We start from the raw sequence: 144,179 nt of genomic DNA, 5'->3' as shown, positions 1-144,179 counted from the left end.
TTGTTGGCAGGAGGCTATGAAGGTTGAATTAGATGCTTTGGCTCTTGATCAAACATGGGATATTGTGGATTTGCCACTAAACAAACAACCTATTGGTTGTAAATGGGTATTCTGGATTAAATATAAAGCTGATGGTTCTATTGAGCGCTACAAAGCTTGGGTTGTAGCAAAAGGTTACACTCCACAAGCTGGTCTTGATTATATGGATACCTTTTCCCCAGTTGCCAAGATGACAACGTTACGAACTTTGTTAGCACTAGCAGCTATCAAAAATTGGCATTTACAGCAGTTAGATATTAATAATGCTTCTCTTCATGGTGATTTATTTGAAGAGGTCTACATGGATATACCTCAGGGATTTCATATTTCTCAACCCCATAAAGTTTGCAAGCTGGCTGTCAGTGGTATGCTAAGCTCACTTCTGCTTTACTCTCTAAAGGTTTTCATCAGTGTCAAGCAGATTATACTCTTTTTTATCAACAAACATCATCGCACTTTATTGCTCTTTTGATCTATATTGATGACGTTATTCTAGCTAGTGATTGATAGAGATATACTATTAACCATGCATAATTAATAGTATAGCTATGAATGATTTTCTATTGACAATTATTTCTTTGTATTTAATTGGAAATTTGCATTAAATAAATGTTATTAGCATATGAATAATAATTGTGATTAGTACATTTTGTATGTATTTAATTGGACCAAGTAGAGAATGGATGTTTAGTACTGACTGTTAAACATATTCTCTAGGACATTAGAAATAATGTTTATTGTTCTTAATCTTGATTTATTTTAATATGAGCAAACATTGATTGTCTTGTGCTTTGATTCATTAAAGGGTGAGTTTCATTATTGGAATAATATTCTCGGTGAATTGGGCAAAGATATTTTGTGTTTGTGAAATATTAATTAATGATAGAATCCATGTCTCGGTTTAGAGATTGATGATGCACTTTAAGTAAGCTTATAAGGTTTCATAGTGTAAACCCTGCAGGTGGATATTGAATCCGACACATGAAATAAGTTGAGCGACAATCTTAAAGTTATATTGTGATTTAAATAAATTGTCAGTAAGTTATTTAAATGACAGCATCTGTAATCTTAACATGGGGAACATTATTTTATTATGTTGTGGAATAGTAAAATAAATAAGGAGTTCAGTCATGAGTTTTTAGTGGAATAATTCATGATTAATTATAATAAGAATATGTTGGTCTACATAGGTTCTTATTATAATTAGTAGCCTGATTTATTTTATTCCTGCGGTCCCTGTAGTGCCCTAATTATTTGGAAAGTTAAGGGTGTATTAAATAATAGATAAATTATTTAGTTTTAAAATAATTGATTTTATTTTAATTAAATAATTTTTTATTTAATTTATTTTATATTAAAAAATATCTTCCTATCGAAGAGAGGTTTTTTAATATAAGATTGGAAAACCCTAAGAATAAAAGAGACGCACGTTATTCTATTCTCTGCCACTCAGAGAGTTCCAAAAGAGAGATAGTTAGGGATTACTGCAGAAGATCGTGGGTGACTCCAAGATCTCTGGAAAGAAGATCGGTGAGCGATTCTGCGCTTCAAGAGGTCAGTTTATTGATTTGTTCGATAATGTTTTTAGTTTGCCTCATATGGTTTCGATAAGGGTTGTTTCCGCTTTATACCCGCTCCCATCAATTGGTATCAGAGCCATACGAAACTGTATGATGGTGGCTATTTTGTCATGTTTCAATCGTGTATCTATTATCTGTTTTGATGGTTTGATTGGTACATGGTTAAGAGAGCTTCAAGAGTTTTTGAAGGACAGCAGCACAAAAGTGCAGTACCTGATACAAATTTTTTTTGAAACTGTAGTTTTTAATGGGCAATTAATATAAAAAAAAAAAACAAGCATATATATATATATATATATATATATATATATATATATATATTTTGGGTGTTGTTTCGATGAACAGGAGAGGGGCAAGAAAAGACAAAATTTTGTTTTTGTTTTGAAGATCAGTAGAGGGGCAAGAAAAAAAAAAAAAAAAAAAAAAAAAAAGCCCAGCAGCGTTAATGCAGGTTGAAGGGAAAAAGGGGCGGCGGCTAGGGCTTCTTCGTGAAGAAGAAGCTGCTGCTTGCCAAATTTCCCTTCTGGTCCCTCAATTTGTTAAATTTTATATTTTGACCCCTGATCTTTAAGTTTTTATTTTTTGACCCTGGATCTTCTGTTTATTATATTTTAACCCCTGAACTTTAATTTTTTATATTTTGACCCAGAAAGTATCAGTTATTCCGTTTTAGCCCCCTGGAGTTATTTAAATTATAAAGTGACCCTAATTGTTTTTGGTATTATTAAAATTGCCTAGATGTTTTCCGATTTTTGCACTTTTGGCCCAATAGTTTCTGTTTTATGCAAAATAGTCCAAAGAAGTTCTGAAATTTGCGAAATGGCCTAGAATGTTTCTGTTTTTGCAAGATAAATCCAGAATGTTTTAATTTATTTGCATAAATAGACCAGAACACTAAATTTTAACATTTTCAACCAAAAAATGTTAATTTTATTTGCAAAATTGTCTTAAAAATACATTATTTTGCAATTTTGATTATAATTAATTTATTTTAATTATATGAATTAATTTGTGAGTGGTTTTTTATTACTTTCTAGTTGTAATTATTTGCATTTCTTCCCCATCAGAAGATGTCATGTTTTAATATAATTACTGAGCTAGTCTAATTTGTCTGTATTGATTTAACTCTCCATCTGAGTAAATTAATTAGTGACATGAATTAGATGTAATATTTTCTCACACATTAATGTTAATTTAAGAGGCATGTTATCTCCCATCGAGTAGTATGTGCCGGTCTTATCTAATTATAATATGCAAAACATGTGATTGGTTGAATTCTCCCATCGAGGTTGCTATTCATGAATGTTGTGAATGTGTATTTTTTTTGAATTGTGATATCAAAGTTGTATATTTGCAATTTGATTTATTCAATGTTTATTATTGATATGCTATTTTGTTTAATGCATGAAATAGAAATGGCATCATTCAGTCCCCTTGCAAACATCTTAACCCAAAACAAACTTGAGGGTCCAAACTATGTTGACTGGAAGAGGAATTTGAACATTTTGCTTACTGCTGAGGAGTATAAGTTTGTGCTTACTGAAGTTTGTCCTGAAAAACCCGGTGAGGGTGCCTCTGAGGAGGTCACCAGAGCTTACCAGAAATGGGTTAAAGCTGATGAGATGGCGCGATGTTACATTTTGGCTTCTGTGTCAAATGTTTTGCAACATCAGCATCAGAAGATGGACACAGCTTTTGACATGCTCGAAAATCTCAAGGAGATGTTTGGAGATCAAACTAGTGCAGCAAGGCAAAATGCACTGAGGGAGATTCTTACTTCCAAAATGGAGGAGGGAACTCCAGTTAGAACTCATGTCTTGAAGATGATGAGTCTTCTGAATGACATGGAGGTTCTTGGTGCTGAGGTTGACAATGCTACACAGATAGAAATGATCTTGAACACTTTGCCAGCCAGTTTTCAGCAATTTCGTTTGAACTATAACATGAATAAGATGGATTTCACTCTGTCTAAGTTGCTGAATGAGCTGGTGGCTGCTGAGACTATCATTAAGCAAGGAGCTGCACCTGTTGTGCTTAATGTTGAGCGAGGTTCTTCTTCTGCCCAGAACAAGGGTAAGAAGAAGAAAAATGCTCACAAGACTAAGCCTAAAACAAGTGGTGCATCTACTAGTGCAAGTGTTGCTGTGAAAAAGCCTAAGGGTAAGTGTTTCACTGCAAACAACCTGGGCACTGGAAGTCACAATGTCCAACCTGGTTAGCCAAGAAAAAGCAAGGTATGTCTCTGTTTTATATGCTGATAGTTGAAACTTGTTTAGCGGTGTTGACTACACTCCAATGGTGTGTAGATTCTGGAGCCACTAATCATGTCTGCAATTCATTGCAGGGGTTTCAGGTAACTCGTCAGCTAAATAAAGGAGATGTAAGCATTTTTCTGGGAAATGGCACAGAAGTTGCAGTTCTAGCTATAGGAAATGTTTCTTTGAATTTTGAGAATAATAGAACTTTGTTTTTGAAGGATGTTTTATATGTACCTTCAATTAGAAGGAATTTAATTTCAGTTTCTAGTTTGAGCAAGAATGGATATTCGGTTTGTTTTAATGAATTTTATGATGATTCTGTCGTTATTAAATTTAGAAAACAAATGATATGTTCTGGCTCAATGATTGATGATCTTTTTATTCTCAAAGTTTCACCTGAATTGCAAATTCCTAATTCTGAAGTTAATAACTTTGATGTCATTGTTCCATTGAAAAGAAAACGTCCTATTGAATTTAGTCATACTTATTTGTGGCATTTAAGGCTTGGTCATATTAATTTAGATAGGATTTCTAGGTTGGTCAAGGATGGACCGTTGAGTTCATTGAAAGTGGAGGCACTACCAACCTGTGAATCTTGTTTAGAAGGTAAAATGACTAAGAGGCCTTTTCCTATAAAGGGTAATAGAACTAATGATGTACTTGAATTAATTCATTCTGATTTGTGTGGTCCAATGAGTGTCCAAGCTAGGGGTGGTTTTGAGTATTTTGTGACTTTCACAGATGATTACTCAAGATATGGATACATTTACCTGTTGCGCCGTAAGTCTGAATGCTTTGAGAAATTCAAAGAGTTCAAAGCAGAAACGGAGAAACGACATGGAAAATATATCAAGTCGTTACGGTCTGACCGTGGTGGCGAATACCTCTCTAGGGAATTCATTACTTATTTATCAGAACAAGGAATTACTTCACAGTTGTCTGCACCTGGTATGCCACAACAGAATGGTGTAGCAGAAAGAAGAAATAGGACGCTTATGGAAATGGTTAGATCAATGATGAGTTATTCAGATTTGCCCATTTCGTTTTGGGGGTATGCCATAGAAACGGCAGCATATATTCTGAATTTGGTTCCATCTAAGTCAGTACCTAAAACTCCTACAGAACTGTGGACTGGGCGAAAGCCAAGTCTAAGACATGTTCGGATGTGGGGTTGTCCAGCCCATGTGCTGAAAGGGAAAGCAGATAAGTTGGAATCAAAAACAGACTTATGCTTCTTTATTGGATATCCTAGAGGAACGAAAGGTGGTTTATTTTATAGTTCTCAAGATAAAACGGTCATTGTTAGCACCAATGCACATTATCTTGAGGAAGACTATATTAAAAACCATATTCCCAAAAGTCGATTAGCCTTGTATGAATTGAGAGGAGAAAATATACCAACTAGAACCTTTCCATTAGAACAACAACCTAAACCATCAATGGTTGGAGCTGACATTCCATTGCCTAGTCGTAGTGGAAGAAATGTTAGTCGACCAGTAAATCAACATCAGCCTGAATATTCAGTACCTAACATTTCACTACCACCTGAAAGTACTGGGAGTTATGTAGAAACTGAAGTGGCAGCTGTTGATCCAAATATACAGGAGCACAATGTTGGGGCTTCTAACATTTCATTGCCTCCTGGTGATGACAGACATGTTGAAGTTCCAGAACATGATCAAGATGTAGTCCCACCAGTCATGGACTTGCCGGCTTTACAGCCACAGCAAAATGAAGGTGTGATTGCAGAACCTGTAGTACTTCGTCGTAGTGGGAGAATTAGAAGACCACCGGTTCGATATACACTTTTGGGAGAAGCTTTTGATAGAATCCCTGAAGAAGTGAATATTGAACATGTCTGTTACGATGAAGCACTACAAGATAAAGATGCTGATAAGTGGCTTGTAGCTATGAAATCTGAGATGGAGTCCATGTACTCTAATCAAGTCTGGGAACTTGTAGAACCACCTGAAGGGGTTAAACCCATCGGATGTAAGTGGATCTATAAGAAAAAGAGGGGTATAGACGGTAAAGTGCAAACTTATAAGGCAAGGCTTGTTGCGAAAGGGTTTACTCAGAAAGAAGGGATCGATTATGAGGAAACTTTTTCGCCGGTAGCCATGCTAAAGTCTATTAGAACTCTTCTATCCATTGCAGCTCATTATGATTATGAGATTTGGCAAATGGATGTCAAGACAGCTTTCCTAAATGGAAGTCTTGATGAATGCATCTATATGAAGCAACCAGAAGGTTTCATAAACAATGGACAAGAAAATTTGCTTTGCAAATTGAATAGGTCCATTTATGGGCTTAAACAAGCATCTAGGTCATGGAATACTTGTTTTGACCAGGCGATCAAAAGTTTTGGCTTTGATCAGTGTCATGATGAGTCTTGTGTGTATAAGAAATGGAATGGTAGTAAGGTTGTTTTTCTGGTACTATATGTGGATGATATTCTACTTATAGGGAATTGTGTAGGTATGTTGAATTCTGTCAAAGATTGGCTATCCCAACGTTTTGATATGAAGGATTTGGGAGAGGCTGCTCATATTCTTGGGATTAAGCTTATGCGAGATCGCAAGAAAAGGATGATTGGCTTATCTCAAGCACTTTATATTGATACCATTCTTGCTCGTTTCAGCATGCAGGATTCCAAGAAGGGTTTTCTTCCCTTTAGACATGGAATCACTCTATCTAAGGACCAATGTCCTAAGACACCTGAGGAGATAGAGAACATGAAGGCAGTTCCATATGCTTCTGCAGTTGGAAGCCTTATGTATGCAATGTTGTGTACCAGACCTGATATCTGTTTTGCTGTTGGCATGGTTAGCAGATTTCAATCTAATCCTGGGCGAGAACACTGGACTGCAGTCAAGCATATAATCAAGTACTTGAAAAGGACTAGGGATTATATGTTAGTTTATCAATCTGACGATCTTGTACCCATTGGGTATACAGATTCGGATTTTCAGACTGATAAGGACTCTCGGAAGTCAACCTCTGGTAATGTTTTTGTCTTGGGAGGTGGAGCCATAAGTTGGAGGAGTATTAAGCAAACTTGTGTTGCTGACTCCACCATGGAAGCTGAATATGTGGCAGCTTCTGAAGCTGCAAAGGAAGCTGTATGGCTTAGGAACTTCCTTATGGATCTAGGCGTAGTTTCTTCAGTGCAATTGCTTATTACACTTTATTGTGATAATAGTGGGGCAGTTGCAAACTCGAAGGAGCCACGGAGCCATAAAAGGGCAAAACACATTGAGAGGAAGTATCATTTGATACGAGACATAGTTCAAAGGGGAGATGTGATAGTGACAAAGATTGCATCGGAAAACAACCTGGCAGATCTTTTTACAAAAAGCTTACCAGCAAAGACTTTTGACAGTCATGTAGAAGGAATGAGAGTTAAAGTTATAGATGCATGGTTATAAGTCTAAGTGGGAGATTGATAGAGATATACTATTAACCATGCATAATTAATAGTATAGCTATGAATGATTTTCTATTGACAATTATTTCTTTGTATTTAATTGGAAATTTGCATTAAATAAATGTTATTAGCATATGAATAATAATTGTGATTAGTACATTTTGTATGTATTTAATTGGACCAAGTAGAGAATGGATGTTTAGTACTGACTGTTAAACATATTCTCTAGGACATTAGAAATAATGTTTATTGTTCTTAATCTTGATTTATTTTAATATGAGCAAACATTGATTGTCTTGTGCTTTGATTCATTAAAGGGTGAGTTTCATTATTGGAATAATATTCTCGGTGAATTGGGCAAAGATATTTTGTGTTTGTGAAATATTAATTAATGATAGAATCCATGTCTCGGTTTAGAGATTGATGATGCACTTTAAGTAAGCTTATAAGGTTTCATAGTGTAAACCCTGCAGGTGGATATTGAATCCGACACATGAAATAAGTTGAGCGACAATCTTAAAGTTATATTGTGATTTAAATAAATTGTCAGTAAGTTATTTAAATGACAGCATCTGTAATCTTAACATGGGGAACATTATTTTATTATGTTGTGGAATAGTAAAATAAATAAGGAGTTCAGTCATGAGTTTTTAGTGGAATAATTCATGATTAATTATAATAAGAATATGTTGGTCTACATAGGTTCTTATTATAATTAGTAGCCTGATTTATTTTATTCCTGCGGTCCCTGTAGTGCCCTAATTATTTGGAAAGTTAAGGGTGTATTAAATAATAGATAAATTATTTAGTTTTAAAATAATTGATTTTATTTTAATTAAATAATTTTTTATTTAATTTATTTTATATTAAAAAATATCTTCCTATCGAAGAGAGGTTTTTTAATATAAGATTGGAAAACCCTAAGAATAAAAGAGACGCACGTTATTCTATTCTCTGCCACTCAGAGAGTTCCAAAAGAGAGATAGTTAGGGATTACTGCAGAAGATCGTGGGTGACTCCAAGATCTCTGGAAAGAAGATCGGTGAGCGATTCTGCGCTTCAAGAGGTCAGTTTATTGATTTGTTCGATAATGTTTTTAGTTTGCCTCATATGGTTTCGATAAGGGTTGTTTCCGCTTTATACCCGCTCCCATCAGTGATAATATGGATGCTATAGTTGACATAAAAGCTTATATTCATTCTACATTCCAAATTAAAGACCTTAGTAATCTGAAGTTCTTTCTTGGTCTGGAAGTAGCAAGGTCTCAGCTTGGAATTAATCTCAATCAACGCAAATATGCTCTTGAGCTTCTTGAGGAACATGGTTTTTTGGGATGTAAACCAGCTTCTACTCCAATGGATTATCATAGTAAGTTTACTTCTTAGCCGGGCGATTTTGTTAAAGAAAATACTACCTATCTTCGTCTTATTGGCAGGCTCTTATACCTTGCTACAACGAGACCCGATATCTAATTTGCTGTTCAGCAATTGTCACAATTTGTTGATAAGTCTTCTAGCCAACACCTTCAGGCAGCTCATCGTGTGCTTCGCTATCTCAAGCAGGCACCTGGACAAGGCATTCTCTTTTTTGCCTCCTCACAGATTCAACTCAAGGCTTTTTCCGATTCTGACTGGCAGCGTGTCCTATATCACGCAAATCAGTTACTTGGTTTTGCAATTTTCTCGGGTCTTCTTTAATATCTTGGAAAAAAAAAAAAAAAAAACAGAGCACTGTTTCAGCTCTTCCTCAGAGGCCGAAAATCGCGCTACCGCTGCAGTGACCTGCGAATTACAATGGCTTCTTTATTTATTTCAAGATTTACATGTTAATCATCCTTCTCCTGCTTCCATCTACTGTGATAATCTTTTCGCAATCCATATAGCAGAAAATCCCGCATTTCATGAATGCACAAAACACATTGAATTAGATTGTCACCAGTTTGGATAGAAATTAGCTACTGGTATTGTTAAACTCTTTTCAGTGTCCTCATCTCATCAGTTAGCAGATTGCTTCACAAAAGCGTTGACTGGCAATCCTTGTGACAAAAAGAGTTGGAGGGAAAATCAAATAATAGAAAAGATTAGCTAGAGTTTGTTTTGTAGTTAGTTTTGCCAGCTGTACATAATTAGTTTTTATTCTCTTTTTATATATATTATTTTGTAACAAACTGCAGTTACGCTTTTGAGAAATAAGAATTACTTCTTCTTCAAGTAATTTGTCTCTTTTGTTAGTCCAAGTCAATGCCATTAATACGAAGAAATAGCTAAGAAGATGAGGCAACAAACCACGTTCCGCCACATTAAAATTGAAGTACACGTGCTTAAACTTTCTAAGAGGCCGGCAGCTAACAAGCGAAAAGTCAGTTTTGTGAATTTGATATCTGAACTTGTGCCGTAGAATAAAGATTTGATTTTTTTGCAAATTTAACAGTTAAATTTGTATAAAATAATTAAAATGATTCGATTTCATTTTTTAGGTCAATTTAATCCCTAAATTTATTTAAAAAATTATATTTGAAGTCAATTTAACCTTTAATTCTTCGTTGTATTTATAATGTGAATCATTATATAAACATTTATTAAAACTGTAGTTGGGATCGAGCTGATTAATTTATTAAAAAATTAATTAATTATAAAATATAGAAAAATGATATATGAATTATATTGTATCTCTCTTTACTTTGATTAAGGGTTTTGAGTTTATGAATATGTATTAATTTGAATATTTTAAAATTAACTTCTATTACTGGGTTATCACTTATGAAATATACATTTTTCCTATTGAATAAATTAAAGTTATAATGCATATTTATAAATTTATTATATTACAAGAAATGATGTTTTTATGAATTTTAAATTTATATCCATAAGTGTTGAAAAAATTTGATATGAGTGTTTTTAGTGTAGGGAAAAATGGATAAAAAGTCAATCATGTGAAATTAAATCAATTATTAATTTATAAAAATCAAAATAAGTTCAAGCGTTAAATTAGAAAGTGAAATCGGATCTTTTTAATCATTTTATATAAATTTAAGAACTAAATTGGACTAAAAAGTCAAATATGACGTTTTTGAGCTTGCTAAATAAGTCAAATAATTTTAGATTAAGGGTAATATAGTAAATTTATTTAATAATTTACTGTAATTTGGACAAATTTAATAGTTTTCTTTAGGGATGTGAAATTCCAAATGTGATAAGTATTATGGAATAAAGGTACTAGTATCTAAATTGTCTTTCTTAAAATTAAAAACTCCTCAATTAATTTTGCTACAAAATCAATAATAATTTTATCTCATAGTAAAGCACACCAGTAGAGTAGTACTTCACTTTATTTTTTCATGCATTATAATGAAAAACTTTTAATTATGTGTGTAATCAAAATTTTAATTTAATTGCAATTAACGTAATGATAAGAAAAAGAAAAATAATATAAAAATAAAAATAAACTGCAACTAATAAATATAGATAAAATTGAAAAAAAAAAATTATTAGTATACTTTCAAAATCCTGAAGTGAGCACTTAAAAATGGGACAAAGTAAAATACTTATTTGTTGCTATTAAAGTGGAGTGAAGGGAGTACTTAATTTTTCTCATTCACAAGATAAAAGACATGACAGTTGATAGACCATTTATCAAATTCTCTAAACTATTCCAAATGCAGGTGGATTAGTATTCTTTGCAATTGCAAAATAAAAATTAGACTAAATAATTATTTTTTAATTTATTGGAGGCCTAATGAGCCGATATAATACCACGAGCTGTATAACAAGATAGTCCTTCTTGGCTCATCAAATTAGTGAAAACAACTGTGAAAAGATTAACCAGACCACCATTTGATTGACATACTAAATAATTATTTAGTTAAAATTATGACTCTTTTTATTGGGTAAGTACACTGACTTAGTCTCTAAGATTTCTATATTAAATTACTGATATCCCATCTAAAAGTATCATTTTTGCCTTTAAATAATGGATCAGTGTTTGATATAAAATTGATCCATCATTTACCCTCTTTATCTTCTTTTTATAGGCGGTGATTCTTTTTCACTTTTCTCATACTTTTACTTAATTTTCTTTCAATATATAAATATTTTACAATACTTATAAAATTGATTCTTTTATTTGTAATATAATATAAATATTTATAAGGGACTTAACCGCATTTGTATATAAAACCTAGTTACATTTTAAGGATCAAATATATATTTCATATTGCTCTCCCTTCCTCTCTCTGCGAAAATGGTGATAACTAATCTTGAGCAACCAAACAAAACCATCACTCTTCTCTCACACACTTCCTGAGCACTATTGAATTATATTGAATTTAGTCAAGCCTCAAACAATGTAGAAGTATTTTTCTCTTCCAAGTATTTTTTTTTTTTTATCAGCAAATTTTTATTTTATTAATAATACTTTCAGAAAAAATTTAACAAACCTTAACAGTTAAAACCAGATCAATAGGCTTCCTCATACACCCAACCTAACTAAGGAATATTAAGTTAAAAAAAAAAAAAAAATTTAGACCGAAATATATTAAATTTAAAGGCACTGATAGAAAGAAAAATTTTTGAGTTAGAAAACATAAACTTTCATATCAGATTACAAAACCATCTAACACAATCATTTGTAACAAAAACATCTCCGCAACCCTTCTTAACGTATCAGAACTCAATGCAAAATTGCAGTATAGCAGTAAACAACTAGCCGATTGCCATCCTCAAACCGTAGTTAAGCTCCCACATGGCCAAAATAGCAGTATGTCTTCTTGTTAAGTTGAATTAATCCATTAATTCAGTGCATAATACAAGGTCCCGATAAAGGTCTTTTTGGTGTCTTTACCTCGAAGATTTATAGACTCCTTCCAGAAAAGTGGCATAGAAGAAGCAGCCATTATATATGAAATATAAGGAAAATCTTTTGATTTTTAAATATAAATTTTACTAAGTAGCTATATCAAAGAAATAAAATCAGCAATGTAAATAATAGGACATTCAGGGATTGATATTAGTAATGAAAGAAATGAAAAATCGGAACCTCAAAAATGTTAGAAGATACAACTTGATTAGTCCACGATTTAAGAAAATATATCTCAATTAACTTAATATCATAACAGTGTCTCTAAATTACTTTTTTGGAACAGTGGAAAAAAAACAGAACAAAGAAAAATATAAAATAATTTATAGAATATTACATTTAAATTTTTAGCTATTTTCTATAATTAATTAATAATAAATTAATTTTTTTATTAATATCATAATTTTTAAAATTATATATTAATACTTAAGCAAAGAAAATATTTGCATATTACGCATAAAATCAAATTTTCAATCAATTTATTTTTTCTCTCTTTTTTCAAATATTATTCCTTTTGTTTTTTTCTTCTTTTATAAAGTTTGTTAATTAAAAAAGGAGAAATATATTTTATATGATTAAATTTTGAATAAAAAATATTAATTATTAATGTCATTAATCAAAATAAATTACATAATAATATTATTTAAACAATGTATTTATAATCGCACGCGAAGCGAAGTTTATGACTAGTATATATATCTATATATATAAAATATCCGGACCTTATTACTAAAACCGCCTAATCTGGTTTGAAGTTTAGTCACAGTTAAGATTCTTCATTTTTTCTTATAAATGTATTTAGTGGAGATTAAATCCGATAACTCTTTATACGTGTTTAATTTGCATTGTCAACTGAGCTACAACGAGTAGGTTAATTAAAATTAAAATTTAATAATTAATGCCCTAAAACGTGGCATGCAAACAGATATATCAGGAAAATGGGATGGGATATGTTGGTGAGCAATGTGCATGTGATTGTGATATATATAAAATTTTGTGAAATTCAAATTATAGTGGAAGACAACTATCAATCCCTATATCTACCACCAATTATTGAAGGAAAAGAGAAGCCTCCTTTTATTCAAATAAAAAGCAATAATAGTTTTTTTTTTTTTTTTTTGATAGTAAAACAATAATAGTTAATGCCATACAATTTGGCCTTTTTTTTTTTTTTTTTTTGAAACTGAAAATAGCAAATAATTAAAGGAAACGTGATGGAACATTTTGGTAAGCAATTTGCAAGTGATTGTGATGTTCGATACTCATTTCTGTGAAATTCATGCATTACTGATAATTAATGACTAACGATAATAATTCTCAATTGACCAAAGTGACAAGCTGTCTTTTATTTGTCGGGGAGAACTAATTTTAAAACAAAGAACGAAAATAGAAAGAAGGAAAGATGCAATTTCTCGTAAATGATTCCCGATCATATACATGCAAATTGCAATGAAAGAAGTAGGGGGCTCTGGGGGTTTTATTTACTCTTTTTAGTTTTTTTTTTTTTTTTTTTTTTTTTTTTTTTTTTTTCATCCCGATTCTATAAATTTTAGTAGCTCTATTCAATAAAATTAATTATTTTAGTATCTATTTAGTTGTTCTAAATGTTGTAAGTTGTTTTAATAGTACTACCGAATGTATTTCCTGGTTACATGCCTCATTTTAAAGTATATGGTTAAGTATTAGTCAATGCCTTGTTTTGGTTCTTGAAATAGGATAAAATAAGGACAGTATTGTTGAATAAACTTTAATATAGTCCAGATCTATTGTTCATAGAATTTGTTTGACAAGAATATACAATAATCGGAAGCGTACCTTGATCCATAACGGCAGATCTATGTTATGAGTTACCTTGTTGGGGCAATTCGATTGTCACCGTAACAGCAGATCTACGTTTCTTCACTTTGGCCTTTTGTCCGTAAGTGCTTTCTTAATGGTCAGAGAATAATCAACAGCTGCGGGAGTTTCTTTTATGAGCTCACTCAAACAAACTATTTCCGTATGTGTTTGAGGGAGCCGTCACACTCTCTTGTTTCTGTGTTAACCTTAATCTGTTGATTCCTTTATCTTTTATAAGGCAGAGGAAGGGTATTAAAACCCTAACTGGCTCTTATCCATTAAGTCCAATAACCATCATCTTGGGTCACCTTAATTAGAATCAGCCCTTTAATCACATGGGCCATATACAGATTATTAAAATAATCTAACAATCTCCCACTTGGCCTATGTGCATTTCTTGAATCTATCATGTTTACCTTAATTAGAATTAAGATGATCGGATTATGGCGGTCACAAGTCATTAATCGATATGATTCCTTCCATATATCACAGACCACTTCAATTCATAAAACTTTAATGGAGAAACTATTCAACAAACAATACATTGTTACAATCAACTGTTATTGTTATCTCACTGAAACCATTATTGTATACATCTATAATGTGAATAACACATAAATAAGCAAAACACACCTTTAATTGAATTCCCAAGTGTCACAATAATATGAGCAAAACAACCATATGTATATATATATATATATATATACAAGTTCAAACATCATGCTAAGAAGGACTTATCTATTATGCCCATCCTATCAACATGGCAGTGAAGATTTTGGGCGGTAAGCCTTTAGTTAGCGGATCCGCTATTATCAGATCAATACCGATATGCTCAATTGACACTTTGTGTTTTTGCACTTCTTCTTTCACAGATAGGTACTTTAAATCCATATGCTTTGCACCCTTAGAGTACCTATAATTCTTAGAGAAGAAGACAGTTGCGAAATTATTACAGTAAATTTTCAACGGTCTAGCTATACTGTCGACGATGCCTAGACCTAAGACAAAGTTCCGCAACCACAATGCATGAACAATGGCCTCAAAGCATGCCACAAATTCAACCTCCATAGTGGAAGTAGCAATGACAGACTGCTTTCCACTTTTCCATGATACTGCTCCTCCGGCTAGAAGAAACAAGTAGCCAAATGTAGACTTTCTCGAATCTACATAACCGGCATAGTCTGAATTCGAGTATCCCACCAGTTCTAGATGGCTGGACTTTCAATAAGTGAGTGTATGATCCTTAGTGCCTTGTAAATACCTAAGTACTTTCTTTGCAGCTTTCCAATGGTCCATCCCGGGATTACTTTGATATCGCCCTTACATTCCTACGGCGAAACTAATATCCGGTCGAGTACATGTCTGAACATACATTAAGCTCCCAACCACTGACGCATATGGAATAGACTTCATCTCTTTACGTTCCAAATCATTTTTAGGACATTGCATTTCGCTGAACCTATCTCCTTTCTGAATTGGAACTATTCCTGCGGAGCATCTTTCCATTTTGAATCTCTCTAATACCTTATCAATGTAAGCTCTTTGAGACAATCCTAACAGTCCTTGTGATTTATCACGGAATATTTCTATTCCAATCACAAAGGATGCCTCTCCCATATCTTTCATTTCAAAGTTCTTAAAGAGAAAACCCTTTACATCATGCAACAACCCAACATCATTCGCAACAAGAAGAATGTCATCAACATATAGGACTAACATAATGAGCTTGCTCCCACTGACCTTCATATAAATACACCGATCAATAGTGTTTTCTATAAAACCATATGAAGTGATGGTATTATTGAACTTAAGATACCACTGACGGGAAGCTTGCTTCAGTCCATATATTGACTTCTTTAACTTACACACCAAATTTTCCTTTCCTGTGGCCACAAATCCCTCTGGTTGGTCCATATATACTTCCTCCTCTAAGTCACCATTAAGAAAGGCTGTCTTTACATCCATTTGGTGAAGCTCTAGATAATAATGAGCCACCAAAGCCAAAATAATTCTTAAAGAGTCCTTTTTGGAAACTGGAGAAAAGGTCTCTTTATAATCAATGTCATCCTTCTGAGTGTAACCTTTAGCAACAAGTCTGACCTTATATATTTCAATGTTGCCCTTAGAGTCCCGTTTGGTCTTAAAAACCCATTTACAACCAACTTGTTTTGACCCCTCAGGCAACTCGACTAAATCCCAAACTTGATTGTCACTCATTGATTGCATTTCTTCCTTCATGGCATTAAACCACTTTTCAGAATTATCACATTCCATGGCTTTCTGGAAAGAGACTGGATCCTTATCAATGCTCAATTCACATTCATGCTCAAGTGAGTAAACCACATAATCACTAGAAATAGCTGGCCTTTTTTGCCTTTGTGACCTCCGTAATGCTATTTCTTGTGAAACCACTTGATCATTTGTGAATTGTTCATCATTTACTGGTTCATCATTTATATGGTCATTTTGTGGGTTTGGAATGTTGTTTTGTTGTTCAACCATGTTGTTAAACTGTGATACAACAAGTGGAACAACAACCGAAGAAGAGACATTAGGAAAATCCATCTGAGTTGGATTTTCAATCTGAATCTCTTGCACATTCACCTTATGTGGTTCACTGCTCCCATTAATTTGGCCATTTTCAATAAACCGAGCATTACCAGACTCAACAATTCTTGTACTATGGTTAGGGCAATAAAATCTGTACCCTTTTGACTTTTCAGGATATCCTATGAAAAATCCATTAACCGTTCTAGCATCAAGCTTCTTTTCATGTGGATTATATATCCTTACTTCCGCTGGGCAACCCCAAACATGAAGATGTCTCAGACTAGGTTTCCTTCCCGTCCACAGTTCATAAGGGGTCTTAGGAACTGCCTTACTAGGAACCCTATTAAGTAAATATGCAGCAGTCTTTAATGCATGCATCCATAATGATAAAGGTACAATACAATTATTCAGCATACTCCTAACCATTTCCATAAGAGTACGATTACGCCTTTCAGCTACACCATTCTGTTGAGGTGTACCTGGCATTGTGTATTGCGCACAAATACCATGACTTTCAAGGAACTTTGCAAATGGACCTGGACATTGTCCATTCTCATTAAATTTACCATAATATTCACCACCTCTATCAGATCTCACCACTTTAACCTTTCTATTTAACTGCCTTTCCACCTCATTAATGAATATTTCAAGGATATCCACTGATTGAGTCTTTTCATGCAGTAAATATACATAACCGTATCGTGAGAAATCATCGATAAAGGTAATAAAATATTTTTCACCACTCCAAGAGGGAACATCAAAAGGGCCACATATATCAGTGTGTATAAGTTCAAGCAATTAACTGCTTCTTGTGGCTGGAGTCTGAAATGTGTGCTTAGTTTGTTTACCTTTAATGCAATCTATACACACATCCCAGTCAGTGAAATCCAATTGAGGTAAGATTCCACCTTTCACTAACCTCAAAATCCTTTCTTTGGATATGTGACCTAACCTTTGATGCCACAAGAAAGCAGAAGATTCATTATGTGCACTACGTTTAATACCTATATTGTGTTCAACATTAAACAGGGATTCAATAAATTCAGCATCAAGATTAAAACGATACAAACTATCAATCAAAGTACCAGAACCATAATAGTACTTAAGTTTGTATAATGAAAAAACACCATTACAAATCTTAAAACTGAAACCAACATTATCCAACCTCCCTACAGAAACTAGATTTCTAGCACATTCAAGAACATAGAGACACTTTTCAAGATCCAGATAACGACTAGTGTCCAGGATCAATCTATAAGTCCCAATTCCTTCTATTCGTGCCTTCATTCTATTTCCCATGAATATGAACTTTTCAGTTTCGTTTATGGGTTGGATCGAAAGAAATCCCTGTATAATATGAGACACATGAGTAGTTGCACCAGAATCTAACCACCAGGTATTATTAGGCACTTCAATAAGATTTGATTCAAAACATACTGAAACATAAAGTATACCTTTCTTTTCAAACCAAATCTTCCTTTTAGGACAGTCTTTCTTGAAGTGACCATTCTTCCTACAGAAGTAGCACTTCAATTCCTTATGGATTTGGCCCTCATTAACCTTCATTGGGGCACTGTCCCTTTTCTTACCTTTCTTCCCTGATTTGTTGTTGCTGCTACTAGCTCCATTATGAAATGTGAGATTGATGGAGTGTTCCTTCAATTTCTTTAATCTCCCTTCCTCTTGTATTAACACGGCCTTGATTTCCTGAATGTTCCATTTTTCCTTAAGGGGGTTGTAATTCACCTGGAACTGACCAAACTCAAGAGGAAGTGAGTTAATAATAAATTGAACTAAAAAGGATTCACTCACATCCATTCCCATTGATTTCAGTTTGGCTGCCAAATTCTGCATGCCAGTCACATGATCATAAATGGATCGTGACCAATCATACTTCTTGGTCGTCAACTCACTCATTAAGGATCCTACGATGGACTTGTCAGCTATGTCCGATTGGGAGTATTCCTTAATTTTCAGCATGCACTCTCTAGCATTGTCTGTTCTGGGCATTAATGGCTTAACATTTTCAGCCATTGTCATCCTCATTAAGTTCAAGCTTAGCCTGTTAGACCACTCCTAAGCCTCATAATGAGACTTGTCAGCTTCAGTGCTGGTCTCAGTAATGGCTGCTGGCTTTTCAGAGACTAATGCCAAATCCAAGTCCAGAACTCCTAACTGATAATGGCTTTGTTCGGACCAATCAGCATAGTTCAATCCATTCAACTTAATAAACCCAGTGCCCATAGCAAACATGTTAAAGGAAGCTGCAACATTACACATATACTCATACGTTAATGCTTTGAGTAAACATAAAATGGATTTAAACAAATAACAACTTTAATTATGCATCTAAATTCACCTTTGGGTAATATTTAAATGCATAGCTTTAATCAATAATGATGCCAAGAAGAAAAATACTTTAATAGACTTTCATTGTGGAGCAACTTGCGAGTCTTTATGCAAGTCAGAGAGAAGCACGCCCGTGCTCCTTTCTGCAATCCAGTTACTTTTTTTTTATTCCATTCAACTATTCAATAATGCTCCACACAATATGCATGTTATCTTTGGATATACATTCATATTAATTCGTACAATGATAAGTCTCTTTAATGCCATTGATTATAATTAATGGTCTACCTTTGGGTAGCCTAACAAATTATAATCAACGAGCTCAATTGTTCAATTTTCACTTTCATGTCATATAACGGCATCACACAAATATGAACGATTGAAAACTGCATAATCAATGTCTAAAACAATCCAAACAAGGCCACTTTGGTGACTAACAAGTTTTCCATTCATTAAACATTGATTTATGCAAAACTTTTATGAGATTAGATTAATATCTCAAAACTTTAAAGACATAACCCAATAATATGTCATAACCATTCTCTATAAATAATAACAAAATAATTTATAAAGCATAAAGAATATAAACAGTTTTCAAATTTCTATAATTTTGGCTTCGCTTATACCATATAGATCAATTTCACCATATGAAATTAATTTTCATTCATTAAGCCAAACAAAACGCTTGATAGGTGTCAATTTCATAGTGTTTTTAATATAGTTTTTATTAGAATTTCAGTAAGTTTTTATTACTTTAATTTGATTTTAATTCACTTATAGTATAATTGTGTTCAAAGCTTCCTTGATTCTTAATCCGTTTGATCTAAGAGAAAATTGTAGGAATTTGGCGCAGAAAAGAACTTTACAATGCAAGACACTTAGCTTCTAGCACACCCAGGCCGTGCTATAAGGCACAACCGTGCTAGAAGCTAAGGAAACCAAAGGAGAGACAGAAGAGAGCACGGCCAGGGTGGTGTCAAAAGGCACGGCCGTGCTACAATGGGACCAGGGCGTGTCAAGCCTAGCAGGCCTATGGCAATTTTAGGCAGACTTCCAGAAGAAAGCACGCCCTGCCTGTGCTTGTTAGCACGCCCGTGCCTCAGGAAATCATTAGCCCGTGCTGCCTAGCACACCCCGTGTTTCACTAGCCAGACTTCCAGACTAAAGCACACCTTGCCCGTGCCATGAAGCACGCCCGTGCTGCGCAGGCGGAACCAGCGTGAATTAGATACGCAAATCAAGTTTTTTCTCACATAGGCCGACCTCGGGGAGTTTCCTAAACACACTAAACAAGACCTAGACCTATTTTGGGAGAAAAAGGAGTCCTAATCAAGAGGAAATCAAAAGCCTAAACAGTTATGATCTCCTACAAAGGATTTTGCACTAAATAAGGATTCTATTTCCTAAAAGGAATCAAACTCACCTCCAGGAGCTCTATATAAAGAGGGAAACTTCTCATTGCTAGGGATCTCGTTTTTGTGCAATTCTATACATAATTCTCTCTCTCTAAAAGACTTCAAGCATCAAATAATTGTGCCAAGAATCAAGGGAGCCATCCACATAGTTGTGATACAGTTTTTATTCTAAACTCTTCATCTTGTTTCTTTATTTTATTATTGTCTTTAAATATGATGAATGATTCAAGTATGATTGAGTTTAATTTAATTACTATGTCCAGCTAAACTCTTATACTAGGGATTTGATGTAATTTAATTCGATTCCAGTTTATAATATTAGATTTATTTTTCTTTGTTCTCGTTATAAATTATTATTGTGCTTAATGCTTCTAGGCAGAAAATTTCCCCTGGATTGAGTTATTTCAATAATCACATTCGGGAGAAGGGTATTTGATATGAAAAAGATAATAATTTACTTGAGAATAATAACTTGATGCGGAAGCTATATGATTTGACTCAAGGGGGGTTTTCATAAGTTAATAAAGTATTAAGTTGTGAACTCACAAAACAACCACAAAACCTAACGATCTGATTTATGTTTAATTTCACTATTAAAGATAGGTAATTAATCTGGATTAGAATAGCTAAGAATAAATCGGGAGAGCTTGTTAGTAACTTTAGGGTTGTTTCTCCTACTTGAACAATTAAAGTTGATTAATGAACTAATAGATTAAGTTGGATAGAATTAAGTGAAATCAAATTCCCTAGTAGCTTAGTTCTCTGATTTCTTTTCACCTGAATTTTGTGTTGATCTCTTCTGTTTTTACTTTAACGTTTATTTACCTTATAGCAATTTTCTCTTACCATTTTCTAAATAATAATAGGTTAACATAATTTTGGTAATTGATAAACAATCCCTGTGGATACGATACTCTCTCACTCTACATTACTTGTTGCGATTTCGTACACTTGCGAAAAACGTTGTCAAGTTTTTGGCGCCGTTGCCGGGGATTGGCGTATCAATATCAATACGAATTACCCTGTTATTAATTTAGACACTCTTTCGTTTTTATTTAATTTTCTTTTAAGGACTATTCCAGGTGTTTTATGCAAAGAAGATCAAGGAATACTGAACCTCTAATCTTTGATCCGGAAATTGAAAGAACCTGTCGTAGGCACAATGCTGCAAGAAAAGCACGAGAAATAAAGCTCACACAACAAGCAGACATGGCCAACGAAAACGAAAACAAGAATGAAAACATAGTCGGGCCACCACTTCAACATTCAGTCCATACTTTAAGGGATTATACAACACATAATCTGAATGGGACAACCTCAAGTATTACTAGACCTAGGGTAGAAGCTAATAACTTTGAGATTAAACCCGCAATTATCCAAATGCTCTCTACCTCGATCCAATATGGGGGTTTGCCTAGTGAAGATCCTAATGCTCACATCACCAATTTTCTGGAAATTTGTGACATTTTCAAACAAAATGGTGTTTCAGAAGATGCAATCAAATTAAGACTTTTTCCATTCACTCTTAGGGATAAAGCTAGATCATGGTTACAATCGTGTCCCGCTGGAAGTTTTACAACATGGGATGAATTAGCTCAAAAATTTCTAGCTAAATTCTTTCCATCCTCAAAAACCACCAAGTTGCGCAATGAAATAATGACATTTGCTCATCATGATCAAGAGAGCTTATATGAAGCTTGGGAAAGATTCAAGGACTTGTTAAGAAAGTGCCCACATCACAGTTTGCCCAAGTGGTTACAGGTACAAACTTTCTATAATGCATTATCTCCTAACATCAAAATTACTTTAGATGCAGTTGCAGGTGGATCCTTTGAAAAGAAAGGAATTGATGAAGCGTATGAGTTGATAGAGGAAATGGTAAGCAACAGCCACTACCAAAACAATACCGAAAGAAGAAGAACTGCAGGAGTCTATGAAATAGACGGCATTACAGCACTTAATGCCAAGGTAGATAACATGGTAAGGAAATTGGACATGTTAACTACTAATCCTGTAAATTCTGTTATGCAAGTTTATGATAGGTGCAATGGACAACATGGAATTGGGGAATGCATCATGGACTCCTTAAATCCACAAACTTTGGAGCAAGTGAACTATGTGATGAATCAAGGAAGAAAAAATTACCCTTATTCAAATTCATATGATAACAGGTTAAGGAATCATCCTAACCTATCCTATGGTAATCCTAACAATGCCTTGAATACACCACCAGGGTTCCATCCTCCGGAAAAGAAATCTCATGATGATCTCCTCACTGCTCTTTCCAAATCACACATGGAGTTCATGAATGAAACTAGAGAGAACCATAAAATCCAGCAGGCTGCAATAAGAAATTTGGAAATTCAGCTAGGGCAGTTTGCAAACATGATGGCATCTCGACCTCAAGGTACATTACCTAGCAATACTGAAAAGAATCCAAAAGAACAAGTGCAGGCTATCACCTTGAGAAGTGGCAAACAATTAGATGAACCACCAAGGAAAGAGAAGGAAGAAAAAGAACAACCAAAGGTGCCTACCATTGACTGCGAAGAACATGAAAAGGTAAAACCCTATGTTCCCCCTGTTCCCTTTCCACAAAGATTAAAGAAAGCACAAGATGACAAGAGCTTCCTCAAGTTTCTGGATGTGTTTAAGAAGCTCCAAATCAATATTCCTTTTGCTGAAGCTCTTGCTCAAATGCCTAGCTATGCTAAATTCCTAAAAGATATCTTGAGCAAGAAACGAAAAATTGATGATCAAGGAACGGTAATGTTAACGGAGGAGTGTAGTGCAATTATCCAAAACAAATTGCCTCAGTTAAAAGATCCAGGAAGTTTTTCTATCCCTTGTAACATTGGTAATCTTGACTTTGAAAAAGCTTTGGCGGATTTAGGTGCTAGCATTAATCTTATGTCCTATGAAGTTTTTAAGATGCTAGGTATGGGAGAGCTCAAACCAACAAGGATGTCTTTGCAATTAGCAAATCGTTCAATTAAATATCCTAGAGGAATTGTAGAAGACGTGCTTGTAAAGGTAGGTACATTCATCTTTCCTGTTGATTTTATTATTCTTGACATTGATGAGGACAAGGAAGGATCTCTAATCCTGGGACGACCTTTTCTTGCAACTGCAAGAGCATTAATTGATGTCTATGAGGGTAAGTTGACTTTAAGAGTTGGACAGGAGGAGATTGTATTTGATGTACTTAAATCTTGTAAACTTCCTATGGACTATGGAGACTGTTTTCGAATTGATGTTGTTGATGAATGTGTGGAAAGCACTTTGCATGTGGAAAATAACATGAATGAACCAAGCATCCTGAATGAAAAAGAAAAGGAACCACCTAAGCATGAACTAAAACAACTTCCATCTCATTTAAAACATGCATTCTTAGGAGAGAACCATTCTTTTCCTGTTATTATTTCTTCTCACCTAACGCTTGATCAAGAGGAAAGGTTGTTGTAGGTTCTGCGTAGACACAAGGAAGCATTAGGGTGGTCTATCTCAGATCTACAAGGAATAAGCCCGAGTGTGTGCATGCATAAAATCTTGATGGAAGAAGACTACAAACCTTCAATCGAGCACCAAAGGCGACTGAATCCAAACATGAAGGAGGTAGTCAAAGCTGAAATCATCAAACTTCTGGATGCCGGTATCATTTATCCAATTTCAGACAGTAATTGGGTAAGTCCTGTCCAAGTTGTTCCGAAGAAGGGAGGTATGATTGTTATCTCTAATGAAAACAATGAACTAATCCCCACAAGAACAGTCACAGGTTGGCGTGTGTGCATAGATTATAGAAAACTAAATAAAGCAACACGCAAGGACCATTTTCCCCTTCCCTTTATTGATCAAATGCTTGAAAGACTTGCAGGTTATCCTTTTTATTGTTTCTTAGATGGCTATTTAGGGTACTTTCAAATACCCATAGCTCCTGAGGACCAAGAGAAAACTACATTCACTTGTCCTTATGGCACTTTTGCCTATAGGAGAATGCCTTTTGGGCTATGCAACGCCCCTGCAACCTTTCAAAGGTGCATGATGTCCATCTTTGCTGATATGGTGGAAAAATTTATTGAAATATTCATGGATGACTTTTCTGTGTTTGGTTCTTCCTTCGATGCATGCCTTCATAATCTATCTTTAGTAATGCAACGATGTGAAGACACTAACCTTGTGTTAAATTGGGAAAAATGTCACTTCATGGTTAGTGAAGGTATTGTCTTAGGGCATAAAATCTCTCAAAAAGGGATTGAAGTAGACAAGGCAAAAATTGAGGTGATTGAAAAACTACCTCCTCCTAACACAGTGAAAGGTATAAGAAGTTTTCTTGGGCATGCAGGGTTTTACAGGAGATTCATAAAGGACTTCTCAAAAATCACTAAACCTCTTTGCAATCTATTAGTTAAAGATGTTCCTTTTGATTTTGACAAAGAGTGTTTAGATGCTTTTAACAGGTTGAAGAAGGAGTTAATCTCAGCCCCGATCATCACTACACCAGATTGGACTTTACCCTTTGAACTAATGTGTGATGCTAGTGATCATGCTGTAGGAGCTGTTCTTGGGCAAAGAAAAGACAAGAAGTTGCATGTTATTTATTATGCAAGTCGCACATTAAATGATGCGCAACTAAATTATGCAACTACGGAAAAAGAATTGCTAGCTATTGTTTTTGCTTTTGACAAATTCCGGGCATATCTAATTGGAGCTAAAACAATAGTATACACAGATCACTCAGCCATCAAATACTTGCTGGAAAAGAAAGATGCGAAACCGAGACTCATTCGTTGGGTACTTTTATTGCAAGAATTTGACCTAGAAATTCGCGACAAAAAGGGGACCGAGAACCTCGTTGCTGACCATCTTTCTAGGCTTGAATTGGGGGAAGAAAATACAAGCAAGTTACAAATCAATGAAAGCTTTCCCCATGAGCAACTTCTTCTAGTAGCAAATGCTCAAACCCCCTGGTACGCTGACATAGTTAATTATCTTGTTTGCAAAATTCCTCCTCCCAATTTTTCTTACCAACAAAGAAAAAAAATTTTTCATGATATCAAATTCTACTATTGAGAGGAGCCATTTTTGTTCAAATATTGCAGTGATCAGCTATTCAGGAGATGTATACCGGAAACTGAAATAGAAAGTGTCCTTAAATTCTGCCATTCAATGGAATGTGGAGGTCACTTTGGAGCAAGCAAGACAGCTGCGCGTATATTAGAAAGTGGGTTGTATTGGCCTAATCTTTTTAAAGATGCTTATAACTATGTTCGTCTTTGTGATCGTTGTCAAAGGTTAGGTAACATTTCGAAGAGACATGAGATGCCCTTAAACAACATCCTTGAAGTCGAAATCTTCGACGTATGGGGTCTAGACTTTATGGGACCTTTTCCACCATCATATTCAAATCAATACATTCTAGTGGCGGTGGATTATGTGTCAAAGTGGGCAGAGGCTGTTGCTCTTCCAAATAACGATGCCAAAAGTGTGATGAGCTTCATCAAGAAAAACATTTTTACAAGGCATGGCACTCCTAGAGCAATAATCACGGACGGAGGTAAGCATTTTTGCAATAAGTATTTAGATTCCCTTCTTACAAAATATGGTGTCACTCATCGTGTAGGTACTCCATATCATCCTCAAACAAGTGGACAAGTAGAGGTCACTAACAGAGAAATCAAAAAGATCCTCGAAGCCACTGTTGGACAATCAAGAAAGGATTGGTCCAAAAAGCTAGACGATACTCTATGGGCCTACAGAACGGCATTCAAAACGCCTATAGGTATGTCTCCATATCGCATGGTGTATGGTAAGGCTTGTCATCTCCCTGTAGAGTTAGAACATAAGGCGTTTTGGGCCATTCAATTTCTTAACTTTAATGCCAAAGAAGTGGGACAAAAGCGCTTGTTACAGCTAAACATGATGGATGAATTGCGCCTCCATGCTTATGAAAGTGCTAAAATATACAAAGATCGCACTAAACAATGGCACGATAAGCGCATTATCATGAGGGATCTAAAGGTAGGCCAGCAGGTGTTGCTCTATAACTCTAGGCTCTGATTATTCCCTGGTAAGTTGCGCTCCAGATGGTCTGGACCATTCACAATCAAGGAAATCTTTCCTCATGGCGCGATTGAAATAGTGGATGGTAAGTCTAATCGAAGTTTCAAGGTAAATGCTCAACGTCTGAGAAGCTATCATAATGACAACTTTGAACCCATCAAGAGTACAATCGGTCTTGCTTAACCTAAACTAGGCTAAGTGCGTTGAACTTAACGACGTTAAACAAAAGTGCTTGTGGGAGACGACCCATCTAATTTTCTTGCTAAATTTTCGTTCCATTTATTTGATTTTATTTTCTGTTTTAATTGTCAAACTCCCAAATTTTCTCCATAAGTGTTCTTTTGTTTTAGTTAAAGTTTTTTGTAGGAAAAAGTGAAAATCCAGAGCAGAGCACGCCCTAGCCGTGCTAGGTAGCACGCTCGTGCCATAGGGTGAGGAGCCAGCACGCCCAGGCGTGCCTCACTGCACGCCCGTGCATTTTTCAAAGGTGCTGACACTTGAGAGGTCAGGAAGAAGCACGCCCCAGGCGTGCCAGATAGCACGCCCATGCTATCTGCAGGCAATTTTTCAACTTGAGGGTCAGAGAAGAGCACGCCCCAGCCGTGCCCATCAACACGCCCGTGCCATAGAAAAAAAAAATCACTTGAAAGGTCAGGGACAAGCACGCCCCAGGCGTGCCTCATAGCACGCCCGTGCTATCCGTAGGCGGTTTTTAACAAGGGAGAGGCAGAGAAGAGCACGCCCAAGCCGTGCTCAGTCGCACGCCCATGCTACTTGCGCGACAATTATCAGACGCAAGGGTCAGAGAAAAGCACGCCCCAGGCGTGCTCAGCAGCACGCCCGTGCCAGGTACGCTTCTTCTTTTATTTTGCAGGTCAGAGGAAAGCACACCCAGGCCGTGCTTATCAGCACGGCCGTGCCACGATCAGACCCACTCATTAATTGGCGCCCCTATTTAAAGAGCACGCCTTCAACTCCTCTCTTTTCCATCTCGCACGCCCTAGCCGTCAACCCTTTTCTCTCAAATTTTCTCTTTTCTTCTCCCTTTCCTCTCAAATCAAACACTCCCCACCCACAATTTTTACATAATCACCTCCAACAATGCCTCCTAGATACAAACGCAGCAGACCCGCATCCTCCGTTGCTGCTCGAAAGCGTTCAACTACGCGATCCTCCACGGCTCCTCAACCTCCTTCACCTCCTGCACTTCCATTCGAGTTCGCCTCATCCGATCAACAAGAAAGGTACACAAAATTATCTCTTCGGCCTATTTTACCGAATAGATTTATTGATGAGGCTGCTTTAGCACAAGTGGGTCTTAGAGATATTGTATTAGAACCACTTAAGAGAATATGATGGGGGGAATTTCTTGCTATGAAGGATCTAGTCTATGCACCGCTTACTCTAGAATTTTTGAGTTCCTATTCCTCTTTTATTCGGTTTTTACCTACATCTCCCCGGAGCAAGATTAGGTTTAGGCTGTCTAGCCAGGATTTTGAACTGTCTGTGAATGAGATTAGCCAAATTTTCAGGTTTCCCACAGAAAGCAGTCAAATACAAGTGCCTAGTGATTTTAATGCATATAATACATGGCAAGAATTTACTGGTGAAGTAAATTATAATCCTAGATATTCAAAGGCATCCAAATTAAGAAAACCTTCCTTGCGATACATTCATAAATTTTTGTCCAACACTATATTCGGAAGGAGTGAGAGCGACGGAGTGTTAAGTTTGAATGAATTATATTTTCTGTGGGCTATTGAAAATGGGGTTTTGTTGAATGTTGGATATTGGCTCTGCCAGAGATTTGCAAGGGTGGCTAGAGCCGACAAAGAGGCTATAATGATGGGGTGTTTTGTGACCCGCATTGCTAGATATTTACAGGTTTGGCAACCACCTAGATCAGTACATGAGAGTGTTGGAGGGGGGCGTGGCACCCGACTAGATTTGGATGTTATGATCCACATAAAATTGATCGAAAAAGTCGGGGATGCGTACCGAGTAGTGGGTGCTCCAGAGGTCAATACTGATGAGGCAGGAGCAGAGGCAGCAGATGGTGCTAACATGGAGGAGGACAACCCTCCACCTTTTACCTCTTCTTTTGGTGCAGGTACATCCGGTGCTGGTCCATCGTTCCAAGGCACATCCAACATGTCAAATGATGAAGTCCTTACGAGGATGATGTCTCGAATGGACCTCTTTGACACGTGCCTTAACGGGATGGAAACAATGATCGCAGACCGTTTCTAGTCCATTGAGATCATGAACGGCAGTCTTGATTCTAGGATGGATACCATGCAAGGCCAACTCCAGACCATCCTCCAGCTTCTGCAGCCACCCCCACCACCGGAGCAATGACGGATTTCTCACTTATCTTTTATTTTGTTTATGTTTATTTTTGTTCTAATACATTGTCTTGGTTGCTTTCATTTTAGTTTGTTTGTTATTTGAATTTTTATAACTTTTTAGTAGTTTTTGTTCTTAATGTTTAGTTACTATGTTAGCTAAGTCACATTCCACACCCGATCTATTGTATTGTTCAATACAATGTTGGTAAGGTTTCTTCCTATCTCTTACTGCTTTCCTTCTAATAATGCAATAAGTTTGGGGAATTTATACACATTGGGGACAATGTGATTGATTGAATTGGGGGAAGGGAATTTAAGCTAAAATTTTATTTTTGTTTTTGCTTAACATGTTTGGAATGATTACAAGTAAGCTTGAAGGTTCTCATGTCTAGTAATAAGTGTTAAATATAGTTGATTCTCAATTCTAGCATATTTAAGCTCTGTATTTGAAAATTTGACTCAATCATGTTCATTGATCTAAATTATTTGTTTCTAGACTTTTAAACACTGATTTTTATGAGAGTTATGATGTATAGGTGTGTTTTACTCTAAGGTATTTTAAACCTTGGCATTCCTAGAACAAAAATTAGAACTCCTTTCGAGGCGAAAAATTTAAATGTTTACATTTTGAAAGAGATGATTTAGGCAATTTTTTGTTGAAACCTATATGTAGCCTAGACCACCTAATTTAAAAATATGACCCTTGAAACCAACTTTGAAGCCTTAAAACCGTAAAATTTTCTTCTTCACCCTCAATAAACCAAGCCCTTAAAAGCCAAATTCAAATGTCCTACCCTAAGTGCAAAGGATTGTATGATTGAAAGATTCGACTTTTAATTAGAATATAGCAACAAAGAGGGAGAATTCATCAATTAATACTAGCAAGTTTACCAAATAAAGAAAAGAAGAAAGAATTAAGAAAGAGGCACATGAAAAGCAATCAAAAGAATTCAAGAAGAATGGAAAAAGCAAGGAAGAAAAGTGCCAAAATATTATGGAAAAACCTTGCCCAAGATGCCTCTAGCTAGTAAGAGAGACTCAAAGCAGATACTCCCTAGAACCAGTAAAATATTTTTCTAAATTAAAATAGAATCCTGAATATCATACACTCTTTTGTACTCTTTGTCCACCTTCTACCCCTTTCTTTGATTAAGCAAAAATTTACACCAAGAAAGCCCCATTACAACCCAAAATAAAGACCTTTTGATCTTTTAATCGTATGTATTTAAATCGTGGAGAAAGGATGACTAGTTTTTGCATATGGGAATGCCACTTTTTGCACTATCAATTATCTTATTTTTGAAAGGTTGAAAATTCTTTAGATGATTCATGTCCTATTTATCATAAATTGAATAAGTATTAGTGTTGACAATCTCTTACAACTTATATTTTACTCAATGAACGTGCTTAATTCAAGAATAAAAGTCAAGCTTAAATATGAATAGCTTAGAGAACGATTGAGTTTATTCACTTGTTTATTAATCATGATATCTTGAAGGTTTTATTGAGATCATCTCCAACCATGGTAAGCTAGTGTCGTCAAATTATTTTTCTTTTAGTTTATTGCTTGAGGACAAGCAATGGTTTAAGTTTGGGGAATTTTGATAGGTGTCAATTTCATAGTGTTTTTAATATAGTTTTTATTAGAATTTCAGTAAGTTTTTATTACTTTAATTTGATTTTAATTCACTTCTAGTATAATTGTGTTCAAAGCTTCCTTGATTCTTAATCCGCTTGATCTAAGAGAAAATTGTAGGAATTTGGCGCAGAAAAGAACTTTACAATGCAAGACACTTAGCTTCTAGAACACCCAGGCCGTGCTATAAGGCACAACCGTGCTAGAAGCTAAGGAAACCAAAGAAGAGTCAGAAGAGAGCACGGCCAGGGTGGTGTCAAAAGGCACGGCCGTGCTACAATGGGACCAGGGCATGTCAAGCCTAGCAGGCCTATGGCAATTTTAGGTAGACTTCCAGAAGAAAGCACGCCCTGCCTGTGCTTGTTAGCACGCCCGTGCCTCAGGAAATCATTAGTCCGTGCTGCCTAGCACACCCCGTGTTTCACTAGCCAGACTTCCAGACTAAAGCACACCTTGCCCGTGCCATGAAGCACGTCCGTGCTGCGCAGGCGGAACCAGCGTGAATTAGATACGCAAATCAAGTTTTTTCTCACATAGGCCGACCTCGGGGAGTTTCCTAAACACACTAAACAAGACCTAGACCTATTTTGGGAGAAAAAGGAGTCCTAATCAAGAGGAAATCAAAAGCCTAAACAGTCATGATCTCCTACAAAGGATTTTGCACTAAATAAGGATTCTATTTCCTAAAAGGAATCAAACTCACCTCTAGGAGCTCTATATAAAGAGGGAAACTTCTCATTGCTAGGGATCTCGTTTTTGTGCAATTCTATACATAATTCTCTCTCTCTAAAAGACTTCAAGCATCAAATAATTGTGCCAAGAATCAAGGGAGCCATCCACATAGTTGTGATACAGTTTTTATTCTAAACTCTTCATCTTGTTTCTTTATTTTATTATTGTCTTTAAATATGATGAATGATTCAAGTATGATTGAGTTTAATTTAATTACTATGTCCAGCTAAACTCTTATACTAGGGATTTGATGTAATTTAATTCGATTCCAGTTTATAATATTAGATTTATTTTTCTTTATTCTCGTTATAAATTATTATTGTGCTTAATGCTTCCAGGCAGAAAATTTCCCCTGGATTGAGTTATTTCAATAATCACATTCGGGAGAAGGGTATTTGATATGAAAAAGATAGTAATTTACTTGAGAATAATAACTTGATGCGGAAGCTATATGGTTTGACTCAAGGGGGGTTTTCATAAGTTAATAAAGTATTAAGTTGTGAACTCACAAAACAACCACAAAACCTAACGATCTGATTTATGTTTAATTTCACTATTAAAGATAGGTAATTAATCTGGATTAGAATAGCTAACAATAAATCGGGAGAGCTTGTTAGTAACTTTAGGGTTGTTTCTCCTACTTGAACAATTAAAGTTGATTAATGAACTAATAGATTAAGTTGGATAGAATTAAGTGAAATCAAATTCCCTAGTAGCTTAGTTCTCTGATTTCTTTTCACCTGAATTTTGTGTTGATCTCTTCTGTTTTTACTTTAAAGTTTATTTACCTTATAGCAATTTTCTCTTACTATTTTCTAAATAATAATATGTTAACATAATTTTGGTAATTGATAAACAATCCCTGTGGATACGATACTCTCTCACTCTATATTACTTGTTGCGATTTCGTACACTTGCGAAAAACGTTGTCAACGCTATCATACAAATCTAGAACAGGTACAGGCTCTGATACCACATGTTGAATAAACTTTAATATAGCCCAGATCTATTGTTCATAGAATTTGTTTGATAAAAGTATACAATAATCGGAAGCGTACCTTGATCCATAACGGCAGATCTATGTTATGGGTTACCTTGTTGGGGCAATTCGATTGTCACCGTAACAGCAGATCTACGTTTCACTCTGGCCTTTTGTCCGTAAGTGCTCTCTTAATGGTCAGAGAGTAATCAACAGCTGCGGGAGTTTCTTTTATGAGCTCACTCAAACAAACTATTTCCGTATGTGTTTGAGGGAGTCGTCACACTCTCTTGTTTCTGTATTAACCTTAATCTGTTGATTCCTTTATCTTTTATAAGGCAGAGGAAGAGTATTAAAACCCTAACTGGCTCTTATCCATTAAGTCCAATAACCATCATCTTGGGCCACCTTAATTAGAACCAGCCCTTTAATCACATGGGCCACATACATAGTATTGAAATAATCTAACAAGTATAGGCGTCACAAATTTATAACATCTAAGTTAATCAATATTAAAATCACCATAATATATATATATATATATATATATATATATATATATATATATATATATATATATATATATATATATTAAAAAAGATTCTGTTTATGAAAATAATAAAAGATTTTTGAACAAATTATTCAAAAAAAGAATTTTTATTTAATCTTAGAAGAATATGAAATGTAGTTAATTTCTAACGATAAAACGCATGAATAAAAGACCAAAAGGAATCTTTTACTGGTAGAAAGACAATCCATTTGCAGTTGTCATTAAATTGATCTTTCAATCCAGTTGTTTACTGTCAATCATGTAAATTTCCACTTTTTTTGCACGTTAAAAGCCAAGTGTCGTTTTGTTTTCAGACAATAATTTGCTTGGATAATATTTTATCAATTTCTGAACATTTGGGATGCTTAAATAAATTAATTAATGGAAACTATTTTTTTTTTTATCAAATGAAAATTAAGCTAATTTAAAAAAAAATGATTTCCCATCTTTTTAAGAAAGGAAAATATTTTCTAGGTATTGATAAACTTACTTATAATTTTATAATATATTAGTATTTTTATGATGTGTGTTGCACATTGATTATACTTATTATTTGTACTCATTAAGTTTTTTATGTCATTTTTACTTATTATTTATGCGCATTTTTATTTTTTAATATTAAATATTGATTATAATTTTTGTTTCATATTATTTAGATTTTTATAATGTTAAAATAAAATTTCATATAAGATTATGTAAGAATTAAACTCAAATAATTCCACAATAACCTAGATCGTGCAAATCACTAGATTCAACAAAATAGATTGAATAAGAAAAGGTTGCGTACCTGACATCGTTGTTCGTCGATCTTGATGTGTAGAATTAGGTTTGCAGCCTTCCAGAGAATTGAAGAATCGATTTTGCGGAAGCAGTACGAAAGGAACGTAAAACTGAATCGTATTCAACTCCTCTAGGGACCACGACCTTTATATACCTGTAGGGTTAGTACAATTCCTATTTCGGTCCTTTAACGAAATAGGAATTATATAATGGTCTCTACACTTAATATCTATAATTAGTTGATACCTCAATAGTCAATTATTCACAATCAAGACCACATTTGAAATTGACTTTACAATTGGACTGCTGTACATATTTAATTTTACATATTAAGCCCACAATAGAAAATTAAATCCAACAATCTCCCACTTGGGCGAACATATGTTAAATAAAATACATACACCAAAATGAGCTCAACAAACGCAGTCATACAAGGTATCCAAAAACAATCTCGTCCATTAGTTATATTGATAAAGAGCTGAAGAAACATTCGCCATAGATCTCATGACTAAGTTCATCATCAACTACATTACCAATATCCCTAAATGACATAGATTCATTATAGAAGTGTAGCATGAAAACTACATGTAATGTGATCATCATGTCTGTTTCCAACTGGTCACCAACAAAAGTGAGATCAAGCAAAACAATAATAATAATACAGAGTGTAACCATCAACCAAAATGAGTACTCAACAAAATTTCATAATAAAACATATCCAAAATAAAATAGAGCATTCAAAAACATAATGTATGCATAAAGAGCAAACTCCCACTAAAACTAGACAGTCTCAAACAAAACGATACCCATATGAGCGGTGTGCTCATGGAAAACTTTCGGTATCACTGCCTTTGTAAGCGGATCCGCAATCATAGAGTTTGTTCCAATATGCTCTAAGGATATCTGTCCACTCTGTACCCTCTCCTTCACAGCCAAGAACTTAATCTCAATGTGTTTTGATCGAGAAGAGCTCCTGTTGTTGTTGGAGAATAAAACGGCTGACTTGCTGTCACAATACAACTTCAGTGGTCTTTCTATTCCACCTACTACACGCAGCCCAGTGACAAGGTTTCTCAGCCAAATAGCTTGATTGGATGCCTCATAAGATGCTACAAATTCAGCTTCCATGGTGGAGGTTGCCACTAGAGTTTGTTTCACACTCTTCCAAGAAATAGCACCGCCAGCCAATAGAAAAACGTAGCCAGATGTGGATTTTCTACTATCTTGGCATCCAGCGAAATCAGAATCAGTATACCCAATGATCTCAAGCTGATCTGATCTCCTATATGTGAGCATATGTCCCTTAGTCCTCTGAAGATATCTCATGACTCTTTTGGCTGCTTTCCAATGATCCATTCCTGGATTGCTGAGATATCTACCTAACATGCCAACTATAAAAGAAATGTCTGGACGAGTACAAACTTGAACATACATAAGACTTCCTACAGCTGACGCATAAGGAACCTTTTGCATTTCCTGAATTTCAAGTTCACTCTTTGGACATTGTTGATTACTAAATTTATCACCTTTTGCAATAGGGGTATCCAATGGTCTAGAATTCTGCATACTAAATCTCTTGAGCACTTTATCAATATAGCTCTTTTGTGATAATCCAAGAATACCTCGAGAACGGTCTCGATGTATCTGAATCCCTAAAACAAAAGAAGCTTCACCTAAATCTTTCATCTCAAAATGCTTTGAAAGAAAAACTTTGGTTTCATGCAACAAGACTTTACAATTAGTAGCAAGAAGTATGTCATCCACATATAAGACCAAAAAGATAAACCTACTCCCACTGAACTTATGGTACATACAATTTTCAACAGCATTTGCCTCAAAACCAAACGAGACAATTACTTGGTTGAACTTAAAGTACCATTGACGAGAAGCTTGCTTGAGTCCATAAATGGATTTCTTTAATTTGCATACCAGATGTTTTGGATCTCCAATTATAAAACTTTCTGGTTGCACCATATATATTGTTTCATCAATGTCGCCATTGAGAAACGCAGTCTTAACATCCATTTGATGAAGCTCAAGATCAAGATTTGCAACTAAGGCCATGATTGTCCTAAAAGAATCCTTCGAAGAAACTGGAGAGAAGGTTTCTTTATAGTCAATCCCTTCCTTTTGAGTAAAGCCTTTTGCTACAAGACGTGCTTTATATCTCTCCACATTACCTTGAGAATCCCTTTTGGTTTTAAATATCCATTTGCAACCAATGAGTTTCTTTCCTTCAGGTAATTGAACAAGATCCCAAACTTGATTGTCTTGCATAGACTTATACTCTTCGTTCATTGCCTCAATCCACTTATGAGAGTCAGAACTCTGCATGGCATGATAGAAACTAACTGGATCATCATCTATCATGTCTACAGTATCCTCATGTTCCTGAAGAAACACTATATAATCATCTGGAATAGCACTTCTTCTCTCCCTAGTAGATCTCCTCAAAGGCATTTGAACAGACTCTAATTCTTGAGGTTGTTGAATTTGTTCTTGAGGAAGAATAGCATTGTCTTGAATTGGATCTTGAATAGTGACAGGAGCAACTGGAGTCTGTACGCTATCAGAAACAACAAAAGGAATGAGAACCGAATCATCCTTACTTGGTTCCTCTTCAAAGACAATGTTTCTTTCTTTATTTCTCCCTCCAAAATCAACATCCTCAAAAAATGTTGCAATTCTCGTTTCAAAAAAAGTTCTGGAAGTAGGATTATAAAACTTGTAACCCCTAGACCGCTCAGAATATCCAACAAAGTAGCTGCTGATAGTTTTGGAGTCCAGTTTTGTTTCATTCGGCTTGTAAGGCCTTGCTTCAGCTGGACATCCCCAAACATGAAGATGCTTTAGACTAGGCTTACGTCCAGTCCAAAGTTCATAAGGTGTTTTAGCAACTGCTTTAGATGGAATCCTATTGAGAAGATAAGCTGCTGTCTTTAACGCTTCACCCCACAGAGACTCTGGTAAAGTAGAATGACTAATCATACTCCTTACCATATCCATAAGAGTCCTATTACGTCTCTCAGATACACCATTCATGCTGGGAGTACCAGGCATTGTATATTGAGGGACAATTCCACATTCCTGTAGGAAAAGCGCAAAAGGTCCTGGACGTTGTTCGCCTGAACCGTCATATTTACCATAATATTCACCACCACGGTCAGATCGAACAGATTTAATCTTCTTTCCTAGTTGATTTTCAACTTCGGCTTTATAAGATTTAAACACGTCCAAAGACTCAGATTTTTCATGAATGAGATATAAGTAACCATAACGAGAATAGTCATCAATGAATGATATAAAATATCTTTGGCCATTTCTAGTTGCAATATGGAATGGACCGCAAATATCTGTATGAATCAGTTCTAAAACATTGGATGACCGAATGGCACCTAGTCTCTTTTGTTTAGTCTGTTTTCCTTTAATACACTCAATACAAGAATCCAAACCTGTGTAATCAAGTGTATCTAAGATACCATCAGAAACAAGACGCTCAATTCTCGATTTGGATAAATGACCCAAACGTCTATGCCAAAGTACAGCTGAGTTATCAATATTCAACTTTCTTTTGGTACCTCTTGTAGTAACATGCAGGGATTCATGATAACTAGTATCAATGTCTAACATATATAGATTATCACATTCATTCAAGCAACCAGTACCCAAAACTTTTGAATTCATAGATAAAGTGAATACACTGTCTCCAAAAGAACAATGAAAACCAGATTTGTCCAAAAAGGAAACAGAAATCAAATTCCTTCTAAAAGAGGGAATAACAAAAGTATCTATAAGATCCAAAAAATAACCAGTACTTAAACATAATCTAAAATGTCCAATTGCCTCTACTTCAACCGGATCGCCATTTCCTACATAGACGTATCTTTCACCGTCAGTTGGCTTTCTGTAGTTGAGGCAGCCCCCTCTTTGCAAGCCAAATAGCAAATTTAGGACAGTCCTTTCTCAAGTGATCCGGCTTTCCACAAAAGAAGCATTTTGGCACATAAGGCTTCTTTTGTACTGGATCTACAGCAGTAGCAGCAGCAGGTTTCTCAATAGCCTTTTCAACAGTCTTTGCAAAAGGCCTCTTTCTTTTCTTGTTCTTGCCCTTCCCAGCTGAAGAAACAAAATGAGCACTCTCTCTTTTGTTAGAATTCATCTTTTCCTCCTCATCAACACAATGAGAAATGAGCTCGTTAAGAGTCCATTTATTCGGCTGACAATTATAGGAAGTCCTAATTTGTCCATACTGAGAAGGAAGAGAATTCATAACCATATGGACTAAAAGGTCATCTGGTAAAGCCATACCCAGTGCCTTCAGTCTCTTTGCAATCTGAGACATGCTAAGAATATGCTCCCGAACACCACCATTGCCAGCAAACTTCATGGAGGTTAATTTTCCTAAAAGTGTTCCCACTTCGGCTTTGTCATTCTTGACATAAGCCCTCTCCAGCTCGGCAAGATAGTTTTGAGCATTGTTCTTTTCAGCTGAGACAGAGTCTCGAACATGTTCTGGGACTCCTTTCTGCATGATCATCAGACCTAAGCGATTAGAACGCTCCCACTTCTCGTACTGAACCCTTTGAACATCAGTGCTCGTATCAGTAAGAGGAGCAGGTTCGTCCATCCTGAATGCAAGATCCAAATCCATACAGCCCAGAAAGATCATAATGTCTGATTTCCAAGACTCAAAATTTGATCCCTCAAGTTTAGGGACACAATCAGGATTAAATGACATGTTAGCTGACATCAGAGAAAATAAACAAATAGATAAGTATAAGCTCACAATCCACAAATGAAACAATTCACATAAGTAGAGATTAAAAAATGAAAATAAGATACAGACACAACATTAATATTCTCATCTTTGGATGTAAAACATTAACTTGTAATTAGTATCTCAATGCAGCAATCAAATATTGATAACATAGTCCTGACAAATAATAAATCTTCCTTTGGGCCGATATATCATTGTCATGGAAAATAATCAAACAATTATCACATATTTATTGCCAAACATGTATTCAAAACTCAGCCAGATAGCAACCTTCCTTTGGGCCGATTAACTATCCGCAACGAATTCTAATACACCTGTCTAATATTCTAAAATAAATCAATTCAAGCAATAGAGGTCACTTTGGTGACTTATTGATCAAATCAATTTATTTTAACAAATATCAAACACAATAGGGACTTAATCACTCCAAAATTTAATCTCAAGTCGACAAATTAAATCATTTAATTGTAATTAAAACAAAACAATTGCAATTAAATGAATTGATTGTCTAAATATTTAATAATCTAAAATTATTTAGTCCAAAAAAAAAATTATAATCTAGTCTTTAAGTCACTAAATTAGAGACTAAGTTATAAAATTGGACTAAATAAATTTGAATAAATAAAGTTTGGGGTCTAAACGAAAGAAAACAGAAATTTAAGGGCCTAATACGAAAAACAGAAGATTAGGGGCCTAATCTGAAGTTACAGAAAATTTAGGGACCTAATCTGAAGTTACAGAAAATTTAGGGACCTAATCTGAAGTTACAGAAAATTAAGGGACTTAATCTGAAGTTACAGAAAATTAAGGGACCAATATGAAATTACAGAAAATTAAGGGACTAATATGAAATTTTCTAGGGACCTAACCGTAATTTGCCATCCCTAACCCTAAAAACAAAAACGAACAGGTCCGCCGCCAACCAAAAAACGATCTGAATTTTTTTTTTTTTTTTTTTTTTTTTCAAACAAAATCCGCCACTGAAGTTGTATTGTGACAGCAAGTCAGCCGTTTTATTCTCCAACAACAACAGGAGCTCTTCTCGATCAAAACACATTGAGATTAAGTTCTTGGCTGTGAAGGAGAGGGTACAGAGTGGACAGATATCCTTAGAGCATATTGGAACAAACTCTATGATTGCGGATCCGCTTACAAAGGCAGTGATACCGAAAGTTTTCCATGAGCACACCGCTCATATGGGTATCGTTTTGTTTGAGACTGTCTAGTTTTAGTGGGAGTTTGCTCTTTATGCATACATTATGTTTTTGAATGCTCTATTTTATTTTGGATATGTTTTATTATGAAATTTTGTTGAGTACTCATTTTGGTTGATGGTTACACTCTGTATTATTATTATTGTTTTGCTTGATCTCACTTTTGTTGGTGACCAGTTGGAAACAGACATGATGATCACATTACATGTAGTTTTCATGCTACACTTCTATAATGAATCTATGTCATTTAGGGATATTGGTAATGTAGTTGATGATGAACTTAGTCATGAGATCTATGGCGAATGTTTCTTCAGCTCTTTATCAATATAACTAATGGACGAGATTGTTTTTGGATACCTTGTATGACTGCGTTTGTTGAGCTCATTTTGGTGTATGTATTTTATTTAACATATGTTCGCCCAAGTGGGAGATTGTTGGATTTAATTTTCTATTGTGGGCTTAATATGTAAAATTAAATATGTACAGCAGTCCAATTGTAAAGTCAATTTCAAATGTGGTCTTGATTGTGAATAATTGACTATTGAGGTATCAACTAATTATAGATATTAAGTGTAGAGACCATTATATAATTCCTATTTCGTTAAAGGACCGAAATAGGAATTGTACTAACCCTACAGGTATATAAAGGTCGTGGTCCCCAGAGGAGTTGAATACGATTCAGTTTTACGTTCCTTTCGTACTGCTTCCGCAAAATCGATTCTTCAATTCTCTGGAAGGCTGCAAACCTAATTCTACACATCAAGATCGACGAACAACGATGTCAGGTACGCAACCTTTTCTTATTCAATCTATTTTGTTGAATCTAGTGATTTGCACGATCTAGGTTATTGTGGAATTATTTGAGTTTAATTCTTACAAGACCACATTTGAAATTGACTTTACAATTGGACTGCTGTACATATTTAATTTTACATATTAAGCCCACAATAGAAAATTAAATCCAACAGATTAATGTGAATATAATGATTAATTAATAAAATGAAAGTGTGTATAATATATTTTGTAATATATTCTGTTAAACTCTAAAATTAATTAAAAGCTATATTATCAAAAATCATAAATAATAGAAATAGTGTTTTTTTTTTCATATTTGAACTTTTTTTTTTAATTTGAAACTAATTTCTTTTGTGGTTGATTACTGTTTCTCCAAATAAGTATTTTTTTTTTATAGAAAAAATAATATTTAATAACAAGGTACTTAAAAAAATTTTTTTTTTCTAATTCCCTAGTTAACGAGATGTCTACAAACATTAATTTCGAAGTAAACGGTGACCACGATCAGGAACCAGGATCTTGACCAAGAAACGGTTCCAAAGAGTTTTATTTTCTTGTCGCTTTGTGTTTGCAATTTTCATTGTGAATGCAGATTCTGTTTTGTTTCCCTTCAAAATTAACGCGCGGGGGAAAACGCTCCATGACTTAATGACTTTCTATTGACTTATTTTCTTATTATAAAAAGATATCCTTTATGTCTTCTTTCCAATAGAGAGAGATGGGAGGCTATCACGTGATGAACGTTGTTTTTTTTTTATTGGATTTAAGTTCCATCGAAAACATTTCAAGCATATTTTTTCTTTTCGTTTTTTTTTTCTATTCCAAACTTTTTTTATAGTGTTATTTTTATAGTATTTTTTTTATTAAGATTTTTAGTATCTTTTATTTATTTAAATTAATTTTTATTTAATTTTGTTCTGTTTTATTCAAAAGTTTCCTTGAAACACAACTTACTTGATCTTAAGAAAATTTGTAGGATTTGACACAGAAAAAGATAAAGTGAAGCAAAATATTCAGTTTTTAGCACGCCTAGGCCGTGCTAAACAGCACACCCGTGCTACAAACACCCTGGACTTCCAGAGCCAAGCATGCCCTGACTATGCTAGGGAGCACGCCCGTGCCACAGTGGAAATATCAGCCAAGGGCGTGCTCACTGAAGCATGCCCGTTCTGCAATTACACTGGACTTCCAGAGCTTGGCATGCCCTGCCTGTGCTATTAAGCACGCCCGTGCCACAAGACTCCACTCAAGCATGCCCTTGAGCACGGCCCATGCTGATCCTTCCACAAAGCCAACATCTAGCATGCCCAGATCGTGCTTCACAGCACGTCCGTGCTAAAAACCAAGAGCTGATTTGAGTCAAAAATTGCCAACCAATTTCCACCATTTCCATGAGCTCACCTTGGATACTTTCTTCACATGCAAATTAAGCTTTAATCTATGCACATGGGAAAGTCATGATTGAGAGAAATTTAAGGCTTAATTGAGAACTTTATTTCCTAAACTATGTGGATTTCCCTCCAAAGAAGTCTATATAAAGGGAAGAAGAGTTCATTATATAGACCATCCCCATATCATCCCATTCCACCCCATCTCATACCATTCTATCTCATCTCATTCTCTTAGTCTTCTATATAGTTTCATTTCTTCAAGAGTTCAAGTATTTCAAGAGTTGTGCAAAGATTCAAAGAAGTCATCCAGAGCCAATCGTTAACTAGTTCTTATTTCTAAACTCTTAATCTTGTTTATCTCTTTCATTATTCTTGATTATGGAATATTTATCAAGTATTATTGAGTTTTATTTAAGTACTATGTCTAACTAAACTTTCATACTAGGGATTTGATGTAGCTTAATTTCTTTTCCAATTTATAATATTAGATTTTTTTTTTTTTTGTTCAAGTTATAATTTATTGATAAACTTAATGCTTCCAGACAGAGTTTCTCCCCTGGATTGATTTATTTCATTAATCACTATCGGAAGAAGGATTTTTGATATGAAAAAGATAATGAATCACATGACAATAATAACTTGATGCGGAAGCTATATTGTTTGACTTATGGGGGGTTTTCATAAATTAAAAACTTTAATTTATGAATTCATAAACAAACTACAAAACTTAATGATTTAATTTATGTTTGATTGTGCTATCGGAAGATAGGTAGTTAAAAGGAATTAAACTAACTAACAATATATCGGGAGAGTTTGTTAGTGATTTTAGAGTTATTTCCCCTACTTGAATAATTAAAATTGATTAATAAACTAATAAAATAAATTGGATATAATTAAGTTGTTGTAACAATATAATAAATTAATATTTTGCATGTAGAAGCTAAAAACATATAAAAAAATCGCTGATGTTACTGTGTAAGCTGTGAAATGTTTCTAAAATTCATAATTTTAAGGACATAATATATCCAAAATAAAATTTCAAAAGTGAAAATGTCGTTTGTGTAAAATATATAAATGAATTTATTCATCTGACTAAATTAAACTATTAACTTTAGTTTTATTAAACTTTTAAATTACTAATAAATATCTTATTTTAAATTGCAATCTCACAATTTAGAACAACCGTATGGAAGCTTTTTATAATTTTATAAATTTCACAACATACCATCTTAAAATTAATTAGTTAATTAATTAATTAGATGGTACTTGAATTGAACTTATTCTTAATAGAAAAACACCTAAATTATTTTTATTGGATTTTCATTTTAATTGTAAATCATTTATTTTACTCATAACCGATAAATGCGAAATTATTTACACATATTTATATATTCTATCATATATTTCATCTCTATATGCACCTTAATTTGCGTTCATAATCTATACAAATTGAATTGAACGACAACAAACCTGCAAAATGTCGCTTTTTGTCGTTGTCATAAAATAAATAAATAAAAATGTGATTTAATTAATGGATGGAGCCACAGAACGAACTTTGGTCTCTCAGTGGTCTGTTCCAACTACGCGTGAGAAAAACTGCATGACTTTTTTTTTTTTTTTTTTTTTTTTTCTACTTAAAAGTACGAGGAAAACCTATATGCGGGTCCGGTGTTTATTGACTTCATTTTGACTTGATTTCTTCAAATCTTTTTAGTTTTATGCGATTATTACTGCACATTTTACATATTCTAAGATTATACTTGTCCCCATTTTTTGAATCTCTTTATAATCAAACAATTGATATAGAATTTTTTGTTTTTATTTTTTTTCTAGTAAATAGTTATAAATATCATATAGTTTCAATAAAAAGTTATTTTTCATTAATTTAATCCATAGATAAATATATGTAAATTGGGTATAGATAAGTCAAATCCATATATCTTATTACTATATAGAAATTATGATAAACCTTTTTAATTTAAGGCATATTCATCGTTCATAGCTTGGATTAGTCTTGTTTAGACCATGTCTATGATTCCATCCATGAATTGAAACCAATAAAAATATGGGTTTCTTCAAAAAATTGTTCCTCATTATAGGTAAATCAATCTCATATGTCCTATTACCGTATAAAAATTATTGTAAACCTTTTTAATTTAAGGCATATTAGTCGGTTCAGATTCTTGTTTAGATTTAGTTTATATTCCCATCTGCGGACTGAATCAATAAAAAAAAGAGAATTTCTTAAAAAATTATTCTGATTTTTTTCTTTTTTCCTTGTATGGTCAAAAATATTTTCATTTCACAAAAAAATTATTTTTGTTTGTTTAGTGTGGACAATTCTTACGCCACCCTAATCTAATAAAGGCATTTACCACAAGTGAGAATATTAATATTTTTCACAAAAGGGAGGAGTATATGGTAAGAGAAAAATAAAATATATTACTATTAGCCTTTTGAATTATTTGAAAGTCTGATTGGTTTTCCTGTCTCTCGTAGAAAATATAGAGAGCGAAAAGTCTCGAGTTCGAGTCGTCTCCACTATAAAAGTTGTCATCAATTTAATGAATATTATTCAAAGGGGAGGGTTATCCCTACTATGTAGGGTGCAATATTATTTTAATCCATTAAACTTTTCTTGTATCTGAGAAGAAAATTATTTGAAGAGAGTGAATCTCACAGAAGTCCTAATGCTTTGGTAATACTTGTCAAGAAGAATAATAATTTAGGTTGGTTTAGTTTCATCTTTCTATCTTTTTCTTTTTTCATGCAGCTTTCAACGAGAGTAATGGATATTTCCACAATAAGTCTATATTAAATTATGCATATACCCACTATTTAAATATAATTAAATACATACACACATATTTATCTAATTAACTTTTGTAAACTATTTCTTGGAAATGTCATATCGTATGGTTCCTGCCTTTTGCACATTGCAAAAGGTATCTAGTAATTTACCTTTTAATTATTTTATTTTTTTACCCATTACTTTTAATTTTCATGTCCATAAAATCGATAGACGGTGATAATACAGTGGATTAATACAGTGGACGAGAGACTAATTCTTTTTGAAGAAAAAGTAATTATATTTAAAATCTCTCCAATATGTATAGCTGGATCTCGGACTACGTAAAATTTAATTAGTAGATATTAATCATTAGATAATTTTTTTTGACATGATTAACAATTAGATAATTGATTAATCTATTATATTCTTTGGCATTAATTGCTTTCTGGTTTGGGTCATTATACAAAGTGTGAAACTCTTATCAAGATATGGAATTCTTTCTACCTTCAAAGTCAATTGCACGATGTAGAACTAAATAGTAGAATTTCAAAATTCAATTGCAATTATTATATTATCTAAGATATTAAGATTATTTGATTATAGAATTGTTATAAACTTCCTTTTCCTTGTAAATTTATAATTTTGTATACTCTTCGTTTGTCTAGCATGTAAAATAAGATTTTTTTTTTCTTTTACAAAGACTTTGGAATTGTTCAACAGTATTAGTTTTTTTAACAACCATTAACTGTTGTAGTACTTACTGTTATCTATTAGATTTTTGTTGTATTTAGCAATAGCTTCTTAAATAGTATAAAATATTATTTTTTATAGTATTCGGTAATATAATATTTGAATTAGTTTTAGAAATTAAAATAACATTTTATAAAGTTCAACCTCTGTAACGTTTAACTTTTAATATTTTATGAAAAGCTACTCAAACAATTACTAACTACTCAAATAGCTAAATATTGCTAAAAGAGCATTAGTTGTTTAATTAGCAGTATGATTGTCAAAAAAATTTAATTACTCTTTGTGAAACTTTAAATGTTAGAGTGTTTACCTGAGATAGCTTCGTCTAGTGGTTGAAGTGCACTAGATCCCACCTTGGTAATCTCAGGATCGAGTCGTGGAGTTGACATTTTAGGGAAGGCTTTTAACGCAATCGCTCCTGGATCGAGAGGAATTAAGGATTAGTTTCTCATCTAATCGTTAAAACGGAAGGTAAGAGAACACCTTTAGTAATACTAAAAAAAAAAATGTTTAATGTTTGATAAAAAAACTCTCTCAAACTCTGAAAGCTATTATAAATGATATATCACTGAATAATATAATTAATAAAAATAAAATTTTGACTTATCAAAAAGCTAATCAAGAGCGGTTGCCAAATAGTGGCTACCTGTAGGTGGCTTTTTACTTTCTATTCTAAACTTTACATAGACCTAATAATTGTGTAAATTCAACACAATTAAGCGAATTAGGCGCTAAAATAATTGAATTGAATTATATAAATCACCATGCTTTATGTATCGGAGAAAATAAACCATATAAATCATACACACCATGCTTATTGATAAATTTGAATGATAATGATGTTTCTTTATCAGCAAATTAATTAATTAATTATATTATTATAATACCAGAAAAAACTTAGAATTGCGAAGCATCTCAATCTAGATCAATAGGCCTTTTTATACTTCCAAACCTAGTATGAAAATGCCAAGCAATTGATTATGTTGAAAATGGAATTAATTTGCCATAACAGTATGCACGATTAGAATTATCTTATGTACCAATGACGTTGGGGTCTTCATCGTCCACCTCATGAATCTGTGATAATAATTTTCATTTTGGAAAAATAATCTTTCATGAGAAAAGAATGAGAAACTCCCATCAAAAAGCCAACAGACAGTCAATTAATAAAGTCAAATAAAAAAAGGTGAAAGCAAGGGGCTATCCTTTCTATCCTTTATATATTCTGAAGTTTATTGGCACCCTTCACCTTATTAATTTATTTTAGCTGTCGGATCAAGTTGTTCATTATTTTTTTATTTTATTTAAATTAATTTTACTTAAAGTTTCCAAAGCTTTACTTATTTTTCTTTTTTTTTTTTTTTATCTATAATTAAGAGATATAATCTTTTTCGGATCAAAAGTGTACAAAGTTTAACCCCTTTAATAAAGTGCATTTTCTGGAATCGAACTTATCTTGTAGATTTTTTCTTCTCTTTGATATTCCTACCTTATATTTTTTTTTTCTTTCTTTCTTCTAAAAAAAAAAACACGTAAAATCGTAAAATTTATGGACCTATATGTCCAGTAAATATAGATTGATAAGCGAAGCAGAGAGTTAATTTCCAATAATAATGAAAACTGATTCCAAGGAAATTAATGAGAAATGATTGTTATGTTCAATATTTTTTATTTTTTATTTTTTACCTTCAAAAAAAAAATATTTTTTATTTTTTATAACCACTCGAAATTTTATCTTTTAAGCATCTAATGCATTACTAATTAAGTTTACAAAAACAATATAATTAATCATACTCTTTTCGAGACTAATTGAGAGGATATTTTTCTGGTTGATGATACTATAAGTTAATTTTGGTAAATCATATTGATTAAATTCATCTTCTTACTCATAAGAAATGACTTTTAGCGAATGATTTTTGAAAAGTTAAGGCTTTCTTCTGTGGAGAGATAACTATGAACCGTGAAACAATAGTAGCCTTAATATCCAAATAGTGTCATCTATTTATGCACTTTAATAGGAAGAAAAAAAGTTTACTATATACTCTAGTTGATTTTCTTAACAGTTTTGCTGATAAAATAATAAGTCGTGTTAAATGATTCAAGTTGAGTCTAATACAAGTTTCACCGTAGTAGGTTAAAATGTCTAAAATGTTTCCGAATACAATGGATTTTGTATATATATATATATATATATATATATATATATATATATAGGCATTTTAAACATTTTACAATCATAGACTCAGATTGGCCAAATATATTTTTCATAAAATAATTACCTAACCCTACTTGACTTAAAAAGAGAACAAGAAACTTCCTTCGTGTTTACAGAGAAGCAGCTGAAAGTTAGCTAATGTGTTTGTCGCACGGTCTCCAATCTCCATCATAGTGCAGTACAATTATGTAATATTCTTTCTCCCATATGCATATGAAATTCCTGGAAAGTTTTGGAAAGTTGAAAATTGACTATTTTCATGCATTTTGAAAAACGTCTTGCTTCAATAAATACACATCGGCCGTCGTCATCTAAACACATTAATGATAGTTAAATCACTAAACAAAGAGATATAACTTAAACACATTTGAAGGACTAAAAAATTAAGAAATCTCATTTTAATTATGAAAATTTTCAAGAAAGATTCAACGAATAACCCGTGTAAATTTCGAAGGACGTGACCGTTTCCTTTTCTTTTTTCTTTTTTTTTTTTCAACTTAGAAAAATTATATGTCTACGTTCTTTAAAAATATTTAGTTAGTCTAAATGTAATTTTTTTTCCCGATCAGATCCAATGGCTTGCGTTTGATTTACATATTTATAAATTATTTCTTAAATCAAGAAATATATATAGCTTTAATTAATTAACTAATTGTTTATTAAGAATGTTCATAATTCCCTTAGATTCAAGAGTCAAATAGAGGATACTATTTCCTGTCGTGTGCTAAAAAGAAAGCAAACAACCAAATTATGCATGGAAATGATTAAACTAGCATCATCATCATCATCATCATCATCATCATCATCATCTTAACCATACATTGTTATGCTTTTTTACAAGAAATCAGTAATAGGTACTTAGGTAGAGATAAAATAGAGCACACGAACCTTTCATATCTTAGAAATTGTTGGGTAAATGTGAAGTCTATTATGGATTTTATACACACTATTAAGAGGTTTATTTTCTTTACATGAAATCTTAAGACCCAGCCAACTAGTATTTATTTTGTTTATTAATTGAAAAGTTTAATAGCTGAAATAATTTATTTTCTTTTTTAACGATTAATTTTAAACCCCATGATAGCTTGAAGAGGAGAAAGATACATCACAAACAAAGATATAATCATACATGCATTGAGAAGACATAATGTGAATTTCACGGAATTTTCATCGTATGAAAAATTACGGTAAAATATATAAATTCACCTCTCAACTTTTTAATTTTAATCTTTTGGTACCTTAAACTTTGTAATTGGCTTATTGTGAGCTTGAACTTGCAAATTTTGATAATATTGCACACCTTTACATATTAATAGCAATAGTTTTTAAGATTTTTCATTTTTATATGTAAAATATTAATTTGATATGTAGTTAGCATAACTTTTGCAACAATTATTTCACATTTTCAACTATGAAATAAGTGTTTAGTTGATTTAATTTTGTAAGTTAAAGTGTTCAATAAAATAATTTTGTAAGTTGAACTGTTTAATATATTTAATTTTATAAGTTTAAGTGTTTAATAGGTTAAAGTAAAAGTTGAAAGTGACACAGAGTTAAAGTAACAAAATTCATGAGTGAATTTGTGATACCTAGGCGAATCTCACATCCACTAAGTACAAGGTGGAAGTGATGTACATAAAGAATGACAAATCTTAGAGTAGCAAGAGGCCTTTAAAGCCATGAGGCTTGAGTTGGTTTAGCCAAAGCGACAGTATCTTGTAGTGTTTAAGGTGGAATTAATTTGATTTTTCGGTAATGGTGCGATTAATCTTAAAAAAACTTCTATTAATCCAAATTTTTTTTGTCAAAACGTTGCATTTTTACCCCATATTAAAATAAAACAAAGAGTGCAAACTATATTTATATAGTTTTTGTGACATGTGACAACAATATGGTATAATTTTTGAGATTATTGACAAAGAACGTCATGCTTAATTAGTTACTAACTGTAATTTTGTAACTGAAAATTTAATGAATACTTCTTTTAATGTTAATTATATTAATTGTTATTTGGATAGTTGGAATTTAGATATGACTGCTTTTATAATTTTTGTTTGGACACTTCTAACTTAATTAGTTTTATTAATTTGTAATTTTAGTTAATGAATCGATCGAACCAATTAAATTGATTTGGTTCAATTTAATTTCTGTACACTATTTAATTCATTTTAAAAATTTCAATTTATTTAGTTTGCTCCCTATTTAGTTTGATTTCGAATTGAATCAACCTTTGCACACACCTCTACAAATAATTTTTATTGGAATTCAATTTAACGTAAATATTTAATTTGACTCTTAAATTTTCATTACATGTCTAATTTGATCCATAAAAATTTTGAATAAATTGAGCAATTAACTTTAAGTTTATGATCAATTTACTTGAAATTTAGTAAAAAAATTCAAAAAATAAAAGTAAAAAATAATTTAATTCCACTGTCGACCATGGGGAAAAAAAAGAACAAAGAAAATAAAAAAGGACTGAAAAGAAAAAGAGAACAAAATGACAAACTTGACTAATTCTAAACATATAATATAAACTATTAAGACACGTACGGATGTAGAGAGAGCATCGACAGAGATTTTCTTCCACATAACCGCGTTGGAAGTTTACAGGCAAATTTCATTTTCTGTTCTCCCTTGCTCTTCTTCTCAGCTAACACGATATTTTGTTTCTTGATCCAATTTCAAGAATTCTCTTATCTATATATATATAAGAGAAGATCAAGCAAGCTAGATCAAACTATATAAGAATATACTAATTGTTATGCTTTGTGATTGATAGATTATCATACACATAATAGATTGGAAGAGAAAGAGTAATTGATTAAAATGGAGGATTTGCCACCTGGGTTTCGGTTTTACCCAACAGAAGAAGAGCTCATATCTTTCTATCTCCATAACAAGCTTGAAGGAAGAAGGGAGGACTTGAACCGGATCATGGACCGGATCATACCAGTTCTTGATATATATGAGCATAATCCATGTGAACTCCCACGTAAAAAACACTTCTTCCTCTTTCTTGCTTTTCTTTATTTATTTTTTAATTTTTTTTATAATTTCATCTAAAGAAAATTTTATGAATTGTAACAGAGGTTGAAGATAACAGAGGTTGAGGATGCTGATGTTTGAAGAAGCAAGCCGTTATTAGTAACGGCTAGTATTAGCCAACGACACCGTTTCATTATAAAAGAAAGAAAGAAATTAAAAGAAGAAAAATGGTGTCGCACAGCTAATAAACGCAAGTGTCAAAACACATGCAGTACACTTTCTCCTTGCTGATAACAAAAACAGTTGAGGAGTTGCAAATCTGTTACAGAGAATGTAGAGAGAGAAAGATGAGTTGTAACAGATTTTAAGAGCTAAATTTTATGTGTCATTGGTGTCCGTAAAGGAGTATAAATAATTGTATAGAGCATCTTGTGTTAAGTTAGTTTTTGGTGAATTCTTCTCTATTCAGTATTGTAATCTTGCTCTGTTTTTAGTTCTTCTCTTGTAACTGTCGTTCTCTTCATCCTCTTATTGAATAAAATGTATTCAGTCAAGTTTCTTTATGGTATCAGAGCAAAGCTGCGCAGGTTTATTCAGTTTCTTTTTTGATTTGCTGTTTTTTTTTTCCTGCAACTATTACTAATTGATTCGGAAGTTTTCCTCTCTTTCTTTCAATCGATTGCTGTTTTCCTTGATCTCCTTGATCAGGTGTTAGTTCTTCTATCTCATTCTTAAATCTTTGATTCTATCATTCTTACTTTCTTTCTTTAATTTTGTTAAAATGGCTATAAATCAAAATGACTGTTTGACGAATCCTTCTAATCCTTTCTATCTGCATCCAAATGAAACACCTGCTTTAGTTCTTGTTTCAGTTCCATTGAATGATTACAACTATCATTCTTGGGCCAGAGCAATGAAAATAGCGCTAGCCTCCAAAAATAAGTTAGGTTTTGTTACTGGAGCGATACCTGCACCAGTTGATCAGAATAGTGAATTGTATAATATCTGGAGCAGATGCAATACAATGGTGATTTCTTGGATCCAGAAGGCTGTGTCTCCAAACATTGCACAGAGTATCTTGTGGATAGACAATGCCTCAGAAGTATGGAGAGATTTACAAATCAGATTTTCTCAAGGGAATAATTACAGAATAGCTGATTTGTTAGATGAAATTGCAAGTCTTAAGCAAGGAGATTCCACTGTGAATGATTTTTACACACAGCTTAAGATCCTATGGGATGAGCTGTTGGTTCTTAGACCAATACCTGCTTGTACGTGTGTTAATGCATGTAACTGTGGAGCAGTTACACAATACAGAAGAAACTTTGAGCATGAACAAGTCATAAGATTCTTAAGAGGCTTAAATGAGAGATTTGAGTCTGTTAAATCTAATGTGTTAATGATGGATCCTCTTCCTGATTTAACTAAAGTTTTCTTGATGGCAATACAGCAAGAAAGGCAGATTAATCACAGTTCACAATCTGAGTCAAAGATTATGCTCAACAAGTCTTATAGACCAAATTTTGGTGCTAAAAGCTTTCCACAGCAGACATCCAGAGGACAAAGGTTTCCTGCACAAATAAATAAAACAAGAAAATGCACTTTCTGCAATGGAACTAATCATACTATAGACAGTTGCTATAAGAAAATTGGCTATCCTCCAGGATTAAAGCCGAGAAACAACTACAATTCAGGCAGACCAAATGTGATTGCAAATGCAGCAGTCAATGCAGTTTATGGAGATCAACAGAATCCTTCTTATTATCAAAATGCAAGTGAATTTTATGATCCTAACTCTAATGTGTTTCCTATTCAAGCTGTGGAGAATAAATTCACAAACTGTACAAGCAGTGCAACTCAACAGCAACCATCTGAAGCAACTATTTCTTTTACACTGGATCAATATAACAAGATTATGACACTCATTAATCAAGATTCAGCAGATGGCACAGCACATACAATCAATAGAGAGCATGCAGTCAATAGCATCATGGCAACCAATGATCAGCAATCAGCAATTTCCATATCTAATCAAACACAGAAAACAGGTATATTAAAATCTGTATCTAATTCTGTGTGGATTTTGGACAGTGGAGCTACAGATCATATATGCAAGTCTCTTGATATGTTTACAACCTTCAAAAGAATTTCACCAATAAGAGTAAAGCTGCCAAATGGAGAATATCTATTAGCTCATTTTTCTGGCACTGTTGTTTTTTCAGAAGTATTTTTCCTTAAAGATGTGCTGTATATACCCGGATTTGCTTTCAATCTTGTCTCAGTTACAAGCCTTATTGCTCAACTACATTGTTCACTCTTTCTCTATAATGATCTATGCTTAATCCAGGAATTCAAGACCTGGAAGATGATTGGTATAGCTAAAGTGTTCCATGGACTCTACAAGTTGCTGCAAAATGAAGATCCTAAGAAGTTTACTGGTGTTAGACAAAATAAAGCAGTACTGGCTGCTACTACATTGTTTAGTACTCAGTGTAGTAATAATAGTTTGTGGCATTTTAGATTTGGTCATGTTCCTAAGACCAGATTATCCATTTTATGTACCAAACATCCAGAAATTCATATGAATAAGACTGATTTACCTTGTGATATCTGCCATATGGCAAAGCAGAAGAAAGTTTCTTTTCCTGTTAGTGTAACTATGTCTCAATCTCCTTTTGATTTGTTACACATGGATATCTGGGGTCCAGTTGGCACTGTTTCTTGGACAGGGCATAGATATTTCTTGACTATAGTTGATGATCATACCAGATTCTTGTGGGTCTACCTGTTAAAGGAGAAGAGTGAAGTTAGGCCTTTAGTCAAACAATTTGTTAAGATGGTAGCAACACAGTTTGACAAAAGAGTTAAAAGCATCAGATCTGATAACGGTGCAGAATTCTTGATGAAAGATTACTATGCAGCAGAGGGTATATTACATCAAACTACTTGTCCAGAAACCCCAGAGCAAAATGCAGTTGTAGAACGAAAGCATCAGCATATACTAAATGTCACAAGAAGTCTTCTATTTCAAGCTAATTTGCCAAAGATTTTTTGGAATTTTGCTGTACTGCATGCCACTTATCTCATTAATAGAATTCCAACTCCACTATTGCAGGAATGCTCTCCGTATGAAAAGCTTTATCATAGCCTGCCAGATCTTTCAACCTTAAAGGTTTTTGGGAGCTTGTGTTATGCCAATACTTTACAGGCTGGGAGAACTAAGTTGGAACCAAGAGCTCAAAAATGTGTGTTTTTAGGCTACAAAGAGGGTACCAAAGGGTATTTAATGCTGAATTTGCATACTAGAGGATTACTGGTTTCAAGGAATGTCATATTCTATGAAACTATTTTTCCTTATTCAGAAAAACAGTTTCAACCATTATTGCCTCAAGTTAATGACACATATGCAGATGCAGACTGTGTTCCCATGTTACCTGCAGCAGATGCAGTCACTGCAGCTGATGTAGTTGATGCTTCTATGCAAGATAATGGCTCAAGAAGATCCACAAGGACAAGGAGAGCTCCTCAATACCTGCAGGATTACCATTGTAATCTGACCTATCATAATCAAACTATGCCTATTGCTTCTACGCAGCATTCTATTTCCCAAGTGCTTACATATTCTCAGTTGTCTCCTTCCTATAAACATTTTATTTTAAATGTTTCTTGTCTTCAAGAACCAAAAACCTATGCACAAGATGTTAAACATCTTATATGGAGGGAAGCTATGGATAAGGAGCTTGAAGCTTTGGCTTTAAATAATACCTGGATTGTGGTTCCTCTTCCACCAAATAGGGTGCCTATTGGTTGTAAATGGGTGTATAAAACAAAATTGAAGTTAGATGGTTCTGTAGAGACACTACAAAAAAAACTTCAAATTGCGACCGATTTTTGCGACCGACAAAAGTCGGTCGCAATATGGATACCAATTTGCGACTGATTGGTAAACAGTCGCAGATTTTAGCGCGGAAAACTCGCGCGGGATTACCTTTCAGTTTGCGACTGAATTACTGCGCATTTGCGACCGATTTTGCGACCGATTTGCGACCAACTTTGTTTCTGTCGCAAAAATGGGCGCGTCAAAAAAAGGACACAATCTGAGACCGAAATGAGATAAAATTGCGACCGATTTTTTGCGACCGCATATTTCAGTCGCAGATCGGTCGCAATTTTGGCGCATATTAAAACGACGTCGGACAATTAAAATTTGCGACCGATTTAAATGACATTTGCGACCGATGAGTCGGTCGCAAATATTAGGGCTTTAAACGCGCCCTCTTCTTTTCCTTTTTTCTTCTTTCTCTCTTCTCCTTCTCCTCTCCTCTCTTCTCCTCCGTCCGCAGCGCGCCTCCAGCCCTCCTGAGAACGCTCCAGCCACTGTGACGCCGCCACCGACGCTCCAGTCACTCCTCTACGGCGTTCGCCACCGTTTGGACAGCATTTGAGGTAAGCCGGTGACCATTTTATTTTTTTCCAATTTTTTTTTTTTTTTTTGCGATTTTTGTGTTTTTTTCAATTTATTATTATCGTTACTGTTATTACTGTTAATATTATTAATATTGTTAATATTGTTAATGTTGTTACTGTTATTATTTTTTTCGAAATTTTTTTTTTGCGATTTTTGTGTTTTTTTTCAATTTATTATTATTGTTACTGTTATTATTGTTAATATTATTAATATTGTTAATATTGTTAATGTTGTTACTGTTATTATTTTTCAATTTATTATTATTGTTAATATTATTATTTCGATTTATTATTATTGTTTCGATTTATTATTATTGTTACTGTGACTGTTTATTATAATTAATAACATTAATCAAATAATGGATTTATAATAATAAGATTAACTAATAAAATATAATATAATTTCATTTCATTAAGATTAATTGCATTATCATTAAATCTTTATATATGTCCTGTAATTATAAAAAAAATTAATAAGGATTTGAATTGAATATATGAGAATTTCAAAATGAAAAAAAATAAATAATTATGTCAGTTGAATTAAAATAATTTAATTACAATAATAAATATTTCAATTTATTTGGCAGAAAAATGATCATATTTAAGTAATGATCATATAATATCATCTTTTGTTATTTAATGAAAACATATAAGTAAATTATTTAAATTAAAAAATACAAATTTAAATCGGCATTCATTTAAATTTATTAAAAATATATATATAATTATATCAATAATTATACATGAATAATTTATCTATGAAATTAGAATAAACCATCAATAATAGAGGGATGGAGTTGGTAAAAAATCATACGTACAAAGATTCCAAATAACATTAAAAAAGAATTCTTTAAAATATTTAAATAAAATTAATTAATTATAGAAATATAAAATTATAGTAATAAACAAACAACAAAAGATTCCCAAACGTAATTGGTTACCTGGATGAGGAAAGTATTGATTTTTGGGGGATTCTATTAGCATATTTACATCAATATGATAAATATTTTTTATTATTAATTTTTAATAATTCTTAAATTATGAAATAATGTGGCACCAACTCTTATTTAATAATTATGTCACTTTCAGAAATTATTTCGCAAGTCTAACCATCTTACGTCAAATATAAGATAAAAATACGTTGAACACAACAAATATATATATAATTTATTTGTCATTCTCAATAATAAACTTACTTGTCATTGTTGTTACAGTTGCATTGACAAAAGTGGTGTTTTGTTAATTTATTTTTTAATAATTTCCACCGTTTCTAATGGATAACGACAACTTGTTTGAAAATGCTTTCATTATATTTCAATTAAAATATTTTATAAAATAATTTTAACATTATAAGTTAAATAAAAAAAGAAAAAGTTAAACGGCTAGTTAACAAGAAAAGATAGAGGTGGGCTCATTGGGGCCCAATTTAATAAGGCGATGGTTTAAAGGGCCCAAAGAATTATGGGCTTTTATAAATACGCGTTGTTTAGTTATAGTAATTATCAACATGTACTTGCTCCACTACTGCCTAAGTTAAAATTAAAAAGAAACCCTCACTAGAATTGAATTTTGCGTTTTAGGTTAATTGAAATTGAATTTGAATCAGGGTTGTGATAATTGTAATGAGTGCTGCAGTTTTTTATCCTAACGTGCAACTTTGTTGTGATAATTGTTGTTTGAGCAAGTCCTGTTAATGATGAGTTTGGATTGGAGGCCTAGTAGTGGCCATTTTGCCTTTGGAGAATGTTGATATGTTATAGAAGTGTTTATTGAAGTGTCTTTCTATTTGAGATTTCATAGTGTTGTGCCGAAATGCTGCCGAATTTTTTTCAATAAATTCAATATGTAGAATAGTACACTTACCTTTATATATATATATATATATATATATATATATATATATATATATATATATAACCTTTGTATTGAATAAATGAACTTAGTTATTTTACATTTATCTATAGTTCCCCCTTATTATAGAAATAACCTTAGTTAGTTATAAGTGTAACTTGAACATTACATTAGTGGCATGTTTTAAGGCTAGATCAGACTAATGCAATTACATATAATTTACCCTTGATAAACACATTGTTAATTAGGTAACAAAAATGCAAAATAATCGAGATTGGATGTACTGGAGGTTCGAGGTCAATGGGATATTAAGACAAGAGTTCCTGCACGGATTGGAGGCGTTTATACAGTTTGCAGTTGGTAATCCCAGTTTTATGGATGGGAATAAGTTGAGGTGTCCATGTAATCACAAGAAGTGTCGAAATCGAGCCTTCTTAGACATCGATACAGTGAAACTTCATTTGTGCAAAAATGGGTTCGTGGAAAATTATTACGAATGGATACATCATGGTGAAGCTCGAGTTGCCAGTGGGTCAGGCCACTCCATTCCGGTAAGTTTAGAAGTTCAGCCTTATCAATTTCTGTATGGTAATCAATGCAATGATATGGTAATCGATGCGAGTAGAGTACAATTTGATTGGGATAATATGGAGGAATCGCCAAATGTAGCAGCACAACAATTGTTTGACATGCTAAGTGCAGCTAACATTGAACTGTGGCCTGGATGCAAGAATCATTCAGTTCTGTCTGTTGTTGCACGATTACTACACATGAAAGCAGAGCACCATTTTTCAGAAAGGTGTTACGATGATTTTGTTCAGTTAGCAAAAGAAATGTTGCCTGAAGGCCATTCAATGGTTGATAATTTTTATCAGACAAAAAAATTAGTTCGGGGATTGGGACTACCGGTAGAAAAGATTGATTGCTGCCGTAATAATTGTATGATATTCTGGGGTGTTGACTCGGAATTCAGAGAATGCAAGTTTTGTAATCTTCCAAGATATCAACGGCGCGGTCAAGGGACTGGTAGAGTACAAAGGGAGAAGGCTTTCAAGAAGATGTATTATTTCCCTCTTGTTCCTCGCCTTCAAAGGTTATATGCATCAAAGGCGACAGCTGAACACATGACATGGCATGCTTTGCATGAATATGAGGATGGTATAATGACTCATCCGTCAGACTCTGAAGCGTGGAAACATTTTGATAACATTCATCCTCTGTTTGCTGCTGAAATAAGAAACGTGAGATTGGGGCTTTGTACTGATGGGTTTCAGCCATTTGGCCAATCAGGACAACAATATTCATCATGGCCTATCATTGTCACACCATATAATCTACCACCGACAATGTGTATGAAAGATGAATATATGTTTTTGTGTGTTATTGTTCCTGGGCCTACTAATCCAAAACATAAAATTGATGTGTTTCTGCAGCCTTTGATGGCCGAACTTAATTATTTATGGGAATATGGGGTTCAAACATTCGATATTTCGACCAATCAGAATTTCATAATGCGAGCTGCTTTGCTTTGGACCATCATTGATTTTCCAGCATTTGGAATGTTATCTGGGTGGAGTACCGCTGGCAAATTGGCTTGTCCTCATTGCATGGAAAACACTAATGCATTTACACTAAAGAATGGAGGTAAACAATGTTGGTTTGATTGTCATCGCAAATTCTTACCAGAATCTCACCTTTGGAGGAGAAATCGACAATGCTTTAGAAAGAACATCATTTATTTGAACTTATACTTACATATTGGCATTGTACAATCACAGACACCTGCAGAAAATTAAAAAGAATGTGCGCAATAAGGCAAAGGTCGAGGGATCCATTTGCAATGCATATTTGGTTGAAGAAGCTTCCACATTCTGTTCGCACTACTTTGACCAACATGTTTTCACCAAGCATCGGAGAGTGCCACGTAACGATGACGGAGGAGATCGCGTTCAATCTGAGTTTGAAGGAAATCTAAAAATTTTCACCTACCCTGGGCGTACGATTGGTAAATCAAAAAAAAGACGATTGACTGATGCAGAGATACAAGCGGCTCAAACCTATATTTTATTGAATTGCGACGAGATCACACCATATGTACAGTAAGTATAAATAATGTAAACATTCTAGACTTGATGTTGGCCGTTGTTAAAGTATACTTATGCTAATATGGTTCGTTCATAAATAGGGAATATATCAATCTTCTGCGGCTTCAAAATCTCAATTTGACTGATACTGCAGTTGATGCAAAGCTGGACACGGAATTTGCAGAATGGTTCAAATATTATGTAAGTTACTTTCAATGTACACAACACGGAATGTACATTTATTAAATTTGACTCATGTCATTACTATTTCCCATAGGCTCGAAGCTCGGGAAGCGATATTCGTAACAGATTTATTACGGATCTGGCAAAGGGGCCATTACCGGTTGCTAATGCCTACTCTGGCTACTTTGTAAACGGTTACAAGTTTCACACTGAGGGTTATGGGAGAAGCAGAAAGACAATGAACAGCGGTGTGTGCATAAAGGGATCAAACTACAGTGACGTGTCAAACGATTTTTATGGGAAATTGGTTGAGGTTTTGGAGTTAGAATATCCAAGCCTACCAATGAAGTGCACAATCTTATTCAAATGTGAATGGTTTGATCCTACGCCAAACATTGGCACGAAGGTTCATCCTAAGTATAATCTGGTTGATATTAATCAAAGAAGAAGATATACAAAGTATGAACCGTTTGTTTTGGCAATGCAAGCTGCACAAGTGTACTATGTCCCATATCCATCGTTTAAACGAGATAGATGCGATTGGATGGCAGTGTGTAAAATCAAGGCTAGATCAGTTGTTCATGCACTTGAAACGAAACAGTCTTCTTCACTCGCAGTATCGGAGGCATTTCAAGAAGTTAGGGTTGAAACGCAACCGATGCAAGTTGTTGAAGATTTAACAGATAGGTTGGATGATGAAAGCCGATCTTATGTTGAAATAGGAGCATCAGATGATGAAGAGGAAGAAGATCAAATCATCATGGGTACCTCAGAAGACGAATATGAAGAAGAGGAAGCTGATGAAGAGGAGGAGGAAGCAGATGATATTGAAGACACTTAAAACTTAGAGCAATTTTACTGTTAGAAATTGATAAATGTATATGCAATTAATATTATTAATGAAGAATTTCAATGGTATTCACTTTGTTTACTCGTATTTACCACATGTTCTACAATTCATATAATTGTATAAATTCATTTTATCTAGGTTCTGATATCTGCAGTACAGATGGCTAGAGGCAGAGCGTTTGATTCTGACGCGTCCGGCAGTGGTTCGCGTGGAGGTCGTGTACCTGGACGCAGTGCCCGTGGACGAGTAGGGTCGATCCCTCGTCCTTCGTCAGGTACGTCTGGGGCTTCGTCATCTGCTCAGCGACCGGTACTGCCGCCATCACATCCTTCTTCAGGTACGTCTGGGGCTTCATCCTCTGCTCAGCGACCGGTACTGCAGCCATCACATCCTTCTTCAGGTACGTCTGGGGCTTCATCCTCTGCTCAGCGTCCAGTACTGCCGCCATCACAGCCTTCTGCTCCTTCCTCTTCTGCTCCTTCCTCTTCTACCCCCATTTCTGGACCATTACAGACTCCAGCAGCTGCACAGTCACCCACTGTGCAAGGTAATCATAAATGTCATAACTGTCATTTTAATTACATATTAATTATCTAGAAATGTATAACATTTGTCATTTATTTTGCAGCTTCATCAGATCCACGTATCACCCTCAGTTTGGTAGCGGGACAGTAAGTACTTATTCAGATTTTCTGTAGGCATATTTTGTAATTATATTTTGTACTTGTTCATCTCTGTGATGCTTTCGTGTAATTATATTTCACTTCTGTTTTTTTTTTCAGCATATATCCATCTTCTCGAGCAGCGAGGCAAATTTTGAAGATAATCAAGCTACAGCTGCATAAAGAAGGATACACATGGGATGCCGTACCACAAGAGGCGAGAGACTTTTATTGGGAGGAGTTCCAGGTACTCTTTGGTTTAAGTTATATCATCATTCAATGTTTACAATTCAAGATAAATCCTTAGTGTTTAAACGCTATATTTCATTTTTTTGCAGAAACATTTCATATGGGACGAGGCCATTACAGCTATGTTGAAAGTAGCCTGGGAGAAGATATGCGCCGATCGATACGCTGACTTCACGTATAGGATGAGAAAAAGCGGTAAGAAGCAGCAGTGCGTGTCTCAGGAGATATGGGAGAGCTGGCAAAAGGCTTGGGAGGATCCTGCATTCAAGAGAAAGCGGGAGATATTTGCACAAAACAGGCGCAGTGAGACTGGCGGTGATGGAGCAGGACCTTCGCGACACACAGGCGGATCTATATCTGCTATAGAGACAGCTCGATTATTAGTAAGTGACCTAGTCCATTTACAATACACTGATGTTTAATGAAAGTACATCATATATATTAATATATCATGAATAAAAATTTATTACAGGCTAAAGAATTAGGTCGTGAGCCCACACCGATGGAGGTGTTTACATACACTCACACGAAGGACCACGATCGTAATACCTTTGTCGACAGACGTGCGCTGAGCGTCAATGTAAGTAACAATGAATAATATTTACATTTACCCTCTAATCATTGCGAAGATGTACAAAGTTCAATATAATAAAGCTTGCAATTGCATTGATTAATTAATTTTTTATTTTCAGGAGAACTATACTACAGCTCGGGAGCGTATTGTTACTTCTCAGACCGATGAATCCGAAGCTGAGTCAAGAATTGACGAGGTAGCGCTTTATCTCGAGGCTGTAGGGGGCGAGAAGAAGAGGAAGGTATACGGCATCGGGTCTCAGGCATCACAGTTTTACACTGGCTCAGCAGCTCACGCTTCTACAGCCAGCGCAGCACCGCAGCCGGAGCACACTGGCTCGCACTATGATGATGATATACGGGCTCAGCTTGCTGATCAGCAGAGACAGATTGCAGAGCTTAGAGCGCATGTGCTGCGGCTGTCCGGTGAGGACCGTGCTGGTACTTCTTCCTCTGATCCTGCGCCTGCTACAGACCGACATGTTTCGACGTCTCAGCAGCAGCCACTATCGGCTCCTGATCCCGATGCTGCAGGCGATACCTTGCTCACCCCTCCTGGCGCTACATCACATCCAGCAGGTACTCCTCCCGGCGGTCCGACATCGGATCCTGCAGATGAGCAGCAGCATATATAGATTTGATTTCCGACCTTTTATTTTTTCATTTGTATTTTCATTTTTTAATTTGTTCAGAACAATAAAAATTACATTTTTATACTGTTCTTGAATTGCGTGTGTGTATATATGCATTTATGTCAACTTTCACAGGTGTAGAAAAATTTTGGTTTCAAAATAATATTTAATTTTTTTTATTTCCTTTTTCATTTTTGCGACCGATTTGCGACCGATTTGATACCAAAAAAAAATTTTTTGAATTTATAATTTGAGACCGATTTGCGACCGATTTTAAAAAATTGCGACCGATATTCTGCGACCAAAGTTGCGACTGAATTTCCAATTAAACCACGACCAAAATTTGCGACCGCTTTTTCAATTTTGCGACCGACTTATCGGTCTCTAATTTGCGACCGATTTTCTCATCGGTCGCAATTAACATTTGCGACCAGTGATTTTGCGACCGACGTTTGTCGGTCGCAAATCGGTCTCAAAGTATACATAGCGACCGATTTTTGCCATTTTGCGACCGATTTGTCGGTCGCAAAATGGCGTTTTTTTTGTGGTGAGAGGCACAAGGCAAGACTTGTTGCCAAGGGTTACACACAGGTTGAGGGCTAGGACTTCTTTGATACGTTTTCTCCTGTAGCTAAAGTTACAACTATTAGACTTCTCTTAGCTTTAGCTACAATGAAAGAGTGGTTTTTGGAGCAGCTTGATGTAAACAATGCTTTTCTTCATGGTGATTTGCATGAAGAAATTTATATGGAGGCTCCTTTGGGGTTGCAGGTTCCTGTTGGTTCAGTGTGTAAGTTGCAGAAGAGTTTATATGGCTTGAAACAAGCTAGTAGACAATGGTTTCACAAGTTAATAGATTTCCTTGTTGCTATTGGCTATCAACAATCACAATCAGATCACTCTCTATTCACTAAATCAAAGGGGGAAAAATTTACTGCCTTATTGATTTATGTAGATGATATTGTTCTAGCAGGAAATGATTCTTCAGAAATTACCTCAGTCAAAGCTTCTCTGGATGCCAAATTCAAGATAAAAGATCTTGGTAAGCTACGGTACTTTCTGGGTTTGGAAATTGCTAGGTCAAAGGCAGGTTTACATATATGTCAGAGAAAGTATGCACTAGAGCTCCTGACTGAGTATGGAGTTTTGGGTGCTAAGCCTTCCTCCTCTCCTATGGATTATAATGTCAAACTGTCCAAAGATGATGGTGACTTGTTGAGTGATGTAACTGGTTACAGAAAACTAGTGGGGCAACTCTTATATCTCACTACCACAAGGCCAGATATCACTTATGCTGTCAATACCTTGAGCCAATTTCTATCTGCACCAAGAACATCTCATTATCAAGCTTTGCTCAAGGTTCTCAGATATGTTAAATCTAGTCCTGGTAATGGCTTATTCTATAAAGCTAGTTCAGCACCCAAGCTCACTGCCTTCAGTGACTCTGATTGGGCTGGTTGCCCTGATACAAGGCGATCCATAACAGGTTATGGAATTTACCTGGGAGATTCCTTGATCAGCTGGCGATCGAAGAAGCAAGTGACTGTGTCCAGATCCTCTTCAGAAGCAGAGTATCGAGCTCTTGCTGTTACAACCTGTGAGCTTCAATGGTTGAGCTATATATTGTCAGATCTTGGTCATGATTTATCTGCACCCATCAGTATCTTTTGTGATAATCAATCTGCAATTTATCTCACAGCTAACCCTGCCTTTCATGAGCGATCGAAGCATATAGAGATAGATTGCCATTTTATTCGAGAAAAAGTTAATTCTGGCCTTGTTCATCTTATGCCTATTTCTACAGAGCTGCAGCTTGCTGACTTGTATACCAAATCCCTTTCTCCTTCTCGCTTTAAGTTTCTCATGTCCAAACTGGGCATGTCTGATATCCATGGCCCAGCTTGCGGGGGGGTAACAGAGGTTGAAGATAACAGAGGTTGAGGATGCTGATGTTTGAAGAAGAAAGCCGTTATTAGTAACGGCTAGTATTAGCCAACGACACCGTTTCATTATAAAAGAAAGAAAGAAATTAAAAGAAGAAAAACGGTGTCGCACAGCTAATAAACGCAAGTGTCAAAACACATGCAGTACACTTTCTCCTTGCTGATAACAAAAACAGTTGAGGAGTTGCAAATCTGTTACAGAGAATGTAGAGAGAGAAAGATGAGTTGTAACAAATTTTAAGAGCTAAATTTTATGTGTCATTGGTGTCCGTAAAGGAGTATAAATAATTGTATAGAGCATCTTGTGTTAAGTTAGTTTTTGGTGAATTCTTCTCTATTCAGTATTGTAATCTTATTCAGTATTGAATCAGGGATATTAATTATGAGTTTGAAGTCCAGAAAAAATATTAACAAAAAAATTAAAAAAAAAAAGAAAATTTCTTGGTATATTGTTTTTAGAATAGAAAATATAATCCATTTTATTATTTGATTGATTCACATAAAATGACTGTTAGGAATCAGACTCTGATACCAGTTTTTGGGCATCAGCTCTGATACCACTTGTTAGGAATCAGACTCTGATACCAGTTGTTAGGCATCAGCTCTGATACCAGTTTTTGGGCATTAGCTCTGATACCACTCGTTGGGCCCTTTCAACCAATTAAGAGAAAATTAACGCAGCAGAAAAGTAAACTTGTGACACACAGAAATTTACGTGGTTCACCCTCAACTGTTTAGGGCTACATCCACGGGACAAACTCCGAATCATTCTTCCACTATTAAAAATAGTAGGTACACAAAGAGAGCAATACAAAAATAGTGGCACACAAAGTGTTTCCCAAAAACACCCCATAATAATTTTCTCACTATTTTTCTCTCCCCTAGTTTTATGAAACCCATCCTAAAACTATAACACTCTCTCTTGCTACATTTTCTCTTTCTTTCTGGTGTGTGTTTCAACTGAGGAAAATCCTCTCCTATAAATAGGAGAGGAAAAGTGAGAGCCGTGTGTGAGTTACACACGGCTCTTCATTTAGGTTGGTTGCCAACCTTCTGCCAACCTTCTGCTTTTTCAAACAGCACATTTTTTTTTCTTTTCATTTGTGTGTGGGTCCCACTTGAGTGGGCACCACCACAACAAATAGATGTCATTTTCACAATTGGTGAAAAGATCAAAAATCAATAAAAACACAGTGATCGGAACGGCCGCCAATTTTGAACTGGAAATCGAGCAAATGGATGGAAAAACTACCTTCCTATATGGAGATTTAGAAGAAGAAATATACATGGAGCAACCAGAGGGTTTCGTAGAAAAAGAGGAAAAGAGGATTGTGTTTGCAAACTGAAGAAGAGCCTGTACGGCTTGAAGCAGGCACTTAGATAGTGGTACAAGAAGTTTGAGTCTGTTATGGGGGAGCAAGGCTACAGAAAGACTACTTCAGATCACTGTGTTTTTTATGAAGAAATTCTCTATTGATGACTACCTTATTTTTGCTCTATGTGGTTGATTGTTGGTCAGAAATCTAGTAAGTCTTTGCGTGAGAGACTTGGGACCAGCAAAGCAGATTCTTGGCATGAAGATCGAAGAGCCAAGAAATTATGGTTGTCACATGAGAAGTACATTGAGAAAGTACTTCAAAGGTTCAGAATGGAGAATGCTAAAGCGGTTAGTTGTCCTCTTACTAATCACTTTAAATTGAGTTCTAAACAGTACCCTTCTACCGATCGAGAGAAGGAAGAAATGGAAAAGATTCCATATGCTTCAGCAGTTGGAAGCTTGATGTATGCCATGATTTGTACACGGCCAGATATTACTCACTCAGTTGGAGTAGTGAGTCGGTTGCTTTTAAATTCTGGAAAGGAATATTGGACTGCAGTGAAATGGATTTTCAAGATATCCAATCACATTTGCAGGGGAGTCGTGTCGTGGCAGTCAAGATTACTGAAGCGTGCAAAGAGTTGTTGTGTAACAATAGGACCAAGACCGGAAAAAGATCTGCAGGTGGTGCCTTGTGTCGAAAGTCTTCCCGACAAAAGGAGGTCGGGCGGCGTGTCCTGCAAAGTTGTAGCGGCGGTACAAGATGGTGGGCAGATCTAATAGATTATAGCTGCAGGGGAGATGATAGTAAAGTCTCCACTTGAGTGTGCAGGGGGAGATTTGTTGTGGTGGTGCCCACTCAAGTGGGACCCACACACAAATGAAAAGAAAAAAAAATGTGCTGTTTGAAAAAGCAGAAGATTGGCAGAAGGTTGGCAACCAACCTAAATGAAGAGCCGTGTGTAACTCACACACGGCTCTCACTTTTCCTCTCCTATTTATAGGAGAGGATTTTCCTCAGTTGAAACACACACCAGAAAGAAAGAGAAAATGTAGCAAGAGAGAGTGTTATAGTTTTAGGATGGGTTTCCTAAAACTAGGGGAGAGAAAAATAGTGAGAAAATTATTATGGGGTGTTTTTGGGAAACACTTTGTGTGCCACTATTTTTGTATTGCTCTCTTTGTGTACCTACTATTTTTAATAGTGGAAGAATGATTCGGAGTTTGTCCCGTGGATGTAGCCCTAAACAGTTGAGGGTGAACCACGTAAATTTCTGTGTGTCACAAGTTTACTTTTCCGTTGCATTAATTTTCTCTTAATTGGTTGAAGGGGCCCAACGAGTGGTATCAGAGCTGATGCCCAAAAACTGATATCAGAGCTGATGCCTAACAATGACTTGTATATAAGAATGATTTTTTAAATTATGTAATTTATTTAAATACATAAAAAATGAATTTAAAATGAAACTTTTGGGTTTTCATTCCCATTTCATTTTAAAGCAAATTATACATGGTTTGAGAAATATAATTAACAAAGTTTGAATCAGAAACCTCCTATACTGCGAGTTAAACATTGAGCTAATGGCTAATGCTTTATGATCTTGAATAGTTAGTGATAAATTTGGGACTCTTAATTACAAAATTTCTCTGTTGTATTTGCAGTTAAGGCATGAATTCAGTTTGTGCCGAGTGTACAAGAAATCGAAAAGCTTACGAGCATTTGATCGCCGGCCACTGGGGGTGGAGATGCTGAGAGATCAAACAGGAGCTGCTGCTCATGGTGATGAAGCAACAACATCTTGTCAAAACCTTAAAATGGAAAAGATGGAGATAGCAAACTCACCTGATGAGAGTTCATCCTCACAAGGGACAAATAATAATATTCCAGATCAAATTGGGGAAAGAAGTAACATTATGCCAATGGTTACTGATACTCAACCATTTTGGGATTGGGATCCATTGGATTGGAATTATTTGGAGGAGACAATTAACTAATTAATTTTCACTTGGAAATAGTGCATGTATTGTAACTTTGAAAGAGGTGTATGTGCAAAAATGCTCCTAATTCATAACATATGTAATTTATATGTAATTCTATTGTTTTTTATGTGTATCTTCGTGATTATCATTTGTTGAAAGTAGATGTAGATTTAATATAATGTTTTTTCTTTCGAAATTAAATTTAATGTAATGTTAATGAAGAATAATAATATGTGACTGAGATATTATTTTGAGTAACTCATGCCTATACTAATTGTATATATCCAACCAATATGATAGAAATATACAAATTAAAAAAAGATATGCATTTGTACCAACTTCATATAGAAGCATAAGTTCGATTTTCAGAAAGATCACTTACTAGAATGACTTAAAACTTTTATGCTTTAAACATAAACAAGGGCTTACACCTCTTAGTTTTACTAAAAAGAAAAAATAGATTTAAAAATATTTTTAAGCCACATTAATTTTTCTCTATTTTAGATGTTGTTTACGCTTCATATTTTATGCTTTTAAAGATGAAGAAAATACAGTTGATGAAAAATATATTTGATTAAAATTCATTAATTTTTTTTCTTAAAGTTTTCTTAAGAACCGTTTTTACGATAAAAATACATTTTGATTGATAGATTTTTTTTTTTTTAATACTTGCATGAGGTATCAAGACCCATGTTTATTTAACGATTCACAAACCGAAACCAGAACCTAAAACCATAGTAATCAACTCTACAGATGTTTTTTGCAGCTGAGCTACCCTATTTAGGTTGAAGGATTTTTGTTTTTTACTTATTCAAATTACTCATAAATTAATCTCATCTCTAATAAAATTTTCTACTTTTGTTTTCATTCTCTTCTTTATTCACATAAAGTTAATATTATTTATTTATTCAAATTACTCATTTCAAATTCAATATTCATTTTCAATAATTGTATAAATAATGATAAATAGGTATTCAATCACTTTAAAATTTAAAGATTGGAGTACAATGTTTTATTAATGTCTTACTATTGTTAATTAAAATCTCAATGGCAGATAATAAAAGGAAGATGTTTGATAACTGGAAATAATCATCATAGGCAAGAAAATGACAACTTGAAAGAAATAAATAGTGAAAAAATAAATTAATTTTTATTTTTTAAAAATAAAAATTAAAAGCATGGAACTATATATAACAAGCAAGATGTTAACAATTAAGTTTTTCTTTAATTTTTTTCAGAAAAATAAATAATTAATAATTTTTAAATCTCAATATTACAAATAACTATTCGGACATAAAACTTAGTATCCTAACTAATAAAGTTTACTGATTTTATAATAAACGCAAAGATTTATATAAATTATTTTGAATAATAAAACTAACAGAGATTCTATAAATTTCAATCGCTATGTGTTAATAATAATAAAAAAAAAAATATTAAAACAGAATGGATAATTCTGTTGATGTACGGAACGATCTCAATGATAGGTTTTCTCAAGGAGATTCTTTCAGAATTGCAACTTTACAAGAAGCATTATATGGATTTAAACAAGGTAATCTCTCCGTTACTGATTACTTTACTTCTCTGAAAATAGTTTGGGATGAGATGGTTAATTTGAGACCAATTCCTTCCTGTACTTGATAACCTCAATGTCGATGTGAAGCCTTGAAAACAGTTAGAGAATATCAGCAGAATGATTAGGCAATCAGGTTTCTTAAAGGTCTTAATGATGGATTTGCAGCTGTTAGATCTCAGATCATGTTAATTGATCCTCCCTTGTTATAGAACATGAACGACAAATGAATTCAGGTGTAATTTCTCAATCTATGGATCTGAATCATAATGCCTTTATCGTATCAAAGATCTATAGTAATCAAAATTTTAGAAAATTTGTTGATCGATTCTCATCTAATAAGAAACCTGTTTGTACTTTTTGTGGTTGGGAAGGACACTCAGTGGCTAAATGTTTCGAAAAACATGGATCTCCACCTGGTTGGAAATTCAAAAGCAAATCACAAGGTTTTAACTCTGTGAATCAAGTTGAAATTACTGACTCAGTTAAATCTAATGAAGATTTAGTTCAATCTGTCAAATTTTCTGATGATAAACTCAGCAATGCATCTGAATATGCTCTTACTAAGGAACAATATGAGAAGTTGATGTCTCTCATGGAAGTTTCTACTCTTCCTTCATCGAATTCAGTGGCAATTTCTACACAGCCTAGCCATGAGGTTAATACCATTTTAGTATCAAATAAGGCAATCTTTGCCTCAATATTTCTACTGTACAAATGAGTTGACACCGGTGTAACCGATCATGTAGTGTGTTCTTTGCATTTATTGTACAACTCTAAACCAATTCAAGGCACTTATGTTTCTCTTCCAAACAAGCAGCTTGTTGAAGTTACTCGTATTGGCAGTGTGTTTCTGTGTCCTCCTTTTGTTTTACATGGAGTTTTTTATGCCACAATTCTCTTTCAATCTAATATCTGTCTCTCAACATACCAATTCACCTAACTATACTCTTTCTTTCCACCTTGATGATTCTGTTGGTTTACCCTTGAAAATGATTGGCTTGGCTAAGAAAAGGAGAAGATTACATCAGTTGGTTTACCCTTCTTCAAAAACTCAACCTATCTCTTATTCCATTTCTTCATGTAATAATGCCATTACTAAACATTTTCCTATTTGGCACTATAGACTTGGTCACGTACCTGAATCTAAAACTCAAAGTTTTACAACAAATAGACAACTCTATTACTGTTGATTGTTCCAAACCTTGTGATAGTTGTCACTTTGCTAAGCAAAAAAGGTTAGCTTTTCCCACAAGTGTTACTACTGCTAATTCTTGTTTTGATCTTATCATATTGATATTTGGGGTCCTATGTCTGTCACTTCCATTACTGGTTTTCATTATTTTCTCACCATAGTAGATGAATATAGCCGTAGTACTTGGATTTTCTTGTTAAAATACAAATCTGAAGCTAGAACCCATCTTCAAAATTTTTGTTCATATGTTTTCACTCAGTTTGCCAAACAAATAAAATGCATTTGATCTGATAATGGACAAAAGTTTAATATGCCTCATTTTTATTCTTCTGAAGGCATATTACACCAAACTTCCTGTGTTAATACACCTCAACAGAACAGTGTGGTTGAATGCAAACACCAACATATTCTGAATGTAGCTAGAGCCCTTAGATTTCAAGCTTCTTTACCTTTATCTCTTTGGAGTGAATGTGTTCTTCATGCTGTCCATTTGATAAATTGTATACAAAGTCCTGTAATCCAAAACAAAACTCCCCATCAACTACTTTTTAATGCAAAACCAAAATATTCTCATTTAAAGATCTTTGGTTGCCTTTGCTTTGCCTTAAATCATTATAAAATTCAGTCTAAATTTGATTCACTAGCTTCCAAATGCATATTTCTTGGTTTTTTCCCAGGCACCAAAGGCTATAAGCTCTATGATCTAGCCAGTAAAAATTTTTTTTTGTCAAGAGATGTTACTTTTTATGAGAATATTTTTCCTTATAAAACTGACATCTCATCTTTTATTCCAGAGTTAGTACTTCCTTCTATCACCATAGATCCCATTCTTGATGATAATATCACTTCACCAAATCCCATACCCATACAACAAGACATTACACAACTCACAAATTTCTATGCCTGTTGACCAAATTTCACTTGACTCTAACAACCAACAGTCCATATCTCATTCACAGATTTTCATGCCTCACCCACAATCCCATAACCAACAGTCTTTACCGCAGCCTTCTTTATCCTCAAATTGTCCCGTTAGAAGATCAACAAGAGTGAGAACCACACCTTCTTACCTACGTGACTACCATTGCCAACTGGTACAAGGCACTTCTTTTCCAAAATCAAGTCTTTCATCCTCAACAGTAAGTCCAGCTCCTCATCACCTCTCTAAATTTTTGTCTTACTCTAACCTTTCTTCTTCTCATTTCATTTTTACCAATTCTCTGATGCTCATTATTGAACCCAAAAATTACAAAGAGGTTGTTAAGTATGCTTGTTGGCAGGAGGCTATGAAGGTTGAATTAGATGCTTTGGCTCTTGATCAAACATGGGATATTGTGGATTTGCCACTAAACAAACAACCTATTGGCTGTAAATGGGTATTCTGGATTAAATATAAAGCTGATGGTTCTATTGAGCGCTACAAAGCTCGGGTTGTAGCAAAAGGTTACACTCCACAAGCTGGTCTTGATTATATGGATACCTTTTCCCCAGTTGCCAAGATGACAACATTACGAACTTTGTTAGCACTAGCAGCTATCAAAAATTGGCATTTACAGCAGTTAGATATTAATAATGCTTCTCTTCATGGGGATTTATTTGAAGAGGTCTACATGCATATACCTCAGGGACTTCATATTTCTCAACCCCATAAAGTTTGTAAACTGAAGTGTTCTCTTTACGGTTTAAAGCAAGCTGGCTGTCAGTGGTATGCTAAGCTCACTTCTGCTTTACTCTCTAAAGGTTTTCATCAGTGTCAACCAGATTATACTCTTTTTTATAAACAAAATGTTGTGCGGTGCCCACTCAATGGGACCCACATTTGAAACAAATACAAATAAAAAAAAAGAGTAGAATGGAAAACGTGGTAGAACCCACACGTAGTTGAAAAAGGAAAGAAGGAAATAGGAGATTTCTTTGGTAGGTGACCTGTATTTCAGTGGATTAACGCGTCCACCCTCTCCTATAAATAGGAGATGGCTCAGCCATCTCAATATACACAACCGAGCGAAGAGAGTTTTTGAGAGAGTTTCAGTTTTAGAATTGGGTTCTAAAACTCGGGTAGAGAAAAATAGTGAGGATAATTTGGGAAACACTTTCGAGTGCCACTATTTTGTATTACTCTCTTTGTAAGCCTATTATTTTTAATAGTGGAAGAATTATTCGGTTTTTGTCCCGTGGACGTAGCCCTAACAGTTAAAGGGTGAACCACGTAAATATCTGTGTCATATTTCTATTTTTCCGCTGTGTTATTATTCTCGTAATTTTTATTGTCGGGCCCTAACAAGTGGTATCAGAGCCGAAGGTTTACCGGATCCGTGGATATATTTTGAAAATAAATATACCACGACGACGAGAAAATTACGCCGAGTCCATTGGTGCAGTCCGTTCGGAAAGAAGTTGCAGAATTGACTTAGTGATGAATAGTAAAATAGTAACTCAAAGGTGATGGTGAACAGTACTATTGGCGTTACTGTTGTTGCTGAGTCCGTTTCAAGTAAGCCCAGCACTATTCACGCATAGTACTATTCACGTGTACAGTTACTATTCACGCATACAGATACTGTTTACGTATATTGTTACTATTCAGTCATACGGTCACTATTCACGTATACTACTATTCACGTATACGGTTTTTATTGGTGATAATATTCTGCACAAGTCAAAAATGGACGACAAAACAACAGGCACAATGGTTATGCTCAACTCATCAAACTATACAGTATGGAAGATATTAATGGAAGATCTTTTATGCTGTAAAGATCTTTTTGAAACGATTGAGTTGAAAGGGGTCAGACCAGCTTCAATAAATGAGAGCGATTGGAAGTCGATTAACAGAAAAGCAGTCACAACCATCAGGCAGTCTGTTGAAATGAGCGTCATAAATCATATCGCTCATGAGAAAGATGCCTATTTAATTTGGAAGAAGTTGGAGGACATGTACGAGCGGAAGAATGCCCAGAACAAAGCCTTTTTAATTAAAAAGCTTGTAAATCTAAAGTACAGAGATGGCGAAAGTGTTTCAGATCACTTGGGCAAATTTCAAGAAATAGTGAACCAACTGACGACGTCAAAAATAGTGTTTGACGACCAGGTGCAGGCACTATTCTTATTGAGTTCCTTGCCGGACAGTTGGGAGACGCTGACTGTTACACTCAGTAATGTGTCGGAGGGGAATCTGACCTTAACCACAGTTAAGGAAAGCATTCTGAATGAAGAAACCAGACGTAAGGAGAATGCTACGAGTAGCAACTCAGACGCACTCGTTACAGTTACAGAAAGGAGGGGGAGAAGCAGAACAAGATACACCCAAAATCCAGACAAACGTGACCATTCACGGAGAAGATCCAAGTCAAGAAAAGGAGTCACTTACTATCATTGTGGCAAGCCCGGTCACGTCCAAAGGCACTGCAGAAAGTGGAAAAAGGAACGAGCCAAAGAAAATGATGAGGAAAAAGACGATACAGAGGTAGCTTCAGTAGCTATTGATGCTGACGCACTTGGTGATGGTAGTGCGCTGATTTCTCATGCTGGTCTCAGTGAGTGTTCCACTAGTCAACAATCTCTTTGGATTATTGACTCTGCATGTTCTTATCATATTTCTTCAAAGAAGGAATATTTCTCATCCCTTACCCTCGGAGATTACGGCCATGTCAAGACTTTGAATGGCACATATGTGGAAAATTGCGGCATTGGAACAATATGCATCAAAACCAATGCTGGTCATGATCTCTGGTTGAAAGATGTGAGATACACTCCTACAGCAAACTTCAATCTGATCTCAGTTCATTGTCTTGATGAATTGGGCTATGCAAATCTATTTGTTACCAGGACGTGGAAGCTTTCCAAAGGTAATTTGGTGTTCAGTCGAGGAAGAAAGTTCAACGCCCTCTACTACACCCAGGCTAAAGTTTGCACATGAGTAGTGAATGCAGTTGAAGATTCATCTGCTGAGTTATGGCACAAACGACTTGGGCATTTGAGTGAGAAAGGAATGAAGACTCTCACTAAGAAGAAAATGCTATCTTTGAAAGATTTGCCTCTGAAAATATGCACTGATTGTTTGTCTGGTAAACAACATAGAGTTTCCTTTCAAAGATCTCCTTCTCCATCTAGAAAACCTGGTATTCTAGAATTGGTACACACTGATGTTTACTCTATAGGTGACAAATCCTTGAGTGGTTGCTCATATTATGTTAGCTTTATTGATGATCATTCTAGAAAAGTGTGGGCTTTTCCAATAAAGTCAAAAGACCAGGTGCTGGATATGTTTAAAATCTTCCATGTCAGTGTTGGAAGACAAACGGGAAGAAAGCTAAAATGTATTAGAGCTGATAATGGTGGTGAGTACAGAGGACCATTTGAGAAGTATTGCTCAGAACACGGCATCAGACTTCAGAAGACAGTTCCCAAAACTCCACAGCAAAATGGAGTTGCAGAGAGAATGAATAGAACCATTGTTGAAAGGGTTAGATGTATGCTCTCTCATGCTAAACTTCCTAAAACCTTTTGGGCTGAAGTAATGAATACTGCAATTTACTTGATCAACCTTTCACCTTCAACCTCCCTCAAAGGAGATGTTCCAGAAAAGGTGTGGTCAGGGAAAAATATTTCTTACGATCATCTTAAAATATTTGGCTGCAGGGCTTTTGTTCATATTCCAAAAGATGAAAGATCCAAGCTTGATTCGAAGTCAAAACAGTGTATCTTCTTGGGTTATGGAAATGATGATTTTAGGTACAGATTATGGGATCCAGTTGAAAAGAAGCTCATCAGAAGCAGAGATGTCGTATTCCTGGAAGATCAAACCATTGAAGACTTTGAGAAAAATGAAAAGCCAAAGTCTATCAATGAGTTTCCTGTTAGTCTTGATGCAGAACCTCGTGTAGAACCACAAAATGATGACGAAGATGATGATGAACCTGTTCAGAATGATGCTGAACCAGCTCCAATAGAAGAACTACCTCAATTGAGAAGATCTGCGAGAGGCAGGATACCTTCCCAGAGATATTCTCCTAATGAATATGACTTGTTGACTCAAGAGGGAGAACCAGAGAACTACCAGGAGGCAATGGAAGATTGTAAAAGAAGTGAGTGGTTGAAAGCCATGAAAAATGAGATGGAGTCCTTGCATGAGAACCAGACTTATGAGTTGGTGAAACTGCCTCAAGGTAAGAAGGCACTGAAGAACAAATGGGTGTTCAGGTTGAAGACTCAACAAAACAACTCACAGCCGAGGTACAAGGCAAGACTGGTTGTGAAGGGATTCGGTCAGAAGAAAGGAGTTGACTTTGAAGAAATTTTCTCACCCATAGTCAAGATGTCTTCTATCAGAGTTGTGCTCGGTTTAGCAGCTAGCTTGAATTTGGAGATCGAGCAACTTGACGTAAAGACTGCTTTCCTCCATGGTGACTTACAGGAGGAAATTTATATGGAACAGCCAGAAGGATTCAGAGTCAAAGGCAAAGAACACTTGGTGTGTAAATTGCAAAAAAGCTTGTATGGCCTCAAACAAGCTCCCAGACAGTGGTACAAAAAGTTTGACTCTTTTATGGTGAATCACGGGTATGAGAAAACTACTTCTGATCATTGTGTATTTGTGAAAAAGTTCGCAGAAGGCGATTTTATTATTCTCTTGTTATATGTGGATAATATGCTTATTGTGGGTCAAGATGCTAAGAAAATTGAGAACTTGAAAAAGGAGCTTGGAAAATCCTTTGCCATGAAGGATTTGGGATCGGCAAAACAGATACTCGGAATGAAGATCTCTAGAGACAGGAAAAAGAGAAAGTTGTGGCTGTCTCAAGAAAAGTATATCGAGAAAGTTCTCAGCAGATTCAACATGAGCAATGCGAAACCAGTTAGTACTCCACTTGCAGGTCATTTCAAATTAAGTCTCAGTCAATGTCCTTCAAGTGAGAAAGAAAAAGAAGAACTGAAGAAGATTCCTTATGCATCCGCCGTTGGCAGCTTGATGTACGCAATGGTATGCTCAAGACCAGATATTGCTCATGCTGTTGGTGTTGTTAGCCGATTTCTTTCAAATCCAGGTGAAGAACACTGGAATGCAGTAAAGTGGATTCTCAGGTATCTTAAGGGCACTTCCAAAATGTGCCTATGTTTTGGTGATAATAGACCTGTGTTAGATGGTTACACAGATGCAGATATGGGTGGTGATGTTGATTCGCGCAAATCAACTTCTGGATATCTGATGACCTTTGCAGGTGCAGCAGTTTCTTGGCAATCAAAATTGCAAAAATGCGTTGCACTCTCATCCACTGAGGCAGAATATATCGCCATTACAGAAGCTAGTAAAGAACTCTTGTGGATGAAGAAATTCCTACAAGAATTGGGTGTAGAACAAGAGAAGTACATTCTGCTATGTGATAGTCAAAGCGCGATACATCTCAGCAAGAATTCGACCTTTCATTCAAGGTCAAAGCACATTGACGTAAGGTATCATTGGATACGTGATGCGCTAGAGATAAAGTTATTTAAAATTGAAAAGATTCACACTGATGATAATGACGCTGATATGATGACTAAAGCTTTACCTACGGAGAAACTTGTCACTTGCAGAAAGATAGCCGGTATGGCTAACGTCCCCACTTGAGTGTGCAGGGGGAGATTTGTTGTGCGGTGCCCACTCAATGGGACCCACATTTGAAACAAATGCAAATAAAAAAAAAAGAGTAGAATGGAAAATGTGGTAGGACCCACTCGTAGTTGAAAAAGGAAAGAAGGAAATAGGAGATTTCTTTGGTAGGTGACCTGTATTTCGGTGGACGCGTAATTAACGCGTCCACCCTCTCCTATAAATAGGAGATGGCTCAGCCATCTCAATAGACACAACCGAGCGAAGAGAGTTTTTGAGAGAGTTTCAGTTTTAGAATTAGGTTCTAAAACTCGGGTAGAGAAAAATAGTGAGGATAATTTGGGAAACACTTTCGAGTGCCACTATTTTGTATTACTCTCTTTGTAAGCCTACTTTTTTTAATAGTGGAAGAATTATTCGGTTTTTGTCCTGTGGACGTAGCCCTAACAGTTAAAGAGTGAACCACGTAAATATCTGTGTCATATTTCTATTTTTCCGCAGTGTTATTATTCTCGTAATTTTTATTGTCGGGTCCTAACACAAAAATCATCTCACTTTATTGCTCTTTTGATCTATATTGATGACGTTATTCTAGGTAGTGATAATATGGATGCTATAGTTGGCATAAAAGCTTATATTCATTCTACATTCCAAATTAAAGACCTTAGTAATCTGAAGTTCTTTCTTGGTCCTGAAGTAGCAAGGTCTCAGCTTGGAATTAATCTCAATCAACGCAAATATGCTCTTGAGCTTCTTGAGGAACATGGTTTTTTGGGATGTAAACCAGCTTCTACTCCAATGGATTATCATAGTAAGTTTACTTCTCAGCCGGCTGATTTTCTTAAAGAAAATACTACCTATCTTCGTCTTATTGGGCTCTTATACCTTGCTAAAACAAGACCCGATATCTCATTTGCTGTTCAGCAATTGTCACAATTTGTTGATAAGCCTTCTAGCCAACACCTTCAGGCAGCTCATCGTGTGCTTCGTTATCTCAAGCAGGTACCTGGACAAGGCATTCTCTTTTTTGCCTCCTCACAGATTCAACTCAAGGCTTTTTCCGATTCTGACTGGCAGCGTGTCCTATATCACGCAAATCAGTTACTTGGTTTTGCAATTTTCTCGGGTCTTCTTTAATATCTTGGAAAAAAAAAAAAAAAAACAGAGCACTGTTTCAGCTCTTCCTCAGAGGCCGAAAATCGCGCTACCGCTGCAGTGACCTGCGAATTACAATGGCTTCTTTATTTATTTCAAGAGTTACATGTTAATCATCCTTCTCCTGCTTCCATCTACTGTGATAATCTTTTCGCAATCCATATAGCAGAAAATCCCGCATTTCATGAATGCACAAAACACATTGAATTAGATTGTCACCTCATTGGATAGAAATTAGCTACTGGTATTGTTAAACTCTTTTCAGTGTCCTCATCTCATCAGTTAGCAGATTGCTTCACAAAAGCGTTAGCTACTTTTTCGTTTCGTGCTAATATATCCAAGCTGGGCCTTCACGACGTGTATGCTCTAGCTTGCTGGGGGCTATTGACTGGCAATCCTTGTGACAAAAAGAGTTGGAGGGAAAATCAAATAATAGAAAAGATTGGCTAGAGTTTGTTTTGTAGTTAGTTTTGCCAGCTGTACATAATTAGTTTTAATTCTCTTCTTATATATATTATTTTGTAACAAACTACAGTTACGCTTTTGAGAATAAGAATTACTTCTTCTTCAAGTAATTTGTCTCTTTTGTTAGTCCAAGTCAATGCCATTAATACGAAGAAATAGCTAAGAAGATGAGGCAACAAACCACGTTCCGCCACATTAAAATTGAAGTACACGTGCTTAAACTTTCTAAGAGGCCGGCAGCTAACAAGCGAAAAGTCAGTTTTGTGAATTTGATATCTGAACTTGTGTAGTAGAATAAAGATTTGATTTTTTTTTTTGCCAATTTAGCGTTTGAATTTGTATAAAATAATTAAAATGATTTGATTTCATTTTTTAAATTAATTTAACCCCTAAATTTATTTAAAATGATTTAAAAAATTATATTTGAAGTCAATTTAACTTCTAATTCTTCGTTGTATTTATAATGTGAAAATCATTATATAAACATTTATTAAAACTGTAGTTAGGATCGAGCTGACTAATTTATTAAAAAATTAATTAATTATAAAATATAGAAAAATGATATATGAATTATATTGTATCTATCTTTACCTTGATTAAAGGTTTTGAGTTTATGAATATGTATTAATTTGAATATTTTAAAATTAACTTCTATTACTGGGTTATCACTTATGAAATATACATTTTTCATGTTGAATAAATTAAAGTTATAATGCATATTTATAAATTTATTATATTACTAGAAATGATGTTTTTATGAATTTTAAATTTATATTTATAAGTGTTGAAAAAGTTTGATATGAGTGTTTTTAGTGTAGGGAAAAATGGATAAAAAGTCAATCATATGAAATTAAATTAATTATTAATTTATAAAAATCAAAATAAGTTCAAGGGTTAAATTAGAAAGTGAAATCGGATCTTTTTAATCATTTTATACAAGTTTAAGAACTAAATTGGACTAAAAAGTCAAATCTGACGTTTTTGAGCTTGCTAAATAAGTCTAGGGATCAAATTGACCTTTATTCCTTTTATTATTACTCCTGCGATTCCACTATAGTAGAAATTTTGATTTTTTTTACAAGAATTAAAATTAATTGGAACACATTAATATTTGTTAATATTTGTTACATCTGAGAAAATAATTTGTTTCAAAATACTTGTCACATTTGTGGTTTAAAGAAGTAATAAAATTTTTTTTTCAAGTTTACCCTTTATATATAACCAATAATTATTACTACTTTAATTTAATAATTTTCTTAAAAAATTAGTATTAGATTAAGGGTAATATAGTAAATTTATTCAATAATTTACTGTAATTTGGACAAATTTAATAGTTTTCTTTAGGGATGTGAAATTCCAAATGTGATAAAGTATTATGGAACAGAGGTGCTAGTATCTAAATGGTCTTTCTTAAAATTAAAAACTCCTCAATTAATTTTGCTACAAAATCAATGATAATTTTATCTCATATTAAAGCACACCGTTAGAGTAGTACTTTCACTTTATTTTTTCATGCATTATAATGAAAAACTTTTAATTATATGTGTAGTCAAAATTTTGATTTAACTGCAATTAAAGTAATGATAGGAAAAAGAAAAATAATATAAAAATAAAAATAAACTACACCTAATAAATATAGATAAAATTGAAAAAAAAAAATTATTAGTATACTTTCAAAATCCTCAAGTGAGCACTTAAAAATGGAACAAAGTAAAATACTTATTTGTTGCTATTAAAGTGGAGTGGAGGGAGTACTTAATTTTTCTCATTCACAAGTAAAAGACATGATAGTTGATAGACCATTTATCAAATTCTCTAAACTATTCCAAATGCAAGTGGATTAGTATTCTTTGCAATTGCAAAATAAAAATTAGACTAAATAATTATTTTTTAATTCATTGGAGGCCTAATGAGCCGATATAACACCACGAGCTGTATAACAAGATAGTCCTTCTTGGCTCATCAAATTAGTGAAAATAACTGTGAAAAGATTAACCAGACCACCATTTGATTGACATACTAAATAATTATTTAGTCCCTTAAAATTATGACTCTTTTTATTGGGTAAGTAAACTGATTTAGTCTCTAAGATTTCTATATTAAATTACTGATATCCCATCTAAAAGTATCATTTTTGCCTTTAAATAATGGATCAGTGTTTGATATAAAATTGATCCATCATTTACCCTCTTTGAAGTTTTTCCAGATTTTATTTTTTTAGCCACCGCTAATCATTTTTTTATGGGCAGTGATTCTTTTTTACTTTTCTCATAGTTTTACTTAATTTTCTTTCTAGAAGTTTCAATATATGTACTTATTTGTAATATAATATAAATATTTATTAGCGACTTAACTGCATTTGTATATAAAACCTAATTACATTTTAAGGATCAAATATATATTTCATATTGCTCTCCCTTCCTCTCTCTGTGAAAATGGTGATAACTAATCTTGAGCAACCAAACAAAACCATCACTCTTCTCTCACACACTTCCTGAGCACTATTGATTTATATTGTTAGTAATGTTTTATTTTATTAATTGCCTTTGAATTTATTTTAACTGGTAGTCTTTGCATGATAATCCAAGCTTTCACTTTTACTACGTGTTACCACATTCACTTCTAGGGTTACAATATGCACCCCCAAGATCACATAAAGTTATCCCACTTCAAAATAATTGTATTTTGATTTAAATTAAATTTTAAGCTTTTTGAAAATAAAAATTCGGGTTTACCCTCTTAAGAAAATTCATCGCCAAACTAAGTTTCATGTTTCATTAATCATTAGTCAAGCCTCAAACAATGTAGAAGTATTTTTCTCTTCCAAGTTTTTTTTTTTTTTTTTTTTTTATCAGCAAATTTTTATTTTATTAATAATTGTTTCAGAAAAAACTTAACAAACCTTAGCAGCTAAAACCAGATCGCTTCTCCATACACCCAACCTAACTAAGGAATATTAAGTTAAAAAACAAAAAAAATTTAGACCGAAATACATTAAATTTAAAGGAACTGATAGGAAGAAACAATTTTGAGTTAGAAAACATAGACTTTCATATCAGATTACAAAACCATCTAACACAATCATTTTTAACAAAAGCATCTCTGCAACCCTTCTTAACATACCAGAACTCAATGCAAAATTGCAGTATAGCAGTAAACAACTAGCCGATTGCCATCCTCAAACCGTAGTTAAGCTCCCACATGGCCAAAATAGCAGTATGTCTTCTTGTTAAGTTGAATTAATCCATTAATTCAGTGCATAATACAAGGTCCCGATAAAGGTCTTTTTGGTGTCTTTACCTCGAAGATTTATAGACTCCTTCCAGAAAAGTGGCATAGAAGAAGCAGCCATTATATATGAAATATAAGGAAAATCTTTTGATTTTTAAATATAAATTTTACTAAGTAGCTATATCAAAGAAATAAAATCAGCAATGTAAATAATAGGACATTCAGGGATTGATATTAGTAATGAAAGAAATGAAAAAACAGAACAAAGAAAAATATAAAATAATTTATAGAATATTACATTTAAATTTTTAGCTATTTTCTATAATTAATTAATAATAAATTAATTTTTTTATTAATATCATAATTTTTAAAATTATATATTAATACTTAAGCAAAGAAAATATTTGCATATTACGCATAAAATCAAATTTTCAATCAATTTATTTTTTCTCTCTTTTTTCAAATATTATTCCTTTTGTTTTTTTCTTCTTTTATAAAGTTTGTTAATTAAAAAAGGAGAAATATATTTTATATGATTAAATTTTGAATAAAAAATATTAATTATTAATGTCATTAATCAAAATAAATTACATAATAATATTATTTAAACAATGTATTTATAATCGCACGCGAAGCGAAGTTTATGACTAGTATATATATCTATATATATAAACTATCCGGACCTTATTACTAAAACCGCCTAATCTGGTTTGAAGTTTAGTCACAGTTAAGATTCTTCATTTTTTCTTATAAATGTATTTAGTGGAGATTAAATCCGATAACTCTTTATACGTGTTTAATTTGCATTGTCAACTGAGCTACAACGAGTAGGTTAATTAAAATTAAAATTTAATAATTAATGCCCTAAAACGTGGCATGCAAACAGATATATCAGGAAAATGGGATGGGATATGTTGGTGAGCAATGTGCATGTGATTGTGATATATATAAAATTTTGTGAAATTCAAATTATAGTGGAAGACAACTATCAATCCCTATATCTACCACCAATTATTGAAGGAAAAGAGAAGCCTCCTTTTATTCAAATAAAAAGCAATAATAGTTTTTTTTTTTTTTTTTTTGATAGTAAAACAATAATAGTTAATGCCATACAATTTGGCCTTTTTTTTTTTTTTTTTGAAACTGAAAATAGCAAATAATTAAAGGAAACGTGATGGAACATTTTGGTAAGCAATTTGCAAGTGATTGTGATGTTCGATACTCATTTCTGTGAAATTCATGCATTACTGATAATTAATGACTAACGATAATAATTCTCAATTGACCAAAGTGACAAGCTGTCTTTTATTTGTCGGGGAGAACTAATTTTAAAACAAAGAACGAAAATAGAAAGAAGGAAAGATGCAATTTCTCGTAAATGATTCCCGATCATATACATGCAAATTGCAATAAAAGATATACATAAATATGTATATATATATATATATATATATATATATATATATATATATATATATATATATATATATATATAAAGATTCTGTTTATGAAAATAATAAAAGATTTTTGAACAAATTATTCAAAAAAAGAATTTTTATTTAATCTTAGAAGAATATGAAATGTAGTTAATTTCTAACGATAAAACGCATGAATAAAAGATCAAAAGGAATCTTTTACTGGTAGAAAGACAATCCATTCGCAGTTGTCATTAAATTGATTTTTCAATCCAGTTGCTTACAGTCAATCATGTAAATTTCCACTTTTTTTTCCACGTTAAAAGCCAAGTGTTGATTATAATTTTTGTCTTATATTATTTAGATTTTTATAATGTTAAAATAAAATTTCATATAACATTAATGTGAATATAATGATTAATTAATAAAATAAAAGTGTGTATAATATATTTTGTAATATATTCTATTAAACTCTAAAACTAATTAAAAGCTATATTATTAAAAATCATAAATAATAGAAATAGTGTTTTTTTTTCTATTTTTTTTCATATTGGAACTTTTTTTTTTTAAAATTTGAAACTAATTTCTTTTGTGGTTGATTACTGTTTCTCCAAATAAGTATTTTTTTTATAGAAAAAATAATACTTAATAACTAGGTACTTAAAAACATTTTTTTTTTCTAATTCCCTAGTTAACGAGATAGTCCACAAACATTAATTTCGAAGTAAACGGTGACCTCGATCAGCAACCAGGATCTTGACCAAGAAACGGTTCCAAAGAGTTTTATTTTCTTGTCGCTTTGTGTTTGCAATTTTCATTGTGAATGCAGATTCTGTTTTGTTTCTCTTCCAAATTAACGAGAGGGGGAAAAAACTCCATAACATACTGACTTTCTATTGACTTATTTTCTTATTATAAAAAGATATCCTTTTTGTCTTATTTCCAATAGAGAGAGATCGGAGGCTATCACGTGATGAACGTTGTTTTTTTTTTATTGGATTTGAGTTCCATCGATAACATTTCAAGCATATTTTTTCTTTTCGTTTTTTTTTTTTTTTTTTTTTTTTTTTGGTCTATTCTAAACTTTTTTGATAGTGTTATTTTTATTGTATTTTTTTATTAAGATTTTTAGTATCTTTTATTTATTTAAATTAATTTTTATTTAATTTTGTTCTGTTTTATTTAAAAATTTTCTTGAAACACAACTCACTTTATTTTAAGAAAATTTGTAGGATTTGACATTGAAAAGGATAAAGTGAAGCCAAATATTCAGCTTTTAGCAAGCCTGGGCCGTGCTAGACAGCACGCCCATGCTATAAACACCCTGGACTTCTAGAGCCAAGCACGCCCTAACCATGCTAGGGAGCACGCCCGTGCCACAGTGGAAATATCAGCCGAGGGCGTGCTCGCTGAAGCATGCCTGTTCTGCAATTACACTGGACTTCTAGAGCCTAGTACGCCCTGCCCGTGCTATTAAGCACGCCCGTGCCACAAGACTCCACTCAATCGTGCCTTTGAGCACAGCCCATGCTGATCCTTCCACAAAGCTAAGATCTAGCACGCCTAGACCGTGCTTCACAGCACGCCCGTGCTAAAGACCAAGAGTTGATTTGAGTCAAAAATTGCCAATCGATTCCCACCATTTCCATGAGCTCTCCTTGGATACTTTCTTCACATGCAAATCAAACTTTAATCTATGCACATGGGAAAGTCATGATTGAGAGAAATTTAAGGCTTAATTGAGAACTTTATTTCCTAAACTATGTGGATTTCCCTCCCAAAAAGTCTATATAAAGGGAAGAAGAGTTCATTGTATAGACCCTCCCCATATCATTCCATTCCATCCCATCTCATACCATTCTATCTCATCTCATTCTCTTAGTCTTGTATATAGTTTCATTTCTTCAAGAGTTCAAGTATTTCAAGAGTTGTGCAAAGATTCAAGGAAGTCATCCGGAGCCAATTGTTAACTACTTCTTATTTCTAAACTCTTAATCTTGTTTATCTCTTTCATCATTCTTATTGATTATGGAATATTTATCAAGTATTATTGAGTTTTATTTAAGTATTATGTCTAACTAAACTTTCATACTAGGGATTTGATGTAGCTTAATTTCTTTTTCAATTTATAATATTAGATTTATTTTTCTTTGTTCAAGTTATAATTTATTGATAAACTTAATGCTTCTAGGCAGAGTTTCTCCCCTGGATTGATTTATTTCATTAATTACTATCGGAAGAAGGATTTTTGATATGAAAAGTTAATGAATCACATGAGAATAATAACTTGATGCGGAAGCTATATGGTTTGACTTATGGGGGTTTTTATAAATTAACAACTTTAATTTATGAATTCATAAACGAACTACAAAACTTAATGATTTAATTTATGTTTGATTGTGCTATCGGAAAATAGATAGTTAAAAGGAATTAAACTAACTAACAATACATCGGGAGAGCTTGTTAGTGATTTTAGAGTTATTTTCCTTACTTGAATAATTAAAATTGATTAATAAACTAATAAAATAAATTGGATAGAATTAAGTGAATTCAAAATCCCTAGTAATTTTTAATCCTTGCTTTCTTTAATTAAATTTTGCTTGCTTGACTTCTTCTTATTTTTACTTGTTGAATTTAAATTCTGGAAACAATTTCTTCCTTTATCGTTTAAATAATAATAGGTTAATATAATTTTAGTACTTGGTATACAATCCTCATGGGAACGATATTCTACTCATCATATATTACTTGTGGCGATTTCGTACACTTGCGAAACCACCTATCAAGTTTTTGGCGCCGTTGCCGGGGATTGACGTTACCAATATCAATGTGAATTATCCTATTATTAATTTAGACATTCATTTTTGTTCATTTAATTTATTTTTTTTTGAAGATTATTTTAGGTTTGATGCAAAGAAGGTCAGGAAAAACTGAACCTCTGATCTTTGATCCAGAAGTTGAAAAGACTTGCCGTAGAAACAAAGCTGCTTGAAGAGCACGTGAGAACAGACCAGAACAGCAAGCAAACATGGATCTTGAAATCAATCCTCCACCTTAGAACAATCCTCAAAACAGGCTCCAACCTAATGTCCACACATTGCGAGATTACACAACACCTTCTCTCAATGGAGCAACCTCAAGTATCACTAGACCTAGAGTGGAAGGTAACAATTTTGAAATTAAACCTGCAATTATTCAAATGCTCTCCACTTCGATTCAATATGGAGGTCTACCTAGTGAAGATCCAAATGCTCACATCATAAATTTCCTGGAAATTTGTGATACCTTCAAACAAAATGGCGTTTCTGAAGATGCCATAAAATTGAGGCTCTTTCCTTTCACTCTTAGGGACAAGGCACGATCCTGGTTACAATCATGTCTGGCTGGAAGTTTTACAACATGGGAAGAATTAGCTCAAAAATTTTTAGCAAAATTCTTTCCATCTTCAAAAATTACAAAATTATGAAATGAGATTATGACCTTTGTCCATCATGATCAAGAAAGCTTGTATGAAGCTTGGAAAAGATTCAAAGATTTAATAAGAAAATGCCCTCACCACAGTTTACCTAAGTGGTTACAAGTTCAAACTTTTTATAATGCATTGTCACCTAATATTAAGATTACTCTGGATGCAGCTGCAGGAGGATCTTTTGAAAGAAAAGAGATCGATGAAGCATATGATTTGATAGAGGAGATGGCAAGCAATAGCCACTATCAAAGCTCTTCCGAGAGGAGGAAAACTGCAGGAATTTATGAGATTGATGCCATCACTGCACTCAAGGCCAAGGTAGACAATATGGCAAGAAAGTTAGACTTATTAACCACTAAATCTGTGAATTCCATTTTACACGCTTGTGAGAGATGCAACGAACAACATGGAATTGGAGAATGCATGTTAGATTCTGCAAATCCACAAACCTTGGAGCAAGTAAATTACGTGATGAATCAAGGAAGAAGAAATTACCTGTACTCAAATTCTTATGACAACAAGTTGAGAAATCATCCTAATCTTTCGTACGAAAATCCAAATAATACCTTGAACGCACGACCAGGTTTCATACCTTTGGAGAAAAAGTTTCATGATGATCTCCTCACTGCCCTTTCCAAATCACACATGGATTTTATGAACGAAACCAGAGAGAACAATAAAATTCAACAAGCTGCAATAAGGAACTTGGAGATTCAACTGGGACAATTTGCAAACATGATGGCAGCCCGACCTCAAGCTACGTTGCCGAGTAACACTGAGAAAAATCCTAAAGAACAGGTACAAACCATCACCTTAAGGAGTGTTAAGCAGTTAGAAGGTACGACCAGGATTGAGAAAGAGAAGGAAGAGCAGCAAAAGGTTCCCATCATTGATCTAGAAGAGAAGGAAGAAGTGAAACCTTATGTTCCACCTGTCCACTTTCAACAAAGATTAAAGAAAATGCAAGACGATAAGAGTTTCCTCAAGTTTTTTGGCGTCTTCAAAAAGCTTCAAATCAACATACCTTTTGCTGAAGCTTCTTGGTCAGATGCCCAATTATGCAAAATTCTTGAAAGAAATTCTGAGCAAGAAAAGAAAGATCGATGATCAAGGAATGGTAATGTTGACAGAGTCGTGCATTGCAATTATTCAAAATAAATTACCTCCCAAACTAAATGATCCAGGAAGTTTTTCTATCCCTTGTAATATTGACAATCTTAATTTTGAAAAAGCTTTAGCAGATTTAGGAGCTATCATTAATCTTATGTCTTATGAAGTTTTTAAGATGCTAGGGATGGGAGAGCTAAAACCAACCAGGATGTCTCTACAATTAGCGGATTGATCAATCAAGTATCCAAAAGGAATTGTAGAAGACGTGCTTGTCAAGGTAGGGAAATTCATTTTTTCTGTTGATTTTGTGATTCTTGATATTGATGAAGGTAGGGAAGGATCCTTAATCCTTGGAAGACCCTTTCTTGCAACTACAAGAGTGTTGATTGATGTGCACGAAGAAAAATTAACTTTGAGGTTAGGACATGAAGAGGTAGTCTTTGATGTTTTGAAGCCATGTAAACTCCCTATGGATTATGATGACTATTTTAGGATTGATGTTGTTGATGAATGTGTAAAAGACAATCTGCATAACAAAGATAATAATAACATTAATCAAAACATCATAAATGAAAAAGAGAGTGAACCCCTAAGGTAAGAACTGAAACAACTTCCATCTCATTTGAAGCATGCATTCTTAGGTAATAATAGTTCTTTTGCTGTTATTATTTCTTCTCATTTAACATTTGATCAAGAGGAAAAGCTGTTACAGGCTCTGCAGAAACATAGGAAAGCTTTAGGATGGTCAATTTCTGACTTGCAGGGGATAAGTCCAAGTATATGTATGCACAAGATCTTGATGGAGGAAAACTACAAACCTTCAATTGAGCATCAAAGAAGATTGAACCCAAACATGAAGGAAGTAGTTAAAGCAGAGATTATAAAACTATTGGATGTCGACATCATTTATCCAATTTCAGCTAGTAGTTGGGTAAGTCCTGTCCAAGTGGTCCCAAAGAAAGGAGGTATGACAGTTATTTCCAACAAAAATAATGAGTTAATCCCAACTAGAACTGTCACAGGTTGGCATGTGTGCATTGATTATAGGAAATTGAACAAGGTAACATGCAAGGATCATTTCCCCCTACCTTTTATTGATCAAATGCTTAAAAGACTTGCAGGTTATCCTTACTATTATTTTCTAGATGGCTATTCAGGGTATTTCCAGATACCTATTGCCCAGAGGATCAAGAGAAAACCACTTTCACTTGTCCTTACGGTACTTTCACGTACAGGAGAATGCCTTTTGGATTGTGCAATGCTCCTGCTACTTTTCAGATGTGTATGATGTCCATATTTTCTGACATGGTTGAAAAATTCATTGAAATATTTATGGATGATTTTTCCGTGTTCGGTTCGTCTTTTGAATTGTGCCTCTATAACCTCTCTTTAGTGATGCAGCGATGCGAGGACACTAACCTTGTTATTAATTGGGAAAAATGTCATTTCATGGTTAGTGAATGAATTGTTTTAGGCCACAAAATCTCACAGAAGGGAATTGAAGTGGATAAGGCCAAAGTGGAGGTGATTGAAAAGCTACCCCCTCCAAACTCAGTAAGGGGAGTAAGAAGTTTTCTTGGCCATGCCGGGTTTTACAGGAAATTTATCAAAGATTTCTTCAAAATCACTAAACCTTTTTGTAATTTGTTAGTTAAAGATGTTCCTTTCAATTTTGACGAAGAGTGTTTAAATGCCGTTAACAGATTGAAGAAGGAGTTGACTTCAGCGCCCATCATTTCTACACCAGGTTGGAGTCACCCCTTTGAACTTATGTGTGATGCAAGTGATCATGCTGTAGGAGCTGTTCTTGGACAGAGAAAAGAAAAGAAATTGCACGTCATTTATTATGCCAGCCACACATTGAATGATGCGTAATTAAACTATGCCACCACTGAAAAAGAACTCTTAGCTATTGTTTTTGCTTTTAATAAATTTAGAGCTTATTTAATTGGAGCTAAAACTATAGTGTACACTGATCACTCTGCTATTAAGTATCTATTAGAAAAGAAAGATGCAAAGCCAAGATTAATTCATTGGGTTCTTCTTTTGCGGGAATTTGATATAGAAATTCGTGATAAAAAGTGAACTGAAAATCTTGTAGCGGATCATTTATCTAGGCTTGAGTAGGGGAAAGAAGAACAAGCAGAATCGCAAATCAATGAAGATTTCCCCCACGAACATCTGTTTCTTCTAGTTAAGACACAAGCTCCTTGGTATGCTGATATAGTCAACTACCTTGCTATCAGCAAAATAAAAAATTTTTTCATGATCTTAAATATTATTATTAGGAGGAACCTTTTTTGTTCAAGTATTGTAGTGACCAGCTCTTTCGACGTTGCATACCGAAAGAAGAAATGGAAAGTATTCTTCGATTTTGCCACTCAATGGAGTGTGGAGGACACTTTGGAGCAAGCAAGACAGCAGCGTGTGTTTTGGAAAGCGGTTTATACTGACCTAACTTGTTTAAAGATACCTTTAATTTTTTTCATCTCTGTGACCGTTGTCAAAGGTTAGGCAACGTTTCAAAGCGACATGAAATGCCATTAAACAGCATCCTTAAAGTGGAAATATTTGATGTTTGGGGTTTGGATTTCTTAGGTCCTTTTCCATCATCATTTTCCAACTAATACATTTTAGTGGCAGTCGACTGCATTTTGAAATGGGCAGAAGCTGTAGCCCTTCCAAATAATGATGTCAAAAGTGTGATGAGCTTCATAAAGAAATATATTTTCACATGACACGGAACTCCAAGAGCTATAATCACCGATGGAGGTAAGCACTTCTGTAACAAGTACTTAGATTCCCTTCTTTCCATATATGGTGTTACTCACCATGTAGGTACCCCATATCACCCTCAAATGAGTGGGCAAGTGGAAGTCACGAATAGGGAAATCAAGAAGATTTTGGAGACAATAGTTGGCCAATCCAGGAAGGACTGGTCCAAGAAGCTCGATGACGCTCTTTGGGCCTATCGAACCGCCTTCAAAACACCAATTGGTATGTCTCCATATTGAATGGTGTACGGTAAGGCTTGTCACCTCCCTGTCGAGCTGGAACACAAGGCATATTGTGCGATCCAATTTCTTAACTTTGATACTAAGGAAGTTGGTCAAAAGAGGCTGCTGCAATTAAACATGTTGGAAGAAATGCGGCTTCATGCTTATGAAAATGCCAAAATATATAAAGATCGCACAAAAAAATTGCATGATAAGCTCATTATCCTGTGGAATCTAAGAGTAGGCCAACAGGTATTACTCTACAACTCTAGACTCCGCCTTTTTCCAGGTAAATTGCGCTCAAGATGGTCCGGCCCTTTAACGATTAAGGAGATTTTCCCATATGGAGCAGTTGAGATAATAGATTGTGACCGAAGTTTTAAGATCAATGCTCAACGATTAAAGGTTTTCCACAATGGAAATTTCGATCCTGTTAAAATAGCTATAAGTCTTGAATAGCTTGAATCAGATTCAATACGTCGAGCTTAATGACGTTAAATAAAAGCGCTTGTGGGAGACAACCCATTTTATTTAAACATTTATTTCAATTGTTTTGTTTTGCTTTTACTCTAATTTTTCATGTATAAGAAGAAGTCCAGAAGGTAGCACGCCCTAACCGTGCTAATCATCACGGCCGTGCTTCAAAGAGGAAACTTGCTCTTAAGAGACAGAGGCTAGCACGCTTTGACCGTGTGAGATGGCACGCTTGTGCTAAGGTAAGGCAATATGTTTGCAACGCGCACACCCAGGCCGTGTAACTCCGCACACCCGTGCCAGCTACCGCCTTAAAGAGTCAGAGCCTCGTACGCCACAGCCGTGTCACTCCTCACTCCTGTGCGAGGTAAGTAAATAATTCTTATGCAGGTCAGATGCGCGCACGCCCTAGCCGTGCCGCCACGCACGCCCGTGCCCGCTACTGCCTAAATAGACAGAAGCAAGCACGCCCTGGCCGTGCTATGTGGCACGGCCGTGCCATGTTCAGACAGGCGCATTAAAACGCGCCTCTATTTAAAGCGCAGGCCCTACCTCATCTCATTCTCACTTAGCACGCCCTAGCTGCCTCCTCCTTCTAAAAAATTTTCTCTCTACTTCTCTTAACACCACAGCCACAAAACACCAAATTTCTTCACCCTCTCGTTCACCATGCCTCCACGATACGAGTGCAGTAGGCTGGCATCTTTAGTCGTTGCTAGACAACGCCCAATCGCTCGGTCTTCCACTGCTTCTCCACCACCTGTTCCACCTCCTACAACTCCGACTCCTCCTCCCTTTGAGATTGCTTCTTCGGAACAACAAGAAAGGTATAACAAACTCTCACTACGCCCTATTTTACTGAATAGATTTATTGATGAATCTGCACTATCACAAGTGGGGCTTCGGGATGTTGTGTTAGAACCCCTTAGGCATGTTGGGTAGGAGCAATTTATTGGCATGAAGGATCTTGTCTTTGCACCTCTAACTCTAGAGTTTTTAAGTTCATATTCTTCCATTATTCGATTGCTGCCTGTTGATTTTCCTAGCAAAATTAGATTCAGGTATTTGGCAGAAATTTTGAGCTTTCAGTGAATGAAGTTAGTCACATTTTTTATTTTCCCACTGAAAATGCGATTAACCAAATACCTATGGATTATATGGATGGTAGTAGATGGCATGATTTAACTAGGGAACATAATTATAATCCTATGCTTTCTAAAGCATCTAAATTGAGAAACCCTGCTCTGCAGTATATTCACAAATTTCTCGCCAATACTATTTTTGGAAGAAGTGAGAGTGATGGGGTGTTGGGCCACAATGAATTGTATTTTATATGGACCATTAATTAGGGAATTTTGTTGAATGTCGGTTGTTGGCTATGCCAAAGATGGGCTAGAGTAGCGAGGGCAGATAAAGGAGCCATTATGATGGGATGTTTTGTGACACGAATTGCTACATATTTGAGAGTTTGGAACCCCGCTAGGCCGGTTTATGATAGTGTGGGAGGAGGAAGGGGCACCAGGTTAGACTTAAACATTATGATTCATATGAAACTGGTGGAAAAAGTGGGAGACTCATATCGTTTAGTGGGTGCTCGATAAGATAGTTCTGATGATGAGGAAGCTGAGGATGTTGGTGACACTAACAGGAAGGAGGATATTCCACCTCCTTTCCCTACTTTTGGTACTTCTTCTGGTACAGGTACTTCTGGAGCTGGTCCATCTGTTCAGGGAACATCAAACATGTCTAATGATGAAGTGCGTGCACGGATGATGTCCCGAATGGACATGTTTGATACTAGGCTTCATGGAATGGAGTCGATGATTGCTGACCGCTTTCAGTCGATCGAAGTCACGCATAGAAGCCTCGACTCCCGTATTGACACTATGCAGAGCCAATATCAGGGCATTGCTGATCAACTTCAAACTGTGCTTCAGTTGTTGCAACCTCCTCCACCACCACCACCTGAATCTTGACGGACTTCACTTTGTTTTGGTTGCTTTCTATTTTTGTTTTTTTTTTTTTGCTCAAAATTATCTCTTGGCTTTTGATTTCACTGTTGTTTTCAGTTTATACTTTGGATCTTCTATTTATATATTTCTGATATTAGTGATTTTCTAACCTTATAGCTTTGATAAACTCCACCGCCCGACTTTCTTGTATTGTTCAATATAATGATGGTACTAATCCCTCCACTTCTTACTCTTTTGTTAAATTATCCATAATTTGATAATTTTGAGGATTTGAATAAGGCTCATTGAGGACAATGTGTTGAACTAAGTTGGGGGAAGAAGTTTTAGCTCAAACTATAAAATTCTTATGTTATTTAAATTGTTAGTGTTATTTTCTTTTGTTTCATTAGTAAAATAAGGATGGAATAATTGTGATCAAATTTAAAACTTATCTTCGATTCATTAACCTTTGATTAAATTAATTGTTCTTCCAAAGTTAATTATTTTTCAGCTTAAAAATTTAAAATTTTCATTTAACATACTTCTTTGATTTATCTATTTGTTTTTAAGATTATAAACATTAAATTTGTGAAAATTTTATGGCAAATAGATATATTTTTCATAAAAACTTATTTAACTTTGGCACTCTTAAAACAAATTAAAATTCTCTTCAAAACAAAAATTTTAAATGCTTACATTTATAGAGAGATGATTTAGGCATTCTTTTTTAAAACCCTATATTTAGCCCACACCACCTAAGTTAAAGTATGACCTTTGCAACCAATTTGAAGCCTATATCAATAATTTATTGTTCAAGCTTATTTAAACCAAGCCATTAAACCAATCTAATTCTCCACTCTAAGTGCAATAATGTGTAATTGAAGGATTTGATTTTTATTAAAACATAGCAACAAAGGGAGAAAATTCCATTAACACTACAAAAGAGAAGAAGAGAAACGCCTCGCAAGTAAAAAAATCAATCAAAAATTCAGGTTTGGGGAACTTTAGCAAGGAAGAAGTTATCAAAGGTGTTATGAAGAGACCTTGCCAAAAAAATACTCTAATTTTGAGCTAGTAAGAAACTTCAATTTAATCTCCCTTCATAAATAAAAATTGTTTTTAATATAAATTAAATCCTGATATTAAGCATTTTTTGTATCTTTTGTCTATCATATTATCCTTTTCTTCTTTAGCTAGGATTATATCCCTAAAACCCCATTACACCCTAAATAAAGTTCTTTTGATCTTCTTAATTGTATGCATTTCAATTGTGGAGAAGGAATGACTAATTTTGCCTATGGGAGTGTTATATTGTAAGGTTAAATGATTTTTGTAAATTCATGTTCTAATTGTCATAAGATTAAATAATTGTTGATGATAAAAATCTTGTTAACTTATGTTTAAATTAAGAGAATGTGTTATATTGAAAATTGAATTTTGGCTAGAAATTGATTAACATAGGAAACACATGATTTATTCTTAAGTTAATGATTTCAATACTCATTAAAATTGTGAATGATTATTCCATACCATATTGAGCTAATATCTTAGTTTTGTTACTTGAGGAAAAGCAATGGTTTAAGTTTGGGAAATTTTGATAGTGTTATTTTTATAGTATTTTTTATTAAGATTTTTAGTATCTTTTATTTATTTAAATTAATTTTTATTTAATTTTGTTATGTTTTATTTAAAAGCTTCTTTGAAACGTAACTCACTTGATCTTAAGAAAATTTGTAGAATTTGGCACAGAAAAGGACAAAGTGAAGCAAAATATTCAGCCTTTAGCACGCTTGGGCCGTGCTAGACGGCACGCCTGTACTACAAACACCCTGGACTTCCAGAGCCTAGCACGCCCTGACCATGCTAGGGAGCACGCCCGTGCCACAGTGGAAATATCAGCCAAGGGCATGCTCGCTGAAGCACGCCCATGCTGCAATTACACTGGACTTCCAGAGTCTAGCACCCCCTGCCCATTCTATTAAGCACACCCTGTGGGTCCTGTATAGCACAACCCAAGAGGGGGGTGAATTGGGTTTTCTAAAAATATAAATTTTAAAATTTAAACAAAATATAGAATTCTAAGTGCAGCGGAAAAATAGAGAACTTGTGAGAATAAATTATGGATTAGAACTTCCTCACAATATTCTATAAAAAGACTAGGCAAAGTGCAGCTATTAATTAGAACTGCTTCACAATGTCTTATTCAATATTAGAACTTCTTTATGACGGAAAGCTATTGTATTTAGAACTTCCTCATAAAGTTTAGAAAATCATATAAGACTGTGTGAGAGACATTTATTGAAATTTGAACTGCTTCACAAAGCTTTAACCAAGTTAGAAAACTGATTAGAAACCCAAGTAGTGAAATATACTGTAAATAGAAGAACAATTTAGAACTTGGTATATTCACTTATCAGAATTCCAGAGTTCTAATATTCAGAGAAGATAAGACTCATTTCAGTTTTAGAATATTATATCCATTAACAATTTTAGCATTTCTAAAATATAAACAGAAGTGTAAGTAAAGTAGTATCAAGCAAAACTTCAGAAAATAAAAAGATCAATACAGTGATTTATAGTGGTTCGGTACTAACTCGCCTACATCCACTCCCCAAGACTCATCTTGAGATCCTCAACTATGTTATCTCTTTTCAAGGGTAAGAGACAAACCAATAGTACAAGGCAATAGATCAACACCTAGATCTACCCTTTAACCCACTAGATTTTCCAAAGGTTCTAGTTAACCTCAACCCTTTCTGTTTTTGATAGAGTACAGAAACTCAATTCAAGACATTAGAATCTCTCTCACGGAGAAGGTTGCTTGATAACCTCTTTCACACTAGCGTCTAACCTAAGATATTACACAATTGTTTATCAAATAAAGACCTGTCTACTAAAGATTACAGAATCTAAATAGACAGACAGAAATGCAAATATAAGCACAGGAAAAACAGTTTTTCAGATTAGAAAATCGTTTAGAACACAGAACCATTTTTCAAAAGTAGTTATAAAAATTCTTTTCTCTTTAAAGATAAAAATGTGAAGTGTAAAGATGAAAAGAAAAATGGGGGTAGAGAGTAAGTTTTGAGAGATGAAGGATGTGATCAATAGGTGAATACTCTTAAAACGAAAACTCTTTCTTCCACCTCGTTCAAAGAGTGAAAACTCCTTTTTATAGAGAGATTTGTGATTCTCGTTTTTAGAAAGTGGATATTTCATTTTGAAATCAGAATATTTGCTTTCCTTATTTAGAAGATACGAAAATCTTAGTTACCAAAAATTTGTTTTATCCTTTTGGTAAGAAAATAGGAGACGATCTTCCTTTCCTTAAACATAAAGATTTTCCGAAAGCAATTTATTTGAGAAATATTTTTCTAAAAGATTCTACTTACTAAAATGAAAAGAATAAGATCTTCCTTCATTTTAGGTAAGAGAATAAATTAAAATTCTTTAGATCTTCAAAGAGGATTTCCGAAAAAGAAAGCATACGATTTATTACCAAAATCGTTAGAGACATAATCTCTTTAATTTTAGGTAATTGAATCATTTTGATTTCTTTTAAAGGAATTTTGAAAACAACTATGACGAAAAGATTTATTTTGAAGAATCTAATTTTGGAAAAATTTCGATGAGAGAAAAAATTAGTTTTTATGCTTATAGATGAATTTTCTCTCTATTCTACAATGAATCCTGGAGATCTAACCAGTAGGGTCTTCGGATGTCTTCACACACTATGGATTTTTGTAGGACTTGCCTTGTTCGTTTTCTTTCCATAAGAATTCTGCATAAAATATTATTAGCACAAATAATATAATTTAAATTTATTTGTTTTGTTTTAATCATCAAAATTCCGAGATTAGAATTTGACCTTTGAGCCAACAATCTCCCCCTTTTTGATGATGACAAAATCAATAAATTTAGCAAACATAAAACCGTGTGCTCCCCCTAAATTTTATGCATATAAGTTCTAAGCATGCCAAATGATCTTAATATGAAGCAAATTTAGAACATGTATTATGCTCCCCCTGATTAGATGCAATAAAACTATTTGTGACAATTAGAGCTAGGGAGACATTTTAGAAAATGATTTTAGAACTAACAAAGATAGATAAGATATCCTAAGTTCTAATAATCAGAGCATATGATCAGAGCAAAAAAATAGAATAGAAACTGATATTAAGGATAGAACAAAAGATCTTAAGTCCAACCTGTAGAGCAGACGTTAGAATAAGAATCTAAGTTCTAAAACATTCAATTCATCATGTAAAATATATATCTCGCCAAAATAGAACATATAGATAGACAACACAGATTAGAGAACACAGATTAAAGAATGATAAACACTAAGATATAAGTACTTTGATCACCACATAGTAGAGTATGTACCAAAATATCACCAAAAATATCCAAAATATCCTGCGTTCTCCCCCTTTTTGTCATCATACATAAGGGTTAGAAAAGATCAGAGCATAATAAAAAGAAATTTAAACAGAATTTAAAAAATGTATCCTAAAGAAAATGTTCATAACACAGAAATCAGAGAGGCTTGGGATCAGTTCTATGTCTCTTAGAACTTTTTAGATTCTGAGCAGGAGCGGTTTTAGAAGAGCTTTCTGGCCGTTTAGAAGAAGGGTGCAATGGAGGCTTTCTTCTATGAGTCCTATGTTTACCCGCAGTGTGCTTGACTTTCTTTGGTTTCTCTGAGATAGGAGTGTAGGGTGTTCCTTTAACTTTCAGAGTAGCTAACTTCCTTTCATTGACATCTTTCATTCTTTCCAAGGACTCAATGAGAGACTGATTTTGTTTAATCACAATCTTGCAATGCTTTATTGCCTCATCTAGCTCCTTATTATGCTCTTCTATAAGCTCTCTTTCCATTCTTCCCAACATAGCTTCCCTACTCCTTTGAGCTGATAAGAACTCAAATTCTTTTTCTGTTTTGACCTCAGTTGACTTTTCTTCATCACTTAATTCCATTTTTTCTGTCTCAGCATCACTGATTTCTTCTACTTTCTTTCCTTTCTCAACCTTTCCAGAATCCTTTTTCTTTTCTGTTTCTTCCTCTTTTTTTGATCTGCTTCCTTCTCAGCTATTTTCTCTTTTTCTGTCTCTTCCTTCTTTTCTTCTTCTAATTTGTTTTCTTCTTCTCTTATTTCCTCTATCTTTTCTTCCTTCTCTGTTTCTCCCAATTTAGCTTTTCCTTTCTCTTCTTTCTTCTTCTTTTTCTCAGTCTCTTCTTTTCCTTTCTTTTCTTTCTCAACTTCTTCTTTTTCCTTCTTTTCTTTTTCAACTTCTTCTTTTCTTTCTCAGCTTCTTCTTTTCCTTTCTCTTCTTTCTCTTTTTCTTCTTCACCTTCTTCATCTTTCATTTTTAACGACCCACTGTCTAGCTTTGAAATATTATAGCCATCACTCTCTTTTAAATCAACATCCAGCAATTCAAACACTGGTGTAAGTATCATTCCATAGGGCAGTTTCTTAGGATTATTCTGCATTTTGTCAAAGATGGTGTGACATAGGTTGAAGGGTTTCTTCTCAACTATGTGCCACATAATGCACAACTCAACCTGATTCACATGTGTAAGTGAAGCGCTTTTGGGATAGATATAATGCACAATTAGTTTGTATAGCCATTTCATGCTATCTATCAAATTTGAACATTCAATAGTGCCTTGTTTGTCTGCAGAACCCCTTTTTACAATTTTCTTCACAAATTCTTCCTTTTTGTACTCATTAACCCTAGAAATATCCTTAATCTTCGTTACCCTAGACCCAGTATTTGGCAAATCAAAAATCTTGCTCAAGTCAGCGTAAGACAACGCTTTGATCTCACCCTTAAGCTTTACAGAAATCGACTCTGTTCCACTAACCTTAAGAGAACCGTAAAACTCTTTGACTAAACTTTCATAACACAGTCTGTTTAATGACAGAAAACTCATCCAACCTTGAAACTCAAAGAGTTCCTTGAAATTAAACTCATTACTACCAAAAAATTTCCAGTCAATGACATACGAACGCATGAGAGGATATGGTGAGAGGACAGATTTACCTTTGTCGCGTGCCCTAACTACTTGTTTCTTTGAAGTAGCAGTTTCTGTTTTTCCTTCCTTTGGTTCCTCATCTGGCTTTTTCTGTTTTGACTCCTTTTGCTCATATTTCTTTGATAGCCTTTTTAGGGGTTGGAGTTCTTGCTCAGTTAACGAATCGGAAGAGGAGGTGGAACTTGATTCGGCCATTGTTGAGATTTTTGATACACAGAACAACTTAGGGTTTTGTTAGCAAGAGAGCGAGAGAAAGAATATGGAGCAGTTAATAGAGAGACAAGAACATTTAAGTGGCGGAAGAAATCGAAAATAAAGAACAGTTTTTAAAGAAATTCAAAATGAAAAATGGAATAAAAGAAATAAAATAATAAAATAATAAAACCGCCAAAACACTAAGGATACGAAACATAATAAAATAAACACACACAATAAATTAACTGTTTTCGGATTTGGTCTAAAGCAAGATTCTGATAGTGACATTAGAAAGTCATATCAGAGCAATATGCGTTTTCTTTTTAGACAGAAAAGTTTTTCACACACGAGAAAAAAAAATTAGAACATAGCAGGTCTTTCATTTTCGAATATAGAAAGCAGTTCAGAACATACTTGCAGAGTTCTAAAGTTATGAATTTAGAACTAACATACCAAGTTCTCTTATAATTAAGCAGAATTGACTTTCATTCAAAGGTTTAGTAAAGATATTTGCCAACTGCTTTTCTGTAGGAATGAACTCAATTACTATGTCACCTTTCTGTACATGATCACGTATGAAGTGATGTCTGAGTCCTATGTGCTTGGTTCTAGAATGCTGGACTGGATTTTTAGATAAATTGATGGCGCTTATGTTGTCACACTTAATCGACACTGTTTCTAATTTCAGTCCATAGTCTGCCAACTGTTGTTTAATCCATAGAACTTGTGCAACACAACTTCCAGCAGCAACATATTCCACTTCTGCAGTAGAAAGAGCAACAGATGTCTGTTTCTTGCTAAACCATGATACAAGGGTGCTGCCTAAAAATTGGCAAGTTCCAAATGTGCTTTTTCTATCTATTCTGCTTCCTGCAAAATCAGAATCACTATACCCAACAAGATCAAATGTATCACCTTTAGAATACCACAGACCTAGATTAGAAGTTCCACAAAGATATCTTAAAATTCTTTTTACAGCAATTAAATGCGATTCTTTGGGACATGATTGAAATCTAGCATATATACAAACACTAAAATGTATGTCTGGTCTGCTTGCTGTTAGATATAGTAAAGAACCAATCATACTTCTAAACAATTTAATATCCACATCCTTACCTTTTTTATCTTTTTCTAATTATGAGGATGGACTCATTGGTGTACTACATACCTTGGCATTTTCCATTTTGAATCGTTTCAACAATTCTCTAGCATATTTTTCTTGACTTATGAAAATTCCATTTTCACATTGTTTGATTTGAAGTCCAAGGAAGAAGTTTAATTCTCCCATCATACTCATTTCGAACTCACCCTGCATAATCTTAGAAAATTCCTTATAAAGAAGATTATCAGTAGATCCAAAGATTATGTCATCAACATAAATTTGTACAACTAGAATGTCATGTGCTTTATTTTTGATAAATAGTGTTGTATCAACCTTTCCTCTTGAAAAACCATTTTCCAATAGAAACTTACTCAATCTTTCATACCAAGCTCTAGAAGCTTGCTTCAAACCATAAAGAGCTTTAGCAAGTTTGTAAACATGATTAGGTTTATCAAAAATTTCAAAACCAGGAGGTTGTTCTACATACACTTCTTCATTTAGAAAACCATTTAGAAAAGCACTCTTCACATCCATTTGATATAACATGAAGTTTTTAAAACATGCAAATGCACAAAGCATTCTAATGGCCTCAAGTCTAGCAACCGGGGCAAAGGTCTCATCAAAATCGATGCCTTCCTCTTAGTTGTACCCTTGAGCCTCTAATCTTTCTTTATTTCTCACAACGTTACATTGTTCATCAAGCTTATTTCTAAACACCCATTTTGTTCCAATAACAGAGTATTTTTAAGTCTAGAAACAAGTTTCCAAACTTGGTTTATCTCAAATTGATTTAGCTCTTCTTGCATAGCAAGAATCCAACTTTCATCATTTTGAGCATCTTCTAAATTTTTAGGTTCTAATTGAGAAACGAAAGCAACATTACCAAAATATCTTTTATATTGAGCTCTAGTCATCATCCTTTCTGAGGGATTATCCATAATGTCTTCTTGGGGATGATACTTATGAAATCACCATTCTTTTGGTAATTGAGAATCTTCATTTTCTGTTTCTAGCATTTGAATTTCAACTATATTCTGATCTTCATGTTCAACTTTTGGTTCAGCCTGATTATTAGTGTTCTGCTCACTTTCTGGCTGTTCTAGTTGTTCTGATTGTTCATTCTGCTTTTCATGATTAGAATCTACAACATCATCACTTTCTAATGTTCTAGATGTAGAATCAGATTCATCAAACACAACATGAATAGATTCTTCTACAACTAGAGTCTTTTTATTAAATACTCTATATGCTTTACTATTACTAGAATATCCCAGAAAAATACCTTCATAAGATTTAGCATCAAATTTGGCAAGATGATTTTTCTTGTTATCTAGAATAAAGCATTTGCACCAAAAAATGTAAAAATAACCAATATTTGGTTTTCTACCTTTTTATAGCTCATATGGAGTCTTTTTAAGTTTAGATATTACCAAAACCCTGTTTAGAATTCTACAACTAGAGTCTTTTTATTAAATACTCTATATGCTTTACTATTACTAGAATATCCCAGAAAAATACCTTCATAAGATTTAACATCAAATTTGGCAAGATGATTTTTCTTGTTATCTAGAATAAAGCATTTGCACCAAAAAATGTAAAAATAACCAATATTTGGTTTTCTACCTTTGTATAGCTCATATGGAGTCTTTTTAAGTTTAGATCTTACCAAAACCCTGTTTAGAATGTAACAGGCAGTGTTAACTGCTTCTGCCCAGAAATACTTTGGTAGTTTAGAATCACTTAGCATGGTTCTGGCCATTTCTTGAAGTGTTCTATTCTTGCGCTCCACTACTCCATTTTGTTGAGGTATTTTAGGTGCTGAGAAGTTATGGAAGATTCCTGACTCATTGCAAAAAGCATCGAATTTCTGATTTTCAAATTCTCCTCCATGATCACTTCTAATTGCCGAGATGTTGTATCCTTTCTCATTTTGTATTCTCTTGCAAAGATGAACAAACATGTCATATGACTCATCCTTATTTCTAAGGAAGAGTGTCCAGGTGAATCTAGAGTAGTCATCTACAATAACAAATGCATAGAATTTTTCTCCAAGACTAGAAGGAGTAATTGGACCGAATAAATCAAGGTGTAGCAATTCTAAAGGTCTAGAAGTAGAAACCATGCCCTTGGATTTAAAAGATGTTCTGGTTTTTTTGCCCATCTGACAAGCATCACAGATGTGATCTTTTTCAAATTTCAACTTTGGCAAACCTCAAACCAAATCTTTCTTAGACAATTTATAAATAAGGTGCATGCTTGCATGTCCAAGTCTTCTATGCCATAACCAACTAGAATTATCAACAGAAACTAAACATATATCCTGGTTATGCATATCAGAGAGATGTCCCAAGTATATATTTCCAAACCTTTTTCCAACAAATAAGGTTTTATTATCATGCATGTTCTGAACTTCACAATGAGAAGGTTCAAAGATCACTCTTCTATCTTTATCACAAATCTGACTAACACTTAACAAGTTATAATGTAATCCTTCTACTAAGCATACATCTTCTATTGAAGGATTAGAACCTACCACACCAATACCAACAATTTTACCTTTTGCTTTGTCTCCAAAGCTTACTGTACCTCCCTTTTTCTTTTCTGATCTGGTGAACTTCTTTCTATCACCAGTCATATGCCTAGAGCAAGCGCTGTCCATGTACCACATTTCTATTTTTAGCTCACTCCTTAGGCACATCTGAAAGGATCAAGCAGATTTAGGTACCCAACTCATATTGGGTCCTGGAGGGTCAGTGGTAACATGTGCATTTAGCTTGTTATGATTTTTCTTCTTATTGAAACTTTGATATTCTAAAGTCACAACATTAGAAATTTCATTTTTCTTATTAGAAACACGATTCAGTTTAGAAATGCTATCATAGTTAGAACTTGTCTTTTCTTTAGAAAACGATTCTGAAATTGATTTTAGAATTCTAACTTTAGTTTTTAAAGATTCATTTTCAGAGTTCAGATTTTTACATTTTTCTTCAAGATGTGTCAGATTTTCAGAAAATCTATTATTACAACTTTTAAGATCTTTGATTTCCTAAGATGAGATCTTTACATGTAACTTCTTGATAAAAAGCATCTTTTAAATGATTGCTTTCAGATTTTAATTTTCTGAAATCTTTCTTTAGAACTTTAAGCTTTCTAACAGGCTTTTGAAACTCATTGCAAAGATTATTGTAAGTATCTAGAAGATCATTTTCTGATTCAGGTTCAGAAATACTTACAGTGCTTTCTTCATGCTTCTGGACCGTTGCATTTGTTTCGTTGATTTCAGCATTCTGTGTTGAAGTCAGAGTGCTGATTTCTTTGGAGTCAGAATCGATAGTAGCCATTAAACAGATATTAGCTATTTCTTCTTGATCACTGTGGCTTTCAGAATTAGAATTATCTGAATCACACCAAGCAGCTACGAAAGCCTGCTTCAGCTTCTCTTTCGTTGACTTCTTTTTCAATTTAGGACAATTAGGCGTGATATGTCCGGGTTTGTTGCATTCATAACAAACCACTTCAGAAGGTTCTTTCTTAGGTAAGTTACCATTTTTGGGTGGAAAGTTCTTTTTGATAGACTTTTTCTGTGGCCTTCCACTCTTTCTATAGAACTTTTTGAATCTTTTAGCAACGAGTACTAAATCATCACTATCAAGATCGGAAGAACTTTCTTCACTAGACACTACTTTCAAAGCTAGTCCTTTCTTTTTCTTATCTTCTATAGTCAAAGAAGATTTCATTTCTTCTGAAACAAGAGCTCCTATAACTTAATCATAAGTGACGGGAGTCTCTTTGTAATTCATGACAGTTCCTATAGAATCCCATTTTTTAGGTAGAATTCTAAGGATTTTCTTAACAAGCTCATCTTCTAAAATTTCTTTACCGAGAGTTCTCAAAGGATTAACTATATTACTAAATCTAGAATTTAACTCTACAATAGTTTCTCCTTCCTTCATACTAAACATTTCATATTCTCTCCAAAGGATATTTATTCTAGATTCCTTTACTCTATCTGTACCTTCATAGGTAACTTAAAGTTTTTCCCATACTTCTGTAGTAGATTTACATCCAGACACTTTGTTGTATTCTGTTTCGTCTAAAGCACAATGAAGAATATTGATAGCTTTTGCATTTATAGCGATATCATTCTAATCAGCATCTATATATTCTTCTTCTGTTTTTCTAATACTCTCATCTTCTATAATTTTCATGGGAATACGAGGACCAGTAATAACATTCGTCCAGCAGTTTATATGGACTGATTTCATGAAATTTTCCATTCTAGTTTTCTAATAAGAGTAATTAGAACCATTGAACAAAGGAGGTCTAGAAATAGACTGACCTTCTAACGAAGTAAGAGGAAGTGAGGTTGCCATAGGATCTTATCTCTTAAGCGCTTAAGCTTCGGTAAGTCAAGAGCCAAAGCTCTGATACCAGATTATGGGTCCCGTATATGTATGGCACAACCCAAGAGGGGAGGTGAATTGGGTTTTCTAAAAATACAAATTTTAGAATTTAAACAAAATATAGAATTCTAAGTGCAGCGGAAAAATGGAGAACTTGTGAGAATAAATTATGGATTAGAACTTCCTCACAATATTCTATAAAAAGACTAGGCAAAGTGCAGCTATTAATTAGAACTGCTTCACAATGTCTTATTCAATATTAGAACTTCTTTATGACGGAAAACTATTGTATTTAGAACTTCCTCATAAAGTTTAAAAAATCATATAAGACTGTGTGAGAGACAGTTATTGAAATTTGAACTGCTTCACAAAGCTTTAACCAAGTTTAGAAAACTGATTAGAAACCCAAGTAGTGAAATATACTGTAAATAGAAGAACAGTTTAGAACCTGGTATATTCACTTATCAGAATTCTAGAGTTCTAATATTCAGAGAAGATAAGACTCATTTCAGTTTTAGAATATTATATCCATTAACAATTTTAGCATTTCTAAAATATAAACAGAAGTGTAAGTAAAGTAGTATCAAGCAAAACTTCAGAAAATAAAAAGATCAATACAGTGATTTATAGTGGTTCGGTACTAACTCGCCTACATCCACTCCCCAAGACTCATCTTGAGATCCTCAACTATGCTATCTCTTTTCAAGGGTAAGAGACAAACCAATAGTACAAGGCAACAGATCAACACCTAGATCTACCCTTTAACCCACTAGATTTTCCAAAGGTTCTAGTTAACCTCAACCCTTTCTGTTTTTGAGAGAGTATAAAAACTCAATTCAAGACATTAGAATCTCTCTCACGGATTGCTTGATAACCTCTTTCACACTAGCTTCTAACCTAAGATATTACACAATTGTTTATCAAATAAAGACCTGTCTACTAAAGATTATAGAATCTAAATAGACAGACAGAAATGCAAATATAACCACAGGAAAAATAGTTTTTCAAATTAGAAAATCGTTTAGAACACAGAACCGTTTTTCAAAAGTAGTTATAAAAATTCTTTTCTACTTAAAGCTAGAAAAGTAAAGTGTAAAGATGAAAAGAAAAATGGGGGTAGAGAGTAAGTTTTGAGAGATGAAGGATGTGATCAATAGGTGAATACTCTTAAAACGAAAACTCTTTCTTCCACCTCGTTCAAAGAGTGAAAACTCCTTTTTATAGAGAGATTTGTGACTCTCGTTTTTAGAAAGTGGATATTTCTTTTTGAAATCAGAATATTTGCTTTCCTTATTTAGAAGATACGAAAATCTTAGTTACCAAAAATTTGTTTTATCCTTTTGGTAAGAAAATAGGAGACGATCTTCCTTTCCTTAAACATAAAGATTTTCCGAAAGTAATTTATTTGAGAAATATTTTTCTAAAAGATTCTACTTACTAAAACGAAAAGAATAAGATCTTCCTTCGTTTTAGGTAAGAGAATAAATTAAAATTCTTTAGATCTTCAAAGAGGATTTCTGAAAAAGAAAGCATACGATTTATTACCAAAATCGTTAGAGACATAATCTCTTTAATTTTAGGTAATTGAATCATTTTGATTTCTTTTAAAGGAATTTTGAAAACAACTATGACGAAAAGATTTATTTTGAAGAATCTAATTTTGGAAAAATTTCGATGAGAGAAAAAATTAGTTTTTGTGCTTATAGATGAATTTTCTCTCTATCCTACAATGAATCTTAGAGATCTAACCACTAGGGTCTTCGGATGTCTTCACACACTATAAATTTTTGTAGGACTTGCCTTGTTCATTTTCTTTCCATAAGAATTCTGCATAAAATATTATTAGCACAAATAATATAATTTAAATTTATTTGTTTTGTTTTAATCATCAAAATTCCGAGATTAGAATTTGACCCTTGAGCCAACACACCCGTGCCACAAGACTCCACTCAAGCGCACCCTTGAGCACGGCCCATGCTGATCCTTCCACAAAGCCAAGATCTAGCACGCCCAGACCGTGCTTCACAGCACGCCCGTGCTAAAGAGCGAGAGTTGATTTGAGTCAAAAATTGCCAACCGATTCCCACCATTTCCATGAGCTCACCTTGGATACTTTCTTCATATGCAAATCAAGCTTTAATCTATGCACATGGGAAAGTCATGATTGAGAAAAATTTAAGGCTTAATTGAGAACTTTATTTCCTAACAAAGGTGGACTTTATTCCCTAAACTATGTGGATTTCCCTCCCAAGAAGTCTATATAAAGGGAAGAAGAGTTCATTGTATAGACCATCCCCATATCATCCCATTCCATCCCATCTCATACCATTCTATCTCATCTCATTCTCTTAGTCTTGTATATAGTTTCACTTCTTCAAGAGTTCAAGTCTTTCAAGAGTTGGGCAAAGATTCAAGGAAGTCATCCGGAGCCAATTATTAACTAATTCTTATTTCTAAACTCTTAATCTTGCTTATCTCTTTCATTATTCCTATTGATTATGGAATATTTATGAAGTATTATTGAGTTTTATTTAAGTACTATGTCTAACTAAACTCTCATACTAGGAATTTTGATGTAGCTTAATTTATTTTCCAATTTATAATATTAGATTTATTTTTATTTGTTAAAGTTATGATTTATTGATAAACTTAATGCTTCCAGGCACAGTTTCTCTCCTGGATTGATTTATTTCATTAATCACTATCGGAAGTAGGATTTTTGATATGAAAAAGTTAATAAATCACATGAGAATAATAACTTGATGCGGAAGTTATATAGTTTGACTCATGAGGGTTTCATAAATTAAAAACTTTAATTTATGAATTCATAAATAAACTACAAAACTTAATGATTTAATTCATGTTTGATTGTGCTATCGGAAGATATGTAGTTAAAAGGAATTAAACTAACTAACAATACTTCGGAAGAGCTTGTTAGTGATTTTAGAGTTGTTTTTCCTACTTGAATAATTAAAATTGATTAATAAACTAATAAAATAAATTGGATAGAAATAAGTGAATTCAAAATTCCTAGTAGTTTTTAATCCTTGCTTTCTTTAATCAAATTTTGCTTGCTTGACTTCTTCTTATTTTTACTTGTTGAATTTAAATTCTTGAAACAATTTCTTCCTTTATCATTTAAATAATAATAGGTTAATATAATTTTGGTACTTGGTATACAATTCCCGTGGGAACAATATTGTACTCATCATATATTACTTGTGGCGATTTCGTACACTTGCAAAACCAACTGTCATTTCTTAATCTAGTTCTTATCGGTCGTTGCATTATCGGTCTAGTGTGCTTTTTCTCTGCTACCTCTAATTTTTAATCATAGAATTATCTACTATACATCTTTTGGAGAAAAAAAAAGAATTAAAAGAGATATTATGATAAGAATGGCAATGAAGACATCGAGTTCTTTTGCATGGTCTGGTTGATCTTCTTATTTATGTAATGAGTGAAAGGTCTCGAGTTCGAGTTCTCCTAAAAATAAAATTGAAAGGAAACATCAAGAGAGAGAGGTTTAATCAATTTAAGTTTACATAAACTTAAATTAATTATATAGGATTAGACTTGTTTAGATTCGGTTCATTAGTTTACCTATGAATTAAACCAATTAAAATAAGCATTTATTTTAAAATTTATTTTCACCTTATCATTTTTTCCAAATGAATGGTTAGAAATACCCTCATTTTAACAATAAATTATTTTTATTATTTTGCTCCAACATTAAGGCATTGTACGTAAATGAAATTGTTTATAAATTGCTTGGGACTTTGTTTATAACTAATCAAATTCAAATTTGTTTATTGAGTTTATTTAATAAACAAGTTGAACTCAAGTTACGAAATATGTTCACAAACTAGCTCAAAACTAGTAAATAAGCCTTTCATAAACTCAAGTTCGAGCCTGAACATATAAACAAACCATAATTTTTTTTTTCTTTGCTATAAATTATAAATGAGTCAAATTTGAATTTGACTTTTTGAAAATTGAAACTCAATATATAGCTAATGACTCGAGGTTTTATATCTCTAAACTATACATGCAAACAGATTTTTATACAATGATAATAATAAAATAAAAATGGAAATTAGAAAAAACAAATTGAAGATTTGAAGTCATGAGGTTTTTCAAAAGAATCGAGAAGAATTGGTAAGACCGAAGTCGGTCCGAATTATATGAGTGAGCTTAGACCCGAGCTTAGCTTGAATTATTTGAAACCAAGTGGAGGAAAACTAGATAATTTCTGTGGTGAATTTTGATTTTGACTAAAGTATGGAATGGATCTTGTATTTCTAAAAATATATAAGGCATATTAGAATGAGTTTGACGAGAAGAAATTAAAATTAATGTAAGAACAAATTTATCCATTACTAAATGTTGAAATTATATTGAAATAAGTAAATTCATTTACAATAATAGCATTTATTTCTAAAATTTTAGAATTTTTAAAATTTGGTTCTTATATAACGTTTATATAACGTTCAGCTTACAGTATGTTTATCATATTTCTTATCTCAAGAAATATCTACTGCTAACTCTCTGCCTTGTGAGTAGATAGATATTATTATAGCTTGTGTATTAAATAAATAAATTTTTTTTAAACAAGGGATTCCATAAGTACAATATCATGACAAATAGAAGAAACATTTTTTCTAAGACAGCGTGTGGAAGTTGCCAAGTAACACATCATTGTTTCTTTCTTCTGGTTTCAATCGTTTCTTTGTGTCTTCCAGTGATCTTTCTCTTTCTCTTTTCCTATAAATATAAAGAAACAACTAAGTTATTTCTCCCATTTAATTAGAAGTGTAAGCATATAATAAGAAGATAGTAAAGCTAGAAATAACTATTAGGTTATGTATGGAGAATTTTGCACCTGGGATTCGTTTTTACCCTACAGAAGAAGAGCTTCTCTCTTTTTATTTGCATCATAGGCTAGAAGCCAAGCAAGAAGACTTGATTCGGGTTATGGATCGTGTTATACCCGTTCTTTATATATACGAATTCAGTCCATGGCAACTTCCACGTATTTTATTCTTGTTATCTTCTTTTTCGATGCATGCTTTAATTAAGCTCAATTAATTAGGTTAAACTTCCAAGTTTTATTATTTCTATTTTCTTTTAATTTTGATTTATTATCAGAAGAGAGATTCTTTGTTATTAATCAATAATACAATCTAAATATTTCTACCATAGATAAATCTATTTGATTTCAATGTCATGCATTGAGTGAAAAAACTGATTAACATTTAGATTATAGCAATCTTTTATGAGTTTTTTACAGTATTATATAAATACAAGAATAAGTATATTATAATTTTCTTATAAATATATACCTAATGCTATAATTAACTAAATATAGCTTTTGTTATGCGTTTTGATCATATTACAATTTGTTTTGGTGCAGAATTCTCAGGAGTCTACTCACGTAGAGATCCAGAACAATGGTTTTTCTTTATCCCAAGACAAGAAAGCGAGGCACGTGGAGGAAGGCCAAACAGACTCACAACTGATGGATATTGGAAAGCTACTGGTTGTCCTGGTTATGTTTACTCTTCCAACAATCGATGCGTTGGTGTTAAAAGAACTATGGTTTTCTACAAGGGAAGGGCTCCAAGAGGTAGAAAAACCGAGTGGAAAATGAATGAATATAAAGCAATTGATAGAGAAGCTTCATCTTCATCAACTGGTGCATCTCTAAGTGTATGTTTAATTATTAACCTTGTTATTATGAAACCTTTTTTTTATTAGTTAGCCTTCAAGTTAGGATCGAATCCATTATCAGGAGCGAATCCATTATTTCATTAGTTAGCTTTTTTTGTTGGAAGTGCATAAAAGGTTCATAAACTATAAATATGACTTGAGTTCGGTTCATTAAATGTGTACTAAAGTTAGAGCTCAGCTCGAGCTCCACTCGGATTTGAAAAACTAATCTCGAGCTTGGTTGGGTGTAACGTTAAGGATTAAGAAATTAGTTTATTTAAAAAGGCTAAAAATCAATGGTTGAATAATTTGTTTTTGCAGCTAAGACATGAATTCAGTTTGTGTCGAGTGTACAAGAAAGCAAAATGCCTACGGTCGTTCGATAGAAGGCCGGTTGGAATGGAAACAAGGCAATTAATGGTTCATGGTGATGAAGTGGCAAGACCAAGTACTCATCCAAAAAGAAAAAGAAGCTCGGCTGAGAGTTCATCTTTAGGTGGCCATGGCTATCCCTCTCAAGAAACTGGGCAACAAAGTAATAATAACATACCAATGGCGGTCATACATAATGAACCTCTTTGGGATTGGGACCAATTGAAAGATTGGCGTGATTACGGCGGACTGGGTTTGTGAATGTAGCCAAATAATAATTGTTATGATGATAATGTAGCCAAGTGGTAAAGCTTGCTTCTTATCTTTCGTTTTTGTTTTTTGGTTTGTGGAATATAAAGATTTTAATTGGAATTTTTTTTTTCTTGAAAGTTTTTGTAATTTCAATACACACACACACACACACACACACACACACACACACACACACACACAAAGGGGAACTAAGCTTCAAGACGAACTAGAGACCAACTTCATCATATTCATACCCTAGCCACCCAATTACATATGCCTCGGGCCAACCTGCTGGAAGTTGAGATTTCGGGTTGGTCAAAAGGCAAAGGAGATCTATGATTGGCGTTCTTCTTTTCGTTAATGGTCTTTTGACAGATTGGTAAAGAACTCTAAGTCCCTCCAATCTAGGATAAAGGCCCTTCAAGATGAGATTTTCTCCTTATAAACCTAGGCGGACGCTTTGGACACGAAAATAACGAAATAAGGAGGAATTGTTTAGCTGGAGAGGAAGAATTGACAAGTTTATAGTCGAAAGGGATAAGGACCATATCTTGCTAGAAGAGAAAGCAATGGCCAGTCCAACTTTGCAGTTTTGTTTTTCTTCCATTTTTTCTTAGTTGTACACTGGGACTTGCCTCTTTCTGTAATTAACAATTGTTAATGACAAAATACTGCTTCTTTTACATGCTTGTTCATTTATTATTGAACCAGTATCTCCTTAACCATTGCGAAAATGTAGATTGATTTTCTTTTAGATTGTTTCTTTCACATGTGCCAGTCATCACAATTCTTTAATTTAAACCACATTTTTTCATATATACGGGTTATGGCTCAGTTGGTACTGTAGGCTGTATATGTGAGAAAAGCTCCCGATTTGGAGCTCTCAAGTTCGATCCCTACTAAATACACTTGCAGGAATGGGTAAAGAGCTTTAACTGAGACTAAGCTCCGAGCTGGAATATAAATAGAGCATTATGTTGCCTGCCCCCACCCCTCAAATGTGGTTTGGGATCGGTTTATTTTATTAATAATTCAGCTTCTTCGACCGTTCACATCTAGGCATAGGATAGGACTACCATGGAAATGATTTTGCCTAAATGAGTTGTAATTACCATTCAGACGCATGGCCGTTGGTTTTTAAAAGAAACTATTGTCATGGCTTATATGACCATTCATATTAGTTTTAATTGGTCAGTCTATGATAGTTCTTTTCTCCTTATAGTAAGCAAGAACCGTCTATAAGATCAACTGTCTATGAATAGTCGGATTTCTGAAGAGTCAATTCTTCATAAGCCTTAAGCTGCGACCGTTGTATTTCCAAGTAATTAGTGTTTGATTTCATTTGGTCATTCACTTGGTCCTGAGGTTTGATATGCTTTTTAGCAAGTATACCAAATCGCAAACAAGTAATAAATGGTGAGTATAGCATCGTCCAAAGAAAATTGTATACCAAGTATCAAAATTGTGTTAACCTATTATTATTTAAACAACAAAAAGAAGAATAGATTTAAAAATAAGATAAAATAATGAATAAGAAATCAAACAAGAATATTTGATGAAAAGAAATCAAGGATTAAAACCTATGAAAACCCCCATAAGTCAAACCATATAGCTTCCACATCAAGTTATTATTCCTATGTAATTTATTACCTTTTTCATGTCAAAAGTCATTCTTCCGATAGTGATTAATGAAATAAATCAATCCATGGGAGAAACTCTGTCTGGAAGCATTAAGTTCAATATAAATTATACTTTAAACAAAGAAAAGCAAATCTAATATTATAAATTGAAATAGAAATTAAGTACACCAAATCCCTAGTTTGAGAGTTTAGTTCGACATAGTAATTAAATAAAACTCTATTAAACTTACAAGTAATTCCTATATTAATATGAATTCTGAAAAGTAAAAACAAGATTAAGAGTTTAAAGATAAAAACTAGTCAACAAATAGCATGAACGACTTCCTTGATTTTGTCCACAAACTTGAGCACTTGAAATAAAGAAAGAGAAAACTATGTAGAAAACAATAGAACAAGAGATGGAATATACAATGAATGGATCTCCCAAATTACGGCTAGTCTCTCTCTTTCTATAGACTTTCTGGAATATCTTCGTGTTCGTTTAGGAAGGTGAATATTTATTGAATAAGAAATCTTTTGGAGATAAGAAACTATTTAGGCTTTGTATTTCTTCCCAATTAGGGCTCTCCTAGCATCTAAATAAGATTTAAGCTTGATTAGGTACGTCCTATAAGATTTTCATGCAGGCAGCATGGCTAAATCTGAAATTTTCAGCCCAAGTTGAATTCTGCAAATTAGCACGGAGGTGCTAATTAGCATGCCCTGGGCGTGCTCAAATCTGACCCTCATTTGATTTTGCCTTGGAAGGAACACGGAGGTGCTGGTAGCACGCCTTGGGTGTATTTCTTGCTGGAAATCTTGGGCAAATGATTACTTATAATCCTTTTTTTGCATTTTTGGCTGGTTTCCTTTAAAAATCCAACAAAATTCCTCAAGATCAAGTGAAATATGATTCAAGGAAACTTTATCGAAAAAATATAAATAAAACTAAATAAAAACTAATTGAAGTAATTAAAAATACTAAAAATCCTAATAAAAACTATATTAAAAATAACTACAAAAATAACATTATAAAGGTTGACCATGATCTCGACTATAAACCACTTGCATAACGATCAATGGTAGTTATTTTTAGGTCAATCATGACCAAGTTGTCATAGTTGTCCATTCTACTACGGCAGTGCCTAAGCAAGTATCATATAGGTCCACCATAGCATCTTGTATTCCGCTCAGGCCACCCATGTTTCTTCCATAACTAGCTGAAATGCTCTTTTAAATATCACAGCACAAATCATCCAATAGGCCGATTTGTCTTTCTAAAGGTTGAGTCTTCGGTCAAATGCATGAAATTGATTGATCTTGAGTATAACAATTATCGATCAATTTCATAAGCTTTCCAATATCTTAACAAAACCCTAACAAGTCCCACAGAGCATGCCAAAAAAGCTATTTGGTCCAAAATGATTGTGTTTGTTGGGCCTACTTCTATTAAGTGTGACATTCCGACCCAGCAAAGCAATCCTAAAAGGGCGGGTAGAGCAAAGCTCTTGGCTAGCTTCTAGGATGGCAGGCTAGCTAGGGTAGTGGCATGCGGGAAACAGGAATGAATCAAATCATTTATCGAAAAGGGAAAAACTAATTATTAGAGGCGCCTTTTGGTGGAATGGCTGGAGAGTTGGAAGAAATCCAGGGTTAAGTGTGTTCGCTTAACAGAAATCCTAGGATGGGTGACCTCCTTGAAAGTTTTCCATTTCATCTGTGGGACAAAACAGTGCGGATCTTGCTAATCTTGTATGGGGATTTGGCTTGATCTAAAGCAGACAATTCCTCTGGTGATTAGAGTCGGGCGTGATAGTTGGTATCAGAGCCGGACCCCTCCAATAGATGTAGGGTTCGAGGACGAATCACACGGAAGCTGGTGGGTCTGTGACATCCCGACCCGGCAAAGCGATCCTAAGAGGGCGGGTAGAGCGAAGCTCCCGGCTAGCTTCTAGGATGGCAGGCTAGCTAGGGTAGTGGAATGCAGGACATAGGAATGAATCGGAATCATATATCGAAAAGGGGGAAACAAATCATTAGAGGCGCCTTTTGGTGGAATGGCTGGAGAGTTGGAAGAACTCTAGGGTTAATGACAGTAGTTTTTCGCAAGTGTACGAAATCGCTACAAGTAATATATGATGAGTAAGATATCGTTCTCACGAGGATTGAGTACCAAGTACCAAAATTATGTTATCCTATTATTATTGAAACGATAAATGAGGAAATTGTTTATAGAAATTAAATTCAACAAGTAAAAATAAGAAGTTAAGCAAGCAATTATTGATTAAAGAAATCAAGGAATTGAAACTACTAGGGGTTTTGATTTCACTTAATTCTATCCAATTTATTTCATTAATTCATTAATCAATTTAATTATTCAAGTAGACGAAACAACTCTGAATTCACTAACAAGCTCTTCCGATGTATTGCTAGCTATTTTAATTTCATTTAATTACCTATCTTCCAATAGCGCAATTAACTATGAATTAAATCATTAAGTTATGTAGTTGTTTATGAATTTACAATTTAAGGTTGATAAATTATAAAAACCCCCCATGAGTCAAACCATATAGCTTCCACATCAAGTTATTATTCTCATGTGTTTTATTAACCTTTTCATATCAAAGATCCTTCTTCCGATAGTGATAATTGAAATAAATCAATCTAGGGGAAAATTCTGCCTAGAAGCATTAAGTTCATGAATAAATCATAACTTGAATAGGGAAAAATAAATCTAATTGCATAAATTGGAAAAAATATTAAGCTACATCAAACCCTTAGTATAAGAGTTTAATTACACATAGTACTTAAATAAAACTCAACAATACTTGATAAATATTCCATAATCAATAAGGATAATGAAAGAAATAAACAAGATTAAGAGTTTAGAAATAAGAACTTGTTAACAATTGACTCCAAATGGCTTCCTTGAATCTTGGCACAACTCTTGAATACTTGAAATTTTGAAGAGAGAAAATTATGTACAAGAATAATAGAATGAGAGATGATCCCCTTACAATGAATTCCTCCTCTCTTTATATAGACTTCATGAGAGAGAAATCCCACATTCTTTAGAGAATAATTCTCCTTATTTTAAGGGAATAAATTCTCCTTGTTTTAAGGGAATAAATTCTCCTTGTTTTAAGGGAATAAAATTCTCCTTGTTTTAAGGGAATAAAATTTCCATTAGACTTTAAATTTCTCTCAATCACGGTCCGGGCGTGCTAGAGTCTGTGTCTTCACTTGATTTTCCTTAAATCCAGCACGGGTGTGCTAACTAGCACCGGCAAGGCATGAGTGTGTTGCTTTATTTTACTCTTCTCTGTGCCAAAACCCTACAAATTTTCTTAAGATTAAGTGCATCATGATTCAAGGGAGCTTTGAACAAAAACATAAATAAAAATTAATTAAAGTAATTAAAAATACTACAAATCCTAATAAAAACCATATTAAAAATATTATAAAAATAACACCTATCAAAATTCCCCAAACTTAAACCATTGCTTGTCCTCAAGCAACAAAACTAAAATATTAGCTTATTATGGTATGGAATAATCATTCACAATTTCAATAAGTATCCAAAGTCATTAACATAAGAATAAATCATGTGTTTCCTATGCTAATCATTTTCTAGCCAAAATTTAATTTTCAATAAAACACATTCCCTTAATTAAACATAAGTTAACAAGATTTTTATCATCAACAATTATTCAACTTATGATAATTAGAATATGAATTTACAAAAATCATTTAACCTTTAAATAAGATGTTTGAATACAAGTTCAACATTCCCATAGACAAAAATAGTAATTTCTTCTCCACAATTTAAATGCATACAATTTAAAAGATCAAAAGGTCTTTATTTAGGTTGTAATGGGGTTTTAGGGATATAATCTTAGCTAAGTAAAGAAAAGGATAATATGGTATATAAAAGTACAAATAATGTTTAATATCAGGATTTTCATTTATATTAAAAACGAATTTTTATTTGTAAAGGGGAACTAACTTTGAAGTCTCTTACTAGCTTGAAATTAGAGTTATTTTTGGCAAGGTCTCTTCATAGCACTTTTGATATTTTCTCCCTTGCTAAAGTTCCCCAAACTTGAATTCTTGATTAATTGCTTCTCTTATGGGGTTTTTCTTTCTTTTTTTTTTTTTTTTTTTTTTTGCATATATATATATGTATATTTTTCATTTGCTAGTACTAATGATATTGTCTCCCTTTGTTGCTATGTTTTAATAAAAATTAAATCCTTCAATTTCACATTATTGCACTTAAGGTAGAAAATAAATTTGGTTTAATAGCTAGGTTCAAATAAGGGTGAACAATAACTTTTGATATAGGCTTCAAATTAGTTGCAAGAGTCATATTTTATCTTAGGTGGTCTAGGCTAAATACGAAGTTTTAACAAAGAATGCCTTAATCATCTCTTTCTAAATGTAAGCATTTAAAATTTTTTTTTGTCTCGAAGAAAATTCTAATTTGTTCTAGGAATGCTAAGGTTAAATAATTTTTTATGAAAAACACATCTATTTATCATAAAATTCTCAAAAAGTTGATGTTTATAATCTTGGAAACAAATGATTAAACCAAAGAAGCATGTTAAATTAAAAATTAAAATTCAAGCTGAAAAATAATTAACTTCGAAGAACAACTGATTTAATCAAAAGTTAATGAATTGAAGAGAATTTTTAAACTTGCTCACAATTATTCCAACCTTATTTTATTAGTGAAACAAAATAAAATTAAAATAACAAAAGAAATTTAAAGTTTTATCTAAAACTTCTTCCCCCAACTTAGTTTAGCATATTGTCCTCAATGAGCTTTATTCAATTCCCCAAACTTATCATATTATCAATAATGTAACAAAAGAGTAAGAAAGTATAGTGAATATTACCATCATTGTATTGAAAAATACAATAGAGCCGGGTGTTGGAGTTTAGCAAAGCTATAAAGTCAGAAAAACATTAAAAAAAAAAAACAGCAATATATAATATCCAAGGTAAAAACTGAAAAGCAACAATTAAATCAAAATCAAAAGAAAATAAAATAGGTTGTCTCCCACAAGCGCTTTTATTTAACGTCATTAAGCTCGACGTACTGAACCTGATTCAAGCTAATCAAGACTTATAGCAGTTTTAACGGGATCAAAGTTTCCACTTTGGTAAACCTTTAAACGTTGAGCATTAACCTTGAAACTTCGGTCACCATCCATTATCTCAACTGCTCCATGCGGGAAAATTTCTTTAATCGTGAATGGGCCAGACCATCTTGAGCGCAGTTTTCCTGGAAAAAGACGGAGTCTAGAGTTGTAGAGTAATACCTGTTGGCCTACTCTTAGATTCCGTAGGATAATATGCTTATCATGCCATTGTTTGGTGCGATCTTTATAGATTTTGGTATTTTCATAAGCATGGAGCCTCATTTCATCCATCATGTTTAATTGAAGCAGCCTCTTTTGACCAACTTCCTTAGTATCAAAGTTAAGAAATTGGATTGCCCAATATGCCTTATGCTCCAGCTCGACAGGGAGGTGACAAGCCTTACCGTATACCATTCGATATGCAGACATGCCAATTGGTGTTTTGAATGCAGTTCTATAGGCCCAAAGAGCATCATCGAGTTTCTTGGACCAGTCCTTCCTTGATTGCCCAACCGTGGTCTCCAATATCTTCTTGATTTCCCTATTAGTGACTTCCACTTGCCCACTCGTTTGAGGGTGATATGGGGTACCTACACGATGAGTAACACCATATCTAGAAAGAAGGGAATCTAAGTGCTTGTTACAGAAGTGCTTACCTCCATCTGTGATTATTGCTCTTGGAGTACCATGTCGTGTGAAAATATATTTCTTGATGAAGCTCATCACACTTTTGGCATCATTATTGGGAAGGGCAACAGCTTCCATCCATTTTGAAACATAGTCCACCGCTACTAGAATGTATTGGTTGGAATATGATGATGGAAAAGGCCCCATGAAATCCAAGCCCCAAACATCAAATATCTCCACTTCAAGGATGTTGTTTAGTGGCATTTCATGTCGCTTTGAAATATTTCCTAACCTTTGACAACGGTCACAAAGACGAACAAAATTAAAGGCATCCTTAAACAAGTTAGGCCAATATAAACCGCTTTCTAAAATCTGCGCCGCCGTCTTGCTTGCTCCAAAATGTCCTCCACATTCCATTGAATGGCAAAATCGAAGGACACTTTCTATCTCTTCTTCCGGTATGCATCGTCGAAAGAGCTGGTCACTACAATACTTGAACAAAAATGGCTCCTCCCAATAATAGTATTTAAGATCATGAAAAAATTTTTTCTTTTGTTGATAAGAAAGATTGGGAGGAGTGATTTTGCAAGCAAGATAGTTGACTATATCAGCATACCAGGGAGCTTGTTCCTTAGCTAGAAGAAAAAGATGTTCATGGGGGAAATCTTCATTGATATTCAAATTTGCTTTTTCTTCGTCCCCTAACTCAAGCCTAGATAAATGATCTGCTACAAGATTCTCGGTTCCTTTTTTATCGCGGATTTCTAAATCAAATTCCTGCAAAAGAAGAACCCAACGAATTAATCTCGGCTTTGCATCTTTCTTTTCTAATAGATATTTAATAGCAGAGTGATCAGTGTACACTATTGTTTTAGCTCCAATTAGATAAGCTCTAAATTTATCAAAGGCAAAAACAATGGCCAGGAGTTCTTTTTCAGAAGTGGCATAGTTTAATTGTGCATCATTTAATGTGCGACTAGCATAATAAATGACATGCAATTTCTTTTCTCTTCTCTGCCTAAGAACAGCTCCTATAGCATGATCACTAGCATCACACATAAGCTCGAAGGGGTGACTCCAATCTGGTGTAGCAATGATGGGTGCTGAAGTTAGTTCTTTCTTCAATCTGTTAAAGGCATTTAAACACTCTTCGTCAAAATTGAAAGGAACATCTTTAACTAACAAATTACAAAGAGGTTTTGTGATTTTTGAGAAATCTTTGATAAATCTCCTGTAAAATCCGGCATGGCCAAGAAAGCTTCTTACTCCCTTTACTGAATTTGGAGGCGGTAGCTTTTCAATTACCTCCACCTTGGCCTTATCCACTTCAATCCCCTTCTGTGAGATTTTATGGCCCAAAATAGTTCCTTCACTAACCATAAAATGACATTTTTCCCAGTTCAAAACAAGGTTAGTGTCCTCGCATCGCTGCATTACTAATGAGAGGTTATAAAGACAAGAATCAAAAGAAGAACCAAACACAGAAAAATCATCCATAAATATTTCAATGAATTTCTCAACCATGTCAGAAAAGATAGACATCATGCACCTCTGAAAAGTTGCAGGGGCATTGCACAACCCAAAAGGCATTCTCCTGTAGGCGAAAGTACCATAAGGGCAGGTGAAAGTGGTCTTCTCTTGATCTTCGGGGGCAATAGGTATTTGGAAATACCCTGAATAACCATCTAGAAAGCAATAGTATGGATAACCTGCAAGTCTTTCAAGCATTTGATCAATAAAAGGTAGGGGAAAATGATCCTTGCGTGTTGCTTTGTTCAATTTCCTATAATCAATGCACACACGCCAACCTGTGATAGTTCTAGTTGGAATTAACTAGCTATTTTTGTTAGAAATAACTGTCATACCTCCTTTCTTTGGGACTACTTGGACAGGACTTACCCAACTGCTATCAGAAATTGGATAGATAATGCCAGCATCCAAGAGTTTTATAATCTCTGCTTTGACCACCTCCTTCATATTCGGGTTCAATCTTCTTTGATGCTCAATTGAAGGTTTGTAATCTTCCTCCATCAAGATCTTGTGCATGCATACACTTGGACTTATCCCCTACAAATCTGAAATTGACCATCCTAAAGCTTTTCTATGTTTTCGTAGAACCTGCAACAACCTTTCCTCTTGATCAAATGTTAAGTGAGAAGAAATAATAACAGGAAAAGAATTATTCTCACCTAAGAATGCATGTTTTAAATGAGATGGAAGATGTTTCAGTTCTTGCTTTGGTGGTTCACTTTCCTTCTCATCTATGATTCTTGGATTAATGTTATTATTATCTTCAATATGCAGAGTGTCCTTTACACATTCATGAATAACATCAATCCTAAAACAATCATCATAATCCATAGGAAGTTTACAAGATCTTAAAACGTTAAATACAACGTCCTCTTGACCCACTCTCAAGGTTAATTTTCCTTCATGTACATCAATCAATGCTCTTGCAGTTGCAAGAAATGGTCTTCCAAGGATTAAGGATCCTTCTCTACCTTCATCAATGTCAAGGATAACAAAATCAACAGGAAAGATAAACTTACCTACCTTGACAAACACATCTTCTACAATCCCTTTCGGATATTTGATTGATCGATCTGCCAACTGTAGAGACATCCTAGTTGGTTTTAGCTCTTCCATCCCTAGCATCTTAAAGACTTCATAAGACATAAGATTAATGCTGGCTCCTAAATCTGCTAAAGCTTTTTCAAAATTAAGATTTCCAACATTACAAGGGATAGAAAAACTTCCTGGATCCTTTAATTTAGGAGGCAATTTATTCTGAATGATTGCACTACACTCCTCTGTCAACTTCACCATTCCTTGATCATCGATCTTTCTTTTCTTGCTCAGGATTTCTTTTAAGAATTTTGCATAGCTGGGCATTTGAGCAAGAGCTTCAGCAAAAGGAATGTTAATTTGAAGCTTTTTGAAAACGTCAAGAAATTTGAGGAAGCTCTTGTCGTCTTGCGTTTTCTTCAACCTTTGTGGAAAAGGGACAGGTGGAACATAAGGTTTCACTTCTTCCTTCTCTTCTAGGTTAATGATGGGAACCTTTCTCTGCTTTTCCTTCTCTCTCTCAATCCTGGGCGTATCCTCCAACTGTTTGCCACTCCTTAAGGTGATAGCTTGTACCTGTTCTTTAAGATTTTTCTCAGTATTACTAGGTAACGTACCTTGGGGTCGGGATGCCATCATGTTTGCAAATTGTCCCATCTGAATCTCCAAGTTCCTTATCGCAGCTTGTTGGATTTTATTGTTTTCTCGAGTTTCGTTCATGAAATCCATGTGTGATTTAGAGAGGGTAGTGAGGAGATCGTCATGAGACTTTCTCTCTGGAGATATGAAACCTGGTGGTGCATTCAAGGTATTATTAGGATTACCATATGAAAGATTAGGATGATTTCTTAACCTGTTATCATAAGAATTTGAGTACGGGTAATTCCTTCTCCCTTGATTCATCACGTAATTCACTTGCTCTAAGGTTTGAGGATTTGCAGAATTTAGCATGCATTCTCCAATTCCATGTTGTTCGTTGCATCTGTCACAAGCTTGCATAATGGAATTCACAGATTTAGTGGTTAATAAATCTAACTTTCTTACCATGTTGTCCACCTTAGCATTGAGTGCAGTGATAGCATCGATCTCATATATTCCTGCAGTTTTCCTTCTCTCGGAATTGCTTTGATAATGGCTGTTGCTTGCCATTTCTTCTATTAAATCATATGCTTCATCGATCTCTTTTCTTTCAAAAGATCCTCCTGCAGTTGCATCCAAAGTAATCTTAATATTAGGTGACAATGAATTATAAAAAGTTTGAACTTGTAACCACTTAGGCAAACTATGGTGAGGGCATTTTCTTAATAAATCTTTAAATCTTTTCCAAGCTTCATACAAGCTTTCTTGATCATGATGAACAAAGGTCATAATCTCATTTCGCAATTTTGTAGTTTTAGAAGATGGAAAGAATTTTGCTAAAAATTTTTGAGCTAATTCTTCCCAAGTTGTAAAACTTCCAGCAGGACATGATTGCAACCAAGATCGTGCCTTGTCTCTAAGAGTGAAAGGAAAGAGCCTCAATTTAATGGCATCTTCAGAAACACCATTTTGTTTGAATGTATCACAAATCTCTAGAAAATTTGTGATGTGAGCGTTAGGGTCTTCACTAGGTAGACCTCCGTATTGAATCGAAGTGGAAAGCATCTGAATAATTGCTGGTTTAATTTCAAAATTATTAGCTTCCACTCTTGGTCTAGTGATACTTGAAGTAGCTCCATTAAGAGAAGGTGTGGTATAATCTCGCAAGGTGCGAACATTAGGTTGATGTCTGATTTGAGGACTTACAGCAAGGGGTCTGTTTTGAGGTTGAGGATTGATTTCGTCGTCCATGTTTGCTTGTTGTTCTGACCTGTTTTCTCGTGCTCTTCTAGCGGCGTTGTTTCTACGGCAAGTTTTCTCAACTTCTGGATCAAAAATCAGGGGTTCAGTTCTTCCTGATCTTCTTTGCATAAAAACCTGAGATATTCTTTAGAAAATTTAAATGAACAGAAACAAATAAATAAATAAATATCTAAATTAATAACAGGATAATTCGTATTGATATTAGTAACGCCAATCCCCGGCAATGGCGCCAAAAACTTGACAGTAATTTTTCGCAAGTGTACGAAATCACTACAAGTAATATATGATGAGTAAGATATCGTTCCCACGAGGATTGAGTACCAAGTATCAAAATTATATTATCCTATTATTATTTAAACGATAAATGAGGAAATTGTTTATAGAAATTAAATTCAACAAGTAAAAATAAGAAGTTAAGCAAGCAATTATTGATTAAAGAAATCAAGGAATTGAAACTACTAGGGGTTTTGATTTCACTTAATTCTATCCAATTTATTTCATTAGTTCATTAATCAATTTAATTATTCAAGTAGACGAAACAACTCTGAATTCACTAACAAGCTCTTCCGATGTATTGCTAGCTATTTTAATTCCATTTAATTACCTATCTTCCAATAGCGCAATTAACTATGAATTAAATCATTAAGTTATGTAGTTGTTTATGAATTTACAATTTAAGGTTGATAAATTATAAAAAAACCCCATGAGTCAAACCATATAGCTTCCGCATCAAGTTATTATTCTCATGTGTTTTATTAACCTTTTCATATCAAAGATCCTTCTTCCGATAGTGATAATTGAAATAAATCAATCTAGGGGAAAATTCTGCCTAAAAACATTAAGTTCATTAATAAATCATAACTTGAATAGGGAAAAATAAATCTAATTGCATAAATTGGAAAAGAGATTAAGCTACACCAAACCCCTAGTATAAGAGTTTAGTTACACATAGTACTTAAATAAAACTCAACAATACTTGATAAATATTCCATAATCAATAAGGATAATGAAAGAAATAAACAAGATTAAGAGTTTAGAAATAAGAACTTGTTAACAATTGACTCCAAATGGCTTCCTTGAATCTTGGCACAACTCTTGAATACTTGAAATTTTGAAGAGAGAAAATTATGTACAAGAATAATAGAATGAGAGATGATCCCCTTACAATGAATTCCTCCTCTCTTTATATAGACTTCATGTTTTAAGGGAATAAAGTTCTCCTTGTTTTAAGGGAATAAATTCTCCTTGTTTTAAGAGAATAAAATTCTCCTTGTTTTAAGAGAATAAAATTTCCATTAGACTTTAAATTTCTCTCAATCACGGTCCGAGCGTGCTAGAGTCTGTGTTTTCACTTGATTTTCCTTAAATCCAGCACGGGTGTGCTAACTAGCACCGGCAAGGCATGAGTGTGTTGCTTTATTTTACTCTTCTCTGTGCCAAAACCCTACAAATTTTCTTAAGATTAAGTGCATCATGATTCAAGGGAGCTTTGAACAAAAACATAAATAAAAATTAATTAAAGTAATTAAAAATACTACAAATCCTAATAAAAATCATATTAAAAATATTATAAAAATAACACCAATCAGTTAAGCGTGCTCGCTTAACAGAAATCCTAGGATGGGTGACCTCCTCGGCGAGACAAAACCGTGCGGATCCTGCCAATCTTATATGGGGGATTTGGCTTGATCCAAAGCGGATAATTCTTCTGGTGATTAGAGTCGGACGTGACATTAAGAGTGCCTTGGGATAGGTGCACAAATGGGTCTGAGCTTGTTTAGTTCAAAAAGAAGCGGATCATAATAAGAAGAGTTCAGGTGAGAGAAAAGCGAAAGGGGGACAAGGTAACCTAAATCCAATTAAACAATTCAGTTTATTCCAGTGTTTTGAGAACTGAACCGATCATTGAACCGATGAAGATAGGAGTTCATTGAACCGATGGGTTCAATACAGTTCGACCGGATTTTTTATATATAATTTTTAAATATATTATATATAAAAAATAAAATTGAATAAGTTTTGTTCAATTTTATTTGGTTTATAAACAATTGATTAGGATGTGATATATAAAAATATAAGTTATTCGGTTTATATTTATTCAGTCATCTTGAACCAAATTGATTGAATATTCACCTTTATTATTTTATGTAAATTGAATATACGATATTTAAAAAATTTATTTGAAATTTGAAATTTGAAATTTTATATAAATAAAATATTTATGTTTTTATCATAAATTAAATTTATAAAATTTAACATAAATGAACTAAATTAGTTGGTGAAAATATTAGAAAATTGGCGCTTAATACTAGATATTAGTGCCTTTAAAAAAAAAATACTAAATATTAGTGCAGGCAAACGATTCAATTTCTAAGATATTCATAACTTACGTGAATTGTAGTGCAAGGACGCAACGTGGCAACTGACGTGGCATAAAAAATGTGAAATCTTTTCAATAAGCTGTTATACTTCTCTTTTTATCTTATCTTCGTCTAGATCCCTTCTTCTTTCAAACGCCAAACAAACTGCTCTTTTTATTTTATCTTCGTCTAGATCCCTTCTGCATTCAAACGCCAAACAAGATCTAATACACTAAGGCACAGCTCTATTTGAGATTTCTAACTCGATGCAGTACGATAAAATTCTTATTTTTTAAAATTCTTATTTTTTTCGTCTCTTCCTCTCTCTCTCTCTGTCTCTCTTTCATATATATGCTTTCACGCTCGCACACATCTGTACATTAATAAACCGAGGTTTTGAAAGCCACCATTGATTCGAAGCAACAACAGAGACTTAACTTCCAAAAACCATATTTTGAATTCGAACGGTTATTATTCTCGGTCCGGTTCGCCGATTTTATCTGGTTTTACCGATTCTCACCGGTTCTTATTTGGTTTTTTAAATTCCGTTTTAGTTACCCAACTGGACCAAACTATAGTCCGGTTCATGATTAAACTAGTCGAACCAGCAGGTCCGATTTGATTTTTAGAATTTATTCATATAGATTGGCATGTGTTTTACAGGATTGTCTTTTCTATTTATAGGGACCCTAAGAGTGCCCTCCAAGTAAGATGCATATTCTAGAAAATCTATTCATCCAAGAATGTGCTATATAAGGGTGACCAAAATTCGGTTTTTAAAACTAGAATTGTCGGTTTGAAACTGGTTGGAACTCGAACCTTATAAAACCAGAACCGGCTAGAACAAAAATCGAAACTAGAATCGGGGGTTGCGGTTCGGTTCCGGTCTTAGTTTTTTAGAACCATGAACTAGAGATTTCAAGAACCGATCGGAACCAGAAATTTTGACAACCAGTTAGAATCGACGGTTCCAATATAATTTTTTTACTTTTTCAAAAATTTTTATTAAATTCTTAAATTAATCCTCCTAATAACTATAAACAACTATATAATGGATAGTTTTCAAAGTATTTGTAGAAGTTAGATTTTTTAATTTACTATAAATGCCTTACTATTTTCATTCTCCTCACACCAATTTATTTCTCTCTATTCTCTGATCCCTCTGGCTCTCCAATTTATAATTAAAAGTTTTAGTCAAATAATTTCTCCAATCTCTAACTAATTTCAAGCCTTTTTTTTTAATTTTTCTTAAATTATTTTTAAAAATTTTTCAGAAATATTTAAATTTTAAATTTTGAACAAAAAATATTCTCTATTTTTTATTTTAAAATTATTTGAACCACTTGGAAAACCGGTAAGGAGAACTGTTTGGAATCGTTAGTTTTAAAACCGTTAAGAAATTAGAACTGGAATTGTAACCGGCTGGTTCCAACCCGTAACCGTTTGGTTACAAACCATAACCAGTACATTCAATTTCTGATTCAGTTCCAATTTTATATTTTTTTAGAATCAGAACCGGTGGTTCTGAAACCGTAGCCATCTCTAATACTATATATATATATATATATATATATATATATATATATATATATATATATATATATGTATGCAACATTTACAATTTGTGAGTTTTAGGCGTAAATAAGCTTCTTGACATTGTTCTAACTGTATAACACCTTTGCCCAAGCTCTGCCGATTCGGACTTATAATTTAGACTTGATTTTTTTGGTCCGCGTTAACAATCATATTGCTTGAGATTTATTTTTATGCCACAGAAAATGATTCCCACAAAAAAATACAGCATATCAAAAGAAACGACTTTGTCATTCAAATTTAGAAGTAGTGCTGCAATTTTTTTTATGACTGCATATACTAATAATATAATAACCATACCATAATTATGTAAGATCATGATTTTATAGTAGAGAGATTTACTATATATACTAATAAAGGAGAAAGGGCTTTAAAAAATTTAAAATATTTATTAGTTAAAAAGTTATGAGTGAAAAACTCGATACTTGCTAAATTTTTTATTAGCATTTTTTACATTGTAGCAAATGAAGAATTTCACATGGTATATAACTGGGAAGATTAAATTTAATAAAAGAACTAATATTTAGTTAAAAAGAAAAAAAGAAAATTCATCAACTATGAAAAAATAAAAAATGGCAAATATTAATATGATTTCGTTATGGAATTTTGCACCTCCCCAGGTGTTTAATGATGCATTTATGATTGCTTATGTGTGTGAAGATCATTTAGCAATTTGGAAAAACCCATGAGAGGGTCCGATTGGCAGCAAAATTTATTGGACGGTCTGCTTAATTTTGCAATGTTGGAGTACATAAATGCGTATATACATTTCACAATAAATCCATTTCTAAACGACTAGGCCTTTCTACAATTGACTGGAAACCTTTCCATGAAAAAACGAGTTTAATTTTTGAAGTGCATTTTTTTTTTCCAGAAAAACTAAGAAATGATGTATCTGATTAACAATTTATTTATGAAATTAAAAATAATAGGACATAATCATTTATCTGTTGTTTGTGAACCTCATAGAAATTATCTGTTGAATTCAAATATAACATATCACATGAACCACACATTATTATTTTTAACATAGTCCTTAATAATATTTATTGAACTTAAAACTTTAATAACAACATAATTAGGCATGTCAAAGCGAAGGTTATCTCCTACTTTTTCTTGGCACATTCCATATCAAAGTCCAGTTTATTTTTGGAAGAAACAAAAGCTAAATTGAACAAAATAAAGAAGTTGGTAAGATTTCAACTTGGGAATCATTTTCTGTCGCATAAAAATAAAGCATATCAAAAGAAGCGATCCAGGTCCAAATATACTCAGTCTACCACGTTAGCTATAAATTCATTTAATGAAATAAAGTTATATTAGCAGCTTACTTTTTCTAGTTTATTAATTATTTCACATTTTCCTGATTGGTTTAAGTGTTATTGATGTGGAACCACAAAAAAAAAAAAAACTGTTAATGTGACTTTATTTTATTGGGTGAATTTATAGCTGACGTAGTTCTCCTAAGAGGGGTTCTCCTAAAAGTGGACAGAAAGTCCCAGCAACCACAACCATGTTTTATGGGCTTGTAAATTTCTATGCAGCTGCCATTTCTTTTGACTGCACAAACTAAGACTATAAAGCTATGCCATAATTATGTAACTTCGTGATTTTTAAAGTACAAAGATATACTACATATCCTGATAAAGGAGAAAAGACTTTAAAAAGTTAAAATATTTATTAATTAGAAATTAGTGGGTAAAAAACACAATAGTTTACTAATTTTTTTATTAGCATTTTTGCAATTGAAGGAAATGAATAATTTCACATGGTATATGTCACGATCCGATTCCATCGACCGGACCGGCACTAGGGCCCAGGTAAGCTTAAGGCTCCCGAGACCCGTAGTAAGCCTGAAACACTAAAAATTTATTATCTCAATATAATATTAAACATTCAGCCCATGTTTATAGGAAAATAAATCTCAAGATTTTATTAAATCTCGGCCCAAATTTATCAGCTACAACATTCCACAGTTTGGGCCCAATTAACAATACACCACATTTTTAATATGGGCTCACATAACTATATTGTCTATATTAATACACGACTAATTATATATAAATTCTACAACTGCGGAGTCACTAACTAATAGATATACATAGATTTTTATACATCTAGATACATAGCAAAATATTTATTGATCTACGAAAATTTTCTTTCTAGCTTTGCGACGAAGGAACATAGCTTAATCGAATTAAAGAGAAACTTACTTCCTGGAAAATTAAACAGGATATATAAGCTTTCTAAGGAGTAACTATTATTGCACAACACAAACATTCACACAAATGTGTAAATATATATCAATCTAGTCATCCGACTAGTTATATGCTCATGCAGCCAGTCATACAAATGGCATGTCACCAGCACTCACAAACAATCACCTTCAAATAATCACATCACGTGGAAATTAGTCAGTGGAGTCACCGAACCCTCGATGAGCCGTCCTCCCACATGGCTCATCCTCTCACATGTGCACCAGGGAGCCAATCCCCCATACTGGCCGACCGGTCTAATCCTCACTTGACCAGCCCTCTCATTGTTTTTTCTATCCTCTCTTTTCTTTTTCATACCAACAGGAGGCAACCCGGTCGTCTCCATCAAATCTAGATCATCAGGCGCTCACAACAGGAGGCCATCCTGCGAGCTGCGATCAAATCTAGATTATCCGGTGCGCCCAATAAAGAAGCCAACCTGTGGTTAACAGTAACGGTAACAGTAGGTGCACACGGGGGCGCCGATCTCCCATTTACCCGGCCGACGGTCCAGTTTCATAATTCATCATAATCAGGATCCATGCTTTATCGACCGTCCTCACAAACCCATGGTGACCCACTTCATCCCAATTCCACACAAGCAAAGCACAGCAATATCACAACACAATTAATCTAACATTGCAATCAAATGCAGACATATTAACCAATTAGACATCGTAATGCAATGCACAATTAAACATCCAAAATCAGTGCAAATAAATAAATAAATAAATAGTATTAACAATTAACAACAATAATAAAATAAATAACAATATTAACAATAATAATGAAAATAAATAAATAAATATGTAAATAATTAAACGAATAATAAAGATAATAAACAATCAGAGCACTATATTTATTATGTACCAATTTATAGAACTAATCTAAATAAACTTATTAATTATGTTGTTAATTAAAATTTAGTCTAATTTCTATCAAAATTTCGGCAGCACCTCCCCAAAAAATTGGACTATCTACCTGCTCAAATATCCCAATATTATTATATATTTATCAAATCTATGCACACAGCCCATCCATCGGGCAATCAATCAATTTAAAATCCCATCCTCCTTCCAAAACAACTATATCGACACTCAACTGAAAATTTACAAACGAATTCTAATAATATCCATATAAAATCATTTATCAAGTCATTAGTTAACTAAATTAATAGCTTTACATTAACTAATTGTTAAGCAGCTAAAACATAATTTTAACAATAACTAATTATAACTACTACCTATTAAAATTCGGTTTTTATATCAATATAAAAAAATGGCTAGGCCTCCCAAATCTTAATTTATTAAAATCTCGGATCTAACTGTTAACCAACTAAAATTCGTCTTACTTTTCTTATACACGATCGGCTAATTTTAAACTAATGATTATCTAATTAACTAGTTAACTAATTCTAATTTATTCCCCCCCCCCCCCTCAAATCACCTAATTTTAATAATAATCATGTAATTTATTTAAAGATGTTCAAAACAAAAATTAGGAAATAGGTATTAGGACGTACCGTTTGAGAATCGGGTCGCAATTCCATGATCAACGCGAAGAGGAGATCATTCTGCCTCTTGGGACCTCGCCGGAGTGTCGCCGGCCAGTCACTGGACCGCCGCCGCTGCTGCCGTGCACGGTGGCCGGAAAAACGATACCGCCCAGAAAATTCCAAGGTCACCACCACCCGACTCCAATTTTCGCGAGGAGTTCAAATCTACCATCAGTTTGATGAGGCAGTGGCTCGTTTGGCTGGATCGAGCTCGACAGTTCCCTCTTCACCGCCTCCCATGGAGTTTCCTCAAAACTCAAATGAAAAAGCAAATCGGTGGAGGGGAAATGTTCGTCTGGAGGAGAGGAGTCGATCAAGACCTTCAGTTCACCTTGAGCCCGTCGGAAATGGCGAGAAGTCGCCGGAGATCGAAGAGTGTGACTGTCGGAGGAGATGGTCTCGATTCGCGCCGCTGGAGGTCCAATCGGAGCGAGGGGAGGTTGGAAACGTGTCCAGCATCGCCAGAAGAACCGATCGCCTCCTTCATCTTGTTGAATGGTGGCCGGAAACGCGAAGGAGAGGGAGAGGAGAGGCTGTCGCGCGCGCGAGGAAGAAGGACAGAAAGGAAGGAGAGAAAAGAAAGAAAAAGAAAAGGAAGGAAGGAAAGTGGGCTGGGCCATTCCGGTTCGATTCGAACCGGTTCGGTTCGATTAGTGATTTGGTCTCTTTTGTTTGGTTTTCGAGTTTTTCACTCGGTTTTCCTATTATTCGTGTGGTTTTCGATAAATCGATTAAATTCTCAGGTCCGGTTCGATTTATTTTAATTATTTTTATTAGGTTCTGTAACCTTTCCTCCATTTACTTAATAATAATAAAAGTATTAATAGTAATGATTTTAAATTTAGAATAGTTAATTTATATATATTTATAATAGATTAATCGCTGGTGTTTCATGTTATTTCTCGAAAATTTTTAACTGTTCTCAAACCGAAAATTTCCGAATGAACTATTTTGGGCTTAGGCCCAATTCGAAAATTTGGGCTCGAATTGGGAATGTGTTACAATTGCAGCCCACGCGGCCAAAATTTGCGATTTTTGATTTAATAAAAATTCAAAAGTTTAGAAAATAAAAATTCAGGGCGTTTCAGTATTGTCACGACCCGTTTCCGTGGGCCGGACCCGCACTAGGGCCCAAGTAAGCTTAAGGCCCCCGAGGCCCGTAGTAAGCCTGGAACACTAAAAATTTACTATCTCAATAGAATATTAAACATTCCACAGTTTGGGCCCAATTAACAATTCACCACATTTTTAATATGGGCTCACATAATTATATTGTCTATGTTAATACACGACTAATTGTATACAATTTCTACAACTGCGGGTCACTAACTAATAGATATACATAGAGTTTTATACATCTAGATACATAGCAAAATATTTATTGGTTTAGGAAAATTTTCTTTCTAATTCTGCGACGAAGGAACATAGCTTGACCGAATTAAAGAGAAACTTACTTCCTGAAAAATTAAACAGGATATGTGAGCTTTCTAAGGAGTAACTATTATTGCACAACACACACATTCACACAAATGTATAAATATATATATCATTCTAGTCATCCGACTAGTTATATGCTCACGCAGCCAGTCACACAAATGGCATGTCACCAGCACTCACAAACAATATCACCTTCAAATAATCACATCACGTGGAAATTAGTCAGTGGCACCACCTGAAACCCCAACGAGCCGTCCTCACACATGGCTCGTCTTCTCATACATGTGCACCAGGGAGCCGATCCCCCATACGGCCAACTGGTCTAATCCTCACTGACCAGTCCTCTCATTGTTTTTCCATTCTCTCTCTTCTTTTCCTTACCAACAGGAGGCAACCCGGTGGTCTCCATCCAATCTAGATCATCAAGTGCTCACAACAGGAGGCCACCCTGCGGGCTACAATCAAATCTAGATTATCAGGTGCGCAACAATAAGATGCCATCCTGTGGTTCTATATAACCCATATCATCAGGTGCACACGGGGGCGCCGATCTCCCATTTTCCCGGCTGACGGTCAAATATCATATCATAATCAGGATCCATATAACAGACCGTCCTCACAAACCCATGGTGGTCCACTTCATCCCAATTCCACACAAACAAGGCATAGTATATTCATAGCACAAGTAATCAAACATTTCAATTAGATGCAGACATATTGATCAATTGAACATCGTAATGCAACGCACCATTAGACATCCATTTCTCAAATGCAATTGAATAATTAAATAAATACTATTAGCAATAAACAACAATAATAAAATAAACAACAATATTAACAATAATAATGAAAATAAATAAATAAATATGTAAATAATTAAATGAATAATAAAGTAATAAATAATCAAAGCACTATATTTATTATGTACCAAATTATAGAACTAATCTAAATAAACTTATTATTTATGTTGTTAATTAAAATTTTGTCTGAGTTCTATCGAAATTTCGGCAGCACCTCCCCTAAAAATTGGACTATCTACCTGCTCAAATATCACAATATTATATATATATATATATATATATATATATATATCAATCAATACACACAGCCCATCCGTCGGGCAATCAACAATTTAAGTCCCATCCTCCTTTCAGTACAAGTATGTCAACGTCCACTAAATAAATCTACAAATTTTAATAACCTCCAACATGTTCCAATGATATTATTAATTGTCCCCTAACTAATTATCAAATAATTGTACACCTTATAAATAGAACTTGCATCGATAAGTCAAATTCTAAGCTATCCACTAAAATTCAATGCTAACCTAAATAAAAAATATTCAAAGCATATATATCTATTAAGTAACTTGATTCACTCCTAAACATAGGCTTATTAAATTTCCTTTGTCTTGGCATAGAAATATAATTTCTAATTATGGCAAGGTCTACAATCAAACTATTCATTAACATATTAACTGATATACAATGGCACTAGCTTCATCTTAGCTGCTGCTCATAAGAACAACAGGTCATACTTTACCCAAATTTACATAATATATTCTACGCAACTCATATCATCCAATTAACGATATCATATATAAAACAAATTACACTAATAATCCTTAATTAACATTCAATTACATATTACTTAATAATATTAACCCTTATTAGTATTAACTTCATAGAAACTAAAACATCCTAATTATTATAAAATTCATCCGTATAACTCGTTTTGAATACTAACCAGATTTAATTACTTTGCTAACTAACTAATTAGACCTTTCTAAGATTGTATACGTTAATCAAACATATACGTCAATCCATAGATTTAATATCAATTGAGGTCAGATAGTAAAACTAATTATATATTCATACTCTACACGAAAAATGCAAGGTTCTGCCCCTTGGGAACTCCGGTCACCAGAGCCACCGCTGTCGCCGCCGTCTACGGTGGCCGGAGGTACCTTGGTTCCTGAATCTTGCAATTCTTACGCCAAGACGCAGCAAATTTCATATGGAACTCACTTCTATAGCCAACTACCACAAATTATGTCAATATCTAACAAAATCCCAATTTTTATTCTTAAATCCCTAAGTCCCATTTTGATCAATTCCTGCGATAAATCACCTAATCTATACGAATGATTTCTAAAGGAGTGAAATGGGAGATCATCGTCGGAGTTGCTCGGAGGGAAGGACGGAGACGCGACTGTCTCGATCGCGTTGAGGTCCCAGCTTCGCTGTGACTCTTGTGCTCACCAGAAGCAGAAACGGAGAGAAGGGAAGGAAGGCGGCTGCTGCGGCGAGGAGTCGACGGCGAGGAGACGCGACGCGGGTCTCTGGTTGTCGGAAAAAACGAGAGGAGATGAAGGGCGAGGGTGAGATCGACGCTGGAGCAAGAAGAAGAAAGGAGAGGAAAAGAAAGAAAGAAAGTGGGTCGGTTTCTAGATCATTCCGGTTCGATTCGAACCGGTTTGGTCTGATTCGATTTTTTTTTTTTTTTATAGCTCGATTTGCAGATTTTCTAATCCGATTTGATTTATTTTGACTCTTTTAGTTAGGTTCTAGAATAATTCCTCAATTTACTAAATAGTCATAATAATAATAATAATAATATTAGATTTTTAGAATAATTAATTTATATAGTAATCACACACATATACATATACATTTTTAATAATTTAATAATTAGTGCTCCATATTTACTCTTAAAAAATTTCTAGAGATTCTCCGCTCGGCAAATATTTAATAATATGTTTTGGGCTTGAGCCAAGTCCGTAAACTTGGGCTCATATTAGAATTAAACAGTATTTGCAGTCCGGACAGTCGAAAATTCAGATTTTTGATTTAATAATAATTCAAAAGTTTCGAAAATAAAAATTAAGGGTGTTTCAAGTATACAGCTGGGAAGATAAATTATTTAGTATGACACGTAAAAATTGACTTGTAATATCATTTTCTTCCTAAATTAAAAAAATAATTCTGAAAAAACTATGCTGAAATGATAAAATGCGGTTTTAATATCGCATGAAGAGAATTAATTCTATATGGCTATTCTGATAAGTCATACACACAGTAACACTTGATTGAAAAATTTTTAATGGTTCAGATGAATTATAAAAATTTTCTATTTAGATATCAAAATAGAAAATTAAAAAATTTAGACACCAAATCTATAATTGACTCTTAATGAAATTTATGAATTTTTATTTTTATTGAATAATGTAATTTTCTTTTGGGTCTGTTTGTTTGTTGGCTGATTTGATAACGTTTAGTTGTAGGTGTTTGAGTAATTTTTCATAAAATACTAAAAGCTAAATGAACATGGGTTAATTTTTTATAAAATCCTATATTAACTTCTAAAAGCTAATTCAAATATCATATTACCAAATATTATAAAAAATAGAGCTACTTAAAACAATGATGTCCAACACAATTTATTTTATTGGTTAGGTTTGGCATGAATGCAAGTATAATTTATAACAATGGTTTAAAAAAGCCTTTCATGTCATTCTTATTGGCACTTTGTGGGTGGGTTTGGCTATGTACTAAGCCAATATAATAAAAACACATAGGACAAATATGGGCATTGTTGACCTTTCAATGGGGAAAAAAAAAGTTGATAAAAGAGTCGTAAATGGTAAAAAAAATTTCCAATAATAATTGTCGATACTCCGTGTAGGAATATTAAATAGATTTTGATTACACACCAAGCAAGTAGTTGTTTAGTATGGCTTCTTCCTCCTCTGTCCATCCACCACTGAAGCATGATGTATTTCTTAGTTTTAGCGGTTTGGGCACTCGGAATAATTTTACTAGCCATCTTTATGCAGCTCTTCGCCGACAAGGAATTATAACTTTCATAGACAATAGACTTGATAAAGGAGAAGAGATCGAGCCAATAATTCTCAAAGCAATTGAAGATTCATATATTTCAGTGATTATATTCTCTGAAAACTTTGCCACTTCGCCATGGTGTTCGGATGAACTTGTGAAAATCCTTGAATGCAAGAAGAAATGGGGGCAAAAGATACTGCCTGTTTTCTACCATGTGGATCCAGCAGATGTAGAAACCCAAACTGAAAGTTTTGGAGAAGCATTTGCTGGACATCAAAAGAACTTCAGAAGTGATATATCCAAGGTGGAGAAATGGAGTGAAGAAGCGGCCTATCTACCTGGTTTGGTTTGTACAAACACATGGTAAGCCATCCTAACTCAAATTTTACGTATACCCTACAAGAATATATAAACATAGAGAAGCAAATTTACTTAATAGCTTATTTATTATTCAGAAATTTACTTATTTGCACTATATTTTTTATGATGCCAGGCTTGAATCTGCTATCATTGAAGAAATCATCAAAGACATCTTGAAAATGCTAAGGCATTTTGAATCCTCGAATAACTCTGAGGATTTAGTTGGTGTAGAATCGAAACTTCAAGTAATTAATTCATTATTATGTACAGGTTTGGATGATATTCTTATTATTGGAATATGGGGGATGGCTGGTATAGGTAAAACAACTATAGCTAGAGCCATATTTGAGAAATTCTCTTATGGCTTCGAAGGCAATTGCTTCCTCGAAAATGTAGGGGGAAAATAAGAAAAATATGGTCTATCTCAGCTAAAGCGGGAGCTTCTAGAGGGAATATTGGATGAAGGATATATCACACAAAGAATGAATCAACTTAGAGACAAAAAGGTCCTTATTGTTCTTGATGATGTAGATAATTTTGATCGAGTAGAATTTTTAGTTGGACAGCATGATTGGTTTGGTGTAGGAAGTGGGATCATAATAGTAAGTAGAGATAATCAAGTGTTTCAAGATAAGGTAGATAAAGTCTATGTTGTTGAAGCACTATGTGACCAAGAATCACTTAATCTTTTCAGTTTATCTGCCTTTAAAAATAGATATCCCCAAGAGGGTTATTTGGACTTGTCAAGGAGAGTAATGAATTATGCTAAAGGAGTTCCATTGGCTCTTAAAGTTTTGGGTTTATTTTTGTACAATAAGAGTAAACAAGAATGGAAAAGTACATTAAATAAGCTTGAGAAATGCCTAATCTGCAAATTCAGAAGGTGTTAAAAGTAAGTTACGATGGACTTGATTTTCATGATCAAAAAATATTTCTTCACATAGCATGTTTCTTTAAGGAGAGCCTCTGTTTAAAGTTATACACCTACTAGATGCTTGCCGTTTCTCTACTTTGATTGGCTTAAAAGTGCTTGCCAATAAGTGCTTAATTGTCTTGTCTGACAAAATAGAAATGCATAATTTACTACAAGAAATTGGTCGGGAAATTGTTCGCCAAGAATGTGTTAAAGAGCCTGGAAAACGGAGTAGGTTATGGAATCATGAAGATATTTACCGTGTCTTGATGAAAAATACAGTAAGCAAGCAAATATTTCGATTTTTATATTACATTGAGGTTCAAGATACCATTTTAATGTTTAAATATTTTAGTTAATTAAGCATATATATACATTTTTTATTTTTTGGGTACGGAATCAATCGAAGGCATATTTCTGGACATGCAACATTAAATATAAAAAGCTTACCTCCTACAATTTTTGCCAATATGAATAGAATTAAATTGCTCAAATTCTGGAATTCTGGCAATGAATATCATCCGTTCCTGAATGAAACCCTTGAATTTCTTCCTGATGATTTGCACCTCCCAGAAGGTCTTGAATTTCTTCCTGATGAGCTAAGGTATATGGAATGGCATTTCTATCCTTTAAAATCATTGCCATCAAATTTCCATCCTGAGATGCTTGTTGAGCATAACTTGTATGGTAGTCATTTGAAATAACTTTGGAATGGAGTACAGGTAAGCTTTTAATTCTTTTCCTTTTTACATATATCATAGCATTTTAGACATATAATAATCCATTAAAGAATATTAATTGAGTTGCTCTTTTTTAATGATAGGATCTTCAAATTTAAAAGTGATTATACTAAGTCACTGCAAGCACTTGATCAAGATGCTCAACTTCTCCAAGGCTCAAAAGCTCGAGATCATAGATTGTTGGGATTGTGTAAGTTTAAAAGAGGTTTCTCCATCCATTAGTCTTCTCAACAACCTTTATAGATTGGATTTGGGACACTGTGTGAAAATTAGAAATCTACCAAATGTCCAAGATCACTTCAATTTCTCGCCCTTAACAGTAGTTCAAAAATCAACAACTTTCCTCAAGTTCCAAATACTATAGAAATTTTGTGCTTGCAAGGAACTTCCATAGAAGAAATACCCACATCAATTGGGTTGCTCTCGAGACTTAAGAAACTGTATTAAAAAAAAACGTTCCAAATGTTGTTTTCCAATTAAATCATTTCCAATTTCTTGGCATTTATGCCCCTTCTGTTAATCGTTTGGAACTTATGACTAATCTTAGTTGCTTATCTATCTCACGCATTTTAACTTTGAGAGGTAATGATTTTGAGAGCTTACCTTCAAGCATCAATTTACTTTCTCATCTCTGTCACTCAATATAAGTTCTTGTAGAAGGCTTCAATGTCTGCCAGAACTTCCATCGTCCTTGTGAAGTCTGATTGCAAGCTCTTGCGCGTCACTGGCAGCAGTCACAGATTCAGTGATGACATCGAGAAATCGATTAACATTTTTGGATTTTACGGATTCCAGAAGTTTGAATCAAAGTGAATGCAACGTCGTTTTAGCACAATCACAGCAAAAAATATGGCGTCTTGCACCTATAACATTGGAACTCCACCAGGTAATCTCTCTATGACAATCACAGCAAAAATTTGGCTGTCTTGCACCTATCACAATGTCATTTCCAATACATTTTTTTTTTTTTTTTTTGCTTTTATATTTTATTTATATCCTTGTATATATATCAGTGTCAATATAAGCATTATCTACATCAAAGTATTTTTGTTTATCAATATTTCCAACTCTATTTCTCTCATTTATTTTTTATTCTATGGTGCTAGAAAGTTTATGCAAAGAGGACATTTTTACTCGTTTTACATGGAAACGAAATTTCAGAATGGGTTGGACATCAAAGCACAGGTTATTCTGTTACAATTCCATTGCCTTCAAATTGGAGTAGGAATTTTTCGGGTGTGGCATTGTGGGCTGTTTATGAATTTGACGGTAGAAACGGAGACTATGCTCTGACTATGATAATAAATCTGACTCTGGTGAAAGCTACCATATGTCTGCAAGTTTATAAAAAGCCAAGAAAAAATACAGTGGCAGAACATGTTTTTTTATACTATGATACAAAATTTCATCCTAAAATTGAGGATGTAATAGAGAACATTAGTTGTTCTAAGGAGGTATTATTTGAATTTTCCGTTCAAAATCATCATGGTGAGTCTTTACCTTCTAACAAGGTTAAAAAGTATGGGATTCAACTGTTATCAAAAATAGGAAGGAAGAGGAATCCAAGTCTAATTTGAGATTAAATGTCCTCAAATTCTTTGGTAAGTGCTTTGTTGACTCGTAAACTTTTAGCATACTTTTAGGTTACATGGTCTTTGTATCTTTTTCTTTTCTTTTCTTTTTTCCTCTATTTTTCAGATGTGAAATAAATGTTAATTAGGGCTCCGTTTGTTTCTGTAAAATATACTCCGACTATGCTCTGACTATGACAATGGAATGCCATTTCAAATCTAACTCTAGTGAAAGCTACTGCAAGTCTACAAGTTTCTACTATAAAAGCCAAGAAAAAATATAGTAGCAGAACACGTTTTTTTATACTATGATACAAAATTTCTACCTAAAATTGAGGATGTAATAGATAACATTAGTTGTTATAAGGAGGTATTATTTGAATTTTCCGTTCAAAATCGTCATGGTGAGTCTTTACCTTCTAACAAGGTTAACAAGTGTGGAATTCAACTATTATCAAAAATATGAAGGAAGAGGAATCCAAGCCTAATTTGAGATTAAATGTCCTCAAATTCTTTTATAAGTGCTTTGTTGACTCATAAACTTTTAGCATACTTTTTAGTTACATGGTCTTTGTATCTTTTTTTTCTTTTCTTTTCTTTTTTCCCCTATTTTTCAGATGTGAAATGGAATGTTAATTAGGGCTCCATTTGTTTCCGTAAAATATGCTCTTACTATACTCTGACTATAACAATGGAATGCCATTTCAAACCTGACTCTGGTGAAAGCTACTGCACGTCTGCAAGTTTCCGCTATAAGAAAGCCAAGAAAAAATACAGTGGCAGAACATGTTTTTTTATGCTATGATACAAAATTTGGTCCTAAAATTGAGGATGTAATAGATAACATTAGTTGTTATAAGGAGGGAAATTATTTGAATTTTCCGTTCAAAATGGTCATGGTGAGTCTTTACCTTCTAACAAGGTTAAAAAGTGTGGGATTCAAGTATTATCAAAAAGAGGAAGGAAGAGGAATTCAAGCCTAATTTGAGATTAAATGTCCTCAAATTCTTTTATAAGTGCTTTGTTGACTCATAAACTTTTAGCATACTTTTTATTTACATGGTCTTTGTATCTTTTTTTCTTTTCTTTTCTTTTTTCCCCTATTTTTCAGATGTGAAATGGAATGTTAATTAGGGCTCCGTTTGTTTCTGTAAAATATGCTCGGACTATGACAATGGAATGCCATTTCAAATCTGACTCTGGTGAAAGCCACTGCATGTCTGCAAGTTTCTGCTATTAAAGCCAAGAAAAAATACAGTGGCAGAACATGGTTTTTTATACTATGATACAAAATTTCGTCCTAAACGTGAGGATGTAATAGATAACATTAGTTGTTATAAGGAAGTATTATTTGAATTTTCCGTTCAAAATGGTCATGGTGAGTCTTTACCTTCTAACAAGGTTAAAAAGTGTGGGATTCAACTATTATCAAAAATAGGAAGGAAGAGGAATCCAAGCCTAATTAATTTGAAATTAAATGTCCACAAATTCTTTTATAAGTGCTTCGTTGACTCATAAACTTTTAGCATACTTTTTCGTTACATGGTCTTTGTATCTTTTTTTCTTTTCTTTTCTTTTCTTTTTTCCCCTATTTTTCATATGTGAAATGGAATGTTAATTATGGCTCCATTTGTTTCCGCAAAATAACTTGCAAAAAAATAATTTACTGAAAAAAGTATTTTCCAAATGGCTTATTTTCCGTTGTTTGGTTGTAGTATTGAAAATTAGTTAAAAATTTTAAAGTCTTTATCTCATAAGACCATAAAAATATTAATAATAATAAAAATTTTATAATTTAAAAATTTTATTTTTAAATATGAAAAGAATGCCAAAAAAAGATATAAATTATGAAAGCTTCTAGTGGCCCATGGTTGTGGCCGCTGGTGGTAGTCGGTGGTAAATCGTGACTGGTGGTAATATTTATAATAATTAATAAATTAAAAAAATATGGATTTATAAAGTTTGCCAATGTGTGAAAAATGTCTTACTCTCCTGAAAGTAGGGAGTTGTCTTTCTTCAAAAATGACTTAATTTTCCTTTGACCAGGAAAATATTTTCCATTCACTTATTTTCCTGAGCGCCCCAAACAACAGAAAATTATGAAAAGTATTTTTCTGTAAATTATTTTACGGAAACAAACAGAGCCTACGTGTGTGAAAATTGTAACCATTAAAAAACTTGTAATTGTTAGTGATTATTAAAAAAGGCTTAACTATTAATTTAACTCTGAACTTTTTAAGTACTTACAATTTCACCCTGGATTGATATTTGTACCTAGGCATCCTGAACCTACCGATCTAGTTAAAATTACACCCTAAGCCCATATTTGGTATGATGTAATCAACCATGTAATGCAATGAAAATTACATTATATGATTAATTATATTGTTTGATTAGACTTTTTTTTAACAAACGTAATTGAGATTGCATGTATAATTTTCATTACTTAAATCAAGCACATGCAATATGAATTATAATAAGCCACCCAAATCTTCATTCAAGGCTATTTAACACTACTGCTTCACCACCACAACCACCACCACTACCTTAATCACCTTAACCACTACCACAACCACCGTTGTCGCTCCACCACCGCCGCCGCTCTACCACCGGTACTATCACCACTACTCCACCACCACCACCACCACCTCAAACACGTTACCACTGCCGTAGTTGCCGCTCCATCACCACCTCAACCATCGACCACCACTTTTACCATCGCTACTCCATCATCACCGTCGTCGCTCTAGCACCATCACCATCACCATTGCCCCAACACTACCAACACCATCACTATTACTCTAATACCACCACCGCTCCATCACCACCTCAACCACCACCACCACCATAGGATTGTGCATGGTTCCTAGGGAATTTGAACTGAATCATGAAACCAATACAAACCGAACCGAAATCGAAAAAGAGCCATTTTTAAGATCTAGAATCAGAACCAGAACCAACAAATTTATGTCTCGGTTCAAATTATGGTTCTTACTAAGAACTTATCCAGAATCGAACTGAAACTGCATCAGATTCGGGCTAAACCAAAGAATCAATTAATAAATATATAATTTTAATTTTTGGATATATTATTTAATTGAAAACTTTTAGAAAATTTGTTATTAATGTTTATTATATTTAAATTAAAAATTGTATTACTATTTACTAATAAATATTAAGATGGTGTGAGACTCTAAGTATAATTGATTGAAGTACACTTTATTAGTTATTAATTAATAATGAATTTGATATTTAGGAAGGAAACTTAAATTTAACTCAACTTATATATATATATATATAGTTATGTAGATTTATTATATATATAAAATTATAAGCAATTAATCTTATAAATGTATTAGTATTCTAATAGTATTTTAATTATAGCTTTTTAGTCATAGTTTTAGTTTGTATTATTATCATAATTAATTCCAACTATTTCTAAAATTAATAATATTTTAATTATATTTTCAATATCATTTTTAATGGGAGAATTAGAACTGGAACCATAATCGAAGAACCAAAACCAAAAAACAAAGAACCGAACCAAAACTAAACAAAATTATAGTTTGATTCTGGTTCTGGTTTTTACTTCATTTGGTTCTAGTTATGGTTCCAAATTTAATAAGAACCAAACAATGTTTTGGTTCCAGTTCTTGTCGAGAACCAAACCAGAATTGGAACCGCACAAACCTAACCACCACTACCACCACTATCGCTCCATCACCACCTCAACCACTACTACCACCATCATAACCGCTCTACCACCACCACCATCGCTCCATCACCATCACCGCTCTACCATCACCACCTCCAACAATTGATTGGTGGTAGTGGTGTGATTGGTGATGATGGTGGAGTGGTGGTGGTAGAGTGCTATTTACAAACAAATATAAAAATCGAATTGTAAACCCAGCACTTTATGTGCTAATGGATTGCATTGGGCAAGTTTTATTACCCTTTCTGATAACTTAATGTGATTTTTGGGGCTAAATTTTCACAATAAGACTTAAGAATTGAAGAGGTACATTTTCACTAAAGCCATCAACTTCATACATTTTAATAGTTGAAACTGCTATTAGAAATAAATCTGTTGATTTCTAATTTTTTTATCTCTTGTTGATTTGGATTGATCCACTGATTCAGCGCATAACACAAGGTCCTGATAAAGGTCTTTTTGATGTCTTTACCTCGCAGATTTATATTCTTTCGAGAAAAAATGGCATAGAAGAAGCAGTCATTAATAGGATTATCTAAGGGAAATTACTAAGATTTTTAAATATAAAATAGTCAAATGCCTGTGCTGCAGGAAATGTACAATTTTATTTTTTTTTAAAAAAAATTTAATAGCATTACTTTTTAACAACCATATATTATTTTGAGTAAAAGAATTGAGAATATATATAATTGAATTTAATAAATAATGAATGCAATGAATTTATCATTAATATAATACAATTATTATTTAGTTTATTAATTATTGAAAAGAAATTGAAAAAATCCATCTTTATGGGGTAATTATTGTTGAAAAAAGAAAATAAAAAGTTTTATAATTTAGTTTTTTCAAATTAGAAAATCAAATAAAAAAATTAAAAAAAAAAAACTACGTAGGCAACTGCATTTCTTATTATTATGTCACATCATCAAACGTGATTCAGCTTTTATATATTTATATAGAAGATAAATAGATAAGTAGATAGATTTTACTAATTAGCTACGTCAAATAAATAAAACCAGCAATGCAAATAATAGGATATTTATGGAATAGATGTTTGTAAAGAAAGAAAAGTAAAATCGGAACCTCAAATTAGAAGATATATCTTGATTGGTCGACTATTTAAGATAAGCAATATATATATATTGTGAAATTCAAATCATAGTGATGATGCAAAGTTAGAAGCAGTCTATTATTTGTTGGAGACAGCTATCAATCCCTATATCTAACTAGCAATT

The 144,179-nt window shown here is 33.8% G+C and overlaps 4 protein-coding genes, 1 long non-coding RNA gene, 3 other non-coding genes and 1 pseudogene across 8 annotated transcripts; 6 read left to right on the top strand and 3 right to left on the bottom strand.

Annotated features, from left to right (window-relative positions):
- Nucleotides 1-21,949: 21,949 nt before the first annotated feature.
- On the bottom strand, nt 21,950-22,055 carry LOC149498147 (small nucleolar RNA R71). The gene has a single exon (XR_016319838.1). It is a non-coding gene; the product is annotated as a small nucleolar RNA R71 (small nucleolar RNA).
- Nucleotides 22,056-49,935: 27,880 nt separating this feature from the next.
- On the top strand, nt 49,936-50,880 carry LOC149498146 (uncharacterized). Its single transcript, XR_016319469.1, has 2 exons — nt 49,936-50,324; nt 50,420-50,880. It is a non-coding gene; the product is annotated as an uncharacterized LOC149498146 (long non-coding RNA).
- A 218-nt stretch (nt 50,881-51,098) lies between these two features.
- Nucleotides 51,099-67,124, top strand: LOC119369613 (retrovirus-related Pol polyprotein from transposon RE1). Its single transcript, XM_089718377.1, has 3 exons — nt 51,099-54,126; nt 62,500-63,779; nt 66,792-67,124. Exons 1-3 carry the CDS (start codon nt 51,099-51,101, stop codon nt 67,122-67,124), a joined length of 4,641 nt encoding a protein of 1,546 aa, XP_089574503.1.
- A 19,067-nt stretch (nt 67,125-86,191) lies between these two features.
- Nucleotides 86,192-86,299, bottom strand: LOC119369702 (small nucleolar RNA R71). Its single transcript, XR_005177275.1, has one exon. It is a non-coding gene; the product is annotated as a small nucleolar RNA R71 (small nucleolar RNA).
- LOC149498145 (uncharacterized) lies at nt 86,211-87,311 on the top strand. Its single transcript, XM_089718371.1, has one exon. The coding sequence runs from the start codon at nt 86,211-86,213 to the stop codon at nt 87,309-87,311; it is 1,101 nt and encodes a 366-aa protein (XP_089574497.1).
- A 21,988-nt stretch (nt 87,312-109,299) lies between these two features.
- Nucleotides 109,300-111,002, top strand: LOC105634755 (NAC domain-containing protein 90). The gene is made up of 3 exons (XM_012217665.4): nt 109,300-109,508; nt 109,890-110,185; nt 110,507-111,002. The coding sequence occupies exons 1-3, from the start codon at nt 109,343-109,345 to the stop codon at nt 110,816-110,818; spliced, it is 774 nt and encodes a 257-aa protein (XP_012073055.1). The 5' UTR covers nt 109,300-109,342; the 3' UTR covers nt 110,819-111,002.
- Nucleotides 111,003-117,545: 6,543 nt separating this feature from the next.
- LOC149498144 (uncharacterized) lies at nt 117,546-121,091 on the bottom strand. The gene is made up of 7 exons (XM_089718365.1): nt 120,449-121,091; nt 119,749-119,908; nt 119,505-119,571; nt 118,816-118,976; nt 118,301-118,683; nt 117,977-118,162; nt 117,546-117,715 (listed from the first exon to the last, which is right to left on the bottom strand). The coding sequence occupies exons 1-7, from the start codon at nt 121,089-121,091 to the stop codon at nt 117,546-117,548; spliced, it is 1,770 nt and encodes a 589-aa protein (XP_089574491.1).
- Nucleotides 121,092-122,043: 952 nt separating this feature from the next.
- On the top strand, nt 122,044-122,150 carry LOC119370020 (small nucleolar RNA R71). The gene has a single exon (XR_005177576.2). It is a non-coding gene; the product is annotated as a small nucleolar RNA R71 (small nucleolar RNA).
- A 13,388-nt stretch (nt 122,151-135,538) lies between these two features.
- Nucleotides 135,539-139,235, top strand: LOC149498143 (TMV resistance protein N-like; annotated as a pseudogene).
- Nucleotides 139,236-144,179: the final 4,944 nt, after the last annotated feature.

This window comes from Jatropha curcas, chromosome 2 (assembly GCF_041381405.1).
Source record: "Jatropha curcas cultivar XTBG-Jc1 chromosome 2, XTBG_Jcur_1.0, whole genome shotgun sequence".
Taxonomy (NCBI): domain Eukaryota; kingdom Viridiplantae; phylum Streptophyta; class Magnoliopsida; order Malpighiales; family Euphorbiaceae; genus Jatropha; species Jatropha curcas.
This window is presented reverse-complemented; position numbering and strand designations above follow the sequence as displayed.

Coding starts and splice junctions, on each gene's coding strand:
- LOC119369613 (XM_089718377.1), top strand. CDS start 51,099: ATGGCTATAAATCAAAATGACTGTTTGACGAATCCTTCTAATCCTTTC. Junction 54,127..62,499: donor AAATAGGGTGCCTATTGGTT/GTAAATGGGTGT, acceptor TTTCTCCTGTAG/CTAAAGTTACAACTATTAGA. Junction 63,780..66,791: donor ATGGCCCAGCTTGCGGGGGG/GTAACAGAGGTT, acceptor TTGTATTTGCAG/TTAAGGCATGAATTCAGTTT.
- LOC149498145 (XM_089718371.1), top strand. CDS start 86,211: ATGACCTTTGTCCATCATGATCAAGAAAGCTTGTATGAAGCTTGGAAA.
- LOC105634755 (XM_012217665.4), top strand. CDS start 109,343: ATGGAGAATTTTGCACCTGGGATTCGTTTTTACCCTACAGAAGAAGAG. Junction 109,509..109,889: donor CAGTCCATGGCAACTTCCAC/GTATTTTATTCT, acceptor GTTTTGGTGCAG/AATTCTCAGGAGTCTACTCA. Junction 110,186..110,506: donor CAACTGGTGCATCTCTAAGT/GTATGTTTAATT, acceptor TTGTTTTTGCAG/CTAAGACATGAATTCAGTTT.
- LOC149498144 (XM_089718365.1), bottom strand. CDS start 121,091: ATGCCCAGCTATGCAAAATTCTTAAAAGAAATCCTGAGCAAGAAAAGA. Junction 119,572..119,748: donor GCCCCTGCAACTTTTCAGAG/GTGCATGATGTC, acceptor TTTTATGGTTAG/TGAAGGAACTATTTTGGGCC. Junction 118,163..118,300: donor TCCCAATAATGATGCCAAAA/GTGTGATGAGCT, acceptor CTCATCGTGTAG/GTACCCCATATCACCCTCAA.